At 44.3% G+C, this 142795-nt stretch overlaps 4 protein-coding genes across 13 annotated transcripts; 3 read left to right on the forward strand and 1 right to left on the reverse strand.

The window, feature by feature from the left end:
* Window positions 1–3437: 3437 nt before the first annotated feature.
* On the forward strand, window positions 3438–32239 carry LOC111146951. The gene is made up of 4 exons (XM_022502696.1): window positions 3438–3455; window positions 5763–6011; window positions 30511–30591; window positions 31512–32239. Exons 1-4 carry the CDS (start codon window positions 3438–3440, stop codon window positions 31905–31907), a joined length of 744 nt encoding a protein of 247 aa, XP_022358404.1. The 3' UTR covers window positions 31908–32239.
* Window positions 32240–60415: 28176 nt separating this feature from the next.
* On the forward strand, window positions 60416–90955 carry LOC111146909 (cell division cycle 16). Of its 3 annotated transcripts, XM_022502660.1 has the most exons (18): window positions 60416–60503; window positions 61648–61702; window positions 61818–61915; window positions 63302–63340; window positions 63684–63824; window positions 65664–65823; window positions 66766–66857; window positions 67338–67471; window positions 68552–68631; window positions 70434–70483; window positions 71421–71494; window positions 72944–73069; window positions 79380–79532; window positions 81064–81127; window positions 83604–83665; window positions 85011–85146; window positions 87044–87134; window positions 90470–90955. In XM_022502660.1, exons 1-18 carry the CDS (start codon window positions 60456–60458, stop codon window positions 90727–90729), a joined length of 1863 nt encoding a protein of 620 aa, XP_022358368.1. In that variant the 5' UTR covers window positions 60416–60455; the 3' UTR covers window positions 90730–90955. The 3 variants fall into 3 exon arrangements, with proteins under 3 accessions (XP_022358368.1, XP_022358369.1, XP_022358370.1); XM_022502661.1 differs by lacking the exon at window positions 79380–79532; XM_022502662.1 differs by lacking the exons at window positions 60416–60503; window positions 61648–61702 and having other exon boundaries at window positions 61876–61915; window positions 63285–63340.
* Window positions 90956–98874: 7919 nt separating this feature from the next.
* LOC111147066 (UPF3A, regulator of nonsense mediated mRNA decay) lies at window positions 98875–119161 on the forward strand. Of its 3 annotated transcripts, none has more exons than XM_022502938.1 (10): window positions 98875–99081; window positions 99729–99835; window positions 101134–101240; window positions 105267–105365; window positions 105490–105600; window positions 108824–108879; window positions 108968–109126; window positions 113480–113637; window positions 115272–115569; window positions 118000–119161. In XM_022502938.1, exons 1-10 carry the CDS (start codon window positions 98875–98877, stop codon window positions 118150–118152), a joined length of 1455 nt encoding a protein of 484 aa, XP_022358646.1. In that variant the 3' UTR covers window positions 118153–119161. The 3 variants fall into 3 exon arrangements, with proteins under 3 accessions (XP_022358646.1, XP_022358647.1, XP_022358648.1); XM_022502939.1 differs by having other exon boundaries at window positions 108968–109114; XM_022502940.1 differs by lacking the exon at window positions 105267–105365.
* A 7860-nt stretch (window positions 119162–127021) lies between these two features.
* Window positions 127022–139937, reverse strand: LOC111146961 (chromosome alignment maintaining phosphoprotein 1). 6 transcript variants are annotated; one of them, XM_022502732.1, is made up of 4 exons: window positions 139830–139902; window positions 135149–135269; window positions 130428–130483; window positions 127022–130217 (listed from the first exon to the last, which is right to left on the reverse strand). In XM_022502732.1, exon 4 carries the CDS (start codon window positions 130207–130209, stop codon window positions 127765–127767), a length of 2445 nt encoding a protein of 814 aa, XP_022358440.1. In that variant the 5' UTR covers window positions 130210–130217; window positions 130428–130483; window positions 135149–135269; window positions 139830–139902; the 3' UTR covers window positions 127022–127764. The 6 variants fall into 6 exon arrangements, with proteins under 6 accessions (XP_022358440.1, XP_022358435.1, XP_022358436.1 ...); XM_022502727.1 differs by having other exon boundaries at window positions 127022–130263; window positions 139830–139901; XM_022502728.1 differs by lacking the exon at window positions 139830–139902 and adding an exon at window positions 139019–139350 and having other exon boundaries at window positions 127022–130263.
* Window positions 139938–142795: the final 2858 nt, after the last annotated feature.

Raw genomic sequence — 142795 nt, forward strand, 5'->3', positions numbered from 1 at the left:
CAAAGTTATAATCCTCAAGACAGTATGGTACTAGCACAAAAACAGACACATAGATCAATGGAACAGAATAGAGAGCCCAGAAATGGACCCTCAACTCTATGGTCAACTAGTATTTGACAAAGCAGGAAAGAATGTCCAATGTTTAAAAAAACCCAAAATATTCTTCAACAAATGGTGTTGGGAAAATTGGAAGTTGGGAAAATCTTCCACAAGTGGAAGAATGAAACTGGATCATTTCCTTACATCACACACAAAAATAGACTCAAAATGAATGAAAGACCTCAATTGAGACAGGAATCCATCCAAATCCTTGAGGAGAACACAGGCAGCAACCTCTTCGACTTCAGCCATAGCAACTTCTTCCTAGAAACATTGCCAAAGGCAAGGGAAGTAAGGGTAAAAATGACCTATTGGGACTTCATCAAGATCAAAAGCTTTTGCACAGCAAAGGAAACAGTTAACAAAACGAAAAGGCAACCAACAGAATGAGAAAAGATATTTGTAAACGACATATCAGATAAAGGGCTGGTATCTAAAATCTATAAGGAATTTATCAAACTCAACACCCAAAGAACAAATAATCCAATCAAGAAACGGGCAGAAGACATGAACAGACATTTCTGCAAAGAAGATATCCAGATGGCCAACAGACCATGAGAAAGTGCTCCACATCACTCGGCATCAGGAAAACACAAATCAAAACCACAATGAGATCCCACTTCACACCAGTCAGAATGGCTAAAATTAACAAGTCAGGAAATGACAGATGCTGGTGAGGATGTGGTAGAAAAGGGAGCCCTCCTACACTGTTGGTGGGAATGCAAGCTGGTGTAGCCACTTTGGAAAACAGCATGGAGGATTCTTCAAAAAGTAGAACACAGAGCTATCATATGACCCAGCAATCACACTACTGGGTGTTTACCCCAATGATAAAAATGTAGTGATCCAAAGGGACATGTGCACCCCAATGTTCGTAGCAGCAATGTCCACGATAGCCAAACTATGGAAAGAACCTAGATGTCCATCAACAGATGAATGGATAAAGAAGATGTGGTGTGTGTGTGTGTGTGTGTGTGTGTGTGTGCGCGCACGCGTGTGTGTGTGTAATGGAATATTACGCAGCCATCAAAAGAAATCTTGCCATTTGCAATGATGTGGATGGAACTAGAGGGTATTATGCTGAGTGAAATGAGTCAATCAGAGAAAGACAATTATCATATGATCTCTCTGATATGAGAAATTTGAGTGGCAGGGAGGGGTGTCGTAGGTGGAAGGGAGAGAAAAATGAAACAGGATGGGACCAGGGATTGAGACAAACCACAAGAGACTCTTAACTCTAGGGAACACACTGAGGGTTGCTGGAGGTGGGGGGTAGGGACAGGGTGGCTGGGTGATGGACATTGGGGAGGGTATATACTATGGTGAGTGCTGTGAATTGTGATAAGACTGATGATTCACAGACCTGAGCCCCTGAAACAAATAATACATTATATGTTAATTAAAAAAATTCTACATGATAACTCTTTTTCAGGATCTGGTGTGGCTGTGCCCATCTTTTCATTGCACACCCTCTACGGCCCTGTGCGTCAGCCCTGTTCCCGCAGACTCTCTGTTCCCTCTGTGTCAGCCCTGTTCCTGCACATTCTGAATCTCTCTCATTCTGGCCTGTTCCTGCACACACGGAATGCTGGGTTTTGCTCTGTGATTCAGCCTGACAGCCTATTTATTTTAATACCCAAGTTGAGTTCATTTCAGGGCATTACTGAGTGTCAGAAAGTGCACGTTAGACTTCGTTTTGGGAATGTATTTCACATTACAGTCTAGTCATCTTGATTTTCCTTTAAAAATATCTGGTTTGCTGTGTGTGTCTCTCTGAGGTTGGAAGGGCAGAGTTTCTGTCCCAGCATATGTCTTTGGTCCGTTTTCACTCCCTTTATGGCCACACTCCTGTGCTGCTATTGGTCTTACTTTCTCCTTTCCTTTTATTTTATGTATTTTTTTCTTACTCTATTTTTATGTGAATCTGTGCTGGTTTCTTTCTGATTATGACTCATCTTCGAGTATAGTGCATCCTCCCTGGGTCAGCTTTTTATAGGAAATTCAGTCTGGAGACCAGGTTGGATGTGAGGATGGACCCAAGCGCAGTGCGCAGGCAGGCATGGGGACACTCACAGTGTCCCCTTCCCCCTCCCTCCAAGGACGCCATTCCTGGTGGCTTGAACCCTGCTTCTTTTCTGTGCCCAGTGAGGCCGGACCTGCACCCTTTCCCTCAGGATGTGGCACTGACTGTAACGTGCTGTGACCCACAGCCTGCCGGGGTCTCCCGGCTCCCATCTGGCGTGGTTTCGACTGAGGGCTCTGTTTGGCTTTGGTGGAGCTGAAATGTGTTTCTCTTTCTCCTTTTCTTTGTTTTTGTTCTCGGAGGAGAGGGGGCAGCTTGCCATTTTACTGCATGACAGCCCGTTTGTCTTCCAGCTGTGGGTCTGAAGCCAGTGTGGTTCCGGACCCTCACATGTGATCTCGTCTCTTCCTGACCGGGCTTTCCAATGGGTTCCTCTTCCAAGTGTCCCTGGACTCCCACTGGCCGGGCCTGCATGTGGCTGGTCACAGCCTGACTTCTTCAGCCTGGAGTGGGGGCAGCCTCATGACTCACATCTTCTTTCTGCTCTGGGAAATTTTCCTGGTATGTCTTAATGATTAGTCACCCTTCTTTGTTTTTCCTGAAGCCCTGAGTGCTCAGACTGTACTCCTCAGAGGCGTGCTTCTGACCGTCTCTCTTGTTTATTTCTCATCTTTCTGTTTTGCAATACATATTCTGGAAGACTCCTTTGATCTTAGCCTTGAACTTCTCCATGACATTAAGTTTAGCACTCATATTTTACATTTCTTTCCTGTTCTCTACCTGTTCATAAATACCATCCTGTTCTTAGATTATGGACATGCAATATTTTCTTGACTCTTTCTGAGATGATATTTAATTTTCTGTTGTTTTGTACATGGCTGTCTTCTCTAAGATGAGCTGTTTTTGTGGAACTCCATCTCTGGTTCTATGTTGCTGATTTTCTTCCGAAGGTCTGGAGATACTTGGATGCTTGCATATATTAAGAATCAGTGGCTTGTTCTGATGAGATGCTGTGGGGGCTCCAGAGACTTCTCTGAATGGGAAGGCAAGCTGGGGATTCTGTGCCCACAGATGGGGTTGTTGCTGTGGTTCATTCAGGGAAGATGAGTGAGGCGCCTGGCAGTAGGCTAGCAATTCCCTCTCCTTCCCACCCTCTGAGCTACCCCAACCCAAGCCAGAGTGAGGAAGATTTTACTGAGCAGCCCCAGACTCACACCAGAAGCTGGAACCCAAAGATTATTCATTCAAGGTCTTTGAAGAAGACCTCTTTGGTGTCTGCAGGCTGGAAACCCGCCTCAGCGGGTGAGGGGAAAGGATGGCGGCAGAGCGGACTGTAGGTGCAAGAAGCTTGTTCATGCACAATCTCAGCCTGCCTCTCAGAGCTGCTCCGGCAGCCCTTCAGGAGGATGATACCCCTCCACTGCTTGAGGGTAAGACAGATGCTCTCTCTAGTCCACAGTGCCCAAAACTTGGGGACATTCAACCTCTTAAAACACCCCCTTACATAGTATTTCTAGGATCCTTCTTGAAACATGGAAATGAAAATTAGGTCTACGACTCTTCTGAGAGCTTGGACGATGCTGAGCGTAGAGGGTGAATTACTGTCTTGGGTCACACTCTGCTGTGGGGCACTCTGGCAGGTGTCTCTAAAACCACGTCTATTCTTTAAAAAAAATATTTATTTATTTTTGCAAGAGAGAGAGACAGAACATGGTGGGGGAGGATCAGAGGGAGAAGCAGACTCCCTGCTGAGCAGGGGGCCCAATGTGGGACTCGATCCCAGGACCCTGAGATCGTGATCTGAGCCGAAGGCAGATGCCTGACCAACTGAGCCACAAACCGTATCTATTCTATTGCTGACTCTTTTCAGAGCATCATTTTGTTGTGACCCCCCCAACCAGCATTTCCTTGTCCTCTTGCTTGTTAGTATCAGCTTGCGCTGAAAAGCTCTGACATGTGGGTCCTCCATTTGCTTCTGTCATTATTGAATGTGGGCCCTGGGGATGAAATGGTTTTCTAGCTGACGGTCAGTCTCAGAAAGGTAGGGCTAACCTACAAGTAGTACACACTGAAGGCATCTGGTACAGTTTCATCTTGATTGCCTGTGTGTGTCGAGCTTGTAGGAGACCTCCGACTGCATGTGCAAGTCCACCACTCTGCTCTTGGATGTTCTGGGGGACACAGCATGTTCTCATTGACCACCACTCTTTCTTTCTTTTCTTTTTTTTTTTTTTTTTTTGGTGCTATTTCTTTCTTTTAAATTCCAATATGGTTAACCTACATAGAGTGATTTTTTGGGGGTACATACAGTGATTCGACACTTGCGTACATCACTCAGTGCTCATTAGGACAAGTGCCCTCCCTCATCCCCATCCCGTTTCCCCCATCCTGCCCACCCACCTCCCCTGTGGAGACCATCAGTGTGTTCTCTGTAGTTGAATATGTTTTTTGGTTTGTCTCTTTTTCCTCCTTTTTTTAAATTGTGCATACAAGTGAGATCATATGGCATTTGTCTTTCTCTGACTTGTTTCACTTAGCACAATGCTCTCTAGCTCCAGCTGTGTCATGGCAAATGGCAAGATATCATTCTTTTCACGGCTGAGTAATATTCCATTGTGTGTACCTACCACACCTTCTTATCCATCCATCTGTCGCGCACATCTGGGCTGCTCCCATAACTTGGTTATTGTGGATGATGCAACAAGAAACACGGGGTATGTGCACCCTCTGAATTTGTGTTTTCAGTTTGTTGGGTAAGTAACACGCAGCAGTGTATTCCCATCAACCACACTCTTTGTGTTTTACCTTCGTGTGTGCCATCTCACCTCTAGCTAGCAGAATGCGTTGTGGCGGGAGTCAAACCTCTGGCTTCACTACCTGCGGAATCTCTATGCTCACAAGGTGAAGAAAAGAAAAACCTGTTGCTCTGAGCATACACTCCTAGCTGTGTGTTTCACCCAGGGGGAAGAATTGTGCTGATTCATTGTCCAGTTCATTGGTATTTTTTAAAGTTAGATCCTATAGCAAATTATTATTCCATGCTCATGAGCAAAATCATATACGTTAGCAAGTTATTAACATTAATATTCAAGATACCTCCATGGACTACTTGGAACTCCAGTTTTCATAATATCTGTGAGTTCCAGGCCATTTTCTTCAAGAAAACGAAGCACCACACCAACGTGCCGACATCTGGTAGTCGAGAGGAGCTGCTGGGGCTGCGTGCGGGAGGCTCGCAGGCTGCCGTCCTCTGGGCCGCACGTTCTGGCTCCTGAACCTCCCTCGGGGACGCAACGGCAGAGAGAACCGGGAAAGAATCAAGAGCTCGTTGCACACGCGTGTGTGAGGACATGTCACCCACTGCGAGGCAATAACAGTCCGGGGAGTCGGAAGCCTTTTCCAGGTCCAGTGGGGGCTGAAGCTGATACAGGTTGGTCATGTAGGGACGGGTTAGGGTTACAGTTAGGGTTAGGGTTCGGGTTGTTAGGGTTAGGGTTAGGGTTCGGGTTAGATGGCAAAGATGGAAAAAAAAGAAACTACGACTCCGGAGAGGAAGGGAGCCAGGTGTCCCTGTAGGGGCCTGTGCTGAGGTCTGACTTCGTCTTTGCGAGCTTTTGCGTAAATCCGCGTTTTCCCGCAGAGGAGGCGGGGTGGTCGAGTGGGGCGGGCGCGGGTCAGGGAACCTGCGGGGGTCTGGGCGGGATCGGAGCCGGAGCCCTCGGGTTCGGCGGGGACCAAGTCCACTCGGAAGTCGGGGTTCGTCTCCGGAAGGCCCGTCGGCCCGGAGCCGCCCGGAAAGTGTCCGGTGGTCACTGTCGTCGGGAAACTCGCGCAGCGGAGGACGCGGCTCGTGGCAGCCACAGTTCAGGACAAAGGCCCAGAGGCCCCGGTCGCCCCGACCAGCTCGGCCCCTTTCCTCGCTTTCCCCGGACCCTGCGCCCGCGTCTCGTCACCTGGAAGCGAACAACCGTTTGTCTCAATACCCGCCTGGTCGATGCTCCGCCGAAGCAAAAGTCCGGCGGGTCCAAGACGGCGCCGTGTGCCCGGCGGACTGCGAGCCTAGCCGAACGCGAACGCGAACCCGAGCCCGAGCGCGAGCCGGAATCTCTCCCAGGCCCGTGACCTTGAGTCTGCGCGCCTGGAGCGTCTGTCCGTGCTCGCGAGGCGGCGGGACAGGCCCCATCTTTCCGCACAGGAAGATGATTTGCCTCAGTCACTCCTTCTTGGAAGCTTCCTTTGTCCTGTCCTCCTGCCGGTAACAGCTTCCCACTTTGCGCAGCATCTTGGAAATCCTTTCCATTTGCCAGATGGGGCCCTGCCCGATTCAGGATTCAAAGAGCCCATTAGATCTTCACATTTTTTCCAGGCGGGTTTTGTTGTTGAACAGATTTTCGGCGGAGGTAGGATCTGCCGCGAACTTCTGACGGTGCGTCGGGAGGGACACGTGGACGGAACCCGAACTCTTTTTGGGTTTTCTGGCTCTCCTGCCATTTCCAAGGGCTGCGGGTCAGCCCTCCTCAGTTCTCAGCTCCGCGGTCTTTGCAGAGAACTCCTGACCTAATGGGTTTTTCAGCCCACAATTCCCAATCGGTGGAAACTCCCAGCTCTTTATTCTTTTCCAAGATCCACCTGAGAACGGATAGAGGCGCGTTGTGGCTCCCCGTTTATGTGCAGTTTTCCTATCCACAAGCCCTGTTGGTTGAGCTTTGCTAGTTCAGACCTTCGCCAGCTCAAGCCTCCACAGGAACGAATGGAGGGCCTTCCTGCGGCCAGGACACGGTAACATCTCTTAGTTAATGACCCTACATTAAGGTGTACATATTTGCTTTTCTTGTTTTTTTAGCTAGAGGCTATTGCTAACAGGGATCTTGGAGACCAAAAGACAAAAAAAAATTGTGCGCCAACTGAAAGACTCCCATGTTAGGTTAAGCTGGTCATGGAATGGGCTAGATTGACTCTAGGTCACTTGCCAACCTCAAGAAATGTCCATGAAGCAAGGTACACGAAAATACTACCCAACCCAGTGGCACATCCCTTTTATGTGTTTGCTGGCTGCAAGAGGCCCAAGGGCTTAGCTAAAAGAAATAAGATCTTTCAACTCTAAAAGAGGTAAGTGTGCTTTCTTGTTTTATATCTAAAAACTGTGGTCCTGGAAGCTATAAATATCTACAAAAAAGCAAAATCTTACCAACAACAACCTAGGATTACAATGGCCATTATGAGAAGTTTTCTGATTAGATAAGATCAATTAAAAAGTGCACTTGACAGTAAAGATTCCCATATTAAATGAACAGAATGGGATATCTATTTCAGAAGTTTCCAACGAGGCTTTACATTTCCAAAATAGCTTTATTGAAAGTGTCATTACAAGAGGCTAGTGAAAAATAAAAGACACAAAATGCCTCGAACAACAGCAGGACTTCCCCATTATACCCTCCTGGCCCAGAGATTGACACCGCATTTGTAATCAACTGGAACTCAAGAAAAGAGGTTGTCTTCAAAGGTTTTGTGTAAACCCTTCAGCCCCACACAGATGTCTTCATACCCTCATTCAAAGGAAGCTCCCGTGTGGGTCCCACCCAGAACTGACAGGCCTCTCTGGGATTGTCTGGCAAACTGCTATGTTATTCTCTTAAACAACCAAGGGAAAGTAAAGATTAAAATTAATGAAAAACCTTGCCAAATTCTGGTTGGTACTGGAGTCTCTGCAGAGGGGACCCTGGAAAAACAGAATCTGGTGATGGGGAACATTCTCATGACACTCGGCTCTCCCCAGTGTCTGTCTGGAGTGCTCAGTTGAGAGAGGGAAATAAAATTTCGAGTTCTCCCTTCCTTACCAATGTCAAGTCCACTGGCTATTGATCCTTCTGTCAGGGAGAGCTACTCCCTCTTGCTTGTCCTGTTTTGTGTCTTAAGAACTTGGCTGGCTTTCTATCCATCTGGGATGTGCAAGCTGTCAGTTCTTCCTTTTGTTACCTTCAGGAGTGACTTGGAGTCTTGGGAAAGTGGTGACTTTTGTATCCTCTTTGAGAACACCTCCCAGTCCCATGGGTTGTTTAATATGACCAGAAATATTTGCTGTTTGTCCCCACTTGAAACCTGACAAGATATTTGAAAGAATTCAATAACTGTCTGATCAGAAATTTGGCCAAATTGGAAGCTGATTTTTAGAGCCTGGTAGGAATTTTTTAAGGCTTCTAAGCTAAATGTACCTGGAAGGAAAGAAAAACATTCTGACATAAATGGATGGGTGTGTCAAACTTGACATTATGCAGGTGGTGGCCCAAAACCTAACTGTCCTTGTTTTACAAATCTAGGCTTTACAGGACCAAAGGTGCAGCTCCAAAACGATTTAAAGTCCACCAACCCTTTTTACCAATCCCAAAACCTCCCCTACTTATCTCAAAGGGCTTATTAGGTATTGTAAAAATTCTGGCCTTAAGAGCACAAAAGTCCTTCTCGAAGGATCTGGCATTCTTTCCCCATGCCTTTGAGATGTCAATGTTCTACCTGGCCTTCACTGGGAACACTCACAGTCCCATCTACTTCAAGTCTTTAAAATATCAACTTCAGGGAGGTAATTCTCATCAGAAGAAAAACAAAAGGGAAGAGGACATTTGAAACTTTGATCCATGACAGTAATTTGAGAACAAGAACAAGGAGTTCTCTGTGTCTGTCCATGTGTTCGTGCCCATCTGTATGCATGTGTGATGAGTGTGTGGTGTTTTCTGTCTGTGGATGGTATTGCTAAAACTAATTTGTAAATGAGCTCTATTTAATTGGCTTTAAAAATTAAATATTTATATAAATTAAATTCTCAGAAATGTAATAGAAACTAACCCACATGAATTTCAAGGAAAATATTCAGTATTAAAGCTATTATGTAGAAGAGCTAAGTTTTTTTTGTTTTGTTTTGTTTTGTTTTGTTTTCCCCTAACCTCCACCCACCCCCGCAAAGAGCTAAGTTTTTTTTGAACAGTTGTTTAACTTTCTGTATTTGTCTGTGAAGTCTTTAATTGTCATTTTGGTTAAATGAATAACTAAATATTATTTCACAGTGACCTATGATCCTACTTTACCAAGTGTTTTAAAATCTTTTGATATTTTTGGGGGCACCAGGGTGGCTCAGTCATTAAGCCTCTGCCTTCAGCTCTGGTCATGGCACTGAAGTCCTGGATCGACTCCCGCTCAGGCTTCCTGCTCCACGGGAAGCCTGCTTCCCCCTCTCTGCTTCTCCCTCTCCCCTACCTGTGTTCCCTCTCTCATTGCGTCTCCTCTGTCAAATAAATAAAATAAAATTTAAAAAAAATCTTTTGATATTTTTGACAAATTTCCCCAAATCAAATTCTAAATAGTCTTTTTGACCTTAAACTATCTTTGGGTTTTCCAAAGGGTCCCTGAAACATCTCAAAAGAATTGCTTTCCTCTTATGAAAATAGAGATGTTGAACTAGCTAGGCTTATTTAATATGTTAAATTACATGGGAAACATTGTCAAATAAGTAATAATAACCCTTCTCTGTGTAGTATTTGTGTGGCTATACAAGTATTCCAGAAATCGTGTGACATTTCTAGAAATGTGACGTGTCTTGATATAATGTTATCAGTCATTATTCTGTTACTATCTTCAAATGTTGTGTGGCACGGGAATAACAGAATTTTCTTGTTAATTCTATTATAATGAATCTTCATCAGATCTTTCATTATGGGCATTTTTGAGTCTTTGGTCATTTACAGAGAGTTATTGTTTTACTCTGATGTTTTGCAAGGGTGTCCCTGCAAAATGACCTCATCTTCAAGGAGATTAACAGAAAGGACTTTGACAAGCACAGGCTTCTGACAAAAGTTTCAGCTCATAAAACTGAACTGGGTAAGAATTTCCTGAACTGATGGAAAAACTGGCTTCAAGTAGACAAGATATTAATCACATGGGACTGAATGAACTGAGAAGGATGGTGACAACTTTCTATGAATTTTTATTGGAAACACTGCTGGTTCCTTAATGTTTTGTTTTTCCAGATTTAAGAAAATTTTTTTCTCGTAAACTATTTGTGTCATACAGCCATTGGATAAAGTACACCTTTATAAACAAGGATGAAATATTTGCTTTCTCTCTCTACTCCAGAGTTTGGGAAATGTTAAATATCCTTTTCATGACAGTATTGTTACTATCACGCATAAGTTATTTGCATAAGCTCAGTGAGTATCCGTCCTCCTTGTGATAGGACACAATGGGAAATACTGGTTGTATTACCAAGGCTTAGACCGTTAGGAATTTACCCAAACTATAGTTATTACAGGCAAAATCTGATGGCAAGTTGTTGGCTTGGCTTCCTGGCCTCAAGAAGTTTGTAAGAGTTCAGTCTGAGGTTCCTTATGAAAAGATCCAGCAAAGAAGCCTTAAAGTCTTTTTTTAAAAAAAATATTTTATTTATTTATTTGACACACAGAGAGAGAGAGATCACAAGCAGGCAGAGAGGCAGGCGGGGTGGGGGGGGAAGCAGGCTCCCTGCCGAGCAGAGAGCCCCATGCGGGGCTCGATCCCAGGACCCTGAGATCACGACCTGAGCCGAAGGCAAAGGCCTAACCCACTGAGCCACCCAGGTGCCCCAGAAGCCTTAAAAAGTCTTAAAAAGAGCTTTATGATCAGTCACTGCTCTTAGTGCACTAATGTAAATAACCAGGACAAATTTAATAGAAATAAATTAACTGTGATTTAACTATGAGTAAATTATTGAGAGAAAATTGATAGTCTTTGAGACTCTGTTGTATAACCTCTGAACTGGACTGGGTGGGAGCTCAAATCTACAAGCTAACGTTCCCACTTTTCTCCACCCTTCTGATGTGGAGTTACTGGAAAGGAAGACTGTCCTGGAATCCCCTTGGAAGGGGCGGTACCATGTCTTCTCACCGGCTCCTGGCCCCTGGCGCTGCTGCTGTGCTACAGGAAGCAAGCCTTGGGCGTGTGTCTCCTGGCTGAGGAAGACCCCACCTGACACCTGGTCCCGCACAGCTGCTGGAAGACTCAAAGCCAACCTGGTGGGGAGAGAGGCAGCCGACACCCGCCGGGCCTCCTTCTGCCCCAGACACTGGTTGGAGACCCCCATCCCCCAACCTGAGCACGAAACCCTTCCTTCTGTTCTGTCTTTCCTTTACTCTAGTACTGGGCTGGAAGGATAATGCCATCCCCCACCTCTCCCGGGCTATTGCTAAGGACTTTTCTGATTGCTGGGTTTGTCGCTAGAAACCCTAATCTGTCCATTAACAGCCCCACCTCCGCAGGAGTGGTCTGTGCCCCGACAGGATTTATCTCTGTCTGTGGTGATTATCGTTCTCCTCAGACCAGTGAATACCTACACGGCTGGGGCAGACCCCACCAATGCCTCTTAGTTATCTGACGGTGCACCTAAGTGTTCACAGACACACAGGGACGCCTCAGCCATGGAAAGGCCTAAATTTGCATTGTTGATGAGAAAGGACCTTCAAGGAGGCTTTCACTATTCAGCCTTCACTCCTTTGGCAGGTCCCTACTTCCCTAGTTGGGAGTAAACGTAAATAAAGCTATGATCAGGAACTTGGGTCTTGAAAGTGTTACAGACTCTGGTGCCAAGGCAATAGCCATCTCCCACCCCCACCCCAAGACCCTTAGACTCTCTGTTCCAGGTAGCTCTTGATATGTGACTAGGCCCTGGTTACCTTTCAGCCAAACAAGGAGGTGTCTGTTGTAGGCGATGTCACCTATGCACCTGGAGGGACACTTCTGGGGGAGTAGAAACTCCATTACCTAGAATCACTGAGCAGGCTGCTGGCTCTAACACACGACCCCTTCTATGCGGTCTTTCTTTGACTTTTAAAAATATTCGTTGGTTTGAGTCCTGAGAGCCATGACTCTGGGTGCCCTCCAGACGTCTGTCGGGAGGGACCCTGTGCCGTCATAACAGTCCCCCTGGCATGTTGTGTTCTCTCAAAAGCTTTAATTGCATGTTCACAGCTGATAACCACCAGGCAAAACGATCTCCCTGAGCTGGGAAGGTCAGAAAAAGAATGAACCACGTGGCCAACTTAGACGTGTGAGCCTGAGTGTGAAAGTCACAGGAGGTCAGGGATGCTGAGGACCGCTGAGCTGGAGCTCAGGGTGGCACCAGTGCCCCAAATTCTGACCACATCCGCCATCAGACTGAGTTTGAGGGAGGAATTGTTAAAAACGGAACAGCAGGTCCAAAATGGAGTCACTCGCCCCACGGACAGCAAGCCAAGATTTTTTTTTAAAGATTTATTTATTTGAGAGGGAGAGAGAGAGAGAGAGAATGGGGGGAGGGGCACTCCCACTGAGTGTGGGGCCCGACGCCATCCTCCATCCCACAACTCTGAGATCAGGACCCAAGCCGAAATCAAGAGTTGGACACCCAACTGCCTACCTACCCCACCCAGGCCCCAGCAAACCAAGATTTAGATATGGTTTCCGCCTGCAAGGCTGCCTGAAGACCCTTACCGTTCCCTGAAGGAAGGTGACCTTGCCCAAAACAATCCTTTCTTTTCCTTCGCTAATAACTTCCTTGTCCACTTGTTTCTGCCTGTAACAGCTTTCTGTCTCACACAGCTCCCCAGATTTCCTGTCCATCTGCTGGATGGTAGCTGCCTGATTCGTGAGTCACTGAATAAAACCAATTAGATCTTCCAATTCATTAAGTTGAATTTTGTTTTTTAACACTTCTGACTTTTATGTCCTTGAAACCAGTCATTTACTATGATGTCTGCAAAGGAAGGTGAATTCTTGTGGACCACTCCAGGTACATCACCAACACATCACAACCACAAAGGTCAAAGCAGAGGGGAGCATTCCTGGACCAAGAATCAGAACACCTGGGGACCAGCTCTGTCTCCACACCGTCCGGGCCTTCCTTGTGAGTTTGAAGCTTGGGTCTGACTGCTCACTGGATCCGGGTGTCCTCCTATCCACAACCACTCCTATCTGCAAATGGTCAGCAACCCAGGAGCATCGCTGGATGGGGATAAGATGGCTGCAGGGCACTCTTCTCACTTAAAACTCAGTTTTGTCCTGGGAGAAGCTTAAGTTCCCTGTCAGCTTACTCTGAACGAAGTGACAACCGGTAGAGAAGAGGGAGCCGGTCCAAGGAGGGAGACTAGTTTTTGTTTTTGTTTTTTTAAAGATTTTATTTATTTATTTGACAGATAGAGATCATAAGGAGGCAGAGAGGCAGGCAGAGAGAGGGGGGAAGCAGGCTCCCCGCTGAGCAGAGAGCCCGATGCGGGGCTGGATCCCAGGACCCTGAGATCATGACCTGAGCTGAAGGCAGAGGCTTAACGACTGAGTCCCCCAGGTGCCCCATGATTTCCAGATTCTAATGACTCAGTGATTGTCCCGTCATCCAGAGCAAGTGGAACACTTATATGTTAGGGAGCTCAGAGCATGGCTCAGAGCAGAGCTCAGGTCATGGCAGCGTGACCCTAAAGATCTTGCAAGTAGTTCTTGATGAGGGAGTAGAAGGCGGGCTGAGGACAAAGCAGAAGCTGACACCCCACAACCGCCCCCCTGGGTGGGACGTGTATGACATTCCTCCAGGAATCTCCCAAGGGTCTTCACGTAATGCTTTCCTAGAAGGAAGGACAACCTTAGCTTGAGAATGGCAAGGCCTCCGGTGTCCTATGAGTCTTCTTTAACATCCAGAAATCCTCTTGAAACCTCCCTTTTCCTTCCCTCCCCCAACCCCACTGTACATAGTCAGCCACCCCTCACAACCCCAGTCTTTCTGCCCACGGGTCCTACCCTGCGCTCTAATAAATCGCCTGTTCACACCAAAGACATCTTGAGAATTCCTTCTTGGCTGCTGGCTCTGGACCTCACCCTAGTGAACCTCATCTATATTCCAAAACTCCATCACCAGCAGACAGCTCACCACCCAAACCACCTGGGGGAGGTCCCATTATCCATGATGAGTTGTGCCCAAGGGAAGGCTCCGCTGGCACTGAGAGATGAAGCCCCCGTTCACAGCCTCCTTCTGGTCACCTGAACACACACGCCAGGAAGGCATGGCCCCACAGGGACAATGCCCCACCAGAAGCTCAAGCTGTCCCTTGCTGGGTGGGGGAGGGCTCCCCTGCCTCAAGGCCATCTTCTTTCAGAATTGCAGGAGAGGGTGCACTCTGTTTTCCAGTTGCATTTTCTCCTTTCTCTTGAAAGGAGAGATGTGTTGCCGAAGAGACATGGAGAAAATGGTTTAATTATTTTATTTTATTTTTAAAGATTTTATTTATTTATTTGACAGAGATCACAAGCAGGCAGAGAGAGAGGAAGGGAAGCAGGCTCCCTGCTGAGCAGAGAGCCCCATGTGGGGCTCGATCCCGGACCCTGGGATCATGACCCGAGCCGAAGGCAAAGGCCTTAACCTACTGAGCCACCCAGGCATCCAGAAAATGGTTTAATTATTTTAGAGTCACATCTGCATTAAAATGGCAGCAAAGAGGGCGCCTGGGGGACTCGTGGGTGGTTTGGGCTCTGGTCTAGATCTCTGGGATCGCTGGGTCCTTGGCTCCGGTGCCTCACTCAGCAGGGGTCTGTTTTAGGATTCTCCCTCTCCCTTTGTCCCTGCGGGACAACCCCCCCCCACTTAAATACATATAAATACAATAAAATGGCAGCAAGAGAGCCTAGGGACCTTCCCCCATCCCCCCAGGGCTCCTGAGGTGCTGGGGCATCTGGAGGGTTCCCAGGACAGGGTCTCCCAGGCTCTGAGCATCATATACCCTGTTTGTGACTCTGCAGAGCCCAGACTGCAAGGACCTGGAGACGTGGCAGCCACCCCAGGGGGGCCAGGCACTCCCCGCAGCCTCCCGGGGGGCCATGGGAGGTGGTTGGGGCTGCTCTGTTCGGCCACACCCGTTCCCCAGACCCCTCACCCCCAGGGAGGGACCCTGCCCTGCAGATGACAGACTTGAGGACCCACAGCAAGTGACAAGAAGCCGCTAGATCATCAACACGCTGAGCTGGAGAGCCTGGGTGGACAGAGCGCTCTTGCAAGCAGGAGAGTCTGTGGGGCACAGGAACCCCACCCCGCCGGCCCCCAGCTCTGTGCCCATCTGACCACACAGGCCCGTGCCCTTCCCTTCCCCACTGGGACCTGGGGACTCGGCACCGTGGCCCCGTGGGGTCAGCTTTGCCTGACTTTCTGAGCAAAAGCAGACTGAAAGTCCAAGTCAGCTCTCCGCTCCCCGGTGTGGGAGAGGGTGGAAGGCCGAAGAAGGCTCCGTAAGATGCTTCCCAGATGTTCTCGCCAGGAACACTCCACGGCCCCGAGCAGTTCCAGGGTTCAGTATTTTGCCGCGCTGCGGTCCCCTCACGGCGGGCACAGCGCATGGCCAGACACCATGCGGACAGCGTGGAGCTGGCGATGCCACAGGCCCAGGGAGCGTGAGAACCGGGGGCCCAGCCTGACACCGAGGCCAAAGACTGGCTTGTTCACCTCTCGGGGGAAAGCGGCTTGGGGGGTGGGACGGAGTTACCCGTCACCGGTCTGTGAGTTCTCCAAGTTCATGGGTGACAGAGCGGCCGCAGGGAGGAGGCCGTGGGCTGTGAATGGGGTGAGCGAGGCCTAACACGCACACCGAATCAAGTTTTACAAAATGCACCGCACAGGGGCACCCGAGTGGCTCAGTCAGTGATGCGTGTGCCCTCCGTTTGGGTCAGGATCCCAGGGTCCTGAGGTCAAGTCCCGCGTCAGGCTCTCTGCCCGGAGGGGAGAAACAGGCTCCCCTCTCCTTCTGCCCCCACTCATACTCTCTCTGTCAAATAAATAAATAAGTAAAAATTGTTTTTTAAAAAAAATCAGCCACACAAATATGATAAAATCCATTTTAAAAGTTAAAAATCACTTCATTCCCCACCTACAACAAGTCAGCTTTTCCAAGATGTGCTCCAGGCTGGGTGGACATTCCTGACTGTTACAAACTGTACGAGGAGCTGTTTTGTTTCTGCTTTCTTGGGTTTGTCAGGGTTCCTGCCACACCCATTAACAACCGGCCATGCTGTTGTTACGAGAGTGGCCTCTGCCTCCATGGACACGGGGACTGCAGCTCTCCCCGAGCCTTGACCCTCGTCATTCCTGTGTGCCGCTTGTCCTCTGTGGACTCCCTGAGAGCATCCCCAGAGCAGGCTTCATAAGCTCCCACGAACCTTCTCAGGACTGACACTGCGTGAGTAAGGCGACAGGTGGCCCCAACATTACCGAATGGTAATCACAGCCCCCAACAGGCGTGTCTGCTCATTCTGAGAACTCCTCTGGAAGGTCATAGGGACATCCCTGTCCCGCCCCTGACCTTAGAATTGCCTGGCTTAATTTCCAAATACAGGGGATTCCTAGTTACCTTCTGTGGCTAATTCCTAGCTCCATCCTCCTGCCCACGCTACCTGCGTGAATGTTGCCCTTTGAAACTTGTGGAGACTTTTTTACAGCTCAGCATACGGTCAAATTTTGCATATTCTGTAAATGGTCCTCCTGTACTGATAATTTTTTGTGGTTTCTGTACCCTGCAGATATTTCCAATTTTGTCTTTCCCCCCTTAAAACACAGGAAGGGTAGCTTTCCTGTGATCTGTGTCTCATGACTCTGCGGTGTCTGTTGGTCCTGGGAATCTGTTCCGAGGTTTTGGCTCCGTCCAGTCGTGGGCCATTCACTTGGCAAGACGCTCATGCCCCTGAGACCCCAGGAGAGTGTGCGGCTGCTGCGAAGGTCAGGGACCTCACTTTTCCTCGGCCCCTTGAGACATGGTCAGCCCAGGACTATAAGCCCATTGCACTATTTGAGGTGTTTGCGCTGCCTAAGCAATGTGCATTTGGGCTCCAGGAACCTTCCCCCACTCCGCTCCCTGCTCTGTGGTAACCTGGCGGCTGCTTTGGGGGGAAGGTTTATTCCTAAGGCAATATCCGGGATTTTCCGTTGTTTTCACTAGGAGGAGAGTAGCCCAGGTCACCCTTCCTGAAAGCACTTATCCCAGTCCTTTGTTCAGGGTTCTCCAGGGACCGACACTCAACAGACAGCTCTGGAAATGCCTTCGTGTGAAGCAATATTTGCCCCCCCAAAGCTGAATTAATCTGAAGTAATTTGAGGTGGTTTTCAAACTACTCTGTGCTGTGGAATAAGAATGAGGCCCGTTGCCTTGTTTTGGTCTCACTGCCCTTGTGGGAGAGCAGGGGGACATAAAAACCAAAGCTCGAACTTCAGGTTATATCACAAGACACATACAAGAATTAGGAATATTAGGAGTTTAATTAACATAGATAACTTCACAAATGCTTTGTAGCAGGTATTACATACAATGTGATAGCAACCGCACTAATAGCCTTCACATATTCAGGGAGTCGCCATTTCAAAGTATTCCTAATAAACCCAATACTCAAGTCAACATTGAGCCAATAATGATTAAGGCTGGCTGAGCATACCGGTATTGTCAGAGCGAGCAAATCAAAATAGGGTTACTTTGTACAAAGTATAAACAGAAACTGTGTAATATTAAGCATTCAAACCTAACTCAAGATAAAAAACTTCTTTACTTAAAAATTCACAAAATAGAAACTGATATTGTGTATTGAATCTCTGAACAGAAAAAAGAACATTAGTAGAAACTGACATGGACACTATTAATTAAACTCCAGGCTTCCCAATTTTCTACTTTTATGAGTAATTCTTTGTTGTGCATAAATCCTTGTCAATGTTTCAGATTATTTCCTCAGGACAGAGTGCAAGGAGTTTCTGGCTAGCTGATTTTTCTGATCTCATCTTGCTAAGAATATGAGGAGACCGCAAGGCTGGGGGCCTTAGTCACTGACCATCCAGCTCTTGATTTTGGCTCAAGTCACGACCTCAGTGTCGTGGGTTTGGCTCCACGTTCAGTGGGGTGTCTGCTTCCGGATTCTCTCTCTCCCTCTATCCCTGTCCTCCTTCCCCGTCCCCCCAACTCCATGCACACGTGCATACTCTCTCTCCCTCTCTCTAAAATAAAGACATATTTAGAAAAAGAAGAATATGCTAAAAACCAAACTCAGTAGGAGCCTGGGTTGGTGGGTGTACCGTGCCGCTGAGAGTAATCTTTCTGGTTCCGTGTGGGGTACTTCTAGTTTCCCCAGATCCTCTGCTGTGGGACCCCACCATCAGGTCAGATATCAAGTCAGAGAGCAGATGTTAATTAGATACAATGTTAGTCAGTTAAGCGTAAACGTAAACGGGGGCGCCTGGGTGGCTCAGGCTGCGAAGCGGCTGCCTTCGGCTCCGGTCGGTCGGAGGGTCCCAGATCGAGCCCCATGTGGGGCCCCTTGTTCCGCTGGGAGTCTGCCTCTCCCTCTGCCTGCTGCTCCCCTGTTTGTGCTCTCTCTGTAAAGTAATTAAATAAAATCTTTTTCTTTTTTTAAAGAGTAAACATAAATGAGGGGAAGCACAGCGGCAAGACTCCAACGTGCGCTGACTCACCGCACAAGGTGCAGTAATAACAGTGTGTGTCGTCACTACCGTGAGCACGACAGTGCAGGAGAAAACCCAGAGAACATTTCATATCATTTATCCTGGCCAGCTTCTACTTTGCCCCCCACCCCTGGTCTATCCTGAGCAGGAACAGGCTGGGCAGAGCGATGCCTCCCCTCCTCAGCTGACCGGCTGTGGCGTTGAGCATGGCCAGGAGTGTGTCAGCATGTGCGGCAGACAGGCTTTGGGACAAGAAAAAGACCGGAAACATACAGAACCAGCCCCACAGTCTGCACAAACAAATCTGGGAAATCGTCATCATCAATACCATGACTTCATTAACCATACGGTTTCCTTGAGCATCTATTGAATATTGGGCCTGAGCAATGACAGTAACTGGGCAGAGAAAATTATTTATTTATTATTATCATGTACTTTCTTTTTTTATATATTCAGAGGAATATGACATGTAGATTTGATAGGCTAAGAAATCTTAATAAAGCTTCATGTCTCAAGGTGCCATCTGTATTTTTCAGGCAGTAATTCTTACATCTATCTTCTGCTATGTATGCATAATTTCCTAATTGTGAACTAAGATAAACTCATTTTGAAAAACCCAACTTTTAAACTGTCAGTACATCAACAATTTTAGCAGCTGCAAAGTCTTCTGCCCACTTCTGTAGAGCTCTGGAACCAGCTCAGTCCACAATACCTCAGCCACCGAATACCAGACAGGAGAAAGTCATATTCTGATTTTATTCACATCTTATTTTTCCAAAGTCTGATTCAATTTAGTTTTAGCTAATTCTCTTTCAGACTGACAGCCACTGAGTCATGCTAATATGCACAACATAATTCTTCATAAAATGCCTCTTTTCTGTTGTGTTCTGCTTCCTGACAAACACCTGACAAAAGGTGAGCCCCAAATCACGAATTCCGTATACCATGTTTCTGGGGTGATTGCGGCGAGATGTCAGACCAGCAACTTGAAAAGAGAATAATATTGCTATTTTGCCACTAGCCAGTTCCTCTAATCATGTCATCTTGAAATGATGCCTGTGAATTCGACAGAGACGAACAGCTCGATAGACAGTCTGGCACCACTGTCCCTTCATCGGCCTCCCGGAAAACCCATCCCAGCCAGATAAATCCACAGAGAGAGGAATGGCTTAAAATGACTAAAACTTTCTGTACCTAATCCTCAAGACAATTGGAAAAAAATGAAGATCTCCCACCTAAGCTGCAAATAAAAATATTTGGAGTTGTCCAAATTATTATAAGTTCTTCAAAGATAGGAGGGAAAAGGGATGAGGACTGGAGGCAGGAAGGGGAGGAAGGGAATATGAGAGAAGAGGGAAAGAACAGTTGGAGAAGGAAGAAAGCAGGAAAGGAAGGGAGACTGGGAAGGGGAAGGTCAGCTGGAGAAGAAACTCTTTGCCCTTTTCCATGAGTAAGGGGGAGCTGAGCAGAGCGCATCAAGACGGCAGCACGAAGCTATCTCAGATCTGTGGAGAAAATGCCCTTTGGAGCAGAAGAATCTTCAGTTCTCCTGTGTTAGGATGTTTTCTTGCCCTTTCTTTCCTCCTAGGCTTGGACACCATGACAACGGTCAGCTGACCCAGCAAACACAACCCTCTGCAGATTGCACGGTGCTGGTGGAAGGGAGCTGCTGTTTTTGCTGTTGGAAATGCGGAGAGCCCCCCGGCCAGCTCTTCCCTGTGTCAGTGAGTGCCTGCAGCGCACCTGGGAGAAAGCCTACCAGGATCACAGGAGAAAGGTAGGAAAGCTGAATGTCAGCCCAGATGGCTCCGAGCAGGTGCCCAAGCAGCCCCCACGGATTGCCAGGGCTTTCCCTGGAAACCAGAAACTAATTTTATTTTCAGAGATGGAATGGTTGGAATGGTATTTCCTTAGAAGTTTGGTCATATATACTGCCATACGATGAAAATTCCGTTAAATGGATTGTGGTCTTTTAGGACTCTGAATTATGGCACATTTATAAAGTACTTAATTTTTCCTAATTGACTTGAAAGTATCTTAAGACACAGAAAAGCGAGGAGCCCTCTCCCCTGTCAAAACAGCATTTGCCCATGGGAACTAAAAGCCACCTTTCATCTCCATTAGGAGATATGCTACTATTTCCATTATTTGATGCAAATGTGGATATCATTTGAGAAGGTCACCTTGTGCTTCTGAAATGGCCTGCCATGGTGGTCTTATGCCTCCGAGACGTCAGTGGGCCCATCCCCCTGCACGAGGCTCAGCCGGTGCAGTCTCTCCAAGTCTGTGTCCCTCCAGGTTGAGAAATGTTCTAAGAGGGGAGTAAGCTGGGAAGGGGGTGTCGCTCTGTGACGCTCTGAAGGCATCTCGCCAGGGAGGGGACCCCAGGTTCCTGCAAGGATCCAGGTGAGCCTTCGCTCCTCTCGGGATTCTGTGTGCCTCAGTGGTGGTGACACTGTGGCCTCAGGGAGGTCACACTTACTGTAAGGCTGTTCTGGTGTCCCCCATACCTGGGCCCTGTACCTGCTGTCCTCCCTGGGAGCCCGGCCGTCCCAGGGCTCATCCTCACTTCCTCAGACCTCTGGGCTTCCTGCAATCTTCTCTGTGCCCTCTTTTAGGAAGCACATCCCCATCGCTCTCTGGTTCCTCGTTCTGCTGTCTCCTGTCACCTCGTGATTGATGTAATGTATTCATCTTGCCGTGTTTGTTTCCCCCACCTGGCCAGAGGGTGGCCCCATGGTGCTGCTCCGATGTCCGTGACACATGGAGCACCTAGTAGGTCGTGCTCAGCGGGGAGAAACTGGAAGAGCCCTTACGGTAGTAAGAACGAGACCAACAGGCACGGCTTCTTCAAAGGGCAGATGAGAATGTAAGCCATGAGTGTTTTGTTGTTCACGTGTGCGTCCCAGGGACCAGCAGGCGGATAACACCCTCAGTGTGAGTGAGTAACCGTGCTCTGTGCCTGAGAAACTCGAGACAGAGAAGATTTGACCCAGTCATCATATGGAGTGGGGAGCTGATGACTAGGGAAACCTGGCATTTGGCGCAGGACCTTGATGTGGTGCTGGAGCCTGAAATTACCTTGTCCTGATGCGCACACCTCTGAGATAGCTCAGGAGCACATGCTTGCTGGGTCTGAGTAGGGACTGCTGAGACATCCCAATAGCACGTGGCCAGCAGCCGAGGTCACTGGGCCGGGGAATCCGTGATCCCAGCATCAGGTGTTAAAGGGAGGGCCATATGTCTCACCTGGGAGGGGACCACATGGAGACAGGGAGAAGGTCTCAGATACAGTCAACTAAGAAAGCTGAAAAGAAGGGAACTGTGGGTGTGGAATGGAGCAACTGGGGCCAGAGGGGCCATTCCAGGCAGGGACGATGCCAGGAGTCTTGGCAGGGATTTCCTGGAGAGGGGAGGAGAGGAGAGGGGAGGAGAGGTCAGGATAGGGGGGGCGCAGGGAGCGGGCAGCACCGTCCCTGTGGAGTAGAACACATTGTTGGAAGACAAGACTGTGATCCAGACGGTGGAGGCCCCCATGAAGGAGGGGCAACATGGGCATGCAGAAGAAGGAAGGGAGAAGAGGAGTGCGGGCATTGGGGTTGGCCAGGGCATTGGGGATGGCGGCCTCACAGAGCTGCCTGGAGGCCACAGCAAGAACCAACTCCAAATCTGACCAGCAGGCACGAAAACTTGGCTTGGAACGAATTCTTCTTCCATATTAAGAGTAAGGGGAAAAAAAAAAGAAGAGTAAGGGGAGTCAGCTCTTTGGGGTTACTTAGTTTCTTACTGCTTGGCTGAGAATCCTTGGGAACATATAGGACCTCAATGCAATAGAAGAGACCGAAAGGGTTTGCAGAGAGTCCCGTGTCCAGAGCGTCTCTAGGATGGAGCTCCTTGTCCCCAGCCCAGTGAGCATCTGGATGGAAGGTCAATAGGACCTTCTGTCTCAGAGCCTAGACATCCATTCATGCTGAAAATAAAATTAAAATGACCTTCATAGAGTAGACATTGCTACTGATATTTCCCAAACATAATAAAATATAAATGTCTTAGTCCCAAGAAAGAACTTAATTAATAGGGAAACACTAAAGGTACTTACTCCCTGTGAAGTTAGAAATAGGACAAGGGTGCCTGCTACCTTGTATACCTTTTGAATTGTGTTGGAGGTATCAGCAAATGGACAATACAAATCTGTTAGGCATGAAAATGTAGTGAAGTAGGTATTGGGTTTTTTTTTCTTTCTATTTGTAGATGAAATGATTAAATATCTAAAGAACCCAGAAGAATCAATGGAAAAACAAATATAAATTGGGAAAAATAATTGCAACTTACAGCACAAAGGGTTAATATCCTTATATAGAGAGAACTTCTGAAAAGAAAAAAAAAGGCAAACCACTCCATATAAAGATGGGCAAGGGGGATAAATGAAAGTTCACAGAAAAAGAGTTGCAAATAGCTCTTAACCTATAAAAAGTTGAAAAAAAAAAACTATAAAAGTTGGTCTACTTCACTTGTAACAGAGAAATGCAAATTAAACGTGCACCATAATATGATTTCTCAACTAGCAGGTTGACAAAGATCCCCCGAATTGTTGGCCGTGCTCTGGGGAGAGCGGCACCGTCTGCCGTGCAGGTGGGCGTGCAGCAGACATGGCCCCACGGAGGGTCTAGCGGTCCACAGTCAAACTGCACATGCATTTGGCCTTTAACCTGGCAGTGCCCATTCCAAAGGCACCCTGGCAAAGATCTGAAAAGAAATTGCAAAATATACTAATTGCAGCAGTATTTGTAATAGCAAAATTGGAGCGAACCCAACTGATCATCCAAAGCAAGCCGGGTGAGGCGCTTAGGGTGCTTCACACGATGACGTGCTATGCAGGTGCGAAAAGGGACACGAAGCCTCTCTCGATACCACTACAGAATTACGTCCAGAATGCATTGTGAAAAGGAAAAGGCAATGTGAAGAAAATTTGTAAAATATGCTACATTTGCCTAAAAAAGAGGGGATGGAAATATATATACACATACATACAAATATATCGACACATACATACTGTGTGTCCTTTATTTTCAGAAGTTAAAGGAGTGATGGTAAAACTAGGTCTGTCAACAGAGAAAAGGGCAAAGATGACAGGATCGAGCCTAGACTTCTTAGAAAAAGAGTTCTTTGTCAGATCTGACTCTGCAGACAGGTAAATATTTCACAGAGTATTAAACAAAATTAAACTTGGGAAGCATTCCAAAATATTGAAAATAAAATGGACCAAAATGTAGAAGCAATTGGTTTCATAACCACATTGCAAGGGCCTGTGGCAGCTGCCTTTGTCTTTTTAGTTTGGGTCTTTTTTTTCGTTGTGGAAGCACAGTCCACAGCCGGTGCTCTGTGTGTCGCAGGCGCACAACACAGTGGTTCCGTGACCCTCTACACCGCTCCGTGCTCAGCTCCACAAGTGTCGTCGCCGTCTGTCACCGTGCAAGGTTATGACAATATTATCGACGTCATTCCCTGTGCTGTCATTTCCATCTCCCTGACTTACTTGTTTTATACGTGGAATTTTGTGGCCCTTAATGCCCTTTACCTGTTTCATCGTCCCCCACCCCTCTCCCCTCTGGCAACCACAGTCTGTTCTCTGTATTTATTTATTTTTTAAAGATTTTATGTATGTATTTGTCAGAGAGAGACACAGCGAGAGGGAAAACAAGCAGGGGAAATGGGAGAGGGAGAAGCAGGCTTGAGGGAGAAGCAGGCTTTCTGCCGAGCAGGGAGCCGGATGCGGGGCTCGATCCCAGGATGCTGGGATCATGACCTGAGCTGAGGGCAGATGCTTAACAACTGAGCTACCCAGACGCCCCTGTTCTCTGTATTTATGAGTGTGTTTTTTGCTTGTTTGCTTTGATTTTAGGACTCCACATATAAGTGAAATTGTATGCTATTTATCTTTCTCTGACATATCTCACTCAGCATTGTGCCCTTTGAGTCCATCCACGTCGCCACAAATGGCAAGATCTCTTTCTTTTTTGTGGTTGAGTAGTATTCCATTACACGTATGCACCACATCATTATCCCGTTGTATGTCAGTGGACACTTGGGCTGCTTCTGTAGCTGCCTGTTGTAGAGAGCGCCACAATGAGCAGAGGGCTGCACGTATCTTTTCAAATTAGTGTCTTCATTTCCTTTGGGGAAATACCTCTCAGGGAAACTACTGGACCCTATGGTATTTCTATTTTTATTTATTGATTTTTTTGAGGAACCTCCCTACTGTTCTCTGCAGTGTTTGCACCAGTTTACCTTCTCACCAACAGGGCATCAGGTTTCTCTTCTTCCCTCTTCCCCACACCCTCTCCAACACTTGTTCTTTCTTTCTTTCTTTCTTTCTTTCTTTCTTTCTTTCTTTCTTTCTTTCTTTTTTTTTTTTTTTTTGATTCTAGCCATTCTGACAGGTTCTGATTTGCATTTTCCTGACGTGGGGAACATGGAACCTCTTTTCAGGTGTCTGTTGGCCACCTGGACGTCGTCTTTGAGAAAATGTCTGTTCAGATTGTTTGCCCATTTTTAATTGGATTGTTTCTCAGTACTGAGTTACACAAGTTCTTTATGTATTTTGGATAGTAACCCTTACTGTATTTGTCATTTGCCGATATCCTTTCCAGTTTGGTAGGTGGCCTTTTCTTTTTGCTGGAGGTTTCCTTCACTGTGCAGAATCTTTTCATTTTGGTCCCAATAGTTTATTTCTGCTTCTGTTCCCCTTGCCTGTGGAGACAGACCCGTAAGTCTGTGGCTGAGGCAGACGTCCACAAGATGCCAGGATTACTCTTACGGGTTACGTGTGTCTTTAGGGTGGGATAAAGCAAATGAGTAGTCGTGTTGGTGTCACTGAGAACTGGGGATTTTAGCTCGGGAGAAGGGAAATGCAGAAGTAAGACCCCTTAGCCTAGCTAAGGGGAATGGGGTTCCGAACCAAAGCTAGAAGGACCAGGGGAGCGCTGTCTATGGCAAAGACCTTGAAAGAACAAACTTGGTACAAACGAAACTCCAGGGAACCCAGACTTGGTCTCTAAATGCCATTTCCCATTGGAAGAACCAGGCTTTCCTGTAGAAACGGCAGATTCCAAGCTGAGATAGGATATATACGTATTAACCCCACATCACTTTGTCACTCAGAGGGCAAGGAAGCTGTCAAGGTTATTAGCACCTTCTCATGGGCCACAGGTGGGGCACATTGACTATCCATCGCAGTGGGCTGAAACACATCCAATAGGTCTGAGTCTTTGATTTTCCAATGATATTAAACAGAAACACCATATTGGCCACCATTGCAAGGGGTTAAGAACCAAGTCCTAAGAAGAGCCCAGTACGTATCCTGCCAACTGAAGCTTGGCTCCATCGAAGTATTCCCGCAAATAAACAGAATGAATGATGGACTTAGAATGTCTCTTTTTTACAAAAACAGAGACAAGCAGACATGTGTACCTTGTGATAAAATATCACAGCACCACATAAGGGATAGTCTTGCCAGGAAAAACCGAACCTGAATTCCTGTCAGTTTCCACGTGGTGCCAGGCATTCCGTCAGCAAAATCCAACTGAGAATGTGCACAGGGCACACGATCTGGCTTCCTTGTAACACATTGCGGGGGTGGGGGGGAATGGGGGGAGAACTCTTATTCAAAGAGATGCAGGGGCACCGGGGTGGCTCAGTCGGTTAAACATCTGACTCCTGATTTTGGCTCAGGTGGTGTTCTCAGGGTTGGGAGATCGAGCCCCTGGTCAGCAGGTTCAGCGCTCAGTGGGGCGTCTGCTTGTGGTTCTCTGCCCTCTGCCTCTCCCCCTGGCTCGCTCGCTCTCACTCTAGAATAAATCAATAAAGCTTTAAGCAAAGAGAGAGATGCAAAAGACATATCAAGTAAGTGCAACTTACGGACCTTCTTACTTGGGTCCCAAGTCACACCAGCAAATGAGAAAGAGAGAGGAGGGGAGGGACAGTAGAAGAAAGGGGCAGTGCCTGGATACCCAGAGAACTGTTGTCACCTTGCTGTGCTTACGGTACTGCTGGTCTGTGTCTTTTAAAGGTGCCCTGTACTGCAGAGACATACATTAGAGTATTTGAGGGAGAAAAGGGTTTGCTTTGTTTGCTTTGCTATCCTCTCAGATGACGGAGGGCAGCCGGCGGGGGCAGAGCTGGTTTTGGTGAAGGGGCATGAGGCTACGTGGGAATCCACTGGGCTATTTTTCTCATTTTTATGTTTAAAGTTTATATTTTTTAGAAACGATAATTTTGAGTGAAAAAGGAAGCCGAGTGGTGATGATAGATGGTAACAGTTTCCGTAAATTTAAGAAGGTGACAGTAGAGTGGATGGGTTGTAAGTGCCTTCCCAGCGGCAAAGATGGGGAAGCAGGGAGGGAGTCAGAGGAGGGGGAGGTGCGGTCTGCAAGGGGTCTGTCTGGAACCTGAGGGCCCAGGCGCTTCTCTGGGCAGCGGGGGCAGGGGCTCCGCTGTAGGGGCTCGAAGCACCTGGAACTGGGCTGTACCATAGGCCACCTGCTTTCTCGGGAGCCTGCGCAATTCTAGCTCCCACTCCGTCTGATAATTCTGCAATCCTTTTACTTTTTATAAGAGTGATATAGATACATTTTGAAAAAAAAAAAAAAAGAATAGTATCAAAACAACTTGATAAAAAGCAGCAAAGCCTGGTTCTGAGGCAGCCATGCGCAGCCCTTCCAGCAGTTTCTCTTGGTTTTGACCTCCATTTCTCAGAATAAAATGCTTATTTGCCATTTCTTCTCAACATGGAGAGAATCAGTTTTTATTCAATCAATAACCAATTAAATAAGAAATGTAGATTATTGATAGTTAAAGTGACTATGCAAAACCTTTTACTGTTGAGTCAAGTTGTAACTATATCTCCTTTCTTACAATTTCTTGTAAGAGTTAATATTGCCTTGTTTTCATGTTCTTGAGTTTTCTGTATATTTGTAGCTATTTTTTCCCAAATATTCCATTAGTCATCAAATGCTGATGAATAAATTCTCAAACACTCAAAAACTTCGCATAATCTTTCAGCACCCCCCTTCTGCCCCCCTCTTTCTTCTGCTCCCAGCTGTGTGGTCCACCGAACTGCTGGCTATGGGGCTCCCTTTGCTGGTCTCCCCTGCAGAAAGTGCTTCTCTAGGTTAAGTCCTGGCTTACACCCTCACGTGATGAAGTACATGCCGGGGGGTGGCTTTCTAAGAACAGGGGCAGGGAGCTTTTTTGTGTGTGGGGGGTCTTTTGTTTTGGATTTTTTTTTTTTGGTCTCCATGTTAAAAATCCTTCATTCACCCATCACTCCTTTTTTTTTTTTTTTTTTACAGATTTATTTATATATTTGTCAGAGAGAGAGAAAGAGCGAGAGCGAGCGCACAAGCAGGGTCAGGGGCAGAGGGACCAGGAGGCTCCCCGCTGAGAAAGGAGCCTGATGCGGGACTCAGCCCCCAAACCCAGGATCCTGACCAGAGCGGCAGGCAGACACTTAACCGACTGAGCAACCTGGGTGCCCTCCTCCCATCACTCCTGATAGAAAGTTTGGTATGAGATTCTAGGATGGAAATAGCCTTCCCTTAGGATGCTGGAGGCATTGGTCCTCATCATAAGTTAGAGTAATATGAGCTGCTGTAACAAATAGATCTTAAATGTATAAAGTATACATGTATAAAATGTATAAATGTATAAAAATGTATATATGTTATACATGTTATAACATATACATATATATGTTATAAATGTATAAAGACCCCAGCACTATCAGTCCCTGCGCCTATTCCCGTGTGTGGATGGCTCTGGACCAGACCCACTCACTTGTGGCTCCTCTGCCCATTAGGCTCTGTGACAACCTGGGTCCTGCTGGGGGGGTGGTGCGTAGGGGTGTGTGGGGGGGCGGGGCAGGGTAGAGCACAGAAGGCACACCTGCTTCGTAGAGACCTTGGCCTAAAACTGGAACATCTTTGATGCTGCTTTGGCAAAAAATCATCAGAGAGCCACACCTCAGTGCCAAGAGTCCTAGGAAGCATGGTCCTGTTTGGACAGGAGTGACAGCTCAAGACTGTGGTAGGGTGAGCGTGAGTTAACGGATGATCAGCCCTCTGCTTCAGCCAACACCTTCTCTAAAGACTCCTGTGACTTCTGTGTAACCATGGGCATGGGCGTGTGGGTGTTTCTTCCCAGGAACTTTAGGAAGGACCTCCTCTTTACTACTGTTGTTCTGACATCTCATGATGGCATGCTTCCATGAGTCTCTTCGAGTTTATTCTGATAGATTCTTTCATTTTAGAGACTCTGAAAATTCTGTCCCCTTCCATTTTCTAGACACCCTCCTAGTCCAATGTCCCTAACCCAATACTGAGTCTCTAGCGTCCTTTCATTTTCTCTCCTCCTGCCCGTCTCTCTACTTCTGGCTCACTTTGGGGAGGTTTCTTGATTTTATCCTCAGCCCCTTAATTCACTTTATTTCAGTTTTAGGGTTTTTTCCCAAGATTTTATTTATTTATTTGAGAGAGAGAATGAGAGAGGGAAAGGGAGAGCTTGGGGAGGTGATCAGAGGGAGAAGCAGACTCCCCGCTGAGCAGGGAGCCCGATGCAGGACTCGATCCCAGGACTCCAGGATCCTGAGCTGAAGGCAGAGGCGTTAACCCACTGAACCACCCAGGCGCCCGGGAGCTTTGATTTTAAAGATAACGTGAAAAAGTAAGGTCCCGGGTGTATTTTTAATTCCACCATCCCCGGCATACCTCTGCTCACCACCCCACAGCCCTGGCTAGCCCGCATCTGGTCCTGGCTGCTTCCACAGCTGGTGACAGAGGGACCCCAGGTCATGTATGTGGCCGTGTTACTGCCTTGTTTCTGCTCCTTAGTCTGCCTCTCCCGTCAGGGGCCACGCATCCATCCCGGAGTGTGCTGTCCCAGCCTCTTGCCAGCTAGCCCCTCTGTGCTGTCCTGGCTCCCGCTGCCCGGCCTGCTGGCTTTCACTCCAGGAGCGAATGATGCTCACGTCATCGTTCCAGAGTCACCCGGCTGCTGGCCTTTCCCAACACAGTCGCTTGCGGGTCATCAGCTAATGCGTCTGGGAGCTAGTGGTCTGGCTAGCGGTCGAGCAGGGTCTGGAATATTGGGGGGGGGGTCCCTTTTTGTTGCAGATGGTAACACAGGTAGCCCTGATGCATTCACTCCATCATGTTCTGGAAGCTAGGTTTTCTCCCCTCGCTGGTACGTTTCTTGACGGGAAGCGGCAGAGATCACTTGGAAGTTCGTCAGTGTTTCAGGGGCTCATCCTGAACATGCTGCTGGAGGCCCAGAGATCAGGGTGAGGTGGACACAGCCTCATAACTCACTGCCTTAAAGGCCTCTGGCAGGGGGCGCCTGGGTGGCTCAGTGGGTGAGCCTCTGCCTTCAGCTTGGGTCATGATCTCAGCGTCCTGGGATCAAGCCCCGAGTCGGGCTCTCTGCTCAGCGGGGAGCCTGCTTCCCTCTCTCTCTGCCTGCCTCTCTGCCTACTTGTGATCTGTGTCTGTCAAGTAAATGAGTGAAATCTTAAAAAAAAAAAAAAAAAAAAAAAAAAAAAGGCCTCTGGCAACAGAACAGAAATGTTGGCTGGCACTTACGTTTGATGACTTCTTACTCTGTACCTACTTCATTCTCTACTTGAAAACCACGGTGCAGGCTCATCCCCCAGGGCTGCCCGTTTCCCCCACGGAATAACTGGGTTTTGACTCAAGTCCTGAGCCTCATTCAGGACCATCTGCCCCAGGCTGACCTGGAATCTTTGGTGCCACAAACAATCATCGATACTTGTCCCCAGGGCCACAGCCCAGGAGCTACCCAATCTGGGTTCATGGTAATCACCAGCTGACGTGTGCCCAGGGTCACATGTTGCCCTGCACCGCAGGTCCAGGATGCCCAGCCCCTCGTGGACGCCCGCGCCCCCTGGAGCCTTGGCCACCTCCGCCTGAAACTCAAGAAGCTAAAGGTAATTTCTCTGCTACCTCTCAGGTGCTGGTGTAGCTCATGAGGAATTGTCAACTCAGAACCTAGGGACGTGGAAAATGCAGGCTCGGTCAGGGATACATGTTCCTGTCATCCACGAGACCGGCCGCAACCACGGCCACTTAACCTCATGGTGCCGGGATGGAGCTATGGGGCGGCGGGGACGCCGGGAGTCCTCTCTGGTCTTCCCGCGGACCCTTTGTCTCTAGGAAGCGAGGGCGGCGAGGGGCGGGAGTGGATGGCGGTGGCTTTAAGGAGGTCAATCAGTACCCTTCCTTTAAACAGGACCATTTCTTCAAAAAAAAAAAAATAAATAAATAAACAAGACCACCTCTTGCCCACCACAGACTATTTATTTCTGGAAGCATAAACCACAGAGTGAGAATAAGACTCCCATGGCTGTGCTGACAGGGATGCCGTGGGGCCTCCGCGTGGCTGCCAGTGACAAGGTCCGAAGGGGGCGGATGGGCGCTGACTGGGCCCAGTCCAGAGAGCCGGCAGATCCGTCAGTGTTCGGCCCTAAACCACGAGGGTGTCCATTTCCTCTGGGCTCCGATCTCGTCTTCTAAAATTGCTCTCTTGAAACCTGAAGTGATTTCCTCATTAGCATCCCCGTCTCGGAGTTTTGGAGGGTGACCTAATTTCACAAAGACCCGTGGCACCCTCGCTCTTACCCCCACTCTGAGCGCAGGGGATTTGGCCGTGCCCTAATGTATTCCGATTCATAGACAAAGGAGCCCACCCGTGGCACACGGGGTGCTGATGCTTGCGAGCACGTTAAAAGCCGCAGTGTGCTCAAGTCGAAGGAAGTGTGGGGTTGAAGTGAGCCTCTAAATAAGTCTGTGCTGTCATGGCCCGGATGTGGCTGGTGCTTCCAGAGGCTCCCTGTGTGTCTGTCCCCAGCTGGAGGAGGAGCGGCTTGCCATCATCGACAGGGACAACCGCCTGCTGCTGGAGAAGTTGTCTTGCGTCATGAGGACCGGGGGACAGACCGAGAGTGGAAACAACCACACGCACAAGAGGTACCGGGGCCCCCGCATCCTACAGTCAGCACCAACCCGGGCAGAGCCCAGAGCGCGCCACTCCAGGGCCCACACAGAGGAGCTGCCCCAGAGCTGGAACGTTTTCTTGCCGCCCACCCTGCAGGGAGCCCTGTGCCTTTTCCTCTGCCCTGCCTTAATCAAAGTATTTTCTGGGGCTCAGGCTAATTCTGTGCCCACAACAGAACAAGGACACCAACGGCAGCTCTCAGTGTCCCTCTGCGCTGTCCCAAGCCTGCTGCACCATCTTCCTGCCTAACCCTCATAAGCAACCCATGAGGAAGGGGCCATGGGGAAACAGAGGCAGCAGGCAGCGAGGAACATTGCCAAGATGGCCCCCAGGAGGTTGTAGGAAGCAGATTCCTGCCCCAGGGCCTGTGCTCAGGCTGGGCTCCTGCCCTTCCATGTGCAGAAACGGCCCGATGTCCGTCTGGAAAATGCATGGAAGGTCATGTGACTTTGTGTCCAGCGTGGCATGGTGACCGCTCCTGTTTGTTACAGGGAAGCCTGGTGCTGGTGCTACTCTCGACCAACAACATTGTTTTTACCCAAAGCGGGGCTCTCTGTGGAGGTGCAGGACAGCAGGCCTCCACAGTCTTTAAAATCTGCCTACAAATATTTAGAGACACTTATGAACCCCAAGAGCCCCTCTTCTCTAAAGCAAACAGCCCCTGTCCCCTGCACCCTACAAATCCCCAGAGTTGGCCCCCTGGTTTCGTCACTGTCCTTTCCGTCCCACAGTGCCTGTGAGGGATGATTTCAGGTGGGCGGGTTTTCAGAACTGTTCATACTTCAGCCCGCGCCTGTCTCTGAGGAGCTCACAGTGGTTTCCAGATTTCACAAGAAATTAAAATTTAGTTGACCCTCAAGCACCAGGAAGTGTGTCACAGAGGAGGGCTCCACAGGAGGGGCGGATCCTGCATTCCAGCTGGGCTGGCCTCCTGGAAGCTGGGTTCTCCAGCAGTGGTTCCACTGAGGTTTCACGGGGAGGTGGGAGGGTGGGGGTAGGGGGACAGGGAGTGGGTCTGGGTGTCAGGAATGCCTCCATGTCCAACCCCTGCCATTAAAAACCTGGAGGAATGGGTTAACCTCCATTTTCCTGGGTTAGTTTACATTAGATTTGGAATCACTTTCTGCTTTAAAGACAGGTGTTAGCTGGAGTATAAAAATCACTGTAACGAAGCAGCCTAAACTAATAGTTCATTTCCATGCGACTCAATTCAGGACAGGATCCCGCAGGGAGAGCCCCCCACCTGCTGCCTGGATTCTCTTTGAAAAACGCAAGTCCCAACCAGCCTGCAGGTCACCCCACACCATCGAGTGGCTTCCCCCTCCTCCTCCTCGCCTGCCTGATAAGTCACACTCAGGAAATGGGGGAAGAAGGAGGGAAAAGAGGGAGCAGAAGTGATCCCGGGGAGGGGCCAGCCAGTCAGAGGGCACAGGAAGTGCCTGAGCTTGAACAAGGGGCCAGACAGAGCCAGACTTCTGGAAACATAAAAGGGATGTGAGGGGCCAGAGGGGGCCTGCGAAGCCAACCAGCTCTTCCCACACCAGGAAACCGTCTTAACAGGCCCTGCAAGCGACATGCCACCTCCTTCACCTGCTTGGGTTTTAAAGCAAAGACCCCCTTGTGCCTTTCCTATGCACCTCTCTTTGTTCAACTCCGGGCCATATGCCGAGAACAGAGTGTGGTCGCTTTGCATGTTCAGACTCAGGATGACTTCAGCATCACTCCTGTGTTGAAGCAGACGGCACCGAGCTAATCACAAGGTAATAGTAGAAATGATGTGTCTCCTTGTGATTAGTTTATCGGAACCCCAGCAAGAATGGAAGTCAATGATTTTTGTCAAGAATGCATCAGCGGGGGCGCAGGGTGGGGGGGCACCTGTGTGGCTCAGTGGGTTAAGCAACTGCCTTCAGCTCAGGTCATGATCCTGGAGTCCTGGGATCGAGTCCTGCATCAGGCTCCCTGCTCAGCAGGGAGTCTGCTTCTCTCGCTGACCTCTCTCCTCTCATTCTCTCTCTCTCTCTCTCAAAAAAATAAATAAAATAAAATACGTCTTAAAAAATACATAAGCATAGGTAATGTTTAAAAAAAAAAAAAAAAGAATGCATCAGGGGGCACCTGGGTGGCTCAGTGGGTTAAAGCCTCTGCCTTCGGCTCAGGTCATGATCTCGGGGTCCTGGGATCGAGCCCCGCATCGGGCTCTCTGCTCAGTGGGAAGCCTGCTTCCCCCTCTCTCTGCCTGCCTCTCTGCCTACTTGTGATCTCTGTCTGTCAACTAAATAAATAAAATCTTAAAAAAAAAAAAAAAGAATGCATCAGTTTGAGCCTGATAACTGACCATTTCATTTCTCTGTCCTGTAGTTAATAAAAGACACTTATCAAATTAATAAATGGTGTGGAATGGAAGCCGCCCAGAGCACTGCAAACCAGTTGGTTCAATTAGTATAAAATTACCTAGCTACCTAACTACTCAACAACTATAAGAGCAACTACATAACCAGCAATTGGGCTTTCACTCTTCCTGTTATTTTTAAGGGCTTTATTGAGATTGTAGTCGGCATGTGGCAAACTGTGTATTTGCGCTGTTCCATTTGACAGGTCTGACGCACTTTACCCCGGGAGACTATCTCCACAACCAAGATAATAGCTACATCCATCGCCCCCCGAGGTCTCCTCTTCCCATCAATAATCACCCAACCCTTCATCTTTCCCGTCCACATGCATCCACAATCTGCTTTGTGTCCCTAGGGACAAGCTTGCATTTTTCTGAGTTTTGTGTGAGTCTCTCCCTGCAGTGTCTGCATTTTCCTGCCTTTCACCCCACGCAGTGTCGTGGCTGAGCGAGTCAACAGACCATTCCTTTTTGTGCTGAGTTGCCCTCACAGTTTTTTATCCACTCACCTATAGGTGAGCATTTGGACTGTTTCTAGTCTTTGGGTATTACAAATAAGGCTGCTAGGAGTATTCAAGTTTTTTAAAAAATCAAAAACTATTATCTCTGCCCAAGACTGAAAATTCAATGATAAACGAAGAATCTCAAATATGAATCACAAAGAGAAGGTCTTCCAAGCATGACAGCATAATGAGGTCCCTGGACCCACTCCCCAGCAAAACTGATCAAAATTATTTTTAAAACAACCAATTTAAGTTTATGGAAATGGTCCTAAGGGCATATACCATATAAAGAAACATTTTTCCAAGAAAAGCTGCTAAAATGTGGCAAGAACAGATAGGTTTCATAGTACTTGAACTGGGACCCACTCTTTCTCCCCTCCCTCCCAGCTCAGCAAAGCAGAGACTGTTCCAGACTGCCACAGCCAAGAACACAGGACTCCTTCTCTCACTTACTCCCAGCTGGAGAGCTTTCTTCCTGGAAAAGGCAGGACTTCAGCATTTATCATCCTGTCCCCAGCTGCCTACTACTGAGACCAAGTCTCAGATGAGTATGGCCCAGAGATGGGGGCTCCTTTCTGCCCAGCTCCCACTCGAGAATGGAGGCTCTATCTCAAGTGCGGTGTTGCTGAGAATCCTGGGGCCTGATCCCCTTGGTCTAGTTCAACTAGTGTAGTGATTTGAAGCCATGAAGGTCTACATGTCCTCCCCTACACAGTGGAAGGGCATGGGGTGTCACGTATGGGGATGCTTGGCATCCCCCCCCCCACTCTGAGCTTCAGAGCTCTGAGATTTTGCCTGGGAGATAAGCATGCCATAAAACCAATGGCTCCTGATGTCCCCTCAAAGTGACTGACCGCTTTTGCAGCAGAGTGTGGGCAAGCTCCAAACTTCATTGGACATGAAATAAAAGACATCCATGTTGGGGAGGAAAGCATAAATCTGTCTCTATTCACAGATGATATGATCTTGCATACAGAAAATCCCAAGGAAATGACTAAAAAAAAGTATTAGAACTAACAGACAAGTTCAACAAGGTAGCAAGATAGAAGATTAATAGAAAGTCCATTATATTTTTATATACTTGCAATTAACAGTTTGAAAATGAAATTAAGAGAAGTATTCCATTCACAAAAGTGTCAAAAAGAACAAAATACTTGGGAATAAATTTAGTAAAAGAAGTGCAAACCTCATATTTTGAAAACTACAAAATATTGTTGAAAGAAATTAAAGAATATCTAAATAAATGCAAAAAAACCCATGTTCATAAATCAGAAGACTTCATATTGTTAAGATGGCAGCACTTCTCAAACCAATCTCAGATTCAGTGTAATCCCTACCAGAATCCCAGCTGACTTCTTTGTAGAAGTTAACAAGTAGATATGAAGATTCTTTGGAACTGCAAGGGACAGCAAACTGTCACAACAGTTCTAAAAAGAAGAACAAAGTAGGAATCATGTGTCCTGATTCCAAACCTTTCTGTAAAGCAATGGTGATCCAGACAATGTGGGACCAGTGTAAAGGCAGGTTAGATCAATGGAATACAGTCGAGAGTCCAGAAATAAACCCATGTGTCTGTGCCAATTATTTTCAGTGAAGGTGTCAGGACCATCTGATGGGGAAAGAATAGTCTTTTCAACACATAGTGCTAGAACAACTCTATACTCATATGCACAAGAATAAATTTGGACTCTTCACACCACATACAAGAATTAACTCAAAATGGATCAGACCACAATATAAAGCTGAGACTATAAAAATTCACATAAGAAAACACAGAGGTGATTCTTCCTCACCTCATATTTGGCAACGTTAGTAGATATGACACCAAAACCATGAACAAAAAATAAAATAGTAACTTGGATAAGTTAGGCTTAGTCAAAATTAAGAACTTTTTTTTTAATTAAGAACTTTTGAGTTTCAAAGAACAATATCAAGAAGGTGAAAAGACAGCCCACAGGATGGGAGAAACTATATGCAAGTCATATATCTGATAAAAACTTGCATCAAGAATGTATGAAAACCTCTTATAGTCAAATGATAAAAAGAAAAATGGCCCAATTAAAAGATAGGCAAAGGAGCTGAGTAAATATTTCTCCAAGGAAGATGTATAAAAAGCCAACAGGCACATGCAAAAAAATTCTCAACATCATTAGTCATCATGAAAAGGCAAGTCACAACCACAGTGTGATACAACTTTACTCCCACAAGAATAAAAGGCAGATAAGAAATGTTGCTGAGGATGTGGAAAATTGGAGCCCTCATCCACTGCTGATGGGAATGTAAAATGCTGCAGTCACTGTGGAAGACAGTCTGACCATTTTTCAAATATTTAAACATAGAGTTACCACATGATTCAGTAATTCCACTCCTAGATACATACACAAGAGAAATGAAAACATGTCCAAAAGCAAAACTTGTATATGAATATTCACAGCAGTATTATTCATAATAGCCAAAAGGTAGAAACAATCCAAATGTTCATCAACCGAAAAACAAATAAACCCATAACATGGAATGTTATTCAGCCATTAAAAGGAATTAAATCAAGTACTGGGCACCTGGATTGCTCAGTCAGTTAAGTGTCTGCCTTCAGCTCCCTGCTCAGCTCAAGTGTCTGCTTCTCCCCCACCCTCGGCCCCTCCCCTCTACTTGTGTTCTCTCTCTCTCAAATAAATAAATAAATAAAATCTTTTAAAAAACAAATAAAATAAAAGGAGTAAAGTATTGAAAATACTACAACATGGATGAACTGTGAAAACATCATGCTAAGAGAATGAAGGCAGTCCCCAAAGACCATATGTTATATGGTTCCACTTATATGAAATGTCCAGGTTAGGTAATTCCACAGAAATGGAAAGTAGATTAGTGATTGCTTAGGGTTGGGTGCATGGAGGGATAGTGAGTTGATAGTTAAAGGGTACAAGGATTCTGAGGTTCCTGAGTGGCTCAATTGGTTAAGCATCTGACCCTTGATTTCAGTTCAGGTCATGATCTCAGGGTTGTGGGATCAAACCACGTGTCAGGCTCTGTGCTCAGTGGGGAGTCTGCTTGAGATTCTCTCTCTCCCTCACCCTCTACCCCTACCCCTGCTCTCTCTGTCTCTCTAAAAATAAATAAATAATTTTTAAAAAATATGGTACAAGGTTTCTTTTTGAGGGTGATGAAAATGTTGTCATTGACTATGCTGGTGGTTGCACATATCCAAGATACTTATATGAGATCAAAAAGGAGGTTTTCATCTTAAAAGAACAGGCCTTATGATGCTAAATACCATTCATTGGTAGGAAGATGGTAGAGTAGGAAGTACCAGGAATCTATCTCTCCACCTAGACAATTGCACTAGCAAAATCTGTATGAAGAAACCGCTATGGAGTCTAATGAAAGCTATAACACACAGGAGGAAGCCTTGGATATAAAATTGTGGTTAATTTCAGTCAATATAGCTCTTAGCAAAGTAGCAGGTACCTACTGCCCCCGCCCCCCACAGTCTCATAGGCACATGTGTTTCTGGAGCCAAAGTAGGCAACAAAGGACCTTACCTCCAAATAGCAGGTCTACTCTGTGATCACTGATTGCTGCTGCTGATCACAAATGTGCAGTTGAAGAGGTGTTGCCCCTCTCCTCTTTGCTGCAAGACCATCCTCCTCCTGCTGAAGTGACTTCCAGGGAATTTAAAGGACCAGCATACTTCCTCTAGCCACTCCTTCTCATTCCCCCCACCCTACCTTTTTTTCCTTTTGGGAGTGAGACCACTCCCAAAAGGAAAAAAAGGTAAAGAATGAAAAAAAAAAAAAATTAAAGAATGCTCAGAAAAAGGCTCAGAGAAGAAATAAGAAGACATTAAGTTTATACCTAAGGTTGATCCTCAGCACAGAGACAGTCTATGACAATAAAAAAATTTTTAAAAATGGATTAGCTAAGTATAATTTTAAACATCAGTTAGCCCTGAGGAAGGGGGAGAATCTTTTTTCCAGAGTTACCATGTTACTGATTCAAATATCCAGTTTTCAACCAAGGCATACAAAGAAACAGGAAAGTAATACCCATCCAAAGGGGGGAAAATGCATCAACAGACACTGTTCCAGAGAAATGACCTGATGTTAGATATACAAGACAAAGACTTTAAAACAATGGTTTTATCTAAAAACCATATCAAAGAACTGGAGGAAGATGTGGAAAAAAGTCAAGAAAATGAGGTATGAACAATATGGAAAGATCAACAAGGAAATATAAAACCTAAAAAGAAACCAAAAGAAACTCTGAAGCTGAAAAAGTTCATAAATGAAACGCAAAATTTACTGGAGGGATTCAAAGGAAGATTTAAGCAGGCAGAAGAAAGAATCAGTGAACTTGAAGATAAGCAATGGAAATTATCCAGGCTGAGGAACAGAAATAAAAAAGAGCAAAGAAAAGCAGGCAGAACCTAAAGGACCTGTGTGACAACATTAAGTGGATCAACATATGTATTATAGGAGTTCCATAAGGAGAGGAGAGAGAGGAAGGGGTAGAGAGAATATTTGAAGAAATAATGGCGAAGAACTTCCCAAATTCCATCTGAGAAGTTCAGTGAACTTCAAGTAAGATGAACTCAGAGAGACCCATGCCAAGACACATTATAATCATACTTTAGAAAGACAAGACAGAGAGAGTCTTAAAAGCATCAAAAAAGAAGATAATCATTATATACAAGGATCATCAATAAGAGAATTAGCATATTTTTCATCAGAACCTTCGGAGACTGGAAGGCAGTGGTCTGATATGTTCTGAGAACTAAAAGAAAAAAAAATGTCAATCAAGAATCCCATATCTAGCAAATCTGTCCTTTAGAAGTGAGGGAGAAATCAAGCCACTCCCAGATATATGAAGGCTCATGGAGTTCATCACCACTAGACCTGACCCACAGGAAATGTTCAAGGGAGTCCTTCAGAGTGAAATTACTAGTTATGATGCAGTGAATCAAAGCCATACAGAGAAATAAAGATCTCAATAACAGTAAATACGTGGGCAAATATCACAGCTGGTATTATTGGAATTTTGGAACTCTAAATCTTATTTTATACACAATTTAAGAGACTAATTTATTTAAAAGATTTGTTATTTTATATTTGGCGGCACATGATGGGTAAGAGTGTAATTTTATGACATCAATAACTAAAAAGGATGGGAACACAGTTGTAAAGGAACAGTTTTTGTAAGTTATTGAAGTTAATCTAGTATAAACTCAATTTAGAATGTTATAACTTTAGGATATTAAATGCAATCCTAGTGATAATCACAAATAAAATAGCTATAGAATATATGCAAAAAGAAACAAGAAAATAATTTAAATGTTTTACTACAAAAAATCAACTAAGCACAAAAGAAGATAGTAATGCTGGAAATAAATAATATAAAGCTATAAGGCATATGGAAAACAAATAGCAAAATACCAGAAGTCCCTCCTTATCAGTCATTACTTTAAATATAAATGGATAAACTCTCCAATCAGAAGATAGAGATTGGCATAATGCATAAAAACACATGATCAAACTATATACCATTTATAAGAGACTGACTTCAGAACCGAATAGATTGAAAGCCAAAGGATAAAAAAAAAATATCTCATGCAAATCACAACCAAAAGAGAGCAGAAGTGGCTATTCTAATATCCAACAAAATATACTTTAGATACAAAAAGAAAGTGACAAGAAGGATATTATGTATTCAAAAAGTTTTAGTACATCAAGAAAATAAAAAATTATAAACATTTGTGCACTAAGGACAGACCACTAAAATATATGAAGCAAACTCTGATCAAATTGATGGGAAAAATAGACAATTCTATAGTAATAATTGGAGACTTCAGTATTCACTTAAAACAATGGACAGAACAAGCAGAAGATAAATAAGGAAACAGAGGATTTAATACAACAAACCAACTAGATCTTACAGACATACACAGACACTACCCAGCAACAACAGTATACACATTCTTTTCAAGTATGTACGTGTGACATTTTCCATAACAGATCATATTTTAGGCCACAAAGTAAGTATCAATAGATTTAAAGAGATAGATATTACACAAAGTATCTTCTCAGACCACAACAGGATGAAATTATAAATCAGTAACAGAATGGGAAACTGGAAAATTCACAAAATTCTGGAAATTCAACAACATACTCTTAAGCAACCAATGGTTAAAGAAGAAAACACAAGGGAAATTAGTATATCTTTAGAGACAAATAAAAATGAATGTACAACATACCAAAACTCATGGGATATGCAGGAAATTGGTGTTAAGCAGGAACTTTGTAGCTATAAATACATTAAAAAAAAAAAGAAAGGTCTCAAATCAACAACATAATTTTACTACCTGAGGAACCAGGGAAAGAACAAACTGAATTCAAAGCCAGCAGAAGGAAGGAAATAATAAAGCACAGAGCAGAGATAAATGAAATAAAGTGTAGAAAAAAAATAGAGACAATCAGTGAAACTAAAAACTGGTTTTTCAAAAAGATTTTTAAAAAATTAATAAACCTTGAGGTAGATGTAATAAGGAAAAAAGAGAAAAGACTCAAATTACTAAAATAAGAAATGGGGGAACCTGGGTAGTTTGGTTCAGGTCATGGTCTCAGGGTCCCAGGATCTGCACTCAGCTTGGAGTCTGCTTGTCCCTCTGCTCCTCCCCCACTTGTGTGTACGTGCACAGGCATGTGTTCTCTCTCTCTCTTTCAAATAAATAAGTAAAATCTTGAAAAAAAGAATTACAGGAAAATACTACAAAAAATCATATGCCAAACAAATTCCATGCATAGATGGAATGGACAGATTTATAGAACCGTAAAACCTACCAACACTAAGTCATGAAAACAGATCTGAATAGACTTATAATTAGTAAGGAGATTGAATCAGTAATCAAACATCCCCCAACAAAAAAGCCCTGGACCCAATGGCTTCATTGGTGAATTCTACCAAATATTTAAAGAAAAACTAATACCAATGCTTGTCAAACTTCCAAAAAATTGAAGAAGAGGAACTACTTCCTAACTCATTCTGACGGCAACATTCCTGATACCTAAGCCAGACAAAGACTCCACAAGAAAAGACTGGATACCAGTATATCCCTTATGAACATTGATGCAAAAATCCTCAACAAAATGCCAGTAAACCAACTAGCAGCATATTAAAAGGATCATACACCATGACCGAGTGAGATTTATTCCTAGAATACAAGGTTGGTTCAACATAAGGAAATGAAGTGACATGATACACTACATCATCTTCATCACCAGAAGGAAGGGGGGGAAAGATGATTATCTCAGTTGATGCAGAAAGTGTTTGACGTGATTCAACATTGTTTCATGATAAAAAATACTCAGTAGGCAAGGACTAGAAGGGACTATCCCTCCACATGATAGAAGTAATGTATGAAACCTGCCATGGATGTCATGAGGTTGAAAGACAGAGAGCTTTTCCTCTAAGAACAGGACAATCTTGTTTTCAACACTTCTATTCAACATGGTATTGGCAGTTCTCTCCAGAACAATTAGTCAAGGGAAATAAGACACATCCAAATTGGAAGGGAAGAAGTCAAATGATCTTGGTCACAGATGATATGATCTGACAAGGGATTAATATCCAGAATATGGACAGAGCTCCTAACATGTGTGAAACCCATGTGATCCTGTCAAACCTCGAGTAGCCACAGGTCATCTGTACATGTACCTTTCAACGTGGGAAGAAAAGCAGAGGCTTGGCTGGATGTCGTCCCGCTGACGCAACCGTCTGAGCCGCGGTCTCCTAAAACAAGACCGGTGCGAAGCAAGTGGGTCTGCATTGCCAAGGAACACACGGTCTCCCAACACTCTCCCTCCCAGAGTATCTCTGGGCCCTTTCTGTGTATGCGGGTAGATTTCTAGAAAGTTCTCTTCAGCCTTCTGTCTTAGTGCACACGGTGTGTCCTGAGGAAGGCTTGACACCCTCTCTAAAAGACGCCCCCGTTGACCCTCACTCTGATGATGCTCTTTACCCTTATCAGATGGGGCACACTCTGTGATTTGGGAGTTTACCTGTTGACTCCTATCTTCCTGAAAACCACAAGCCTCACCATCACAGGGCACTGTCTGTGCTGTTCATAGGTGCAGACCACCTGCCCAGCACAGGGCCTGGCACACAGCGTGTGTGGAGTAAATGTTTGTTGACCAACCAGTCGAAAGAACTCACTAGTGACTTCCCAGTTGCCAAATTCATTTGCTTCCTTTTGAAGTTTTGGGCATGATTTCCAGGTGTTCCTAATTAGAAAGTAATATCCATTTATATCAGAGAATATAAAGGAAAAAATAAAATTATGTGTAATTCCATCGCCCAGAGATAATTTTTGTGTTGTCTGCATTTTCTCATAGTTTTACTTTTGTGCATATAGAAGTGTATTGAGTATAGTTAGAATTGTTCCTCATATATAATCTTATATCCTAAATTTTTTCATCTAACATTAAATGAAAAGAATGTTTACACCTCATTAAAGTGTCTTCTTGCGTACCACTGAATGTGTTCACGGCCTGTTTCCGTGGGGTGACCCTGCTGTGGATGTGCTCAGTCCCTCGGCAGCTGGGCTGTAGGTGACACAGTGTCCCTGCTGCTGTAAACAGAGCTGAGATCCCCCTGATGCACCAGTGCTCACGAAGACTCTTTCCCGTGCTGCTCTTTTTGTGTTGGATGCAATCGTTGGGATTTTTCACTGTTTCCGACCTGCACAAGTGTCCCTTTTGTTCAATCGACCCCAGTGCGAGGCCCTTGTGTGCGGCTTCCTGTGCTGTCGGGGTAGCTCACTCCTCTTTAGGTGCAGCTCTTTCCACTGTCCCTCACACTTCTCTTCTGGCCTGTCTTGCTCTCAGGTCTCCTGACTGTCCAGAAGTGCTGGCCCCTCTGCCCCCTGCCCTCTCTCCACACCACTCCGCTGCTGCACATTCCTCCACAGACCACGTCTTTAGCCTTGTTGCCCCCACCCACCATAAGCCTACTAGGAGATTCTTTTTTTTTTTTAATTTAATCAATTAATTAACAGATAATGTATTATCAGTTTCAGAGGTAGAATTCAGTGATTCATCAGTTGCATATTGTACCCAGTGCTCAATAGGTCACATGCCCTCCTCAACGTCCATCCCCCAGTTACCCCCCCCCCCCACCCCCTCCCCCCCAGCAACCCTCAGTTTGTTCCCTAGAGTTAAGAGTCTCTTATGGTCTGTCTCCCTCTCTGGTTTCGTCTAGTTTTCTTCTTTCCTCTCTTCCCCTGTGATCCTCTGTCTTGTTTCGTAAACTCCACATTTGAGCAAGATCATATGATAATTGTCCTTCTCTAACAGATTTATTTTGCTCAGCATAATACCCTCTAGTTCCATCCACGTCGTTGCAAATGGCAAGATTTCCCTTTTGATGGCTGAGTAATATTCCATCGTATATATGAACCACATCTTCCCTATCCATTCATCTGTGGATGGACATCTAGGCTCTTTCCATGGTTTGGCTGTTGTGGGCATTGCTGCTATGAACATTGGGGTGCATGTGCCCCTTCGGATCACTACATTTGTATCTTTGCGGTAAATACCCAATAGTGCGATTGCCGGTCGTGGGGTAGCTCTGTTTTCCACTTTTTGAGGAACCTCCATGCTGTTTTCCAGAGTGGCCGCACCAGCTTGCATTCCCACCAACAGTGTAGGAGGGCTCCCCTTTCTCTGCAGCCTCGCCAGCATCTGTCCTTTCCTGACTTGTTAATTTTAGCCATTCTGACTGGTGTGAGGTGTGAGGGATCTCATTGTGGTTTGGATTTGTACTTCCCTGATGCCGAGTGATGTGGAGCACTTTCTCATGTGTCCGTTGGCCATTTGTATCTAACAGGTGATTGATTCTACCTCTGTGTCCCACCTAGTTAGACCTCGTGCTCAGGATCCAGGCTACTACCCATTCTCTGTGACTCTGGGCAAGTTTTAACTTCAGTAAGGCTAATACTAGTTCCCAGCTCTAAGGGTTAAGTGAGATAACCATAATTCACAGACTCTAAGATAGACCACCCACACACACACCCCTTAACGGCTCTGAAGTGGGAACACATCTTTCGGCGCCTGGCAGGGCACGGTTTTGGAGAAGGCAATTTCTCTTTCTCGGTGGCATATACGACAACAATGGCAAGCTGTTGTCAGTGAAACACAGTGTGTATAAATGTTTTGAGGATGGCAAGGATGACACTCGACGGCTCACACTATTCTGACACGTCTTCCCACACCCACCCAGCCGCTTACACGAGCCTGTGCTCCACCCTCCAGCCTGTCCTCTCCTACAGCCCGTGGGAATCCCTGCTCCTGCTTCTTCCTCTCGACGTCTCCCCGTAGCCCTGCCTCTAGCCTTCACATCTCCCACCTGGGTCCCTGCAGCGGGTTCCCACGACTTCCCCTCCACTCCCATTCTCTCTCATCTGTTCCCCCCTTCTCTACAGTGGCAGAGACGTGCCTCACAGCCATTCTGTGGCTTCCCATTGCCCTCCAGGTAAGTCAGAGCTCCTCGAGCTGCACCTGGCCCTGCAGAGTCCAGCCCCTGCAGACCTCCTAAATGCACCTGCCACCAGGGACCTCCTTCCTCTGCTTGCCTGCCCCCTCGCACATCCGTCATTTCAGAGTTCTGTCCCAGCACCACTTCGGGTTGCTATCTCTTCCCAGTGCCCTCAGGAAACCCTGAGCCTCCCCACCCCGCTGCCCCCAGTGCACTGACTGCCGGAGCTGCATTTTCTCCTTTATACCTTCATCGTGTCTGCTGGCAGTCTTCCCTATACCTGCATTGTGAGGTCGCTGCTCATCTCTGAAGCCCGGCCCCTCCCAAACCCCACACCTGGAGCAGGATGGGCTACCAAATGCTTGTCCAACAAGTGAGCTGAGCAAACACTCCTTTTCTGGGACCCCTGCCGGCCCTGTGGGCACTCAGGCTCAGTCTCGCCAGTGCAGAAGGGGGTTCTGTCAGGATTTCAAGAACCATCTGCACTGTTTTTTGGAGTCTAAACAGGTGGAGAAAAGAACAGGAACTCCGCAGAGTGCAAAGAGAAAACAAAACACTCTGGAAAGGACCAGAAACCCGAGCCATCGTCACACAGAGCCCAGAGGTGGCAGGAGACCAGGACAGGCTGGCAGGTACCCCGACGCTGGCAGAGGGCGTCCCGAGAGACTGCAGACATGCACAGTGACTAGGTGCCTGCAGTTTCTTGTTCAGTTTAAATCCGTAGCTACTTGAAATTTGTGTACGCTGCATCAGATTTATCGCTCATTTGGACTCACTGATTCTTTGCAGTTTTAGGGCATTTTATTCTGTTGTCTGCAAGCATTTGCCAAATGGTCATATCCTAAAAACAGATGGCATGGAACAATGACTCAACTGATGAACTCAGCCGTTTCCTCACACACAAAAATTACAAGATGGAAACAAGCTCAGCCGATCGACTGTAGGTTGAGGGAGAGAGACCTGGTGAAAAATAGTAACTTGGCAGGGTAGCATGCGTAAAATATCACTAGGAAATCATGTGAGAGTCCTGAATTAGCTGTAGACACTTTGTCCAGAGAGGCAGAGAAAATCAATAATTTGAGAAGTTTGCCAGATAATTTAAAAACTAAACTCTCTCTCTTCATCTTATTCTTGCTGCTGGCAAAACCATAATTCTGAACGAAGATAAATAAGATTTTCATTTTGTCATTAATTATCCTGTTTATTAATGTACCAATGAATCGTGTTAAAGACTTGGAAAATCTTCACTTACTCCCCACACCTGTGAGCTGCCGTCTTGTGGTACGTTTCAGCAGATTGCTTTCCCTTGAAGTCTAGTCAATGGTAAGACATTGCATAGACACCGAAGTTTAAATAAACACCCTTAGCCCCAAAACCCTGCCCTGAGTATCCCCAGGTCCCACGGGCCCCCAGCCCAATTCCCTCCTTCAAGGGGCCCTGGTCCTTTAGGCAGCTGCTGGCCCCACAGGCATCTGTGTGGGCAACAGTAGGGAAGTTAAGTCCCAGCTTCCTGCATACTTGCCTTGGACATGTCCTACACAATCTTGAGGCACAGAGGGAACAAATGCCTTTTCCAAAGATGCATAGCTAATAATTACTAATTATTGAGGCATTCAGAAAGTCTATTTTTCAATTTATATTGAAACCTCAAATATTTCATCTCAAATCTTTGTATCTTTTTAAGAATTTTATTTATTTGAGGGCATCTGGGTGGCTCAGTTGGTTAAGCGACTGCCTTTGGCTCAGGTCATGATCCTGGAGTCCAGGGATCAAGTCCCACATTGGGCTCCCTGCCCGGCAGGGAGTCTGCTTCTCCCCTGACCTCTCTCATGCTCTCTCTTTCTAATTCTCTCTCTCTCTCTCTCAAATAAATAAATAAAATCTTTAAAGAAAAGAATTTTATTTATTTGAGACAAAGAGAGAGTGAGACAGAGAGATCATGAGTGGGGGGCAGTGTAAAGGGTGAAGCAGGCTCCTTGCTGAGTGGGGAGCCTGATGTGGGGCATGATCTCAGGGATCATGACCTGAGCCAAAGGCAGATGCTTAACGGACTGAGCCACCCCGGAGCCCCTCAAATCTTTATTTGTAATTACGAGACTAATGTCTGTTTACTGTGAAAAATGAAACATCAAATGGTAAAGGGCGTGAGTAAAAGGAGGGATTCTCTTGGACTGAACTCCTTAGAAGTAATCACTGTTGGCTTGCTAGTGAGCAGTGACTTTTATTCATTACATTTGTTTATTTAAACAAAAATGGGATCATATTCTATTCAGTCCTGGGCCCTTCCTACCGTTTTCTGGGTGCTGCTGCCGCCGCTGCCTCCTGTGGTTGGTCTCCGCAGGCTCACTCGTCCGTTGACGTCACTCTGTGCCCCATACCTGTGCCGTTTTATTTCGGGTCTATGTCCTCAGGCAGAACACTGTGATTCCGCTTTTCACTCTCGTCTCAGAGGCTTTTCCCTCAGTTTCATCCATTTATGTTTATTGATTAAGTATCCTGTTTGCTGGCTTCTGCCTTTTTCCTTGTTTTGTTTCCTTTCTTTCTCCTCCATTATGTTGTTTTCTTTAGAAAATGTCAAGAAAATGCTTGGAACCTATGTTTCAAATCCATCCTTCATTATTTGTGTTGACCCTCTTGAAATTCCTCTTTTACATAACAGGAAACAGGTAAAGCCCGAGGGCAAAGGGAGATGTTAAGATAAAGTCAAACAAAGGGAGGGAAAACAGAAGCTCCTAGAAAGAGGGTTTCCTGCAGCGGTGGCAGAGACCGCACCGTGTTTGAAGTGTCGGCTTGATGCACTGGCTTGATGCTGTCCGGAAACCGGCCTTGGCGCCGAAGCTCTCGGGCTTCTGACAAGACCAGACCCTAGGGATCCAAGCCTCCTGGGGAGGTGATCCCTGCTCTCCATGGAAAGACAAACACGGATAGCTTAAGGAAACAACTCATTGCTTCTGGATCTCAAGTCAGAAAGAACTGTGGTCTGAGTGTCCCAAACCAAAGGACAGCTCTGTCACAAGCAGCACCCCCTGTTTTAAGTTCCCAGAAACTTCAGCCTCCACATGTCTATGTACAGGAGGAAGAGGGTGACAGGCACAGGGGCAGAGGGAAGGATACCCGCTATGGGGACTCCTCAGCCAAAAATCCCTCCCCTGCTCTTGGGTCTGAGGGTTTGAAGTAGAAGAACTTTCTCTGAGGGTTTGCTTGTGCTTTTCCCTGACAAGCCCTGCCTCCCAGCCTTGGAAATATTAGGGAATTAGCACGGAGGTGGGGATGGAGGTAACAGGACCCTTTTTATGGGAGGACTCTTTCCTTCAGAAGGAAAACCAAAATCAAGCTATTTGAAAACTGCAGGGTTAGGGAGAAAAGAGCTGTTCCATAGGACCGGAAGGTTAGAAAATGGTTCCCAAACCCCCAGTAGCCCTCCTTGACCAGCTGTCTGAGGACACCCCTCCCTAATGTCCGTCAGCTGGGCCTGGGACTTGTGCTCACCTGCTACAGACAGGGTACACCACAGTTTACCACTCCAGAAATGGGCCTCTCATTGACTTGGCAGAGAAAACGGCTCTTCTCCTGGAGAGCCTGGTCCCTTCTCCTGCAGCTGTATCTCCTCTAGTAACACTTACTGTCCTAATTTGCTGAATGGCTGCACTGCCAGCTTCCCTGGGAGCCTCAGCAGTTTTTTTCCTAGTTTAAATATTAGCTTGCAAAATATCTAAAATATTTTGAAGGAAGGATTTCAACTTTCCTCCTTGTTTATCCCTAACTCCAAAGAGAAATTACTTAGCAAACTTGGTACCTGTTTTTACCCAGGGAGGATAAGATTTCTATAAGATCATCCCATAAAGCTCATTAGCCAAGAAACAGATTCTTAACTACAGAGAACACACCGGTGGGTACCAGAGGGGAGGTGGGGGAGGCTGGGGGGGGTAGGGGGGAATAGAGGATGGGTATGACGAGGGCACTTGTCCTGATGAGCACTGACTGATGTACAGAACTGCTGAATCAGTGCATTGTGCACCTGAAACTAGCATTACATTATGTGCTAACTAACTGGAATTAAAATAAAACCTTAAAAAACAATAAAACTCATTAGCCACCCTGAAATTTACAGGAACCCTCAGCTGACTGGAAGTACGTATTCCTCTAATCCAGTGCCGAAGCCCCAAATAATCACACACACGAGAAGGAAACACAAATGAAACCCGCGCCAGGGTCGCAGGCAGCATCAGTCGGAAGCTGATACAAACTGCGCAGAGGAGCGTGCTGGGGGCAGGGGGCATGAGGCGGGCGTCTGTTCACTCTGCCCGTGAGCCTGCATTTCTCACCTGTGAGGAAAGGATAGGAACCACCTCCCAGAACTCAGGTTAGGGACAAACGAGTAACGTTTGCAAAAAAATGATGATAAACGTGCCTGACATTTACTCAGCAAGTAGTGAAATATCATTTCTTTCTTTCCTTCCTTGCCATTTGCATCTTCACACAGAATAAAAACATTAACTGATTAAAAAAAACCCACTTTTGAAAATTATTACACTCCCACGGTCACTGCAACATTATTCACAGTAGCCAATACATGGAAACAACCTAAGTGTCCACCAATAGGGGAACAGATAAAAAAAATGTGGTACACACACACACACATACCTGCACACATACACATCCACACACACACCTGCACACACACCTGCACACACACACATCCACACACACTTACACACATCCATATATACATGCACACACATCCATACACACATGTATACATATACATAAACACACACACACACACACACATAAACAATGATAGAATATTACTCAGCCATAAAAAAGAATGAAATCTTACCATTTATGACAACATGGATGGACCTCAAGGGCATTGTGCAAAGTGAGATAAGTGAGACAGAAAAACAAACACAATACAATCTTCCTTATATGTCAAATCTAAAAATAAAAGAAAACCAAAAAAATAAGCTAGATGATTCAGAGAACAGCCAGGCAGTTGCCATGCTGATGGGGGGGTGGACAGACAGAGAGAGTCAAAGGTGAAAAAAATAGTAGAGACAGGGCATTTAATATTCCTGCAAACCTAAATTCTGTTCATAGAAAATCATTCAAAGGAACATGTTATAGACAAACGGTACCTTAAGACATTGACTTGTCTCAAGGATTTTATAATTTCAGTGTGTGTGTATATGTGTGTATAGACATGTATGTCTATGTATGGATGTGTGTGTGAATGTGTGTGTGTATTTGTGTATACATGTGTGTGTCCATGTATGGGTGTGTGTGACTGTGTGTAACTATGTGTGTGTGTGTGTGTGTGTGTGTGAATTGTGGATGTGCGTGTCTGTGTATGTATGTGTGTTAGAGAAGTGGGTTTGGAAAGAAGTGGGATGATGAAAAGTAGGTGTTCTATTAAGGTTATTCAATTTTTTAAAAAATTGTATGTATGTATGTATTTAGTTATTCGAGAGAGAGAGATGGAGAGTGATCATGAGTAGGGGAGGGGTAGAGGGAGAGGGAGAAGCAGACTCCCCGCTGAGCAGGGAGCCCAATGCTGGCTTGATTCTAAGACCCTGAGATCATGACCTGAGCTCAAGGCAGATGCTTAGCCAGCTGAGCCACCCAGGTGTCCCAAGGTTATTTCTATATGACAGAATCAACCCAGGGATAAAGGGAACATTTTTACATCAGTAGTTGGAATCAGAATTTAATTACTGAAATATTTCTGCACCATCATTCAACAATTACTCCTCCAGACCCTGCCATATCATACACTCAGCAGAGCTCCCAGTAGTGACTTCTTAGTTTTGGTTTGCAGTTAGGGTCAGAAGAGAATTCAATAGGGTCTTTTTAAAAGATTTTAACCATTTAAGATATTGGAAAATACTTTAATTTGACTTATTTCAAGCCATAGTGATCTGGTACTGTGTTTATTGAGGTGGCTTTCAACTCACCCTGACTGACTAAGTTCGGATAATATTTTGTGATCATCTTGGCCGTCCCTTGATGGGTTCTTTGCCTGATTATATCTTAACTATATTATGAAATTAAAAAAAGCCATAAGAACTCCACTTCTAGCATTTCAGATGACTTGTGCACTGAGGCCCCACTGCTGCTGCGGAAGGTCAGGGGAATGGGACTATCTGCAGCGGAGGAGGTGGCCTTAATTCTCCCCTGTCCAAGTCCAGATGGTACTGTAACAGAGCAAGAAACCCTATTCCTCTTTCCCTAAGTGACCCGTACAACTAGGTCCCACCATCCAGACTTTTTCCACAGATGGTTTCCAGCCCAGCCTTTACAGAGAATGAAGGAAACAAATGAAAAAAAAAAACAAAAACAAAAACAAAAAACAAAAAAAAAACAAAAAACAAAAAAAACAAACCCTGGCCAGTGGTGTCCTGAGACCCAGCACCACCCAATACCAATAAGCCAATGTGTGTGTGTGTGTGTGTGTGTGTGAGAGAGAGAGAGAGAGAGAGACAGAGAGAGAGACAGAGAGAGAGAGAGAGAATATGTATGGGTCTGTGTGGGTGTCTGGATGTGTATGGATGTATGCGTGTATTTGTTACAGATGTATGTGTCTATGTATGGATATGAGTGTGGGGACTCAAAGTGCAATTGTGAAAGGACTGATTTGGTGTAAGAGTACTTTAATGCATTTTAGAAAGATATTCAACAACAAAATTAAAAGGATACATGATTATCTGATTATTTAAATAGACGTTTCTTTAAAGAAGATGGGCAAATGGCCAGGAAGCCCATGAAAAGAAGCTCAGTGTTATTAGGGAAGTGCAAGTCAAATCTCACTACACACCCACTAGTTGACCCAAATCAAAAGGACCTCACTACACACCCACTAGTTGACCCAAATCAAAAGACAGAAAATAACAAGTGTTGGTGAGGGACATGGAGAAACTGGAACTCATCCTTTGCTGGTAGGAATGTAAATGGTAAATGGGGCAGCCAGTCTAGCTGTTCCTCAAACAGTCAAGCATAATGTTACCATCTAACCGAAAATTCCACTGTTTTCAAGAGAACTGAAAACACATGGCCACACAAAACTTGTACAAGAATGTTCACAGCAACATGTTTATAATAGCCAAAAAGTAGAAACAACCCAAATGTCCATCGACTGATGAGCAGGTAAGCAAGATGTGATCTAACCATCCAAAGGAATATTATGCAAACATGAAAAGAAAAAGATGATATGATTGATTCTAAATGAAATAGAATTGTCAGTAAATTGAAATATTGTATTTCCTTCACATTCTAGTAAATTGATATTTTACTGTCCTTGCCTAAGGAAAATGTTATGTCCAATATGTACTTTTAATCCAATGGGAACTGGTACTGTTGTTTAGCAAGGCCACGCCCAAGCCTGAGCCCAAAGAGTGGAGGGGGAGGGAAGGACTCAAAACACAAACTGGGAAAAGAAGACAAATGTGAGAAGTGTGGCGGGGAAAATGGCAAGTGGCCACGGACTCCCCCAAGTCCTGGTTCTCTCGGGTGCCGGCTAGGTCCTCCCCACCGCTATCACACTGAGGACAGCTGTGTGCACGCGTGACACAGCGCTCCAAGACTACCCCTGACCAGATGATGCAGCAAAACTAGTTTTTGTGCTTCTTCAGCTGATAACTGTAAACCAGTTACACAAAGGAGTAATATTGGGAGCTACGGAGGTTTTTCTCTAGCCATGATACTTTATTATCATTGTTGTGCTGTTGGGCATTTGTTTAAAATTCACAGGTGGATTTGCATAATTTACCTTAAAAAACCTGTGACCGTAACTTTAACAAATATCTAAATAAATCAGATTAAAACTCCATGTGAAGAAACTACACCAGACTCCAGAACACATAACCCCAAGACCTAAAAGGAATCTGTGGGCCTTGGATGGACGGATTGAGTATTGCCAAGAGTGTCTCAGAAAATGTTTACTCTCTCTGTCACACCCAGAAAAGACCCCTCATACTGCTCTACAACAATGAACATCTATCCTATAGTTAATGCCTCAAAAAAAAAAAAAAAAAAATGACCGAAAGACTCATACACACCTTCATTTACTCAATAAACTAAATCTAAAATTGAATTTGGTAATGATTGCCGTAAAGCTTTTCCGACGAGATAAACACACCAGCCAGGTAGGCACAAGGTAAGATTTTTTTTTTTTTTAAGATTTTATTTATTTATTTGACAGACAGAGATCACAGGCAGGCAGAGAGGCAGGCAGAGAGAGGAAGGGAAGCAGGCTCCCTGCTGAGCAGAGAGCCTGATGGGGGCTCGATTCCAGGACCCTGGGATCATGACCTGAGCCAAAGGCAGAGGCTTTAACCCGCTGAGCCACCCAGGCGCCCCAGGTAAGATTTATTAAAGGCATCTCTGGTGCAGTTTCAGGGCTCAGGAGAAGGGGAGCCAGGAAAACTGCACGGGAGGAGGGCACCCTCGGGCGAGGTTCCGCAACTCTGGAAAGCAGAGTGGGGGAAGTAGCGCCCGAGGCAGGGAGAAGGGGGCTTTTACGGGGTCTCGAGGGGAGTTCAGGGGTCTTTTGGCAAGTTTCCCTTATTCGGGTATTTTGCCTGCTCGTCGGGGTCCCATTGGTCCACGGGAGCCCGGAGCGGGGGTCTCAGATTCCTGCTTGGGTCTTTGTTTCCTGTCCGAGCTCAGGTTTTGTGGCGGGAACTTTCGCCATCTTAAGTAGCCCTTTCTTTCTGCCAGCCCAACAATTGCACAACTCTGAAAATACCAAAACCACTCAAATATACACTTAAAAGGGTGATTTTTATTGTATAAGATTATGTCTTGATGAAGCTGCAATTTTTAAAAAAGATGATATGAGGGGCACCTGGGTGGCTCCATTGGTTAAGCATGTGCCTTTGGCTCAGGTCATGATTCCAGGGTCCTGGGATCAAGCCCTGCATCGGGCTCTCTGCTCAGCATGGAGCCTGCTTCTCCCTCTCCCTCTGCCTCCTGCTCCCGTTTGTGCTCTCTTTCTCTCTCAAATAAATTAATAAAATCTTAAAAAAAAAAAAAGGCTGTCAGATTACTCCACATCATCAAGAAAGAGCTCTCTGTTGGGAAACAGCACAGGTCTTCCCACAACAGGGTGATTTTGGCTCTTTCCTCTCTGAACTTTGCTCAGAGAGTCTTTAGTCGGCAAATGGGTCTTATTTCACACATGCCTCTTAGGGAGCTTTGATTTTATTTTGTTTTTTAAAGATTTTATTTATGTATTTGACAGACAGAGATCACAAGCAGGCAGAGAGAGAGGAAGGGAAGAAGGCTCCCTGCTGAGCAGAGAGCCCGATGCAGGGCTTGATCCCAGGACCCTGGGATCATGACCTGGGCTGAAGGCAGAGGCGTTAACCCACTGAGCCACCCAGGCGCCTGGGAGCTTTGATTTTAAAGATAACTTGAAAAAAGTAAGGTCCCGGGTGTGTTTTTAATCCCACATTACACTGTGCATCAAATTAGTTTCAATGTATCGGACTTTGAAATGCTTTAAAATCACCATAAGTATAATGAATGGGGACAGTGATGGGTGGTAGAGGATGGGTTGGTGGGGGTAGAGGAGTGGCTGGAGGAGAGGCTGGGTTTATCTGTGTGGCATGCTGCCTGCGCTTGGGGGCCTCCTTCCTTCCTGACCTCTAGTTCCCTCCTCTATGTCACCCAGCCTCTAGCAGCACCTCCATAATGCAAATGACCACACGCTGGTTTCTCAAAGATAGTGAGACATGGGACTGCCAAAAACTCCAAAATCTATTTTGGGAACAGAGTAAATTTTATATAACCCACAAGTATATTAAGGGTGAACCACACACAGTACTGACCGTCAAAACAGTGGCTGAAACAGAAAGAACCCTAGGAGCTATTAGCCTGGAGCCTTCCATGATTCTCAGGCTCCTGACATGACAACCTCTGACATCCCTGGACTAACCAATCTCCAGTCCTGGGCCAGCTATGGTCCCCTACAACCCATAGAGCAAAGCCAAGGATTCATGGAGAAGTGGCGGTCACTAGTGGTGCTCCCTGGTACTGCAGCTCCAGCTCCTGAACCCAGATGCCCAGAGGAGCAGTAGGCTCAAACCACTGGGCACTTCCAAATTGTCCAAGGACCCGCCAGTTAAGATCTTCTCTCTCTCTGCAAGGGGGATGCTGCTGATGGTCATTTTCCCAACCCTCAAACTCAGCTCCCCAGCAGGATGGCTCCAAAGCAGAGACAGTAATCTCCAGTCAAGTTTCTGTGGGCATGAGTTACTTTGACTCCCACTGACACAGATATGTGACATGTCCCCGGGTCACGTGCCCTGACTTAGAACCAAATGAATAAAACAATCAATGAAGCAACAGTATTCCATGACGGAAATATGCTCAAATTACCGTACCACACATGCTCAACTGTTAGAGGCCCTGCACAACAAAGAACGAATCAATTCCTCGTGCTCAAGTGAACACAGGGTCACAGCAAGCGATCAGCAATGTCCTAAAGATTCTGAGATGGTCACTCACCCTGAGCTATTTCCTCCAGAACTTGTAGTTGCCTTAAAAGCCACACTTCAGTCACTAACAGATAAGACAACAGAAGTCATTGTTGCCCTGTCATCCAGCTTTTAGCTGTGGCTTTGTGCTGACTGGCTCTGTGACCTTGGGCAGCAAAATTATCCTTGCAGGATCTCATTTTCCATGAGAGCAGGTGTCACAAGGCTGTACATTGACTTTTTTTTTTTTTAAAGTTTTTATTGATTTATTTCAGAGAGACAGCACAAGCATGGCGGAGGGGAAGGGCAGAGGAAGCCACCCACAGCTGAGCAGAGAGCCTGGTTGGAGTGGGCCTGCACAGGGGAGGGGGCTGGGGGCCTTTGATCCCAGGACCCCAGGATCCTGATCTGAGCCAAAGGCAAATGCTTAACTGACTGAGCTTCCTAGGCACCCCTAGGCTGTACATTTATGAATCAACATAAAACCTCAAGTTAACAAACATTTATCAGACATTACTTATCTACATGGAGGTTAATTTGAAAGACAATTGTTGGGGTGCCTGGGTGGTTCAGTTGGTGGAATAACAGCCACAAAGATGTGGAATTCCTGACCTAGTGAATGCGCTATGCAGGCAGCCTCTAGAATCGGAAAAAGCCAAGGAATTGAATTCTTCCCTGGAGCCTCTAGATGGAAAGCAGCCCTGTCAAACTGTGACACTGGTCTGGGGAGACTCATTTCAGGTACTAATCGAAGGTTAGGAACAAAATTAGAACTCTGCCAAATGTTTGAATGCCCAAGTATGGTTTGATTAATAGAGGAAATTCTATTTATTTCCTTCTCCTCACATTCTCCCACAGTATTGGCCTTCAAGGAACACACAGATTACGGGGCAGATGATATGAAAAAATGAACAGGCAATTACAATCATGTTTCAATGAGGAAAATACAGTGTTACTAAAAAGTGTATGAGGGACACATAAGCTCAACTTGGGGAGCTCAAAGATCTCCTAAATGAAATGGCCACTGTATTAATCTGTTTCCCAGAGAAACTGAACCAATAGGAGAGAGGAGTGTGTGTGTGCGTGTGTGTGTGTATACATGATTTATTATAAGGAACTGGTTCATACAGTTATGGAGGCTGAGAAGTCCCGAGATTTGCAGTTGGCAAGATGGAGACCTGGGAGGGCCAATAGCGTGAATTCCAGTCTGAGTCTGAGTCCCAAGGCAGATCAATGAATGTCTCAGCTTAAGCAGTTAGGCAGAGAACAAATTCTCTTACTCTACCTTTTTGTTCTATTCATGCCTTTAATGGATTAGATGAGGCCCACATTGGGGGAGGGTAATGTGCTTTACTCAGTCTACTGATTCAAATATTAATTCTATCCAAAACAGCTCATGAACAAACCCAGAATCATGTTCCACCAAAGATATGGGTATCCTATGCTCCAGTCTAATTGACATATAAAATTAACCATCACGGACACTCAGGTGTGATCTGAAGTGTTAGTTTGTATAGCATCACATCCCAGAGCCTGGTTTGATGAATATAACATGAAACATTTTTCAGTTGTTGGAAAGAACAAAGCAGGTTCTGACAGGGAAAGATCGTTAATGTATACCAGTGAGCCAGGCAAATCTCAAAATAATTACATATCACACCATCCTTTTTTTTGTAGAAAAGAAAAAGATATTTATAAATGTGTATATGTACATTCAAAGTACAGAAAGGAGAGTATGAAGTGTACAGCAATAGTTGACAGTGATTGTTTCTGGGAAGAGGTGAAGAGAAAGGTACACTTGATCTTAGCCAAAAGGCCGAGAAGCGATGTGAAGAGAAAGGTATAGGAGAAGAAATTTCAGTGTGTTACCAGTGTGTGTGTGTGTGTGTGTGTGCGCGCGCGCGTGCGCGCGCACGCGCGTATAGAGGAGAAGATGGCAGATTATTCACAAAAGTGCTAAGAAAAGAATTGAGTGGATAGGATTCTTTATGGGAAGTTTTGTGTTCTTTCCATTTCTCTGCATTTTCTTTCTTTCTTGGGCTTTTATATTTATAAAGGTTATATCTACCTTTAAAAGGTACTACATGTACATGGTCTAAAATTCAAGGAGTCAAAGAAGACACCCAGGGAAAGTCCTCTCATAGCTTCCAGTGCTCATCCCAGAAGGCATTGTACTGTGGCTCGTTTTCTGATTTGTCCTCCAGGGGAGAGTTTAAGGATCTTCTTACCTATTCGTTAGTTAGTTTTCTGTTTAACCCAATGGATGCATGTGAGAAACAGTTTCCTATACCTTGCTTCCCCCGCCTTAACGTATGTTGGAGATTGTTTTATATCCATACACAGAACTGCCTTGTTCTTCTATTCCTTAATTTCATTTATACATTTTGAAGTTTATGTATTTATTTATTTTTAAGTAATCTCTACACCCAACATGGGAATCGAACTCATGACCCTGAGATCAAGAGTTGCATGCTCTTCTGACTGAGCCAGTCAGGCACCCCTGCCTTCTTCTTTTAAACAGCTGCATGGTATTCCACTATGTGAGTACACTGGGAATTCTTGAATCGGTTTCCTATCTGTCAGGTTATTAAAGTGTCCCTAACCTTCTGCTCTGACAGACAGTGCTATAATGACTATCCTTATGAAGCAGGTCATTCAGCACATGTGCAACATGTATCTCTAGAAGTGGAAACATTAAGGCAGAGTATACATATTTAGTTTTGGAAGACTTTCCAACTTGTTCACCATAGACAGCATACCAACATCACCCGCAAAAATAACATATGAGCCTGTTTCCCTCCACTTTTGTTTTTTTAAAAGATTTTATTTATTTGACAGAGAAAGACACAGTGAGAGAGGGAACACAAGCAGAGGGAGTGGGAGAGGGAGAAGCAGGCTTCCTGCTGGGCAGGGCTTGATCTGCAGGGCTTGATCCTAGGACCCTGCGATCATGACCTGAGCCAAAGGCAGGCCTTTATCGACTGAGCCCCCCAGGCACCCCTCCCCACACTCTTGTCAAAAAAGCATCACCAGGGGCGCCTGGGTGGCTCAGTGGGTTAAAGCCTCTGCCTTCAGCTCGGGTCGCGATCCCAGGGTCCTGGGATCAAGCCCCACATCGGGCTCTCTGCTCAGCAGGGAGCCTGCCTCCCCCTCTCTCTCTGTCTGCCTCTCTACCTACTTGTGATCTCTGGCTGTCAAATAAATAAATAAAATCTTTAAAAAAAGGAAAAAAAAAAGCATCACCAATCTTTTTGATCTTTGCTGATGTATGAAAAGTGGCACCCTACTATCATTTTAATTTTTATTATGAATGAAGTTGAGTTTTCTTTCATATCTCTAGACTCTATTTGTATTTCTTTCCTGATGAAGTGTATTTTCAGTAATTTGCTCATTTTAATTCTTGAGCCACTGGTCTTTTTTTTTTTTTTTTTAAGATTTTGTTTATTTTTTTGAGAGAGTGAGAGAGAGACCATGGGGGGATTGGGGGAGGAGCAGAAAGAGGGAGAAGCAGGCACCCCGCGCAGCAGAGAGCCCCTGTGGGGCTCCATCCGCAGACCCTAACGGAGACCTGTGAGCCAAAGGCAGGTACTCAGCTGACTGAGCCACCCGGGCTCCCGAATCATTGGTCTTTCGACAGTGGCTTTACCTCTGAAGGAAACTGGCAGGTTATGGTAAGTTCCCACTTGATTTCTTGTCTTTTGACTTCATTCGCGGTTCATCCATCTACATACTTTTTCTTCTTGGTAATGAGAGTGCATTGGCTTTGCTTAAAGAACGTAACTTCACTATGAGGAGGAAAGGCTCAGTTTCATCACTTACGTGGTCGCGGTCCCTGCGCTCCGTCCGGGACACTCCACCGGCCGCTGCGCGACTCTCGCACACACTGTCCACCCCGTGTTCCGCAGGTTCCTCCGGCCGCGCCGCACGCCGGGAAACCGCGGGTCCGGGAACCGCTGCGGCCCGTTTTGGGTCATCGTGGCCACCCGTCCCCTCCCCGGTGACCGCCCGCCCAAGCCCCGCTCCCGGCAGCCGCACAACCGGCCTGGTCTGCGCGTCTCCCACGCGCGCGGTCGGAGACAAAACCACCGGGGGACGTTCGTGCCGGCGGGGCGGGAGAACCGCCCGCGAGGCGGGAGGCCGTCCCCGCAGGTGAGGGGCCACCGCGGGCGGACGAGGGGCGGAGCGGGGGGTCACGGCGGGGCGGGGGCCCGCCCGAACCCCGCTCGCAGGGCTCTCCGGACCGCGCGCCGCGGAGCTCAGGCATCGGGTGCGGGAGGGTCGCTCAAGCGGGGCCTCCGGGACGGAACGCGGGCGCCCCAAGGTCGGCTGGGCCAGATCGCGGGGCTCGGGGCGCCCACGGCGGCCCCGTAGCACCCCCCGGCCCGGAATCGGTCTCCGCGGGCAGCCTCCGGGCTCCTCCCCGGGCTTCGGTCGCGGCCTCCTCGACCCGGGGCTTCTGCCTCCGCGGCGAGACGGGGACACGTGGGGCCTCCGGGCCGGCGTCGCCGCCTACAGCTCAAGCCGGTCCGCGGTCGCCCCCGCCGGCCCCAGAGCGAGCCCATGAGTGAACGGCGCACGGACGGCACGACGCGCCGCGCGACCAGGGACCCTGAGCGCAAAGGAAAGGCGTCCACGACCCCCAAACCGCCGGCAACCCGAGGGTCAAAGAAGCGCCTCGGAACCGAAGGCGCGACCCCGGCTTCCGGCGCCAGACGGGACGCGTTCGCGGACGGCTTCCGGGGCGGGGTCTGGCCGGGAGCGGAAGCTCCGGCGCGGGGCCGGGCGGGGTCGGAGCGGGCGCGGGCCGCTGCTGCGCGGGCTCCGGGCGGGCCCAGCGGGCAGCGGGAAGGCGGGCGCGCGCCGCGGTGGTGGACGGCGCTCGGTCGGACTCCCCGGCCCCGCGGCCATGAACCTGGAGCGGCTGCGGAAGCGAGTCCGGCAGTACCTGGACCAGGTGGGCGGCCCGACGCGGGAGCGCGGGCCCCGGGGCACGCGGGAGGAAGGCCGGCTCGGAACCCTGGTCCGCAGGGCAGACTGTCGTCGCGGCCTTGGTGGCGCTTGGTCCGGCCGGGCCTGGGCCTTCGCCCTGGGCTAAAGCCCCGAAGGGACGGGTCCAGCCCCGCCCCGCCCTCCCGCCCGCTGTGCAGCGGGGAGGACGAGGGACACCGGAGTGGACGCCGCTGAGCGGCCCGCCGGCCCCACACGTGCGCGGAGCCCGACTGCTGCGCGCGGAGCGGGTGCTGGCTGGAGGCGGGACGGGACGTTGCCGTGGGAGGACAGCGGCAGGCGGCTTCTGAGTTGAGCCGGTTGATGGGAAGTGGTAGTTCTCGCTCGGCAGAATCTAAGTGAACGAAGACGCGGGCGACCGTGTTTTGTCGCGTCCCTGCTTTGAACTAGTCGTGCGCGCTGTGCGCGAGAACCGCAGCGTTCAGGAGCGACTCCGGAACCGGCGAGGTCACGTAGGTTTTGTAAAGTTGGAAACGAGAAGGGGAGGGAGCCACGCTCGTGTGAGGTGTTCAGTGGCTGTGAGATGCCGACGCTCGCGGTGCGCCGGAGCGCGGTACCTTGGTCGGTCCGCGGTACCTTGGTCGGTCCGCAGAACGGCACGGATGGCCCTGAGCACTTTGTCTCTGGCCCTGGGGACTGGTGAGCAATGAGACGGGCCTGGTGTCCACCCTTGGGACACTTAAAGTTTGCCAATTTGTAACCATTCCCTAAGCATTCCTCTTGGCGGATTGACTGGCAACAGAGTTGCAGTTTGCGTTCAAGAACGGAGAACGTTGCTACTGAGGAGATACTGTAAAGGAATTGTTTAAACTGGCTAGTGTTTTAGGGACCTGCTGATAACATTTTTCAATGTATAAGTTTAAAAAGAAATCCTACCTTCTTGAGCTGTATATTGTCAAAGATCTTGCAACGTTTTAATTGTACCACTGAACCAAACTCAGCTGAGATGTAAAATGGAGATAGGATTGGTGGACCCCTGCAACACGCAGTTACTGTATTAAGATGTTGATTTACTATATAGCATTCTAATAATATTAGATATTTGTTTAGAACTATTGAAATAACAGTAATTTTTTTTTTTTTTAATACAGCAACAGTATCAAAGTGCTCTATTTTGGGCAGATAAAGTAGCTTCACTCTCTCATGGTAAGTGACAACTTCTAATTTTTTTTACCTGATTTTTGTATTTTAAAAACCTTTCTATTTTTCCTTGTACCTCTTACTACTTTATGTGATTTTTTTTTTTTTTTTTTCCTTTCAGAGGAACCCCAGGACATTTATTGGTTGGCTCAGTGTCTTTACCTAACAGCGCAATATCATAGAGCAGCTCATGCACTTCGGTCACGAAAACTGGATAAAGTAAGTGTTGGTGTGAACGTTAAAGCTTCCCAAAGCTTTTCAAAATTGCCATTAGATTAAATGTCAAAATTATTTAAAAGGATTCAGTTTTTCTTACTGAATGTAAAGAGAAATTATCTTATTCCTAATCTCAGTCACTTTTTCCCCCCCCCCCCCCCCCATCTAGTCACTAAGTTTTGAAAATTCTGTTTTCTAAATAACCCTGGAATTATGGATATTCCCTTCACTGTCATTACTGCTTATACATGTCAGGTCTTTAACTTGTCTGTTTTGTTTTAATCTTTTGTCTGCTTTTTCTAGTAACATCTATCCCACTCTACTTTCCCTCTCTCTCTTTTTTTTTTTTTTTTAAAGATTTTTTTTTTTTTTTTGACAGGCAGAGATCACAAGTAGGCAGAGAAAAGGCAGAGAGAGAGAGGGAAGCAGGCTCCCTGCTGAGCAGAGAGCCCAATGTGGGGCTCGATCCCAGGACCCTGGGATCATGACCTGAGCTGAAGGCAGAGGCTTTAACCCACTGAGCCACCCAGGTGCCCCTTCCCTCTTTTTAACCGTCTTTTAAACTATCACAAGTCTTTTAGTCTTTTAAACTATCACAAAATACAGAAACACAGGCACTCACAATATCACTCAGTGATCTCCCATCACCTACAGGGTAAAATCAGTAGGCACCAAAGGTCCTTTATGATTTCTCTGCAGTCTGTGTGGAACCCAGCACCATAACCACTACATGTCACATGCAACCCAGTCTTGCTGACTACTTGCAGTCCCCTGGACGTGTGACAGCTGTTCATGCTCAGTGCCTGAAATGCTGGCCAACCTCTCACTTTTCTCTCCCTTGCACATGTTTTCTTTAACTGGCTAGTATTTCTCATGCTCTTCTTTCAGACTTTATGTTGTTTATGTCTTACATAGTGCTGTGTTTATGTCTTCCTGCCAAAACCTCCTTGAGGGCAGATCCCAACTCCTTTTTATTCTTAACCATCTTATTGTTTTATTTTGCCATTTTAAAAAAGATTTTATTTACTTCAGAGAGAGAGAGAGCATGCACACAAGCATGGGGGGAATGCGGGGCAAAGGAAGAAGCTGGCTCCCAGCTGAGCAGGGAGCCCGATGCAGGACTCTGTCCCAGGACCCGGGATCATGACCTGAGGTGAAGGCTGATACTTAATCAACTGAGCCACGTGGGTGTCCCTCCTTACTCCTTTTTGAATCATTAGTACCTGGTAAACAGATGAGTATGAGTTAAAAAGACTGGATTTGGATTTTCTGCAAGAGTAAAAGGACATTATGAAAGTAACTTTCTTCATTTTATGTTTATAGTTTTCTCTTAGAATGAGGGTGTATATTTTCTTGATCTCTTTTTTAATAGATTGATTTGTTTCTTAGCTGTATGAAGCTTGTCGCTACCTTGCAGCTAGATGCCATGTAAGTATGCTCTCAGTTTCAGTTTTCTTTGGTAAAAATTTAATTATGTGAATGTTACACATCCCTTACGGTTGGGTAAGGATTCCGGTGATCAAGCTTGGCAGTAAAGTAGTTCATGAGGAAATGTTTTCTTTAGTATTGTTTGTTATAAAATATCGATTCTCCATTTACTGGAATCTGACATGCATGAAGAAGATTTTGCTTTAGAATTTTAAATTTTAAACTCTACGTTTTAAATTCAGGTAATGGGTATGATATTATATTGCCTTTTTAAAGTCTACAGTACTTGTGTGTGTACCGTTAGCAGTCATGGGTGATGGACAGGATTTCTGGTTTTACACAGTATGCTGCGAGAGAGCATCAGCAGGCTCTTGACATTCTTGACATGGAGGAGCCAATCAACAAAAGGTTATTTGAAAAATACTTGAAGGACGAAAGTGGCTTGAAAGACCCCTCCAGTGACTGGGAAATGTCACAGTCTTCGGTAAGTCACGCAGTTAGCATGCTGCCGTAACATCAGTGAGAAATACTCACATGACATGGCAAACGTAAATCACTTTCTTTTATTTCAGTATGACCACGTTAAAACAGTTTGGTTCCCAACTTATTTGCAACTGAAACACAAAAAGATTCCGAACATTTCTGCGTCCTTAGTTGGAAGCTGTAGTTATGTCCTCATATGTTTGAATCTGAAAGAGGCTCACCTGAGATCTTTCTTCTCATTTTTGATACCTTAAACCTTTCCCCATCTTACTGTGTTGCAACACCCCCCCCCCCAAAAAAAAACCTTGGTTACCTTAGTTTGCTTCTTTGCAGGGAGTGGTCTGGTGTTACTATGTTATTTAGTATATATTTCAGTTTGTATACTTCATATCTGCCTGAAGTTGTAAATTCTTTGTTGGCGGAGATTATGTAATGTGACATAATAAATAATATTCACAGTTTTTTAGTCTGAACTGTTCTATTTTTCTTTTTTTTTTTAACAGCCTTCTTGAGATATCTATGTGCTAAGAAGTGCATTAATTTTTCCACTAAGAAAGATATTTATGAGGGAACTTGGTATTACCATTATTATTTTGGACTGTTTATCCATTAATTTTCTTGCTAAGAAATGCATGGTTTATTTGTAATGTGTTATTATTTTATGAAATTACTCCCCCCCCCCCCACAGGTCATAGGGTACTGACTTGGTTTAAGTTTAGCTTGTTATATCTTCTAATATTTTTAGGTTTGGAATTCCTGATGACTTTTCTGTGCTTTTCACCCCTTTCAGCTGCCCGTTTCTGGATCATCAATAAATTTAGTTACGTGTTTCTTGAGGGTCAGAGTCTGGAATATAAGTTGAATTACTCATGTTAACTGTAGTAGTGCGGTGGTTACTGTGTGAACACCGTAGCATGTGCTAGCTGTGCAGAGAATGATTCCCTCTAGTTCTCAGGCCTTGTAAGTTGTTAGATGGGGAAAGGAAACTTGTCTGGGGTTACTAGTAAGCATCAGAGCTGAGATTTGAACTTAGATCTATCCAGTCCTACAAATCCATGACCATTGTGCTATGTTGCTGCATTTTCCAATATTAACTAAGAACCTTTCATTGAGAGCTGCCTGTCAAACTGCCTGAGTTTAATATTTGTATGCTGTTTGCTATCTAAATCATTACCCTTTTTGAGACAGAACAGATAAGGAACAAAGTAGCTGTGGCATGTGCTCTATAAAAATTGTTAAAATGAGGGCACCTGGGTGGCTCAGTGGGTTAAAGCCTCTGCCTTCCGCTCAGGTCATGATCTCAGGGTCCTGGGATCGAGCCCTGCATCAGGCTCTCTGCTCGGCAGGGAGCCTGCTTCCTCCTCTCTCTCTGCCTGCCTCTCTGCCTACTTGTGATCTTTGTCTGTCAAATAAATAAATAAAATATTTTTTAAAAAAATTGTTAAAATGAGAAGAGCCTGGGAGAAACAGCTTAGAAAAGTTTTACTTTGCTTTCCTGTTTCTGTTAATTTATGCCATCTGATGGTTGGGATGGAATAAGTCCTTTTAGAGGGTAAGAAGAGTCTCAGTTTTCAGATAATATATAACTCCTTTTATTTTATTTTTTTATTTGCACATGGGCGAAAGCATAAGGGTGGGGAGGGTCAGAGGGAGAAGCAGACTCTCCACTGAGTGGGGAGCCCGATGTGGGACTCGATCCTGGGACTCCAGGATCATGACTTGAGCCAAAGGCAGATGCTTAATCCACTGAGCCACCCAGGTGCCCCAGATAATATATAATTCTTGATCAAAAGTTAAGCTTAGAAGTATTGATTTAGTGTGTGACTCATTTTTCCAACAGATAAAGAGTTCTATTTGTCTCCTACGAGGGAAGATCTATGATGCCCTGGACAACCGAGCCCTGGCTACCTGTAGCTACAAAGAAGCTTTGAAGCTCGATGCCTACTGTTTTGAAGCATTTGATCTTTTAACATCACATCACATGTTGACAGCCCAAGAAGGTTTGGAAACTCAGGTGTTTTCATGTTTAACACGATTAATATTGGTTGGATTTTTTTTCCTCTGAAATCTGTAGAATCAAGAGCAGACTATGTGCAGGTTTAAATAGACATATTAACTTCCTTAGCATCTTCAAATGTGGAGCACATTGTTATCAGAATCTTTAGGGGTTTTGATATGATGAGACCATCTTTTGGAGAAGTGACTTAAGGTAGTGTAAACTGAGTTCTCGGTATCTGATTCAGAGGTGCCCGACCTGTGTATATCTGAAAGCCCTGAGGGGCTTTGAAAACATCAGTGTGTAGTTCCCAACTCCAGGCACGTGGAACAGAATCTCTGGTGGTGGGGCTTTAGCATCAGATGTTTTAAAGCTCTCAGATGACCTGAAGGTACAACTAGGGCTGAGAACCATAGACTTAATATGTGAGCAGTAATATGAGGAGGAGACATGTGAGAAGCAGAGAGAAAGTGCAGGTGTTGTATGAACGAGGGTCAAGCATAGTTTAGGCTAGTGCCTTGGTTCTCAGCAAGGTTGATTTTGCCCCCTACGGGTCCATTTTTGATTTTTACAAATTGGGCTTGGGAGTGTGAGGTTGCTACTGGCATCTAGTGGGTAGAGATCAGAGATCCTGCTGACCGTCTTGTGGTGCTAGGACAGCCAGCTCTGTCCACACAGAGTGAGGTTGGGAAACCAGCTTGTTGGTCCTTGCACCTCGTGATGACCAGCATCACCTAAAAGGCTTCATGGCTCAGCCCTCCAAGTACTTCGCGTCCTCTGGGTCTGGAACCATTGTCTTAGTTTTTCTAGTACATTTTGATCTTGTTATTTTCTTCTCTGAGTTTGATTTGCTTAGACCAAGAATTATAGAAGAATATTTTTCATTGCTGATGTTTTCCCCCCCATAAATATTGTGAGGACATTCTTTGTTCTTAACATTTTTAAGAAAAAGAACTTCTTGAGTCACTACCTCTTAGCAAGCTCTGTACCGAAGAACAGGAATTGCTACGCTTTCTCTTTGAGAACAAATTAAAAAAGGTAAGTAAAAACATGTAGTTTTTGCTTTATGTAAATATTTCCCTGAATTTGGCCTCTATGCTTTTAGTGGTTAAATTTTTAAAAGTTAATTTTTATTAATTTAGCATATTTGCAAGAATAAATTTAGATTACTTAAAACATATGATGTGATTAATAAAAAAGCTTCCAAAAACATGTCTTTCTCCTAGGGACTCGTTATACTAATTAAACTATCACATAAATGGGATGATGATGTATGAAAATAAGGACTTTTTCTTATGCTTCCTGAACTTGTAATTTGTAAATTACTTCCTACCCTGGAATTCCGTGACAAAATTGAGAAGAGAGTTGAGCTAACTGAGAGGAGGTTGGATGGGAGGGGAAGTTAGGGCTTCCAGAGGCTCACACCTGCCCTGTGCAAACCCAAGCCCTTGGGCCAGATGGAGTCTGCCGTTTGTTTTGTACTGCTCACTGAGTTCATGTTTACCTTCTCTGTTGCAGTATAATAAACCTAGTGAAACTGTCCTCCCCGAGTCTGTAGATGGTTTGCAAGAGAATCTGGATGTGGTAGTGTCTTTAGCTGAAAGACATTATTATAACTGTGATTTTAAAATGTGCTACAAGCTTACTTCTGTGTAAGTATATCTACTCATTTCTGTGTGGGAGCATAGAGCCCAGCCCCATTTGTACCTAAGAAGGGTCAGGACTGCTTTCCGAGTAATCTTGAACTAATTGATGATAATTTAAGTTGTCTTTACCTTTTGCTGAGTACTAGAGGGTTCCTGTTGTCTTAAAGGAGCAATTTATAGACACAGGTTTATGCACACTGTTGCTTTATTCCATTACCTTGGGAATAGACATGCCCCTCATCTGTCTTTTACAATTTGCAAGTTTGGAACTATGATTCTGGCACGTAGTCTTATAAAATCCATTCTTTGTTAAAGTAGGGACGGGTGAATTCCTCTAGGTACTGGGTGCTGAGTCAGGCTCACTAACTAGCCAGTCCATCTCCCCCCATACCAGTCTTCAAGTGCACACATTCAAGCTTGTCTTTTAGCTAAATTACATATGCTGTTTTTAATGTGTGTGTTGTTGAAGTGAACACACATATGCTATTTTTAACAGATCTTTGGGGTTGCTTAAAATCCTCGATACCACAAAAATTTTAATTGACAAATGCTTATGATCTGTTTATATCTGTTCATATTGTTTTTAATCCTTTTAAATAATTCGATTGCTTGTTTTATGTGTTATAGTTCCATTGACTTGAACGAAATATATGTGATAGTATTTATTTCTATTATTAACAAATAAACCAGAATTTTTCCTTTCATCTATAAGATAATCATTACCTTAACTGTGCCAACCTGAAGATGAATAAGAAAGTAAAAAAGAGGGGCGCCTGGGTGGCTCAGTGGGTTAAGCCTCTGCCTTTGGCTTGGGTCATGGTCTTAGGGTCCTGGGATCGAGTCCCGCTTCGGGCTCTCTGCTCGGCAGGAAGCCTGCTTCCCCTTCTCTCTCTGCCTGCCTCTCTGCCTACTTGTGATCTCTCTGTCAAATAAATGAATAAAATCTTAAAGAAAAAAAGTAAAGTATTGTAACCCACAGTGTTCTACATAATGTTGTAATGAGTATTTAGACATAGCTAATTTTAGTGAGTTATGACCTGTTACATACTGTTTCTGGTGTAGTAAATGTGTTGCTTTGACTTTCAGAGTAATGGAGAAAGATCCTTTCCATGCAAACTGTTTGCCTGTACATATAGGAACACTTGTGGAGCTGAATAAAGCGAATGGTAAACGTTTTTTTTTAATTCAAATAGTAATTGTTGGGGTGCCTGGGTAGCTCCTTTTGTTGAGTGTGGTTGAGTGTGCAACTCTTGACTCAGCTCTTGATCTCAGGGTAATGAGTTCAGGCCCTGTGTTGGGCTCTATGCTGGGTGTGGAGCCTACCTAAAACCAAACAATAAATAAAATGATAATTGTTAAGGGATGGTTGGGTGTGGGGGTGCCTGGGTGGCTCAGTGGTTAGGCGTCTACCTTTGGCGTGGGTCATGATCCCAGGGTCCTGGGATCAAGCTGTGCGTTGGGGAGCCTGCTTCTCCCTCTTCCTGCTGCTCTCCCATTTGTGCGCGCACACACACTCTCTCTGGCAAATAAATAAAATCCCTAAAAAAATAATAATTATTAATACAAAAAAAATTCTGTAACTGGAAATTTTCTCTCATAAATCCTGGATAATTGAGATTGCAGGTGACAACATAGTGGAGTTCTTCAGTGAGGGTGAGGAATAAGGGTAAGAAAGGCTTATTGAAATGACTGATGGTCAACCAGGACACTCTTCCTTTATCTTTGCCTCATTTTCTCCAATGTAGTTTCTGGTTTAGGTTACATAAGCTTTTTTTTGCTTTTTTTTTTTTTTTTTTAAGATTTTATTTATTTGAGAGAGAGAGAGAGAGCATGAAAGGGGCGAGGGGCAGAGGGAGAAGCCAGCTCCCTGATGAGCAGAGGGCCTGATGTGGGACTCGATCCTGGGACTCCAGGATCATGACCTGAGCCGAAGGCAGTTGCTTAACCAACTGAGCCACCCAGGTGCCCTAGGTTACATAAGCTTTAGAGTACTGGGGGGCAGTTTTTCTGTTTTTCCTTTTTTTGTAAAATCCGTAAGAAAATTGATAAGATAGCAGGCAGTAACTCTTTTTAGAAACTGGAGGGGGATAGATTTTTTTGCTTGTGCTTTCCATATTTTAACATTTCAGAAACATTCAGTTACATTTAGATGCTATTTGCCCTTAAATCTTTTAAACTGAGTAGTGAACTCAGCCAGGAGTTTAAAGAGCCAGACACTGCAGCTCCAAACCCCTGCTGCTCACAGCCCGTGGACCAGCAGCGTCCCGTCTCCTGGAGCTCTCTGCAGATGCCGTCTCTCTGGCTCTCCTGGTCTAATGAGTCCAAGTCTGCATGTGGGAAATGTCACCAGGGTGTTTTAGGACTTACTTATCAAGAAGTCATCTTGCTGAGTTGGTAAACTGAAGAAAGTTTGGTTATGCAGATTGGTTGTGGGTGATTAAGATGGTCCATAATAAGGCCATGGAGTCAGAGACCTCAGTTTTTGTTTTTGTTTTTAAGTTTTTTATTTATTTATTTGAGAGAGAGCCTGAGAGGGGAGGTCAGAGGGAGAAGCAGACTCCCTGGGGAGCTGGGAGCCTGATGTGGAACTCGATTCTGGGACCCTGGGATCATGACCTGAGCTGAAGGCAATGGCTTAACCCACTGAGCCCCCAGGCGCCCCCAGTTTTTAAGACAGGTGAAGAGCTGAGACCTTACTTTTTAAGCAACATGACAGGCTGTGTCATGTGTCGTTCACCCGGTTCATCCCCTCTCACTCACGGGGTCAGGAGTGGGGACGGTGGAGGTGAGCGAAGCTGCTGTAGCAGGTGCCCTGTGCGGTTCATGTATCTCATTAGGTAGAAAGAAAGAAAAGTATGAAGTTATTGCCGTGAGAACAAAATCTATGTGATTTTGTTCTGTGTAACTAGAGGAAAGTCATATTTTAAAATTCATCCGATGTAATTTTTTTTCTTTTTCTCTAATGTAGAACTTTTCTATCTTTCTCATAAGTTGGTGGATCTATATCCTAGTAATCCTGTAAGTACATGTATAATGTATACCTTTTTTTGGTGGGTTGTTGCTTTGTTTTGTTTTGTTACCTGAACCTTAAAAAATACTTAATTGGTGTTTAAGTAGTAACTTACATTTGAGTTCAAGTGAATAATGTTTTATTTCAAGGTGTTGGAGAAGAACCTCCTAGTGCTATGATAATTAGAAGCAGCATTAAATTTTTCAGTCCATGAAGGTTTTTTTTTCTTTTTTTAGATATCTTCAGACAATAACAAAAGACACAAATAAGACAAAAATCCTTTTTTTTTTTCTGGTTATGGAAATTCTATATACTTATTTTAGAATACTTGATGTAAGAAAAATAAGATGTTGAAAGTCATATCACCTCTCGCGAGTAATGCTTTCATGTTGCATGTGTAACATACCTAACTGAACTGTGTAGTGATTGAATCTTTGTGTCTCCCACATTGCTGTGGGTCACAGCCAGGACCCAGAAATTGAAACTGGAATCAGGAACTATGTCTTTAGAGACAGAAGTCAGGGATCAAGGCCTAAGGCCCACACAAGGTACACAACCTGTACCTTAGGCCAGCATGAAAATAATTAAGAAAGAGGCAAAACCAGTGCAAGAGAAGTCAGCCAGTGAGGTCGATCCTGGTGAGTGCCAGCTAGAGCCAGGGTGGAGCCAGGGCAGCCGTGACGGGGACAGGTGTTCTAACTAAGCGTTTAGGGACCTCATCTTGATGCCGCAGGAACATCGTTGAAGGCTCTTTGAGGAAGAATCTATTCTTTTTCATCTAGGACTTGATAGACAGCCTGTCTTACAGAAGTTTCCAACTTGAACTAGAATAACTTGAGCTAAAACATGTGATGGGACATTCATTCCCGTCTCTGGCCTAATATGTTAGAGATTTCCAGTTCCAAGTTAAGCATCTTTGGTCACAGTAAATTTTGAATTTTGTAGGTGTCTTGGTTTGCAGTGGGATGCTATTATCTTATGGTTGGTCATAAAAATGAACATGCCAGAAGATATCTCAGGTATGAATCTGTTGTTTTCCTCTGTAATAAGCCTATAGGAACTGATTTTTTGTTCATCCTTTTTAATACAATAACTAGTTAATTTAAAAGCAGTATGAAAGAATGATTTCTTTAGCATATTCAGTTCAGTTATATCAATTATGTACCTTTTTGTAAGATGTCATGAGGGGAGATTAGTCAGTGGTGTGGACCTTGTTCTCAATAACTTATGATATATTTAAATTATTTATAAATGAGAAGAAATAGGAAAGAATAATGTAATTTGAAGCCTGTTTTTTATTTACAGAGATACTGTTAACAGTTGTGAAATTACGTGAGACTACGTGAGATTGGGATCACTAAATGTGACTATAGAACAGAATTCTTGGCATAGTGAGAGCTAGTTTATATAAGGATCTGCTGCGGTCTTAGCTTTAGGAGCTCCATGCAGCTCAGTCAAGCTCTTTAATCAGTATTATTCAATTACTGAAGTACAGAAGAATGTCCAGTGTGGGAAGAATAACTACAGATTTAAGGTTTTATAATAACTGACTTCTTCCATATGAACAAAATAGAAAATGGCTCTAAGGGAAAGTGTATAAACTTTGGACCCAGATTTGAACTCTAATGCAAGTCCTGCCACTTACTAGCTGTAATTCCTTGGGAAAGTTAATTTCTCTGACCCTCTCTTCTTTAAAAATGGGAATGGTCCAATACTTGTATCCCAGGCTTGTTAGGAAAACTAGGAGGATGACATGTGAGGATCTTTCACTAGGAAAAAATAGGAGTTCCCTGGTTAGTTGAACGTTACGTATTTTAGAAGAACTTGTGCTTTCTCAGTAGGAAGGTATGCTTCTCTGATTAAGTGATGGGCTCCACATGAAGCAAGGAACATTTGAGTGATGGAAAATGTAGAAAATAAACTGCTGGGAAATGGGAATCTCATCCTTTATGTTTTCCATGTTTTATGATATGGGTTACCAGTGTGTCTGCTGACTGGGGATTACTTAAGACAGAGACCATGCAGTCCAGTCTGCAGAGCCAGAGTGACCCTCTTACCACCATCCACGGGCTGTCACTTCATCTTCCCAGGCTCAGTGTAATTCATCTTGCGAGTCATTAGGATTAGGTGGTGCATATAAGGCCTGTAAGATGGTGCTTCATTAAATGGTTGCTATCACCACCATTAGTGAAACAAAGCTCCTGGATTAAGTAATGTTCGTAAATTCTGTACAGGATGGCAGTGGGTTGTTGGACCTAAAAAGTCGTGGACCTCTCTTAAGATTTCTTAAAATTTTGCTTGCTTACTGTGAAGCATTGTGTTATTTTAAATGCATGAATGCAGTTGTTATGCAAGTATTTAATTTCTTGAGAGCTCATTTATTCTAATATCCTCGAAACCTTCAGCTTAATATAAAAGAAAAAATTTTAAGAACGACTGTATGACTAGGATGGCATCTCTTGTTTCAGCAAAGCGACAACACTTGAGAAGACTTACGGGCCTGCGTGGGTAGCGTACGGGCACTCGTTTGCGGTGGAGAGTGAGCACGACCAGGCCATGGCCGCCTACTTCACGGCCGCACAGCTGATGAAAGGGTACTGCAGAGCACGTGGCAAAATCCACGAAGGATTGCCTTTGCTCACAGAATGACAATTCCATTATTACTGCCCCTGCCGTTGGGTTCCTGAACTAAACAAAAGTACCTTACCTGTGTCTTGTTAGTAGCTTATGATTGTAAAATAACTGGAAATTGAGGGAGAGAGAGGCTGGTGTAGTGATTGTGTCTAGCAGTTCACCTTGACCAGTGCAGAAGGGAACTAAGAAATTAAGCTGAGGGAAGAGACACGACCCTTCTCATGCTTATGCAAGAATGAACGTATTCATATGCCAGTTGTTGTTTATATCCTATTTAAGTCCAGAAGGGATTTGCTGTGGGCTTAGAGGACTGTATTTGCCAGTGTTCTAGGTTTATATCAATATTAAGGATATCGATACTCAGTGACGTAAATGTGCCCTAAGAGTATCTTACTCTGGGACATGAAGTGTTGCCATTGTTCCTGTCTACTCTCTTTGGACTCATGTGGCCCCCGCCCTAGGCCTGCCGTGCGGTGTTCTTTTATGTGGGCTGCCTCAGTCTCTGGGGAGGTGGTAGGAGTACAGTAGCTCAGACTGCTTTGATGATCTTGGCAAATAATGCCCCTCTTGAAAAATAGATGTATTTTTTAAGACAAACTGAGACAATACCAGTCACAGACTTTCAGCAACACCTGATGTGCAGAAAGCCCTCAGTACAAGTTAGCTACCTTGATTGGTTTGCTGGTGGTATTCAGGAGTGGGATCATACGTTCATTTGCACTGAATGTTTCCTTGTTAGGTTTGACCCTTTTCAGACTATCAGACTTATTTTGGGTGCCCAGTTTTATGTCTAAATTATTAATGATTCCCAGATTTCTTTCAGTTCTGTTATATTTGGTATATATGACTTTTATATCTAACTTGTCATCCATGCACATATTGTAAAGGAAGTAGCTCCCTCACTGCATCAGTCTCTTCAGACTACCTTACCAAAGGGCCATAGACTGGGTGATTTGAAGACGGAAAATGTATTTTCTCATAGCTCTAGAGGCTGGGAAGTCACTGGTCAAAGTGCTGGCCCGTTCAGTCCCTGAATGAGGGCGTCCTTCCGGACTTGCACATGGCCACCTTCTCACTGTGTCCTCATGTGGCGGGGAGAGAGCTCTGGTCTCTTCCTTTCACAGGGGCACCGGCCCTTATGTGTCATGTTCCCACCCTTATGACCTCATTTAACCTTTATTATTTCCTCACAGGCCTTCTTCAAATGTAGTCACATTGGGGTAGGGTTTAACATGAATTTGGTCAAGGCAGGGGGCATATAAATTCAGTTCTAATGTCAACATGTTAGAAACAGTCCTCCAGAGGCACCTGGGTGGCTCAGTCAGTTAAGTGTCTGCCTTTGGCTCAGGTCATGATCTCAGGGTTACAGGATTGAGCCCCACATTGAGGCTCCCTGCTCACTGGGGAGTCTGCTCCTCCCTTTTCCTCTGCCCCCCCCCACCACCTCAAATAAACAAAATCTTAAAAAAAAAAACAAACAAAAAACCCTCCAGGTTAAAATTGTTCATCCCGTTATTGATTTACCTAAATGGTCCTTGATACCCACTCCAGGGTTCTCCAGTTTATCCACCGGGATGTGTGAAACCGCGTCCAGTGCTTTGCTGAAGCTTGGTTTCCGTGTCTACTAACCCCTAATCTATCAATCTGGTGAATTGGCAGGGGAAAAAGTCTCCGTAATTTACTGTGGGTGGTTTCTTATCAGCACAGGCCAGGGTAGTTTCCCTCCCCGCCCCCTACCCCGTGTTCACAAACTCAGTTACTGTTAGTTGTTAGTTAATTCCTGCCTAAGAATCAAAACCAACGACAGCGTTTCCCAATCTAACAGACTTTATCCAATTAAAATTTCAAATCAGCTCATCAAAGTAAGCATTTTTCTTTTCTGTTCTTCCCCCTCAGAACAACTTTGCATTCTTTTAACTTGCCCTGTGTTTGGATAAATGTTTGAAATTGTGTAAATATTTTAAGGTTTCCTTTATGATTTTTTCTTTGAGCCACTGGGTGTGTAAAAGTATGTTGTTTAATTTCCACACATATATATGTGAATTTCCCAAATTTCCTTCTGTTAGTCTTTCTAGTTTGATTCCATGGTGGTTGGAGAACATAGTCCTTTCAAATTTATTCAGGCTTGTTTTATGACCTAACATGGTGTGTTGTAGAGAATGTTCCGGGTACACTTAAGAATTCTGCTCTTTTTGGGTACCGTGTTGTCGTTGTAATCCCTTGGGTCTGGTTGGGTGATAGTGTGGTTCTTGTCTTCTGTTTTCTTGTTTGTCTTCTGCCCATCATTCTGTCCATTAAGGCAGGTGGGGTATTGAAGCCTCCCAACTATTACTTTATGAATTGTCTCTTTTCCCCTCCAATTCTGGCTGTTTTTGCTACATGTATTTTGGGTCTCCATTTTTTTGGTTCTTGATGGATTGAACCTTTTATTAGTATAGAAGGTCCTCTTTGTCTCTGTAACAGATTTTGTCATAAGACTGATTAGTCTGATATTAGTATAATCTCACCAGTTCTTTGTTACTGTTTGCGTGGTCTTTTTCCATTCTTTTACTTTCAACTTTGTGTCTTTGAATCTCAAGTATGTCTTTTCTAGACAACATGTAGTTGGTTTGTGGTTTTATTATCCATTCTGCCAATGTCTTGCCTTTTGATGGAATTTTATCCAGTTATGTGTTAGATAATTACTGAGAAGCTAGAATTTAAATTGGCCATTTTGCTCTGTTTTATATTGTATCTTTTTTGTTCTTCCTTGTTACTGCCTTTTGTATTAGATATTTTATAACAAACATTTTAATTCCTTGGCTTTTCCTTATACTATGTTCTTTGAGTTGTGGTTTTTTGTTCTTATTGTTTTGTTTTGTTTTTAGCTGTTACTTTGGAGATTACAGTTACCATTTTAAAACAGTCTAGTTTGGATTAATACCAACAAAGGGGTTTACAACACCAACAACCAATTCTCTGATTCTCTGGACACCAGCTGGGTCCCTAAAAGTCAGTTCAGTTCTGATATTACCCAGACTTTTGTGGAGACCTTTCACAGGGTGAACTCGCAGTGCCACAAGACTGCCCCCCCCCCTTCAGATGCCAGTGGTAAGTCCTAGGCCACTTTTACTTCTGACTGGCTATGAATCAGAGCTTCCCATGACCCTCTCCTGAGATTTGATGATTTGCTAGAATGACCCACCAAACTCTGGAAGACATCTTACTTACATTTTCTGGCTTATTATAAAGGATACATTAAGGAATAGCCAGATGGAAGAGATGCACAGGGCAGTGTGTGGGCAGGTGAGCCTACAGCCGTCTGTCCCTTTCCAGGCATGCCACCCTCCCAGCTCTGCTTTGTTCTTGCCAACCCAGAAGGTCTGAGGCTTATTGTTCTAAAGTTTTTATGGGGCTCAGTCGCCAGTGCTTCCCTTCCTGGGAGGTTAGTGGTGAGGAACAAAAGTTGCAACCCTCTCATCACTTGGTCCTTTTGTGACTGGTCCCATCACAAGGCAGAGCCATACCGGGAGTCACCTTCATTAGCATACACAGATATGATCAAAAGGAGTCATGAATAACAAAAGAGATTCCCATCACTCAGGAAATTGTGAGGGTTTTAGGTGCTCTGTATCAAGAACAAGGGAGAAGACGAATGTATTTCTTATTCTACCATAGCAACTTCCTTCCAGTAGTATGTAAAAACTGACCCCTGTGCAGCTCTGTTCCCTCCTACCTCCTTTCTCCTTTGTGCTATGACCATAGACATTATATCTTAAACATTGTGAGTCCCTCAACACAAATTTATAATTGTTGTATTCAGTTATCTATTAAATTAGAAGAAAGGAGTTGCAAACAAAAATACATTTTATATTATCTTATGTTTGTCTATGTGGTTACTTTTACTAAGCTTTTTTTTTTCTTTTTTTTTTAATGTGGTATTTGAGTTACTGTGTAGTGTCCTTTTCATTTCAGCCTGGGGGGGTTCCCTTTGGTATTTCTTGAATCTGCACCAAGATTTCTCAGCTTTCTGCTGCCCTGATAAATCCTTTTTTTTTTTTTAATAAGATTTTATTTATTTATTTGACAGAGAGATCACAAGCAGGCAGAGAGAGAGGAGGAAGCAGGCTCCCTGCTGAGCAGAGAGCCCCATGTGGGGCTCCATCCCAGGACCCTGGGACCATGACCTGAGCCGAAGGCAGAGGCCTTAACCCACTGAGCCACCCAGGCGCCCCTGCCCTGATAAATTCTTGATTTTGCCTTCATTTTCAAGGATCGTTTTATTGGGTATAAAATCTTGGTTGGTGCTCTGTTTCTTTCAGCACTTTAAACACTGTCCATCTGCCTTCTTGGCCTCCACATATTTGATTAGAAGTCAGATGTTACTCTTACTGGGCCTCTCTTGTGTGCTGTTAGTTGAGGATTCTCACTGCTTTAAAGATGGGAGGGTCACCTTTTCAGTAGTCTATGATTTGTCTAGGTGTGGACCTCTGAGTAGCCTACTTGGAGGGTTTTTTTTTTTTTTGTCTTTGAGGTGTTTTTGGCCCAAATATTCTTTGGTTTCAAATATTCTTTCTGCTCCTTACTGTCTCCTTTTGCTTTCTGGGGCAGATGCATCATCGTGCATATTTTGGTGTGCTTGGCGGCATCCCCCAGGTCTCTGAAGCTCTGTTCGTTTTTCTTCATCATTTTAGCTCTCTGTTCCTTAGATTGGGTAATCTTCAGTTGATCTGTTTTCATGTTCACTGGTTTTTCAGCCTTTTCAAACTGCTGTCAAGCCCTTCTAGTGATTTATTTTATTTTATTTTTCAACCAGAGATTTTCTCTTTATTTCTATTTTCATATTTAAAATAGGTTATTTAAAATGTTTGTCTACTACATCCAACATCTGGTCTTTGTCTCAGACAGTTTCTATTGACTGATTTGCCCCCTCACCTCTGACCCTCAGATTGCTAATTGTTCTGTGTGTCTTTTGTACACGTCAACTATTTTTCTAGAACAAACACCCCTCAGATTGTTGTAACTTCCAAAGTTTTGAAAAAGTTTATTTTGATAATTAGGCAATGTTCTTGTTTCTTTAATGGAGGAGAGGTTTAGAGGTCCTTACTTGGCCATTTTGGAAGTACTTTCTCCAGGTAAATCCTTTTAAAGAGTTCATGGGGCGCCTGAGTGGCTCATAAGCCTCTGCCTTCAGCTCAGGTCATGATCTCAGGCTCCTGGGATCCAGGGAGCCTGCTTCCCTTTGTCTCTCTCTGCCTGCCTCTCTGCCTCCTTGTGAGCTCTCTTAAAAAAAAATAATAATAATAAAAAGAAGGGAGTTGAGGGAAATTGGAAGGGGAGATGAACCATGAGAGACTGTGGACTCTGAAAAACAATCTGAGGGTTTTGAAGGGGCGGGGGGGGGGTGGGGGGGCGGTTGGGGGAACCAGGTGCTGGGTATTTTGGAGGGCACGTATTGCATGGAGCACTGGGTGTGGTGCATAAACAAATGAATTCTGTTACGCTGAAAAGAAATTAAAAAAAAAACCAAAAAGTTCTTCATGACTGTTCTGTAGGTGATAGAGTCTTTATCTGAGTCATGATTCTTGATTAAAACCGAAGAACATACCAACCAGTTGGTTACTATTTATAGACTTTCTTAGACCCATCTTCAAGGAAATGTTCTGTTTCTTTTAATGTAATTACTGGTCTGACAGAAGATGGAGATTCAGTTAAGTGATTAGTACTTAGTCTGTGCCTAGAACTGTTGCAGAGGATGTGAAAATGGGGTATACACGACATACTTCTGAACTCCCTGGCATAGAACTGATAGGAATTGAGATAATAGGAATCCACACAAGGAAGAGCCATTTAGGTTAGAAAGGCAGAAGCATTTAACAAAGAGGAGTGGAACTTGAATACGTCCCGAAGGACACCTGGTACTGAATCAGAAGAGGAGAGGAGGGAAGACAGTCCGGGCTAAGGGTCTGACCTTAGCATCATGGAAGAAAACAGGAAGCACACACATGCCCTTCTGCTTCAGAGGGTTTTTTATTTTTTTTTGCTTTTACTGTAGAATGATGAAAAAGATGAATAGGTTGCCGATAGATTGTAGAAGTAGTAGCTAAGCAGTAAAAACCTGTTAGACCTTGATTAAATATCAGTAAATGAAGTGTTAGGAAAAAAGTAAGCACCTTGTTTTTCGGCTGTGATTAAGTTATTTTGCAGACAGGATTTAAAGTTGGTAAGTTAATTTCTGCCGAATTATAAAGTTTTAGGTGTTGAATATGTGAAATTTTCCATTATTTTTAGGTGTCATTTGCCAATGCTGTACATCGGATTAGAATATGGATTGACCAATAACTCAAAATTGGCTGAAAGATTCTTTGGCCAAGCGCTAAGCATTGCACCAGAAGACCCATTTGTTATGCATGAGGTTGGAGTGGTTGCATTTCAGAATGGAGAGTAAGTACTGAGAGGCCCAAAATCCTTCCTTTTTTTTTTTTCTGTAAATGAAGTAAAACCTCAGTCACTATTTATTAGATTTTTGTTTTTAAATACGTACCATTTTAGGAGATGGAGGCAGATAGTTTGAAAAAAAAGAAGAAAATACAAAGTGTTATCTTGGATTTCTTTAAATTTGCTAACAGTTTGGTCCCTTTGGACACAGGCTGCACAGGCTCATAGTTCCAAAACTGGACAGTTGTTGCCCATGGTGAAGTGACCGCATCCCATAGGGTGGCTTGGAGGCATCATGGAGCCCTTCTTCTTCTCCTTTTTGATTAGGAGCTGGAGTCGTACATTTGAGGAAGATTTCCCACAATTGTGAAACAAAACTGTTGTTGTTCATTTAGTTGCCGGTTAAACCAAAAAGTAAACTAATTAGAATGGCTCAGTCTGAGTTTTCTGGTCACTTGAGACATTACTGTATCCTTGGATATTTGTAGAATAATTCAGTGTCATACTGTAAAGAGAAAAATATTTGTAGTCCTTTGCACTAAATTATACATTAATTTAAAAACAGTGAATCAGTACTACTGTAGTGTTTTTTATGGTGTGTGTGTGTATCTTCTAAAAATTGGATGATCTAGTATATATGAAAGCAAGTTTGGAGCTGTTTTAAAATAATATACAGTGATGATTTAATATACAATCCATTGGTTTTGTAAGCCACAGTCAGCACTTTCCTGTTTGCAGACAGATGCACATTCCCAGACGACACAGAGGTGACGTTCTCTCACTCCTATTAGTGCTCTCATACTGTAAATGAGCGTTTTTTTTGTTTTTGTTTTTTTTTTTAAGATTTTATTTATTTGTTTGACAGACAGAGATCACAAGTAAGCAGAGAAGCAGGCAGGGAGAGAGGAGGAGGGCCCGATGCGGGGCTCAATCCCAGGACTCTGGGATCATGACCTGAGCCGAAGGCAGAGCCTTTAACCCACTGAGCCACCCAGGCACCCGAGCATTTTGTTTTTTTGCAGTCTATTTTGTGTCACATCTGTCCCATTTTTGTGCTTTCTCTTGATGGTGTAACTGTTTAAAATGATCCCAAGCCTGGTACTGATGTGCTGTTTGTGACCCTACACACAACAGGGCTACAGATGAGTTTTGTTGCTGGCTGTGTTCAGTGTCAGTGGATCAGCACATATGTTAAATAAGGTATCAGTCAACAGAAGCACATGGGAAACGGGATATGTGTTCAGTAGTTGACCACAGGTTTGTAGGAACCTGACCCTATAATCTGCTAGGAGCCATAGTTTAGTATTTGCTAAAAGTGTTCACTGTGACTTAATGGAATATAAGTACCAAGAATAAAGAGAATTAACTGTATCTTCTAAAATCTGATGACCTGTGATGTTAATGCCATAAAATTAATCAAGTATTTGGTTTGAATTTGAATTTTAATAAACTATTTACAGAAGTTTACCTCATTTTTCTTACTATGTTTATGCTTGCAAATTTTGAATAATCTGCAAACTTTTCCCCTCTATTTTAGATGGAAAACAGCAGAAAAATGGTTTCTTGATGCTTTGGAAAAAATTAAAGCAATTGGAAATGAGGTATTCTGTGTAATATCTGTAACTCTTAAGTGTGTTTGCTGTTGAATGAGGACAATAATAAGGACAATGTGTCTTGCCTAAGACAATGGGCCAATACTTATCCTGGCAAATGGCTTGTTAATGTTTAGATATCAGGCATTTATTTTGCTACATGGTATAAATTGGGTCTGTTTCTAATTGAGAGGGTAAGTGTCAATTGTTTGCTTCCTAAGAGACTGTAGTTTTGATATGTGGGAGTAATTAGAATATATTTGTTGATTATTTGATATGGGGAGTGTTGTGATCGTGGACACTGGTGGGCACTGTATCCTGTAACATACGATACCCTTCTCTGGAACTGAAGTGCCCCCTCGTTGACTAATGTGTAGACAGACAGTGCCCACTGCTGTAGGAGTAAGGCCGGACATCACTTTAGTCAGACCTATCATGGCTCTTTCTTCCCTTGTACTTAAAATATACTTAGATCTCTCAGCGTTTGAGATATTTAACTAGGTTTTACCATGTGAAAGATGTGTGCTCATGAATTAACTTCCCAGCTAGCTTGGATGTATAAACCTGGGTATTATTTTAAAATTAACAATTTTAGATACTGTCAACTTCTGTAGGTAAGGGATTTGCATATTGCTACTCTTCTGGTTCTTGATTCTTCTCATTTACCTCTATTTTGTTTTATTCCTTTCTGATTGCCACTTCCCATTTTTACCTTGTTCCTTTTGGGGCAGCCTTGTTTGTAGCCACATCTTCCCTGGCTGTTGCTTCCTCTACTGACAGACCCAGCTCCCTCTGGATCCCTGCCAAGGGGCAGTCCACTTGTCCCCATACACACAGCTTTATCTCTTTTGGTCTTTTATTTGTCCTAGGAACTTAAAAACACTATTATTTCTGTATGTTGATACAAGTATATATATAATGAGTGTGTTTTTGTTCATATGGGGTTGCCACATGTCACCTTGCCAGTTTTCAGAGTTGAATAGCTTAGAGCTTTGCTGCTCTAACGAGACCAGCTGCCTTAGCATCACCTGGAAGCTGACTAGAAGTGCACAGTCCTAGATGCACTGAATCATAGTCTGCGGTCTTAGCAAGATCCCAAGATGATTCTCAGGCACAGAAAACTTTAAGACACACTATTACAAACGACACTGAGAGTTGAAACTATTTTTTGATGATCTGAGGGCACTGTGGAGTCTTATAGAAATTTATAGTAATGGGTTTAAGTACAAATGGACAATACTCTGAAATTGATAAAATGCCCATTAAAAAGTGAAATGAAGATGGGGAAATACTGTTTGACTTTAGTTGTTAACTGTAGCAAATGTCAAAATAGCCTTAGGGGAGCAGTGGTGCCTAAGAATCATGAAGGGTGTTTTTTTGTTCCCATGGGCTCTGGCTTCTGGAGCGAGGCTCGGGAGCTGGAGAGTGTGGCTTGGTCTGTTGTCTGGTTAGCTCAGACTGATCGTGTGTCCACAGTGTGCTAAGCTCTGAGCCAGGTGTTGGGAGCCAATAGCAAACTGGCATGCTAGTTCCTACCCTTAGACCTGTTGGGGATTGTAGATTAAATTGGCAGTAATTAAACAGTGCACAAAAACAGCTGTGATTGAGCAAATAATGGAACCCACCAGGGGCAGTTAACCCAGACTTGAGGGTGGGCCAAGAACGCCTCTTGGGTACGGCCTCTTACTCCTCCGTCCTAATGCAGGCACAGATGTCAGCCAGACACAAGTGAGGAAAAGGTTATAGAAGGTTAGAGAACGGCGTGTGCCGACTTGGAGCAAATTGATTACAGCTTTTTTATTTACAGATTTATTTTATTTTATTTACATTTTATTTTATTTTATTTACAGATTTAAAATTTTATTTACAGATTTAAAATTTACAGATTTTAAGTTCATAGGATTTAAGTTCACAGGATTTACATCAAGAAATGTGTCAAGAGGGTTAAGTGTTGATCATTAAGGGCCTTGTACCTTATCCTGAGGTGGTGGGGCCCAGACAAGACTTGTTACATGGGGGTTGGTGTTACAGTGAGGCAGCTGATGAGCGAGTCTTTGGTGGTTCCTAGGGGTTAGGGATGATGAGGGTACCAGGCATGAGAGGCAGGCGCTCAGAAGGGCCTGAGGCTGGGGAGCTGGGATGGCAGGATCAGAGTTTAGTGGGCGGTATATTGGATTTGCAGTGCTTGTGAGCATTCTAAGTAGAATATTTAGTAGGCAGATGGAAAGCTCTGGGCTGGAGATACAGAAGTTGAACTTCTTTATGGTGTGGCTCATTAACAAAGTTGTGTTAATAATAACAGTGTCCTCAGGAAGTCTCTCCTAATAGGAAAGAAAGATGGGTGAATCCAACAAATACCTCCTTCATGCTGTGTAGGCACCGGGAGAAAGGGCAGCCTTCGTGGGCGCATGTGATGGTGTGGCTGAATGGGTCCATCTGAAAGGTGGCATTCCTGAGTCATGGGTTTGATGCTGCTGTGTTTCAGGTTACGGTTGACAAATGGGAACCTTTGTTGAACAACTTGGGGCACGTCTGCAGGAAGCTTAAGTAAGTAAAGTAGGACATTTTAAAAAATATTCTTTGTGACTGAAAGTTTACTTAATTTTGTGTAGCCTTCTCCATCCTTTTTTAAAAGATTTTTTTATTTTTAATAATCCCTACACCCAGTGTGGGGCTCAAACTATGACCCCCAGGTCGGGATTTGCACGCTTCACCGACTGGGCCAGCCAAGTGCTCTTTTCCGTACTTTCATTTTGAGATCTTCCAACTGGGTCCTTTGCTGTTCAGATATAGCAAGCATCAAAATAATTATCTCTAGTGGTTTTTATTACTTCTTTATTTTTATATTCTGGTGGTATAATTCTAGAAGTTTAAAGAATTACACTTTTATTTTCTTAGATTAAAAAAATTGGTATTCAAAATTAATTTGGAAGAATTAGGATAGTAGGGTTTAGTTAAAACCATGTCCATAGTCTAACTCACTCTTTTTCTGTAGGTACGAGTTTTATGGTGTGCTAAACAGCAGCCCTTGAAGAATAGATTTTTTGGTTAAATAAATTTGGGAAACTCCAGGCTACTCAAAATACAACAGGGTTTTCTGTTTCAGGGTCTCTTGGGGTCTTTACTGTTCATTGTGAGCTGCAGCACTTCCCGAACTGTAGTGAACCTTTTCTTCACAAAAGATGTACAGAGAGAGTCAGTCATCATACGGTTTCACTTACTTGTGGGCATAACAAATAACACGGAGGACATGGGGAGATGGAGAGGAGAAGGGAGTTGAGGGAAATTGGAAGGGGAGATGAACCATGAGAGACTGTGGACTCTGAAAAACAACCTGAGGGGTTTGAAGGGGCAGCGGGTGGGAAGGTGGGGGAACCAGGTGGTGGGTATTGGAGAGGGCACGGATTGCATAGAGCACTGGGTGTGGTACAAAAACAATGAATACTGTTACGCTGAAAATAAATTAAAAAATTAAAAAAAAAATGTACAGGGCAGGTATTCCAGAGAGCTTTGGGAAATCTGTCCCAAGTAACCTCTGTGGACCTTTGGTTCTTTTAACCAGCAGTGGTGTGGGGGGTTTGTCTTGCCGTAGAGGAGACCTTGCAGTGTCGTGGGGCTCCAGCTCCAGCCTTGGGTCCCTGTGGGAGTGCCCTCAGCTGGCTGGCGGAGCAGGAAGGTCTATTTCAGGGAGGTGTCCAGGTAGATGGTAGATCTGAAGAGCCGTTACCAGCCAGAGCTGTTATTCTGATTTCCCAAAGTGTTTCTGATGTTTTTATATGGATGAGTGCTCATCTTAGACCTAGCAAGTGAGTGCTTTCACTGTACCTACGAATTGTTTCTCTCTTTCTTCCTGTTCTTCCCACTCCCAACTCCCTCTCTCATCTTCTCACAGAAAATACGCCGAGGCCTTGGATTACCACCGTCAGGCACTGGTGTTAATTCCCCAGAATGCGTCCACCTATTCTGCCATTGGGTATATCCACAGTCTGATGGGCAACTTTGAAAATGCTGTTGACTATTTCCACACGGTACGTCTAGTTAACATTTACCACTTTTTTAAAAAAAGATCTTTTTTTTTTTTAAGATCTTTTTTTTTTTTTTTTAAGATTTTATTTATTTCTTTGACAGAGACAGATCACAAGTAGGCAGAGAGGCAGGCAGAGAGAGAGGGGGAAGCAGGCTCCCTGCCAAGCAGAGAGCCCGACGTGGGGCTTGATCCCAGGATCCTGAGATCATGACCTGAGCCGAAGGCAGATGCTTAACCCACTGAGCCACCCAGGCGCCCAAGATCTTTTCTAGGCAGTGTTGGGGTATTTGTTTGTTTTTCTGGGTAATGTTTATTTTGCCATTTTAAAATTCTTCAGGTGACCTTGTGCTTTCTTCTTTCCTTTGCAGAGAAAAGCATGTGTGCATTTTGCAGTCTCATCAAATGAGAGATAAATATGAGACTTGTCCTAAATGTACAATGAGACATACATGTATCTGTGATATTTATTGGCCCTGTTTAAACAGGAAAAAAGAAGTTCCAGTCTCTCTATTTAGGACTTGTAATTAGTGCCCTTAGATCACTTTGGTCAGTGAACAAAGCAATCTGTGTTCATATAAGGAAAGAATTTCTCCTAAATCCATATGCCGTATTTTGCCAAATCTAAGACACCATTAATAAGCAAGTGGACCACACACGCACACACACACTCAACACAGACACAAATAAACCTTGAAACTTTACATGATTCTTTTTCTTTTTTCTTTTTCTTTTTAAGATTTTATTTATTTGACAGACAGAGATCACAAGCAGGCAGAGGGGGAGAGGCTCCCCGCTGAGCAGAGAGCCTGATGCAGGGCTCTATCCCAGGACCCTGGGATCATGACCTGAGCCGAAGGCAGAGGCTTAACCCACTGAGCCACCCAGGTGCCCCTACATGATTTTTTCTTATCTCCCTGATTTTTGGTACTTGGAAAAAGTGCTCTTTTTGGCCATACTGGGACATACAGATTTTCATCGGGGATCACTCTAGTTATCTGCATAAAAAAGAAAATGTAAGTGGAATAGATATTTAAGGTACTCTATCAGAGTTTGGTTCTTTAAATCACTTGTGTACCAGGTAGTCAATGTGTCTGCTCTCGGGGCCGGTACGTAGACTCCGCTCTTGACTAGGTTTCTCCCAAACAAAGACATCAGCTCTGCAGATCTTAGGCTGCCCGGAGTGTCAGCAACAACGGCAGCTCCTGATGTGAGAGCGTCACGTGGTTTGTGGTCTAGTCTCTGTCTCCATGGCTGCCGGGTCCAGCCACTCACTGCCACGTCTCAGGACACTCATTATGGCTGTGGGCAGCTGACAGCAGTATTAAGAAACCACCAGTTGTTGGTTGTTTAAGACATCCCAAGTTCAGAAAGGTTACAATTTGAAAAAAATATATGGGTCTTAGAATCAATGAAATCATGGTATCTGGAGAGAAAGATAAAATAGGAGAAAACACAGAGGATTGGTTAAAATTTTCAGGTGAGATCAAGTCCTGTAAGTGCCACTATGATAACCAGAATACTGAGCTACTGAGAAGCGTGGACTAGCTAGCAACTTTTCTGGTTTGTGTGATCTTTCAAATGTGTGTGAAGATGGGATAATTTGCCTCTCTTATATAATTAATACAGAAGGCTTAGAAGTCTCTATGTGGAGATATGGTTTTGAAAATCTTTTTGGACAAGTGGGATTTCAAACATAAAGCAGAATGGTGTAATGACCCTCCACGTGGCCATCACCCAACTTCAGCAGACATCAATTCATGGCTATTCTTGTAGCCCCCCCTTCCCCACTCCTCCTGATTCCCTGGAGTGTTTTGAATTGAGTCCTGCAGGAATATTTTTAAAAGAAAGAGAAGGAAATACATTTTCTTCTAATAACCATGCTGAATCTTTTCTGACAGGCCCTTGGTCTTAGGCGAGATGATACATTTTCTGTCACAATGCTTGGTCATTGCATTGAGATGTACATTGGTGATTCTGAAGCTTACATTGGTAAGATTATAATTACTTTGGCTGACATTGTATTCTATTCTTTGGATTGTTGTGTATCTCTGTAAATCTCCTATAAGGTTCTAAGTTACCTTTCTAACCATTTAACGATATCAAGAAACTCCCATTTATTTTGTTGAAACAGTGCTGTGGGAATTAAGGACTTACTAAGTATTCATGCATTTTAAAATTGAGCACTTGGTAAATGCAAAATACTCCTATAGAGTGTGTGTAAAGTGCTGCGATACAGGAGAATCAATTTAATTGATGGAAAAAGTCTTAAAGACTTTTAGTTTCTAATAATTTCTAATTCCTAATAAATGAAAATCTCTGGCCTTAATTCTTTATAAAATGGGGTTTAAGCCTATTAATAGCATATTAACTTTTATATTTCAGTGGGATATTAAGTTGGCTTACATTCACATTACAGTGCTCTGTAATTCTTTAAATAATTTTTTTGTAATAATAAGCAAGTCTTAAGATAAATCTGGATGGAAATGCTGTATTTGAGCACTTAGTTAGTTACAAACTTTTTTTTTTTTTTAAAGATTTTATTTATTTATTTATTTGACAGGTAGAGATCACAAGTAGGCAGAGAGGCAGGCAGAGAGAGAGAGAGAGAGGGAAGCAGGCTCCCTGCTCAGCAGAGAGCCCAATGTGGGGCTCGATCCCAGGACTCTGAGATCATGACCTGAGCTGAAGGCAGAGGCTTTAACCCACTGAGCCACCCAGGTGCCCCAGTTAGTTACAAACTTTTTAAGGTAACGAGGATATAGTGAGGTTAAACCTTGAGACTGAGACATAAAACCATGAGAGGAGAAAAGGACTAAGTTAATTAAATTAGGCTTCAATAAAATGAAGAACTTCTGTTCATCAAAAACACTGTTAACAGAGTAAGAAAAGGCAAGTCATAGACCAGGAGAAGTTACAACTTGTAAACTGGTCAAAGAACTTGTCTGGAATACAAAAAATCTATAAATCATTAAGAAAAAGTTCAGTTAAAAATGGGTCCATGTTGCACTATATATTTACTAGAATTTAAATAAAAATTTGAAAAGGAAAAAAAAACGGTAAGCCTATAGCGGGCAAAATACTTGAACAGGAGCTTCAGCAAAGAGGAGATCCACTGATGTTGCAAATGGGTGTGCTCAGTATCATTACGCATCGTGGAAGTGAGACTAAAACCACACTGAGATGTCACTGCGCACCTGCCAAACTGGCTGCAGGTGGAGAACACTAGTAGTGCCTAGCGTCGGTGGTGATACGGAGTAGCCGGTACTCTGGTGTATTGCTGCCTGTTGGTGTACTGTACTTTGGAACACCGTTGAGCGTGTCTGCTATGGTTAAACGGGCCTGTTCAGTCCGTTATCTGTTGCTGTCTGACAGACTGCTCCAACCACTAGGCCGCATTATTTCTCAGAGTTCTCTAGGTTGATTGGTGGCCCATTTGCTGGTCTCATTCACTAATGCAGCTGTGGTCAGCAGACACTTGACAGACTGACAAGTCTAAGACGGCCTCATGCATAGATGGGGACCTTAGCTGACACAGCTAGGTTGCTTATGGGTCTCTTATCTCAAGCTTCTTCATAGCATGGAGGTCTCAGGTTCTAAGGAAGAGAATTAAAGTCTCAAGACCTTGAAAGCTGGAAGTGTCACAAATCACTTCGATCACATTCTGTTCAGCACAAGTTTCAGGACTCAGTGCATGTCATCTTGAGTGGGGGCTAAAGAGGTGTGATTCTTTGGGGTGTTAGGGTGGTGACCTACCATGTTGCTCTTAGGGTGTAGGAATACTGCTCCCAGGTGTGTTCCCAGTGTTCAAGGGCCTCAGGAGGCCAGTGCTCACACAGAGGATTCTTTCCAGCAGCTACGTTCGGAATTACACAAACTGGAAATAACTGAATGGCCATGCATAGGAGAATGGAGAAAGAAATTGGGGCGAGCTCATGCAGTAGAGTACTACACACTTGAAAGGACTATTAAGTCATCCTGTAACATAGGTGAATCTCATTTTGACAAAAAGAATATACACTGATTAATTCCATTTATGTGAAGATTAGTAATAAGCAAAACTAATCAGTGGTGATAGAAAAATTTGAGCAGTGATTACTTCTGACTTGGGAAGGGAAGGTTGTTCACTGGAAAGGGCACGGGGTGGTTTTCTGGGAGCTGGAAGTGTGTTCTCTTTCGGGCTGGTGGTGGTTATGTGGGTATATGTATATATGAAGATTAGCCCAGTAATGCACACTTTTTAGTGTGTATTTTATAACTCACTTCCTTAAAGCTAAAGCATAAAGCTTGAACACCCTAAGCTTAAAGCATCCTAAAGACCCTGGGTTAAAATCGCGGCTCTGCTGCTCAGCCATGTGGCTTTGAGCAAGTCTGAGCCTCAGGTTCTTTTTTTCAAGGAGGATTGTGAGGCTAAATGTAAAATTCCCATAAAGCTAGGGAGAGTCTGGAGGTAGAGTATTGAGTGAGACAGACATTTTGCCTGTTCTCTTGAAGCTAATGGTCTTGAAGAGGACATTCCCGAGTGTATCAGTCATCATGTACTATTTTTATTTTTTTTAATTCAGATGAAATTGTCATGTTGCATATTAGTTTCAGGTGTACGACATAATGGTTCAGTATTTGTATATACTGTCAAATGATCACCTAAAGTCTGGTTAGCGTGCTTCACCATGCATAGTTAGAAAATTTTTTCTTTTGTTGAGAACTTCTAAAGTTTCTCTTAACAACTTTCAAACACACAATGCAGTATGATTAATCACCATGCTGCACTATTTTTATTTTTAGAAGATTTGCATGTCGTCATCTGTCGAAACACCTATTATTGAAAGCTGTTAGTTTGAACTGTGTAAGATTATATTGTTTATGTCAGAAATGATTGACTCTCGTTGACCTTCTCTGTTGGAAGGCTCCTGTCCATTAGTCTTAAGATTTTGATGTACGGAGAGTGTATTTCCTTTCACTGTGGTTCCTGTGTGCCTAAGGCTTGCGACTGTAGTTGTGCCAGAATGCCGGCCAGCGGTTCTTGGTTCGTAGCAGGCGAGGGCAGGTGCCTGCTGGCTGGCTCCACTCCTGTGTGAGGGCTTTAGGGACAGGCATTGCTGAGCCACTGAGAGCTGAAACCACATGTGCTTCTAAGTCTCCCCAGCAACCCCCCTTGATAATTAAGGGAAAAAGAAGAGGAGAGTGATTGGCATATTTTTTCTTCTGAGCTATATTCATCCTCTTAAAAGTAGATGACTAAATGATGGAGGTAGTGCTGTGTAACCATGGAAATGACAGATAAATGACAGAGTTTATTTTATTCTCCTTGTGTTGTTTCCTTCTAGGAGCAGACATTAAAGACAAGTTAAAATGTTATGACTTTGATGTGCATACAATGAAGACACTAAAAAACATTATTTCACCTCCGTGGGATTTCAGGGAATTTGAAGTAGAGAAACAGACTACAGAAGAAACAGGGCTTGCACCACTAGAAACCTCAAGGAAAACTCCAGATCCCAGACCTTCATTGGAAGAAACTTTCGAAATTGAAATGAATGAAAGTGACATGATGCTGGAGACCTCTATGTCAGACCACAGCGCGTGATTGCAGACAGTTCTCAGCTCCCGTCCTCCTGCGGGAGGTCAGGGTTTCCTTACATCCTTGTACCGTCTTCAGAATTCCCCATTTCTTGGCACGAATACCGACTCCCCTCTCCATTTAGGAATGGAGACCTGCCGGAAGAGACCACACCAGACACCTTTGCAGCATATGGTTTCTGATCCTACAAAACAGTTCTGTGTAGAGAAATAAAGAGGTAAATTGCATATTATGTCTTTTTTCCCCCTTTTTCAATCAGCTTTTCTTTTGGACTAATTTTAGGTTTATGAAAAAAAGCTGCAGAGGTAGCAGAGAGAGCTCCCACAGACCCCTCACCGGGTTTCTCCCCATTCACATCTTAAGTGACCAAGGAACCTTGTCATAAAGAAGTGCACGCCGGTACGCTACAAGTAACGTAACTCCAGGCGTTACTGGGATTTCACCGTTTTTCCATTAATGTCCTCATGCTGCCCCAGCACCCTGTTTAGGAGCCACACTGCACTTGGGCTCCTCTCCGCTGTGACCATGTCTCAGGCTTCTCTGGTCTTTCATGACCTAGATGGGTTTGAGGAGGACTGGTCGGCTGTTTTGTAGATTGTCCCTCGATTTGCGTTTTTTTGATGTATTTCTCATATTGGACTAGAGTTCTTGGTTTTGGGAAGAAAATACCACCGATGTGGATGACGTACTATTCTCATCAGAGGTACACAGTATCAACACGACTTACAACAGATGGTGTTAATCTCGATGGTGTCTACCAGGTTTTCCCGCTGTGAGGTTACTGTTTTTCCCTGTCTGTAATGCATGCTTTAGAAGCAAGTCATGAAGTTCAGCCTGTCCTCAGTAGGACCGAGGTTTTTTTTTTGGGGAGTTAGTCTGTTTTTAGAATGCAAGGGATTTAAGCTCCACCTCTGGAAGGGAGAATATCTGCATATATTATTTGGAATTCTTCTGTAATGAAAATTTGTTTCTCCTCTTATTTATTCAACCATTAGTGTGGACTTTCACTTTAGATTCTAATCCTACACAGTATTATTTTAGGGCTTCAGTTTTTTCAACATTGGCCATTGGGAGCTCCTTCAGCTTGGCTCCTCTGTCCCCATGATATACCCCCATCCGTTTGTTTTTTTGTTGTTTTGTTTTTTGTCTTTATTCTGGTAAAATAAGTATAACATGAACTAAGGACTTAAGGTAATAATAATGCGTCATTATGACACAAACCAGTGCGAGGTATGGATACGGGTATGGGCGGGGAGTCCGTGGGAGCTTGTGCTTTCTGTTCCATTTTCCTGTAAATCTAAACTGCTCTAAGGAATTAAGTGTGTGAGTGTGTGCTTATGGAGAGAGATAGCCATCTTAACCATTTTTAACTGTACAATTCGGTGGCATTGATTTCCAATTTTTTCATCATCCCAAACAAATTTTGTACCTGTTAAGCATTAACTCCATATTCATCCTTCCTGCCAGCTCCTGATAACCTCAAATCTTTTTCTTTTTTTTTTAAGATTTTATTTATTTATTTGAGAGCAAGAGAGAATGAGCACAAGTGGGGTGAGGGCCAGAGGGAGAAGCAGAATCCCCACTGAGCACAGAACCTGATGTGGGACTCAATCCCAGGGCTCTGGGATCATAACCTGAGCTGAAGGCAGAGGCTTAACTATGGAACCACCCAGGTGCCCCCTGATAACCTTTAATCTACTCTGTGTCTGACTTTGCCTATCTAGACCAATCCATATAAGTGGAATCTTACAGTATTTGTCCTTTTGTGTCGGACTTTACCTAGCATATTTTTAAGGTTCTTTTATGAGAACTTTGTTCTTTTTTATGGCTGAGTAATATTTCATAACATATACCACCTATATCACATTTGTCAGTGGATGGACACCTGGGTTGTTTCTACCTTCCGACTATTGTGAATAATGTTGCTGTGAACAGGAGTGTATAAATATCTGAGCCCTGTTTTTGGTTCCTTTGAGTGTGTCCCTAGGAGTGGAATTGTTGGCTCATGTGCTAATTTGGTGGCTAACTTTTTGAGGAACTGGCCAACTTTCTACAGCAACTGCCCATTTTAGAGTCCCATGACCAGTGCATGAGGTTCCAGTTTCTCTGCATCCTTACCAGGGCTTTTTATTCTTTCTTTGTTACTATAATCATTCTAGTGGGTGGGAAGTGGTAGCTCTTTTAGTTGATTTGTGTTTCTGTAATAACTGGTGATGTTAGCATCTTATCCCATACTTATTGGCCATTTGTAGGTCTTTGGAGAAATGTCTATTCAGATCTTGTGCCCACTTTTAAATTGGGCTGTTTATCTTTTGTTGTTGAGCTGTTGGAGTCCTTTACCACTGGATACTCTCAGATATGTGATTTGCACATATCTTTTCCCATTCTTTCCACTGTCTTTTCACTCTTGATAGTGTCCTTTGATACACAAATTTTTAATTTAATGAAGTTTAATTTCTCTTTTATTTTGTTTACTATGCTTTTGGTATTATATTAACAAAACTACTGCCAAATCTAAGGTTATGCAGATTTTCACTTAGGTTTTCCTCTAAGATTTCTATAATTTTAGTTCTTCTTCTTATTATTTTTTAAAAGATTTTATTTATTTACTTGACAGAGGGAGAGAGATCACAAGTCGGCAGAGCAACAGGGAGAGAGAGAGGGGGCAGCAGGCTCCCCACTGAGCAGGGAGCTCAATGTGGGGCTCAATCCCAGCACCCTGAGATCATGACCTGAGCTGAAGGCAGACGTCTAACTATCTGAGGCATCCAGGCACCCTTCCAACTTTGTTCTTTTTCAGAATTGCTTTGGTGTTTTGTGGTTTCCTTCAGTTCCATGTGCATTTACTTTTTTTTTCCATTTCTGTAAAAGAAAAAAAAAAGCATTGGAATTGTCATGGAGATTTCATTGGATTTGTAGATCTTCTTAGTATCATGTCATCTAATCCATCGACACAGGCTGTCTTTCCATTTATTTATGCCGTCTTTAATTTCTTCCAGCAATGTTTTGTACTTTTCATTGTGCAAGTCTTTCACATCTTTGGTTAAATTTATTCCCAAGTATTTATTCTTTTGGATGCTATTGTAAATGGAATTGTGCTCTTAGTTTCCTTTTTGGATTGTTCATGCCTAGTGTATAGAAATACAACCAGTTCTTGGGTGTTGACTTTATATCCTGAATGTGTTTATTAGTTTTAACAGTTTGTGTGTGTATTTACATACATATATTTATTTAGAGTTTTCTGCATAATAGGATCACGTCATCTGCATGTAGAGATAGGTCTGCTTCTTTTTCCAAATTTGGATTCCCTTTATTTCTTATCCTTGCATAACTGACTGCTCTGGCTAGAATTCCAGGATTATGTTGAACAGAAGTAACAGAAGCAGGCATCCTTGTCCTGCTCCTGATCTCAGGGAAAGGCTTTAGTCTTTCACCATTGAGAGAGGTGCTAACTGCAGGTTCTCACTGATGCCCTTCACAGCGCTGGAGAAGTTCCCTTCTATTCGTAGCCTATTGAATGCTCTGTTACTGCTTTTTATCAGGAACGGCTGCAGATTTTGTCAGATGCTTTTGTGTGTGTGTGTGTGTGTGCGCGTGCATCAATTGTGATGGTGAGGGGTAATGAGTTCTAGGATTTGGGGGCTGTTGAGGGAAAAACATGACTGTAAAGTGGCAGTAGCCCATTTCATTTGGGCAGCTGTGTTTGAGCAGCTCTTTGCGGTGCGGGCAGTGTGGTAGCAGCCAGACAGGAAGTCTCGGATTAGAGAAGTCTGAAGTGCAGTGGCAGTGTGGTCTCTCACAGTCCTGGGGTTTATCTTATTTACAGGTAGCAGATGCTGGGTGTAGATTTGCCTGGTATGCAAACCAAGCAGGCTCTAGATGGCTAAAGATATGCTTGTTTAAGCTATGTTTAAAACAATTGCATGTGTAAAAATTGGATTTGGTATCGTTGGGCTTCAGCTAACCATCTCTGCCTGCTGTGAAGGAGTAAACAACATAGAGGTCGATATATGGGGGATATCTGGTTCGTTTATATAACATCATGTAGGTTTTTTCCTTCATTTTGTTATTGTGATATACTAGCCTGATTGATTTTTTTATGTTGAACCAGCCTTGCGATCCAGAGATAAATCCTAGTTGGTCATGTTGTATGATCCTTCTAGTATAATGCTAAATTCAGTTTAATTATTTTTTGTTAAATTTACATATACATTTGTAGAGGTATTTATTGGTCTGTAGTGCTTTTGGATCTTGTATTGGGGTAATGCTGACCTCATAAAATGAGGTAAGTAGTATTCTCTCCTCTTCAGTTTTTTTGGGAAGTTTTTAAAAAATAATTGGTGTTAATTCTTTAAATTCGGTGGAATTCACGGGTAAAGCCATCTGGTCCTAGGCCTTTCTGTGTTGGGAGATTTTTGATTACTGATTCAGGCTCCTTATTTGTTACAGCTGTTTCTTTTTGAGTCAATTTAGGTAGTTTGTATGTTTCTAAGAATTTGTTTCATCTCGGTTATTCCGTTTGTTGGTTCATGGTATCCTGTTATTATTATTATTATTATGTAATTATTATGTAATAATTTCTCTTCCTCCATTTTATGATTTTAGTAATGGAGTTTTTTTTTTTCCTCCTCAGTCCATCTGGCTAAAGTTTCAGCAATTTTTTAGATTGTTTCAAGGAGTCAGCTTTTGTACTTATTAACTTTGTTGTTTTCCTAGTTTGTATTTCATTTCCACTTGAATATTTATTTCCTTCCTTGTGCTAGCTTTGAGTTTAGTTTGCTATTCTTTTTGTGGTTCCTTAAGGTGTAGAGTTTTATTATTGAATTAAGATTTTTTTTTTTTAAGATAAACATTTAGAGCTATAAATTTCTCTCTGAGCAGTGTTTTTGCTGCCTTCCATGTTATGTTGTATTTTTGTTTTCATTTGTGTTTAGGTATTTTCCAGTTTTCCTTTGATTTCTTTTTTGACCCGTTGGCTGTTTAATTTCCCACATATTTGTGAGTTTTCCGGTGACCCCTCTCTTATGAATTATGTTTTATTCCATTGTAATGGGAAAGGATACTTTGTGTAAGTTCAGTCTTTCTAAGTTTTTTAAAACTTTTCTTATGGCCTAATTTATTGTCCTTCCTGGAGAACATACAGTGTTCACTGGAGAAGATTGTGTATTCTGCTTTTATTGGGTGGAGTGGTTTGGTTTATAGTACTTTTCAAGTCTTCTATTTCCTTGTTGATCTTCTGCCTCCTTACTCTGTTACTGAAATGGAGTGTTGAAGTCTGAAACTGTTGAGTGTAGAACTGTGTCTTTCTCCCTTCCATTGTGCCAATTTTGGCCTCATGTATTTTGGGGCTCTCTTACTGGATGCATTTTTGTTGTACTTTTCAGCTTCTTGATGGATTGACCTTTTTATCCGTATATAATGTCCTTTTCATCTCTTAAAACAGTTTTGCCAGCCCAGCTCTCTCCATTAATATTTACATGGGAAATTTTTTTCATCCTTTTATCTTCACCCTTTTGTGTCTTTGTTTCTAAGCAAGTCTCCTACGGACAGCATACAAATGGATCATATTTTTAAAATCTATTTTGGGGTTTAATTGGAGAGTTTGATCATTTACATTTGAAGTTGTTGCTGATAAGGAATTGAGCTGCCACGCAGCTGTCTGTTTTTGATGTGTGTTGTGTATTTCTGGTTCCTCAGTTCCTCTTTCATTGCCTTATTTTATAGTTGTTTTTTTGTGTATTCTGTGTATTTCTGTATTTTTGTTCTTCATGGCTACCTTGGGGATTACATTTTCTATCTTAAATTTATAAGCACCTTGTTTGAGTAATCCCAATTTAGTGTTAATAGCATCCACACACTGCTGCTATGCGCCCTGCTTTCCCCCTTTCTTAATATTGCTATTGTCACAGATTACATCTTTATTCATTGTTCCAATTAACATTGATTTATAACTTTTGCTTTATTCATTTGCCTTTTAAATCATACAGGAAAAGAAGAATTACCAACCAAGAATACATTAATACTGGCTTTTATATTTACCTGTGTAGTTTTCATTACCCTTGTTCTTAATTTCTTGATAGGATTTCAAATTATGGTTTAACATTCTTTCATTTCAGCCTGAAGGGCTCCCTTTAGCTTTTTCTGAAGGGCACTTTTACTTGTCTACCAGTGATAAACTCCCTTAACTTCTATTTATTGAGGATGTCTTAATTTCTCCTTCTTTCTTGAGCAGTTTTGCCAGATATGAAGTTTTTGGTTGACAGTGTTTCTCATTCATCTAATATGTCATCCAATAGAGATAGGATTGTATGGTTCATTTGTCAAAATCTTGCAAGCCCTCCTTCTGACTTCAGCAGCTACAGTATCTATTTTTTAATGGATTCTGAGACATTTACTCAGAGCATGATTAACAAAGTATTGTACAGAAATGAATTTTCTGGGGTGCTTGGGTGGCTTAGTTGGTTGGTTAAGCAACCAACTCTTGATCTCAACTCAGGTCTTGACCTCAGGGTCATGAGTTCAAACCCCATATTGGGCTCCATGCTGGGAGTGGAGCCCACTTAATTTTTTTTTCCCTGGCATCTGAAACGTTCCCTTAAACACCACAACTTTTATCTTCACCTAAAATGTATTCCACATACATCTACCTTAAGCCAAGGCAGAAAGATAGTGGCTTGTGTTCCTTGAGATTCCCAACTTGCTGACTCCAGGAGGTCTTTGAGTAAGGCTTTGTACATTTGAGGAGTCCGAATGCAGCTGTTAATGATTCTGGAGCCCAGCATCCAGGCTCTTCTGGTTCGGCTTACCAGTGAATGTCGGTTTAATGCAGTGATAATGCACTTGCACTTTAGACTCAAATACGGAGGTTTTGAGTTTTCATCTTTATTTAATGACTTTTTGGTTTCTTCTCTGTCAGCGATCACATGTGCTTATTGTTAGGCTTCTCCTCTTTAGTTAGGGCTAGAAAACCAAATGAATTTAAAATAGTAATTTTTAAAATAGATAAAAATTAAGGTACTAATAGTAATAGTTTTCACATTTATTTTGCCTTCCAGACCAAAATATTTCTTTGTGTAATTTCTTCACTGATCATGTGGTATGATTTTTTTTTTTTACGTATCTGAAAAACCACAGTCCTGATAAAGGAGCCATTACCATATTGTCAATGCTGTAAGAAATAAAAGGCAGGAGCCAAGCTGTTTTTCAGATCAGCAGTTAATGCCAATGTTTAGGCTTCAGAGAGTGTCAGAGAAAGGTAATGTGTAGTTGTACTGTCAAGTATTTTTTTATTACTGTCCAATTTTGTACTCTTACAATGGTAGCTTCCTAAACAGGCATCCTTCTTGCCAACTTCAAAGTGACTGTACTGCTACTTTCAGAGGAATATGGTACCCACTGCCATTACCAGTTAGATGTGCTCCCAAGTAAAATGTGACCAGCATTTACTCCAGGACCACATTCATGTGTGGCAGAGTTAACCTACTTTATTCATTCACTTTATGCTCCTGACATTTGGAGATTATTTGGCTTTATTTTGTCTGTAGTTCTAAGTGTATGTAAAACATTTTAATAGGCTTGGTGATGACGTCCAGGAAGCTAGATTTTGTGATATACTTATTTCTTATATAAAATCTTAAGCTATTTTACAAGTATATTTCATTCACTAGATCTTGAAATTTGTATTAGATTTTATTTTCAGAATAATTTCGTCAAACCTGAATTCTAAAATTCTGTGATTTTTTGTGAAACCATTTCTTAGAACCTTGTTAATGAGGGGCACCTGGGTGGCCCAGTCAGTCGGACGTCTGCCTTCGACGGGGGTCTTGATCTTGGGGTCCTGTGATCGAGTCCCCTTGTTGGTCACTGATTTCCCGCTGACCGGCTACTGGGCGAGGCCTTCCCACGCCTAGCCACCCCCAGACCGTCCCGAGACCCGGGTGCCCGCGCCCGTCGCGGTTTTCTGACTCTGTGCACTCCGGGTCTAGAAGTTCGGGTTCGCTGCAAGCCCGAGGCCCTGGGGCGTTGGTGGGGCAGTGGGGGGTGGGGTGCTGGACGTGGAGCATCATGGGCCGGGGGGAGGGGCGGTGGCCCAGTTCTCGCGACGTTTCGGCCCCGGGTGGGAGGCAGCGTTGACTCCGCAGCGGGTGCGAGATGCGATCAGAGAAGGAGGGGGTGGGAGGCTCCGGGGCGGCCGTTGCCGCGCGGGGCCCGAGCGGGAGGGAAAAGGTGTCTGCTGTGGAAGTCCAATTCCGCCGGGAGTCGCCGCGGCGAGAACCAGAGGTGCCACCAGCCTCTTCCTTCGGCTGTGGGGGCGGTACAAGCAAACCTCGCGAGGAGAAGAAGACCGTTCTGAGCAAGGTTGGGGAAGGGGCGGGGCAGGCAAACCTCGCGATAGGAGGAGGGTCTTCCAACAGGGTGGGTCGAAGCAAAAACGGAGAGGTGCGTGCAAACCTCGCGAGAAGAGGGGTGATCTTGAGCGAGGTGGGGCGGGGCCAAGGGTGGGCGGGATGCTCCTGGAGGCGGGGGGCGGAGCTAAGGGTGGTGTGTTCCGGAGGCGAGTGAGCGGGCAAACCTCGCGAGAAGAGGGACGGTCCCGCGCGAAGGCGTGGAGGACTCGGGGTTTGGGGAGGAGCCGAGGAAGCAAGGCGGTGGACGGCAGCTTCAGCACCGCGGACAGCGGACTGACGGGGGCCGTTTCCCGCCCGGCCTCATGCGGCCTTTCCTGGCGTGGGGAGGAAGAGCTGCGCCCGGGGCAGGCAAGGTCCGCGGGGTGGTCCGGTCCGGTCGTGCGCACCGTCGTCGAGGTTCCGGAGACAGGGGCTGTGTGAGGCGCAGCTCTTTCTGCCGGCCGTGCCGTGTCCGCGCGCGGACTTCTGGGCCTTCCCGACGGGGGCTGTCTCCGCCGGACGCCCGCCGCAGCGCCCCCGCGGAGCCCGAGCGCAGGCGGCGTTCCGGGACGGACGCGCGGGGACGGCCGCCCAGCCCCCCGTCCGTCGTCTCCTCAGGTGGTGATCCGGCGGCTGCCTCCCGGCCTCACCAAGGAGCAGCTGGAGGAGCAGCTGCACCCGCTGCCCGCGCACGACTACTTCGAGTTCTTCACGGCCGACTTGAGGTGAGACGCGACTTGAGGGAGACGCGGCCTGCAGTGAGACGCGGGAGGCCCTGCGGCGGGTGCGGCTGTGGTGCGGCTGTGGTGCGGCTGTGGTGCGGCTGTGGTGCGGCTGTGGTGCGGCGGAAGCCGTGTCCGCGACTGCCCGCCCGCGCCGGCCGACCTGGGCTCGCTCGCTCGGTTCCCGCGTTAGAGCGTGCGGCTCCGGAGCGGGAGCCCGTGTCCAGGCTCAGACCCGTGTGCCCTGCGCCCGCCGCCGTCACGCCCGCCCTACACCTCCGGCTTCTTCTCGGGCTCCCGGTCACGCCGCGGAGGAGGGGGACGCCGAGGACACGCGAACGGCCGCGGCTTCTCTCCCGAGCAGAGGACGCGGACCTCGGGTTAGACGTTCCGCAGGGGCAGTTCGGCGGCACACTGTGCGGTTCGCGGTGTCACCGCGCCCTGGGCCGTCGCGGTACCGTGTTATCCTCGGAGCCGCGTGAGCCCTGCTGACCGCACAAGTGACAACGCTCGGTCCCGTCGAAGAGACGTACCACTAACGGGGAAGGGCGGGTTTGGTTTAAAAGAATAATGGATGAACTTCGAGTGACTGAAGTTTAAGAAAACTGGTGCGGTTAAAGAACAGGCGGTGGCCCCGGAGTGACGCGGGTCGCGGTCCCAGTCCCAGCTTTTAACTGACTGCCCCCTTTGCACGTGCTGAGCTTGTCTGAGCCTCAGTGTTCTCCTCTGTGGAATGGGTTGGAAGTTCCTGCCGACGAAGGAAGTGGGTTGTGAGGTGGAGGAGAAAGCTTAGTTCTTGCGCAGTCGCCATATCGTGCGCTACAATTAGGATCCCTTTAGAGTGCCTCAAGGTGTTCGCGGGGTCAGCGAAGACTCCCTTGTGCGATGCCACGTTTGCATCAGTGATTGATCCCAGCTCGGTTGCCTCCGGTCCTGATGTGTGATAAGGAATGACCTTTGAATGACCTTGCGTTTGGTTTTCAGCCGTGGAAAACCAGTATTTTAAGCCTGGTTCTTTATAGTAAAGAAACTGACATTAAGCGTCTTTCCCAAGTCATTAAAAAGATCTTGGGTAATGTTTTCCTTATTTTTTTGTGGTGTGTGTGTGTGTGTGTGTGTGTGTGTGTGTGTGTGCTGCTTTGTTTTGTTTTTTTGCTAAAGAATACCCAAATTACAATTAGCTGAGAGGTATTCTGTGACGTATAGGTTTCAGTTTGTTGTATCTATAAAAGAAAAAGAAGCAAAATTAAAGAAATCTTACATTTTTTACTAACTGTTTTCACTGTTATCTCTTATTTCAGTCTTTATCCTCATCTTTACTCAAGAGCATACATTAATTTTAGAAATCCTGATGACATCCTTCTTTTTAGAGATCGTTTCGATGGCTATATCTTCATCGACAGTAAAGGTTGGATCTTTGGCTTTCTAAACTCTTTACTATAATCTCCCAAGTACCTTAATTAAGTTTTGCTGGAAATGTTTGTGAGTTATAAATAAGTTCTCGGATACCAGTGTAAAATAAGCTCATAAATTTCAATTGTATTGCTGTGGTTATGTGCTTACGTTGAAAATTAAGATACATAAACCAAAGAACTCCCATCAATTCCTTGTATCAGAGACAACCTATATATATATATATTAAGTTTTTCATATAAGTGAGTTTTCTGGGTACGTGAACTTCACTTTCTTATGTTCCAAAACCAAATCACTTTACTCTTGTGCAACAGAAATTTTCTAAAGTATAGTATTCACTTACATTTCTGTCTTTTTAAACAGAGTAATCTTGGGGCACCTGGGCGGCTCAGTCAGTTAAGCATGTGATTCTTAATTTTGGCTCAGGTCATGCTGTCAGCATCAGCTTCTGCATTTAATGAGGAGGCTTCTTAAGATTCTCTCTCTCTCTCTCTCTGTCCCTCCTCCCGCACTAAAATAAGTAAATAATCTTTTTATTTAAGATTTTATTTATTTGATAGAGAAAGAGCACAAGCAAGGGAATTAGCAGGCAGAGGGAGAGCGAGAAGCAGGCTCCCCACTGAGCAGACAGCCCCACCAGGGCTCGATCCCAGGACCGACCTGTGGTGAAGGCAGAGGCTTAACCGACTGAGCAGTCCAGCACCCATAAAATAAGTAAACTTACACCTTGAAAAAAATTTAAAAAATAAGATTGTTAAACAGAGTACTCCTCCTAATTGTACCATTACTGGACAATGTCATGGGGGAGGGGATTGTAATAATGAACGTAAGTTTCTGACTCTGTTGAACAGCATTGCCTGCTGAGACAGGGATATTTACCTCCACTCTAAATGGTTCTGGTTCTCTGTGCTTTTTGGATCTCGCCTTTGTCTTCCTTCCCGTCAGACTGTCACCTGTTGTGTCCATTGTGACCAAGCCTCTACACCTGTAAGAGCGTATTCTCTGTATCCACCTCACCAACCAAACTCCTCCCACTGCACCCAACTCCACTGGTGATAAGTGTTTTCTTCCTCACTGAGAGCTAACAAAATATCCTTGAAGAGTGACTAGGCTGAGGCCAAGAGAGTCTTTCCTGTGAGGAGAAGCAGATGTAATCTTGAACTATTTGATGTTTGTGTTGAATCCTTCTTTGTTCAAGTGCCTTTTTCCTTTATTTTTCAAAAAGTTACGGTAAAGATAACATAAATTTATCATCTTATTTTTTTTTTTTTTTTTTTTTTTTTAAGATTTCATTTATTTGAGAGAGAGCACACACGTGTGAAGGGAGAAGCAGAAGCGGAGGGAGAGAGACAAGCAGACTCTGTGCCTGAGTGCAGAGGCCAGTGCCTCAATCCCACGATCCTGAGATCATGACCTGAGCCCAAACCAAGAGTCAGATGCTCTATGTGCTCAACTGACTGAGCCACCCAGGCATTCCTCACAGTTCAGTAGTGTTAAGTACATTCACACTGTTGTGCAGCCCATCTTCAGAATTCTCTTCATCTTACAAAACTAAAACTCTGGACTCTTTAAATAATTCCCCACCTCTCCCTGACCCCTAGCCCTTGGCATTCTCCTTTCTTTCTTTTTTATAAATGAGTTTACTAGTCTACATACCTCATATAAGTGGAATCAAATAGCATTTCTCTTCTTGTGACTGGCTTATTTTACATCACATGGTGTCTTCTATGTTCATCCATGCTGTAGCATGTCTCAGAATTTCCTTTTTAAGTCTGAATAATACTTTACTGTGGGTATATGCCACAAGTTGTTTATCAGTCAGTGGACATGTTGGTTGCTTCCAGCTCTTTGCTGTTATGAATAGTGCTGCTGTGAACATGGTGTACAAGTATCTCTTTGAGACTCTGCTTTCAGGTTTTTTGGGTATAACCATAGTGGAATTGTTGGATCATATAGTAAGTATGTTTTTAATGTTTTGAGGAACAGCCATACTGTTTTCCTTAGAGGCTACTTCATTTTGTATCCTCACCATCTGGGCACGAGGCCTCCAGTTTCTCCACATCCTCCCACCTATTGCTGTTTTCTGTTTCTTTGATAGCAGACCTCATAATAGGTATGGGATAGTATGTCACTGTGATTTTGACTTATGTTTCCCTAATGCTTACTGGTTTTGAATATCTTTGTGTGCTTTTTGGTCATTTGTATGTCTTTGGAGGAAAGCCCATGTTTAAATTGAGTTATTTGTTTCTTGTTAAGTTGTAGTTTTTTTTTTTTTTTGTATATATTATAGATCTTAATCCCTCATCAGATGTATGATTTTTTTTCCCATTCCATAGGTAGCCTTTATATTCTGTTGATCGTATTCTGTGACACTCAGATGGTTTTAATGTGATGCGGTCCAGTTTTTCTGTTTTTACTTTAGTTGCCTGCACTTTTGATGTTACGTCTAAGATATCATTGCCAAATTCAATGTCAAGCTTTCCTCCATGTTTTCTTCCAAGAGTTTTATATTTTTAGGTCTCATGTTTAGGTGTTTGACCCATTTTGAGTCAGCTTTTGTCTGTGGTATCTGGTAAGTGTCCAGCTTCATTCTTTTGCATGTGGATATCCAGTTTCTTGAGCAGTATTTTTTTTTTTTTTACGATTCTATTTATTAGAGAGAGCGCACAAGCAAGAGAGAGAGAGAGAGCATGAACAATATGAAGGGCAGAGGGAGAAGCAGACTCTGTAGTGAGCAGGGAGCCTGACACAGGGTTCGATCCCTAGACTCTGGGACCATGACCTGAGCAGAAGGCAGACACTTAACTGACTGAGCCACCCAGGTGCCCTCCAGCAGTATTTGTTAAAGAAGACTGTCCTTTCCCTATTGAATAGCCTTGGCAGCCTCATAGAAAAACATTTGATCATGTATGTGAGGATTTATTTCTGGGCTCTCTGTTCTAATCCATCGATCTGTTTCTTCTTTTATGCCAGTACCATACTGTTTTGATTACCATAGCTTTGTAAGAAGTTTTGAAGTCAGGAAGTGTGTCAACTCCTACTTAGTAAATATCTAGGTACTAGTCATGTGGGTGCAGCAGGGAATCAGACATTGTTCCTGTCTGTCCAAAGCCCTGCTCTCCTCCTGGTCCTTGACTTTATTCTGAATAGTTAAGGTTAACACAAGATTATTGTCCAGATAAATAAGAGTTGCAATATCATGGTCACCTGACCATTCCTGACAAGGATAAAGGATTCAGTACCAACATGGAAGTGTTCCATCAGTTAAGTAAATAGTGAACGTTTCTTGTTATGTTCCTGGACCCCACTCCCACGCACCCACACATAATAACCAAATCAATTTCTCTTGGCTTTTGTTCTGAACTTTTCTGTTTGAAGCAAACCTTGTCTGAGTATTGCGTGTTCCCTCTGAGGCCCCTCTTTTAGCCAAGTATCTCTTCTAAGCATAATAATTCCCTTGAACTCATATAACAGATTGATCATTTGAATTAACCTTTTAAAATAAAAAAAAAAGTGACTAAGGAACCTAGTTAAAGGAATTCTATGATAAACTCTTTAGGAATGGAGAGAAGGGTTTATTGACATTTTAAGGTGTGCAGCTTGATGAATTCTGAATGCACTCAGTTATGTAACCACTACTGCAACATGAGAAATCATTTTCTTTAATAAGTAAGTACTCGTCCTTTGTTCATATCTGGAGTTTGACATGCTAAGTTTGCAGGTACTTGAAAATAATAGTTTAAACAGTAAAGTTGTTATGGTTAATCTTTAAGAAAGCTAGATCATGGGGCACCTGGGTGACTTGGTCAGTTAAGCATCTGACTCTTGATTTTGGCTCTGGTCTCAGGGTCATGGGATTGAGCCCCATGTTGGGCTCTGCTGGGTATGGAGCCTGCTTAAAATTCTCTCTCCCTCTGCCTCCCCATCTCCCCCCAAAAAAGAAAGAAATCTAAATCATTATTTTCCAAAATGAATACAGTGGAATTTTAGAATGGTTTTTGCCATTTGTTTTCTGTTAAAGGCCTAGAATATCCTGCGGTGGTAGAGTTTGCCCCATTCCAGAAGATAGCCAAAAAGAAAATAAAGAAAAAAGATGTCAAAACTGGAAGCATTGAAGACGGTGAGTCCCTTTACAAAGGCTACATTATGAAACTGCCAGAGTAAATACACTGATCAAATATAATTCCTCTTCCGTATATGGGAAGGAGTATGTTTCTTTTCTTTTCTTCTTTTTTAATTTACAGATCCAGAATATAAGAAGTTTTTGGAAACTTACTGTGTGGAGGAAGAGAAACCTAATGCCAATCCTGAAACTCTCCTGGGAGACATAGAGGCAAAGACTAGAGAACTTATTGGTCTGTTTGCTCATTTCTTCTCTTTACTTGCTGAGATATATATTTATTTCCTTTTCAGGATTATTTAAAAATTCACACTTGTGACAGGCTTAGCAGGGATGTACAGTGTTTTCTGGTTGTAAAAAAATTATGGCAAGCTGGAAAAATATTTCTGAGCATCTGTCCAGTCCACTAAGGGAGAGCACCAGAGGTTTTAGTTACATTTATTTGTTCACAGTTATGATGCTCCCAGGTGAGGAGTGGAGAATGGAGTTTTATATTTTGTAGCAGTTGGTTTACTGCGTGTGTAGTGCAAAGGATCTTTTAATCACTAAAGTTAATACTTATAAAGATTTGCTTAGCATGCATGTGATCATTTTTGGTCAGCACATGTTGAGTGGATACTGACTCAGCGTAGGTGTGCAGAGTGATCATGAACGGGACACACGAGGCCTGTGCTGTCAGATATCTGCCCTGCTCATGGGAAAAATTGAAGTAAACACCTGCAGCAGTAATCAGGCTTTAAGCCAGGGCATGTCCGTGTGATCAGTGCCACAGTGTGATGAAACAGTCCTGGGAGGGAAAGGCCCTCTGAAAGAAGCCCTGCTAAGACATGGAAGAAGAAGGGACTAGAGACTGAGCTGGAAGCTGAGCTGCAGGCCTGTAGGAACAGGATATATTCCTAAGTGGTTGATATGTGGTGGGTCGGGGGCAGAGTGGCTGGAGAGGCAGGTGGGGAAAAGATTTGGAGTTTGAGAGATAGCTGAGACTGCTAAGGGAGCCTGATTAGTTTTCCCCCATCACTCCATGCATATTGCTCCATACAGAATGGATTGTGGATGCCCTGAGGAAACACCAGGCTTTGGGGAGTGGGGAGACTTTGCTCCAGTCCAGGGAGGGCTTCTTACACTAGCCGGCAGAGTCTGCATATGCTCTGGCAGATTAGGTGTGGGAAGAAAGGAAACAGAAAGAATTCAGGTCTCCAGGAGTTTGACTTGAACAGATCAGTGGGTGGAGGCACCATTACTGACAGGGGCAGACTGGGGAGGGAAGAAACATTACTGAAAGTGAATCAAGATATCACTGTAGAACATGTTAAATTTAAGAAGAGCTAAAAAAAAAAAAACAGCTTAGAAATTATTTATAGTACTCCCCGCCCCCCGCCCCTTGCTGTAAATTCTCTTGTACAGGATAACCACAGAAAAGGACCAGGATCTTCCACTTGTGGGCAGTTTTGAGATAGTCCTTGGTGGCCAGACACCCCCCACACTGGAGAGGTATCCTCTCCCTTCCCCAGCCCCTTTCCCAGTGCCTGGTGCACAGTAGGTGCATTGTAGTGTTTTATGGGATAAGTAAGTGTTATTCACAATTAGTAGCCCAGAATGAGGCTGTGGAGCTTTGTTTCTGTGATCCTGTTTGCCCATCAAAGTTTGGATCTTAACCTGACAATTCAAGGCAAATTGCCCTTTTCTTAGATTTTGGCCTTTACTGGATTCTGTGATGTAGTCAGAGCAATGAGGGTTGGAAATACTAATTTCCATAATTGAAATTCCATAATTTCCTTTTATTTAATAAATGGAAATATTAGTTCCCTCTGAAGCTGCAGGTTAATGCAGTGGCATAGCAGGGTCTGTAGAGCAGACAGACCCGGGCTCAGCTTCCCGCCCTGAGACTTAGCATCCCCATGTCCTCCCAGGTCATCATGACAGTGCCCAGGATGCAGCAGCTTTCTGTAAGTGGTAACAGTTAGGTTGTTGGTTAAATTAGCATTGTATTACATGGCCATGCACCTTCTGTTTAACAAATGATACACTTTTATAGTTTGTAAAGCACTTTCTAATACAGGGTCTCATTTACCCTTGTCATATTCATCCTTTGGGGTAACAAGGCAGGTAGTTCATTGGCGAAGGGAGTAGGTGGGTAGCATCTTGTCAGCTCCTCCAGTCACCCAGGGAGGTCTTGTTCCTGCTCTTTGCCAACAAGTCCAAAACTCCCATGGTGCAGAGCAAGAGTTCTCCCTAATTTGAGGCAACTGCCTGTTCCAGAGGGCATAAGCTGTGCTCATCCTGAGCCAGAGTTCGTGATTAGCATAGGAGACATCCAGGGAGGTAATGGGCTCTTCTTGGCCTCTGCACCTGTGATGAAATGTGGACATTTACACTGGACATTTACCCTAAATCTGGGGCAGAGCTTTCCTGGCAGAAGCCATTTGACACATTATGTCAAGGTGTTTAGGAGTCCTTAATTCCAAGTTAAGAATCCCTGCCCAGGGGCTCTCTTATAAAATTCCTGATTAATTCCTGATCCTCAGAATTTGGGAAATGTCATGGCCAGTCTTCAAGTGCATCCAGGGATTCTTCCTTCCCTCATTTAATCTAAGGTCTTGAAAGAGCTGTGGAAGAGACCCACACCATCTTCCACCTTCCCACCTGCGTTGTGAGCCACTGCCATGGAGAATACATGTTTCTCAAAACCACTCTCCCGGAGAGACTGCCTTGAGGCCTGCCATATTTGGTATTTGGGCACCAAATTCCAGGGCAGATCAGACACATCCGGGGCATGAAAGCTTGAGGATTGAGGTTGAGTTTACAGAGAGATTCATTCCTGGGTGGTTAGTGTTGCTTAGATGAAGTACCCTGGGGAGTCACTGTCTAAACTTTTACATCTGGTTGTTTTGGTTTGTGGAGTGTATACAAGAGATGACAAGAATCTACATTGTTTAACATCATTGTCTGGAAAGCAGAAAAGGAAGAAATTTCCAGAATATGTGTTGAATCAAAGTGAATCTATAACCATGTTATGTAATGTTTTAAAATATCTGCAAAAATGGGAAGATGCTTATAGTGTTTGGGAAGTCTAATGTGTTGTACTCATTCTTCTTTTTTGCTTTTATAGCATCTTTGTAAGTAATATCAAGACTCCCTTGAGAATCAGGAATTCGTTGCCTACTATTTGTAGAGTTGTCAGTGCCTCCAAATTACTTGACTTTATAGTGATGGAATAGGACCTCCCCCCAATACAATGTATGCTCATCTAAATTTTATTTATTGGTTTATAAGATTGTATTTTTAGGTAGTCTCTACACCCAACATGGGGCTTGAATTTACCACCTCGAGATCAAGAGTCGCATGCTCTTCCGAAATAGCCAGCCTGACTAAAGATTAAATTGGAAACAAGTATTTAAGATGAAGAAAAGAAATCTTATTTTAAAGTTCAATACTATATTACAATTTTTGTGTTTTAGCTAGAAGAACCACACCTCTTTTGGAATATATTAGAAATAGAAAATTAGAGAAGCAGGTAGGTCCACCCTTTACCTGATGAGTCCCTTCCTGTCCCTGCCATGTCCACAGAGATAATTTATACACATGCTTTTCCACATCTCTAGAGGATTCGAGAAGAGAAGCGAGAAGAACGAAGAAGAAGGGAGCTGGAGAAGAAGCGTTTACGGGAAGAAGAAAAGAGAAAAAAGAGAGAAGAGGAGAGGTGTAAGAGGAAAGAGGCAGACAGACAGAAGAGAGCTGCTGAGAGAGAAGTAAGGATTAAGGTAATTTTGAGGAAACAGCTCATTTCTTTTTTCCAAAGCTAGTTCTGCTGCAGTTGTGCCTTTCAGGTATTTAGCTCTTCTAACTTATAAGGACATTTTCAGTTAGCCTTCTCTTTTGCTATTATGGTTCCGTTTCTCTGCAGAACAGCAGTGGTTCTCAAACTGTATTCCCTGAGCCTTGGGGATTCTTTGGGCATACTGTTGGGGAGGGGCCCGTCCTCTTGGATGTGATGGCAGCACTTCATCCAAAGGAACCCCACACTTACTTGTCACAGATTGGGCTTCTGCTTACATTTTCTTTTAGAGAAAAGACTCCCTGCCTAAAATGTACACATTTGGAAACTACTGGCTCAGTGTATACTGGCCTTTCTATGTGAAGGTTCACTCTTGGGATTGGGTTTTACCATTTTTTTTTTTTTTTTTTTTTTTTACAGTACCAGCAGTAGTTTCTCTTGCCCAATTTCTCCTTTGACTAATGTGTTCATTTAGAATAGTGGGTTAGTGCACAGAAGTAGTTCTTCCCCATGTAAAATAGGGTGCTCCAGTGTGAGTCCCCCCCTCCTTGTTAGTATCTGCTCAGGTGACCTTACCAAACCTAGATTTCAACCTAATATATATTTTCCTTCATTCCAAGAAGGCTTTGAAGTACTTTTAGGGGTTCATTAAAATTGTATCTTAAAAAGAAAGAAAATAAAAGATCAGGACTTGAGGGAAGATAGAGTAGAAAGGGAGAGGATGGGGAAGAGGTCAGAGTCAGCATAATTGAGCCATAGATTAGTTTTTTTTTTAATGTATATATATTTTAAATTTAAATTCAGTTAACATATAGTGTATTATGTTTCAGAGGTAGAGTTCAGTGATTCATTAGTCTTAAATAATACCCAGTGCTCATTGTATCACATGCCCTCCTTACTGCCCATCCCCCAGTTAGCCCATTCCCCCACCCACCTCCCCCCCAGCAGCCCTCAGTTTGTTTCCTATGATCTTCTCTTATGGTTTGTCTGCCTCTCTGATTTCATCTTGTTTTATTTTTTCCTCTCTTCCCCGTGATCTTGTTTTATTTCTTAAATTCCACATATGAGTGATACTATATAGTCATATGATAATTGTCTTTCTCTGATTCACTTATTTCGCTCAGCATAATAATACCCTCTAGTTCCATCCACATTGTCGCAGATGGCAAGATTTCATTCTTTTTGGTGGCTGCATAATATTCCATTGGAGATAGATATTTTCATGCATATATACATGTATATATAAACATGTATTCATGTATACGTATATATTGAATGTATGTGTGAATATATATGAATATATAAATACACATATACATATATTCATGTATATATACATGTATATATAACATATACACGTGTATATAAATATATGTATACATGTATATTGAATGTATATATAAATATATATGATTACATAAATACATGTATGCATATATTCATGTAATATATACGTGTATATAAACATGTATACTTGTATATGTGTGTGTGTGTACATACATACGTGTATATATATTTGTTTTACATCTTTATCCATCATAGATTAGTTTCTGATGTGCTTGATGGGAAACAGTTTCATTATCCATGAGGAAAAAACATGCCATTTCTTCAAGGGAGGCGAAGCTTTTTTCTAGGCCTTTGCTGCTAAATCAGTTTCTCCTTACAGGTGGTCACAGGGGGCTCACTAGCTGGAGGGATGTCTGATATACAAATCATTTCAAGAATTAAAAATTTCTTTAAACTGAAAAATAAAATCAGTGAAGAAATGCTAAAAGAGTTTGTGTTAATATCATAAAAATGACAGCTGCAGAGAGAGATCCTCATGGCTATTTTTAACAATAAAGAAAACTATTATATAAGCCCAGCTGTTTTTATTTTCCTCTGAGGACTCTAAAACTAAGTAATGAGCTTAAGTTGAAGTAGGAAGTTAGTTTACGAAAGTTACAAATAAAATTCCTGAATATACACATCGTATAGGAAATAGATTACATTATTAATAAAGTTGTGTGATCTTTTTCACAAAACTTATTAAAAACAGATGTGGGCTGGGTGGATACACAGAAAACATGGCATCTGCTTCCACCTCCTCCGGTGCCTGGCTCCTCCCCCCTCCCTCTTACCTCCTTCCCTTCCTTTCCCCTTCCGCCCTCTTTCCTCCTCCCTCCTGTCTCCTCCCTATCTCCTCCTCCCTTTGCCAGTCTGATTTCTGCTTCCTTCCACGGGGAGCTTTCTCCCAACACTTAAGTTTTCTTATAAGTGTTTCCTCATCCTGTCTTACCTCCATAGAGAGACCCTCCCTGAACCCCTTGAGAAGCCATCACTCCTCACCCTACATCTCTCTGTGCTTTTTTCCTGTTTTGGTAGATGTTTGTAGCATGACACCTAAGAATATCTGGTTCACTTTTTCTGTTTTGTTACTGCATACTCCCCTCCCCCCATAGCGACCACTGCCTCAGCTAGAACATCCTGTGAATTCCTTCATGGTGGGCACTTGTCTCTTATTCACAACTATATTCCTAGTACCTGACACAGTCTTTTTCCCCGGTTCCTGGCACATAGCTCTTAAAATCCTTGCCGTCTCTGGAGTGTCTTCCATATGCCAGTGAAATGACAGGTGGCTGAGGCCATGGGTACCTTCAGACGTCTGAAGTGGGGACAGGTTTGTGCAACCTGACATTAACTCCAGGTAGCTAGTGTCAAAACTGAATGGAATTATAGGACGCCCAAGTCTGTGTTGGAGGTAAAAAACGATTCACAGATGCACAAAATTATTTGTTGGATGGATGGGTGGAAACATAAACTATTACACTTCCCTGTGGTTTACTTTTATTACCAGCATATGTTACCTTTTTAATTAAAAAATATGTCGGAGCACCTGGGTAGCTCAGTTGTCAAGCGTCTGCCTTCAGCCCAAATCATGATCCCAGGGTCTTGGGATTGAGCCCCGCATCGGGCTCCCTGTTCTGTGGGGAGCTTGCTTCTCCCTCTCCCACTCCCTCTTCTGTGTTCCCTCTCTCACTGTGTTTCTCTCTGTCAAATAAATAAATAAAATCTTTAAAAAATATATCTATGTCAATAGGGGCGCCTGAGTGGGTCATTCGGTTTAGTGTCTGCCTTTGGCTGAGGTCATGATCCCAGGGTCCTGGGATCTAGCTGCAAGTACAGGCTCCCTGCTCAGCGGGGAGTCTGCATCTCCTTCTGCCTGCCACTCCCTCTCCTTGTGCGTGCACTATTAGATAAATAAATAAAACCTTAAAACATAAATATCAATAGATATCTGAAAGGAGATGTTTAAATTCACAGACCCCACAGGCAGAATAAGAGCATGTACGTTAGCATAGTGCACATCTGTGATGAGAAGCAACTTTCCATATTTGGTCTTACATTTTCTCTGTTTCATTCTTAAATGAACTCATGTAGTTGAAATTTATCTGTGTGTAATTTTGCTGTAGTACAATTTAAAATATGCTCACTTTTATAAGTTAGGAAAAAATTGCCAAAGTATGCCTTCTACTTTTGTTTTATAAACTGATTTACCTGTGGCACTTGAATTTCAAAGAGTAAACTATGCAGAGAATTGGGGGAAGGCCCAGATTCAAAGACAGCAACCTGCTCAGGCTGATTAAAGTAAGAATAAGACGTGTTTTCAAAAAGGTTATTCTAGGGACGCCTGGGTGGCTCAGTTGGTTAGGCAGCTGCTTTCGGCTCGGGTCATGATCCCAGCGTCCTGGGATCGAGTCCCACATCGGGCTCCTTGCTCAGCAGGGAGCCTGCTTCTCCCTCTGCCTCTGCCTGCCATTCTGTCTGCCTGCGCTCGCTCTCTCTCCCTCTCTCTCTCTGACAAATAAATTAAAAAAAAAAAAAGGTTATTCTAAAAGTCATCAGTATAAAAGCAACATTTTAAACAATATATTTTTACATATTACAAAAGCAGCACTTGTTCATTTTAGAAAAAACTAGAACTTGGTGATAAAAGGAAAGAAGGTCATTGCAGTTCCACCACTGCCTAAAAATCATCACTATTAACACAGTGTTGCCAGCCTTTTAGATGTTTTTCTGTGAGTGTAAATATATACATAGAGACCAGGGCATTCATTCGTCAATAAGAACATCTCATCACATCAGCTGTCCTAAATCGTTCTTCATAACTATAGTATTTCATTGACTGAATGTTCCTCAGTATTTAACCAAAAACCTGGTTACTGCACCTTTAGCTCACATTGTTTTGCTCTCCAGACATTTGCACTCAATGTTGTTTTCTATTTTTAATTTATTATTAAACATCTTCATTTATAAAGTACTCCAAAAGTGACATTCTCCTGACATTATAATTTCTTAGCTTCTTAAGAAACCGGAAAAGGGGGAGGAACCAACTGAAAAGCCAAAAGAAAGAGCAGAGGAAGTGGATATTGGAGATGGAAAACGGGAGCCCTGTGCTGGCTGTGCTGTCCTGAAGCCCACGCCCTTTGGGAGCTTGGTGGAGGAGCCCAGGGAAAAGTAAGCCCGTGCTTCTGTTGCTTTGACCACGTGAAGGATCACAGACTGTCCTGTCTTGGTACAAGTGCTTGTATTTCATACTGCTTATGGAATTCAGGGATTTTACCACGATATGCTCCTCCACACCTTTATTTCTCCTTGGTCATACTGGGAACTTCGTTCCTTTTATCTGCAGCTTCAAGTCTGTCTTCCAAGCAGGGACACATCCTTCTCCTGGTTCCTTAGCTGTGCCTGTCCTGGCCTCTTCCTTTGGATTCCCGTTATTGCCATTTAGGTCTTCAGGATCTCCTTTGCGCTCTCTTGTCCAAGTGCTAGGATTCCTTTGTTGGTGTTAACATCCCTGTGGCCCTTCTGTGGAATTTGACCAGCAGCTGTGGATCCTGGTCTTCCATTAGCCCTGCCTGTCTCAGGCTGCGGGTCCTTGGGCTTGTACTTCTCGGCCTGCTTGTGACATGCTGCTCATGAAAGGAGCTCAAGCAGGGCTTCTGTGGGAATGGGACAGACACAGTTTCTGCACAGGGGCCAGAGAGACCTGTCAGAACCTTGTCAGGTGGAGCCCCTCCCTCCTGCCTCTGAGCCTGCCCCTGAGCCTCAAGGTTCGATCACCTCCACAGTCCATGGGGCAAAGTGTATTGAGGCTCCTTGTTCCCCTGGCCCAGGGCTCCTGCGCATGCACTGCATCAGGACACACTGGAGCTTCCCAGAACCAGGGCTGCTCTGCTTCTGAGGTGTCTGGAAGTGAATTTACGTTTGCAGGCAGGATGGCAGGGTCATGGGTTTAGGCTGCCGTTTGCCTCCTAGAAACAGCAATCTGAATGACTTCTTACTGTCTTTCTTCCACACAGAAGATTTAAAAAAAGAAAAAAAGTTTTCCTCTTTTTGGGGGTTCTGGTTTATTGGTTTGTGAAATTAATTCATACATGATTATGAAATCTATGATCTGTTAACACTATGGTTTCTGCTGGAGGCATTTGTGTTATGGCTTATGATACTATAGCAGTGCCTTTTGTCATGTTTCTAGCATGGATTTACACTTTGCTTATGGACCTTTTTTTCCCCACCAGTCCTGCTGCTTTTGTTTTGAGGGGAAGCCACAGATTGCATGTGAGGATTTTTACCTGTGGGTTGTGAAGGGAAAAACTTTAAGAACCAAAGGAGCTAAGCAGCCACTTACTTATTTTTTGTGCATTTACCAGTGTAATATATGTATAAAAATGAGTAAATTGCAGTTAATTTTAGCTACACCTGGGGCAGAAACCAAGCCATCAGTATCAGCTCTGTGTCTTGATGGATGTGGACTTGGGCCACTAGGAAAGTCACTTGAGCCGTTTGGTCTCCTGGACCTTATCTGTAAAGGGGGGAGTTATATTTACTTTGGGGGGTTACTGAGAATTAGAAAACTAAGTATATATGCCTGTTATGTATGTCGTTCAGGGTTAACAGTAGATACTGTGTTACTATTGTCAATTCATCTTTCAACAATTTTTTCTTGAATGCCTGTGCCGTGCCCGTTACGTGCATGCCTGCGACGCGCATCCCTGCCTCGTTGGTAACTTGTAGTCTGGATGGGAAGGCAGGTACTCGACACGCAGTATACCTAACTAAGGTTACTGAGAATTTGTATTGAATCACAGGTCACAGAATGACAGTGATAAAGAGCAAAGGGAGGTGGAGAGAAGGTTTCGAGAAAAAGAGCCTGAAACACAAAGATGCCACGTGGACGACAGCAGAAAGCACAGAGCTCCCTGTGAGTTAGACAAGTTTTCAAGGAGAAACGAAGAAGAGCCAAAATGGGGGAAAGGAGTCCCCCCAGACACAGGGAAGAAGGGGAAACAGGACAGTGGCGTCCCTGTGGAGGCAGCAGAGTGGCCCGGGAGAGAGCACAGGAATGAAGGCGGCCCAGCACCCAAAGTGGAGCGTCCGGGAAACAAGGTTCTTTTGTTCGCTCATTCATCAGCCTTAAAAGTATAAACTGCACATCTGTAGGCGTACACCTGCTTTGCCAAACAGAAGTTCCTTTGTTTAGCCGAAACAGAGAAATCTACATTAGGAGTCTTGAGATTTCGGATCACACCCTCTGACAGTGGGAAGTCTGCCCCTACTGGGTTCTGCACTCTCAGGGAGTGCATTGCCCAGGAGCTTGCTTTTCATGACACTCTGGAGCTTTCTCTTATGTTACTTGTAACAAACTGGTTATCAGGAGACAGTCAGTGGCTCATAAATATGCGTCAGATGCGTGTAGTTGGATGCGTGTAGAAGGGTTGGAATTGTCCACTTAGACCACCAAATGGCTTTCTTTCCCCCCAAGAGTTTGAGGTTAATTTTTATTCAGATCACATTGTTGCAGAGAAGCACCACTAATGGAGTCCCCTCCCTTCCAGGGCCAGACCCCATGGTGCAGCCAGTCCCCCACACCCAACCACCCGATGACCGAGGGCTCCGAGGCTCCCTGGGCTGCTGTCCACACCCTCCTGCCACCCCATCCCCGACCGCAACAAGCACGCTGTCCTCTGTCTGCATGATTTTGTCATTTCAGGGCTGCTTTAGAAGTGGAAGCACACAGTGTGTGACCTGAAATTGGCTTTCTCACTCAGCAGAATTCCCTTCAGATCCACCCAAGGCGTTGCTGGTATCAGTAATGTGGTTTTTTAAAGTGTTCCCAGTAAAGGCAAGGTAGAGCTACTGGCAAGAGGGGAGCCTTTTTTTTTTTTTTTTTTTTTTTAATTTATTTGACAGAGACAGTGTGAGAGGAAACGCAGGGGGGATGTGCAGGGGGAATGGGAGAGTGAGAGGCAGGCCTCCCGCAGAGTAGGGAGCCTGACGCAGGGCTCGATCCCAGTTCCCTGGGATCATGACCTGAGCTGAAGGCAGATGCCCAACGACTGAGCCTCCCGGCGCCCCGAGGGGAGCCGTCTTATCTGCAGCCTGACTAACCACGTCTTCATCACTCAGAGGTTTCTGTAGTTACCTGAAGTGCAGGTACAGCAGGTCTAGCCGTGGGTCTTTTGGGTGGGAGTTGTTTCATGAACACTGTGTCTCAGCTACCTTCTGATGCGGCAGTGAGTGGTCTGTATTTGCAGATCTTTAGGTGTTGGGACTCCTCTCAGTTAACTGTGAGGCTCTGGAGGTAATAAGGTGCCTTGTGCATAATGGCACCTTTTGTATGAGGCCTGGCTGGTTATGGTGTCCTTTCTCCATCTGTGCAACCAGTGTTGTCCTGGTGAAAAGCAGGACCGTGTGTGTTGGCCACAGGCAGGAGATGGCATGGGACCCCTGTGCCTCTGTGTGCACAGGGATTCAGACCCACCGCCCCTGCCCAGACCTCTCCTGCTCTCTTCACCGGCCAGGCTTCCGCTAAGGAAAAGGGCATGCCGGTAAATGCCCTGGTGGTGACGGTGGGGCCTGTGGGTGGGTAGAGGTGAGTTGGTGAGCGACATCATGCGGGATGTGCCTGGGCCCCCAGGTGGCCAAGGGAAGGGGTTCAGGTGCAGGAGGCTTCCCTGAGCCCGGGTTGGTTGATCCCCCTCTCCTACAGGGCAGAGCTGGCTGGCTTCCCACTGGTGCTCCTGATCCTTAACCTTCAGTGTCCCTTGGTCCTTCGCTGGCCTCACCATCCTGGTGTCCTGAAAGAGTTCAGTAGTATTTTACACACTTTATTTTCTTTCAAAGATTTTATTGATTTATTTGACAGAGAGAGACACAGCAGGAGAGGGAACACAAGCAGGGGGAGCAGGGAGCCCAGCATGGGGCTCCATCCCGGGACCCTGGATCATGACCTGAGCTGAAGGCAGACGCTCAGTGACTGAGCCACACAGATGCCCCTTTTACACACTTTATTCAAGCATCGCTGTGTTCCTTTACTCAGAGTTCAGTCAGGTGGAGAAAGTTCAGGAATAAGCCACATGGAAAGTGCTCATTATAGATGTTATTAATTTGGCTCATGACCCTAAAAAGCCACCTCTGGCCATGCCTTGCTTTGTCTCAGGCTGTGTGTTTACCTTGCCTGATGAGTTGGAGGGGCTGAGACGTGTGTGTAAATCTTCACCTCTCCACCTGGGAGGGGAACGCCATGACTCCACTGGCTCTGGGGTGTTCTGGGTTTGAGCATAACATTTTCCCCGATACTAATTTTACCTTCTTTCAGGTTATTTTAAATATTAACTGTCTTCCTTTTCATGGCTTTTTTTTGGCTTCAAAATGCCTGGTGTCTGAGATAGTGACGTGAAAAAGGCAGATTTTTAGCCGCAAGACTGATTTGCTTTAGCTAATTAGGATCATCAGATCCTGGAAGTAGAGGCATTTTGCTCCCTCCTACATTGCCAGCCTTTGGAAGGGTAACTGCCCCCGCCTTTGTCCTGGCAGGACCGGCCAGCCTTGCAGCTGTACCAGCCAGGAGCTCGCATCCGAGCACGAGAAACTGGTGGGGGAGTCTCCGTGGAGGGCCATGATGGGAGCAGGGGCGAGGCTGAAGATTCGGCGTGGGCTGGTTCCCAGAAGAGTGAAGAGGCAGGGTGAGTCAGCACGCACGCTTGATGGGAAGCTCCCATTCAGCGTTTTATGGGTTAGAAAGGGCATCCAGGAGTGTATCAATTAGCCTCGAGTATAACTCGCAAGGTACATTTACTCCTTATAAAGAAATCAGAAACTAGAAATATAAATGTGGTATAGAAACATCTAGAAACCATTCTTAAGAAAGAAGCAATCTGTTAAAAAATTGAAAAGTTGTCATAGATCTTACTGTTTTTAGTATAAACTAGTATATACTGTTTAGCCAAAACAGAACAGATAATCTCTTTTGAAAAGTAGAAAGTATGATTAAAACAGGGAAGAAAATTAGTATTGTACCGGTGTGAACTCTGAAGCACTTGAAACATGTTGTGGGAATAACCTGTACTTTGAGTTCTACAGAGTTGTAAGTAAGTGATCTGTTGGGATCTGGATCTCGTGTGTGTGTGTGTGTGTGTGTGTGTGTGTGTGTGTGTGCGCGCGCGCGTGCACTGTACTTTAAAAAAGGGGAGGGAGCCGCGCTCATGCCATTGTAAGCTGTGCTGCGGGCCAGGAGCATTCTCTGACGTCTGCGTGCTGTAGCCCCTAGGACAGGAGCGTTGCCACCATGTGAAGTCCACAGCTTGAAGTATTGCCCCTTCAACAGTTTGGCCACTGACTTTTTTCACAGTCTCTTGGTGGGTGTGCTGCTCGTGGTGTATAACTGCTGTTACGTAAGGGCTGCTGAGGTAACATAAGGGCATTATTTGGGGACAGGGATAACTTAGGTACAGCATCTGGGGTTTTCCTTTTTGCAGTCTGAGGCCATTTTATTTTTGAAAGGACTTAATGGAGCTTTCTGCAATTATGTGTTCACAGTATTTTTTAATGTTAGTGAAATTTTTAAACATTAATGTATTTTGGTACTATGCTTTGGACCACATATTAAATAATTTTAGTTGCTATGGATTCAAATTCCAGTTACGGTACTTTTCCTACATTGAATTTTACATAATAAAATACTGCTTTTCAAAATGTAGCTTTAATTACCTGAGTATTTTGTTGATTATTCCTTACTAAATATGAAATGTTTATCAAAACACTGAGAATTTGGGGCACCTGCGATCAACCCCCGTGTCAGGCTCCCTGGTCAGTGGAGAGGCTGTTTCTCTCCCCCCCTCCACCCTGCTTGTGTTTTCCTGTCCCTGTTTCTCTCTCTCAAATAAGTAAATTAAATCTTAAAAAAAAAACCAAAAAACCAACCTGAGACTTACTCATTTATTGTTAAAGACATTTGGCTGTTGCACATATACTCTGTCCCATGGCATTGCTGTGCTCTTGCTCTTGACTCTGGGACTCCAAGAATTTGGTGGGGGAGGGGTGAGAAGGACTCGCTGTGATTTAGTGACATCCATGTGATGACCCAGCATAGCCAGCACTGATGGAAAAGGGATAGGTAGTAACTATTTTAGACTTTGCAGACTCTCTGGTCTCTGTTACAAGTTGTAAACTCTGCCATTAGGCAATACATAATGAATGGACAGGGCTGTGTTCCAATAAAATTTTATTTACAAAAACATGCAGTAGGCCGTATTTGGCCTGTGGACTGTAGTTTGCTCACTCCTACTTAGAGTATGGATCAGGGTGGAACTCCCAATGAGTAAGCCACTGTGTTCTCACTGCTTATTATATATAGGGCTTTGATCTGGAAACACAAGTGGAGCCAAGATGGACTGAAGACTCAAGCATAAGACCTGAAACCATAAAATTCCTGGAAAGAAACATAGAGGATTCGATCCTTGTCACCAGTCTTGGCGATCATTTTTTGTATTTGACATGAAAAGGAAAGACAACAAAAATAAAAATAAACAAATGGAACTACATTAGGACTAAAAAAAGTTTCACATGAAAGGAACCCATTTATAAAATGAAAATGCAGCCCATGGAGAGAAAAAAATATCTTAACACAAGATACCTAATAAGGGGTTAATATCCAAAATATGTGAGGAATTCATACAACTCAACAGCAAAAAAACTACAAAATTACCCAATAAAAAAGGGGGCAAAAGACCCGAATAGATCTTTTTCAAAGAGGACATCCCAGATGGCCAACAGGTACATGAAAAGATGTGCAACACCATTGCTCATCAGAGAAATACAAATCAAAACCCCAAGGAAGTACCACCTCACACCTGTCAGAGTAGTTAAAATCACACAGACAAGAGAGCAAGTCTTGGCAAGGTTGTGAAGGAAAGGGAACCCTTGTGCACCATTGGTGGGAATGCCAAGTAGTCAAGCCACTACGGTATGGCAGTGTGGAGATCCCTCAAGAAATTAAAAAATAGAACTACCATATGATCCAGCAATGCCACTGTGGACATAGGTCCAAAGGGAACAGAAGCACTACCTTAAAGAGATATCTGTTCACACGTTCATCACAGCATTCTTCACAGTAGCCAAGGTATGGAAATAACCTTAGTGTCCACGATGGATGGATGGGTGGATGGATGGATAAAGAAAATGGAATATTATGTGGCCTCATAAAAGGAAACCCTGCCATTTTCAACAATGTGGATGAACTTGGAGGGCATTATGCTAAGTGAAGTAAGCCAGACAAAAAAGACAAATACTCCATAGTGTCACTTACAGGTACAGTGTGGAAAAATAAAAGTCCAACTCCTAGAAACCGTAAAATGGTGGCTGACAGGACTAGTGTGTGAAGGAAATAGGGAGAGGTTAGTGAAAGTCCTAGGTTATTCAGTTATAAGATTAAGGTCAAGGATCTTATGTATGACATAATGACTGTTGATAACACTGTATTGTATAATTGGAATTTGCTAAGAGTAGAATTTTCTCATCAAAAAAAAGCGCAAATATGTGAGGTGACACAAACTCATTGTAATCCTTTCATAATGTATACATTTTACAAATCAGTATGTTGTACACTTCAACTGTTACAGATCTGTCAGTTTTACCTCAAAGCTGGAAAATAAGTAGGTAAAAACGTAGTACTCCCTCTGAGAGTTTCCTGAGATCTGTCCCCAGGGCTTCCCGAAAGTCACTTTGAGATTACTGATTTAAAACAATAATACATCTGTATGATGGGTTACCTTGGCATAAAACACTTCCATATACACTTCCCAGTTTCGGCTTAGACTCACTTTTAAGATTGGTTGGGTAGGACATAGATGAACTCCCTTTTATAAACTAGGAAACAGGTTTAGAGATGTCTAGCACCTGTTGCTGGCAAAGTCAAAAGCTGCTTTCATATTTGTAAAGTTTTTATTAATAATTACCCAGAAAAAAAGGTTTCTGAGTTTGCCACATGTCTAAGAGATGGTAGAAATGTTCTTCACATGGACATAGCCCATGGGAGTTGCAGCCTACATCACGGGGAGGGAATACAGTGCTCAGTGTGACTGAGGGGCGGTGTGGGGCTGGCCACCTTTTGGTTTGCCTTCTATATTTGCCTTGCAAAATTTTCTTCTTTTTTCTATTGTTTCTCATTTTAGATCCCAGTCTGGTTTTATTTGGCTATCTAATAATTTTAATAATTATATTCAAATGTGAATATAGCAAAGCAGAACATTAACTATCAGTATTTTAATGGATCTCAGTGTTGCTAGTAAATTATAAACAGCAGCTAACTGAAGGAATTCCTCAAATCTGACATGAATTAGGCACTCTGAAGAATCTCATTTATATCTTTGGAAACAAGTTTTCACTTGCTTGATAATAGTGCTTACCGAGTCATCATCTCCCACTTCATGAGTCATGTGACAGTGAGACCCTTGGGGTAAGATGAGGCAGCTCATGGGCAACAGGCTCTGTGTACAGATCTCCACGAGGAAAGCGGGGTGTGTGGCCGTGGCCTGGGGGCACCTCTGGCCGAGCCCTGCACATGTAGGGGACCCAGCTGGTGAAGAGCATCGGCTTCTTCACATCACACCATGAGAAAGGATCTTTTAGGTTCGCCTGTCATGAAATTCTCACTTGTATCTGTTTTCTCAACTCTGATAAAAGGAGAGAGAATTATCTACACTTTAAGTAGATTTGTTTGCTATTCTGTTCTTCCTGTCTTTAAAATTAAGGACAGAGATTTTAATCTCTAAAAAAAGAGATTAAAGTGAAGAATTAGGTATTTGATTTGTTTGACCTGTGTTAATAGCAAAAAAAAAAAAAAGAAAAATGACAGAAAATAAGTTTATTTTCACAACAGTATTCAGTCAACAGGGTTTTTTTTTTTTTTTTAAAGCAAATTAGCCTACTTCAATCCACCAGTTAATTGCTTCAACCCAGTCCCAGCTATAGCAAGTTCTAATGATAGTAATTGCTGTATGAAGATTCAGTTTTAAATCTTTATTTTTAAAATTTTGTCACTTCAGTGAAGTTTAGAAAAATGCTGTCTTCTCTGTGTGAGCTTCTGTTGGGCTGCATTTTGGTGGAAAGCTAACAGCTTCTTGTAAGTGCTTCTCCTTTGTATCGAAAGCATGTTTATCATGTAATGTTTTAAATTTCTCCCCAAATTCTTCACTGTTACACATCTAAAGGAAAAATAATTACATTAGTAACTTTGTATCACAAAAGCAATAAAAGATGTCCTGGCAGACTTAAGCAGTCTATCCCATAGAGGAATGGCATTTTTCAACAATAATAGCATTTTTAGAACAGTTCAAATTATTGTCATGGTAGAAATTATTGTCATGTCAAGGTGCCAAACCGAGCGCTGTGCGCCTACATGTAATTACCTGGCCACACACGCATGAGGTAGCCATTTCCTACATCACTTGACGCTACTTTTCCGAACTAAAAAGTGGAACAACTGATTTGCCAAAGGGTTCTTGGGCCACTCTGGGGTGTGAGGGCCAATGTAGGAGATGTTTGGGTACCAAACTCTGGCATTTATTGGATGTCTTAACAGATGGTAGAAACCATGATATCCAGACTCAAGCCTTGCTATGGACTGAACTTTGTCCCCACAGAGTTCATGTATTAAAGCCCTCCCTAACCCTCCTCCCTCCCCCGTACGAGTGTATCTGGGGCTCATAAGGATGGGGCCCTGATCTGGTAGGATTAGTGTTCTTGTAAGAGGAGACACCAGAAGGTGCCCGTCTGCAAGCCAGGGAGTCCTCACCGAAATACCTGGCACCTTGATCTTGGACTTCTGGCCTCCAGAACTGTGAGATAAGTATCTGTGTCTGAAGCTGCCCATCCATGGTATTTTGTTAACAGTGGCTGGAGCTGAGTGAGACAGGCCTGTCCCAGGAAACCTGAGGACTGAGAGGGTGCAGGAAGGAACCCAGGGGTGGCTCCCCTCTCCTGGATCATCCAAACAAGATTTGGTCATTCCTGTGTTACAAAGAAAATTCCTCAGGCAAAAGTGCCACATCAAAACATAAAATGGAAATGTCCTCCAGCTAGCATGTGAACTCCTAACCCTACATCCTACATAGAGACCTGCACAAGTACAGACAGTAAGCACACCGGCTGTCCCTACGCCCTGCTGTAACAGGAGAAATGGGAAATGTCTGGCTGTTAGAATACGGACGCTGAAATGTCCACAGTGTGTTACAAAGTTAGAATTGCAAGATGTGCTTTAAGTAGTTAAACACATTGGATGTTTGTGTGTGCTAGAAAATATCTGAAAAGGTGTGTACCAATGTGAAGTAGAGGGTCAGTTGTTCTACAACAAAGGAAGTAAGAATACTCAGCGGGGAAAAGAAGATTCCCCAATGAATACTGCTGTGTTCTGGACAGCTGCAGGCAGAAAAATGAAATCAGACCACTTTCTTACACCACACACATAAGTAAATTCCAGACAGATTAAAGACATAAATGTGAGACCTGAGACCGTAAAACTCCTAAACCATAGGCATTAATCTTGTAGAAATCAGCCTTAGCAACATACTGGTGGGTGCTGCATCTCAGGCAAGGGAAACAAAAGCAAAAATAAACTCTTGGGATGACACCAAAATGAAAAGCTTCTGTACAGCAAAGGAAACCACCAACAAAACAAAAAGGCAACCTACAGAATAGAAGATACTTGCAAATGACATATCTGATGAGGGGTTAATATCCAAAATACATAAAGATTGTATCAGTTCTGAGAAAAACAACCAATCTGATTAATAAGTGGGCAGAAGACCTGAGAAGACATTTTCCCAAAGACATAGATGGTCAAAAGGGGGCACCTGGGTGGCTCAGTCTGTTAAGCATCTGCTTTTGGGACCTCATGATCTGAGGATCCTTGAATTGAGCCACACATCTTGGGCCCCTTGCTCAGCTGGGAGCCTGCTTCTCCCTCTGCCACTCCCCCTGCTTGTGTGCTCTCTCTCTCTGACAAATAAATATAATCTTCAAAAAAAAAAAAAAAAAAAAGGTGAAAAGGTTCACAACATCACCAATCATCAGGGAAATGCAAATTAAGACCACAATGTGAGATCACACTTCTATTAAACTTAGTATTCAGAATGGGTAGAATAAAAAAGACAAGAGGTAACAAGTGCTGGAGAGGATGTGGAGAAGAGGGAATCCTTGTGCACTGCTCTAGTGGGAGTGTAAATTGGTGCAGCCACTGTGGAATATGGTATAGAAATTCCTGAGAAAACTAAAAATGGAAATACCATATAACTCAGTAATTCCACTGCTGGTTATTTTCCCAAAGAAAACAAAAACACTAATTTGAAAAGATACATGTACCCCTGTGTTTATTGTAGCATTATTTACAATAGCCAAGATACGGAAGGAGCTTGTGTGCATCCATCCATAAATGGATAAAGATGTTACATATATATGTGTGTGTGGGCAAGCACATGCGTGTATATATGCAGATGATGGATTATTAGTCACAAAAAAGGAATGAGATCTTGCCATTTGCGACAGCATGGATGGACCTAGAGGGTTTTATGCTAAGTGAAATAAATCAGAACAAAAGCAATACAAATGATTTCACTTCTATGTACAATCTAAAAACAAAACAAACAGAAACAGACTCCTAAGTACAGAGAGCAAACCAGTGGTTGCCAGAGGGGAGAAGGGGCTGGAGGGGCTGGGCAAATGGGTGAAGGGAGGTTAAGAGGTACAAACATAAAAATACTCAAGCTTTTAGGAAAAATACAGGGAACATACCACAATTTAATAGTAATTGCAGGTAGGGTTAAGATGGTTTTTAGTTGTTTTCTAATTTTTAAAAAGGTTATGTACAAAAATAGATTTTCATTGATTCTCATTCCAAATTAATTCAGATCTGAGTTGGTAAGCATCCTTCTGTCTTCATCTAAGACAAAGCTGTAGAATCCACACGAATATTAAAAACAAAAGGAGTGTGGTGCCTGGTGGGCTCCATTGGCAAAACATGAGGCTCTAGATCTCAGAGATGTGGATTCAAGTCCCACGTTGGGTGTAGACCTTAAAAATGTAAAAAAAAAATCTTAAAAAACAAAAACAAAACCAAAAACAAAACAGTATCTGCTATAGCCAGATCCCAGATAAGTCAATAGGTCACCTAAAATATAAGTGTCAGTTCCATGAATGTTGAGTGAAGTCTAGTAATCTTTCATATTATATAAAACTCACTGGACTGACCTCATTTAAAATAGTTGCAATTACAGAGGAAAATGAAAATGTAGATAGGGTCACAATGACTAGAGGGTCACATTGACTAAAGCTACTGTATAGCAGGCAAAATTGCCAAGGTTAAAAAAAAAGGGGTGGGGTAATCTTGATCCTGAGGTAAAATGAGAAAAAAGTGGAAAGCCATAAGTGAGGTGATCCAAGAACACACCGGCTTAACCAAAGGCCAAAACTATTTGTCCATCTCCTACTTTGGCATAGTATCTTCTGTATTATGAAAAACCCACATAAGATGGCAAGTCATGGGATCTGGTTGGCTCCACCTTGAGCAAAGGTCTAGGAAGGATTCTGTGAGAAGTTTGCACCAGAAGTGCAAAGTCCTAAGGAAAATGATCTGTTACACTTAACAGTTGGTTTGAGACCGAAGGCTTCAAAAGGGTTTCTGGGTGCTGCACACCTTTGTCTTTTCCAGTCCTAATTTTGAGGCAGTTTAGATGAGAACAAGACCACTGTCTTATCCAAGGTATCCTACTTATCCTTCTTGTTGGCCTAGAAGGAAACTCCAGTACTGGAAGCTTTTTCTCAAGGGGCCCAATGTAAACTGACATTAACTACTCACCAAAGAGGTGCGACCTGGAGCCTGTAACGTCCTCCCAGGAATCTATAAACACCGACATCTTCCCAGGATTCTATAAACACAATGTTTTCTCAATTGGCATATTAATTTGGATGTTATGAAAAAAGTGCTTGCTGTTCAAAAATGTCTGGGAACAGCTTCATTAAAGGTAGTCTCTCAGCCCTTGGCTGCATAGGAGAATCCTTATGGCAATGAATGCTTCACATGGTTTTACAAGTCAGCCAGGATGTGGATCTCTCACAAAATGTAGCGTTTCCCTCATGTACCCGACCACAGAACTGAGAAAACACAGCTTAGAAAATGCTGCTCCAGATGGGAAAATTAGCATGCTGAGAACAGAGGGAGAATCATGGACTCTCGGTATCATACAAGGAAAATTACACAAAAGAAAACACACACATAAGGGTGCTGTTGACATGAAAGCCTTTGTTTTTAATTTGGTTGATATACATTTGACAAAATATTTAAGAACAAAATGATCCACAAACAGGCACAAGGTATTTACGGCAACAACTGTGGAAAACATACAATCGACATACTCTCAAACAGAAATGTCTCCTTACAAAATTTTCTACTGTGAATCTGGAAGACTCTCAGGTCCTACTCATTACCAGGTCTGAACCCCACCTAGGGGGCATGTTAGGCCCAGGAGCAGGGAGTGCAGTTCTGACACATTTGGCAGTTAAGGATCATCTGTTGGTGTGAGCTCACAGGGAAGCAAAGAGACAGACCCGGGAGTGGGTGGCATGGGGAAGGCGGTGCAGAATGGAAGACTCAGAAGGAAACAACTAAGGACAGGACCTAAGTCACACTCATCTTCCCCAGTTGCCTAGAGAAAGCTACAAATCTTTTTAAACTTACTCAACCTCTCTTTTAGCAAAAAATCAGCAACCCTGAGACTCCAATTTTCCATGACATAAAAGCTAATAAACATCTAGAACTGCTCAAGATTTATAAACTAACTTTATATGATCAAAAAGGAACTTAAGATCTGAAAATATATTGAAGAGAAAAAAATTTCTCAAATTTTTCATGCCTAATTCTCAAACATTCCAACTAACAATTTCCACTGTCTGAAGTTAGTTTCACAAAAAGATACACTTTGACTAGATGTTTTAAATTGAGTACAACTTGCTCTTGATAAGTGGACCTCCTACATCTTCATATTATTCACATATATTTCAAAAGAAATTAGAGAAATTTTATCCATTGGAATAAAGTTACAAATTTATTGACTTACAAGATAGCCACAGAGACATGAAAAAAAAAAAAAAACAACAACCCAAATGTTCATTCTCTGTAACACTACGGAGACAATTAAACACAGTACAGCATACACATCAACATCTACTGATCCAGCTATGCTATTTAACGATGCTTTACACAGTTTCAACAAACAACTGTAGATCACATACCCACACCATATGTAAAAATCAAATCTGCTGCTCCTCCAGTGGCTGTTCAAGAGCCTCCATCAGCTTTTTATTTGCCTCCTCATTATGCCGGCTTTGACAGTGTGTTAAATGTTTCTTAAAGCCTCTTGGGAAATTTGATTCAAAATTACAACGTGGACATTTAAGTAAACTCTGCCCGTGGGCTGCTACATGATTTTTAAGGAGAGATTCCAAAAGGAAAGCCTTTCCACAAATTGTACATTTGTAAGGGCTATGAACATTATGCTTATTAACCAAATGGTGCAAAACTGCACCTTTTTTCATAGCTCGACAGCAACAAATTTTGCAGTAATACTTTCCTTTTCCACGCTTCATATACTTTGCAATCTCTTCCTCAGAGATAAAAGCCTCCTTCTCTTCAGTAAATTGTAAGACATTTTTGGACTGCTCTGGACTAGTCATGTCCATTTTGTTCTCTTTACTAAAATCAATAGATTCTACATCAACCTGTTCTTGATCACTGCTGGATTCTTGGCCCTTGCTGTCTAGCACATCTAAATCTGCTTTTATATACTCACTGCTACTCAGCTCAGCATCTGAGTTCTCTTGGTTGTCTTTCTTGAGCTTCTTTGAGGATGGAAATAAGGTGTCAGAATCTAAGAGTTTCTTAGGTGTAGCTAGTAGTTCTTCCTGAACCAAAATATCACACTTTTGATCATCTATGGCATCTGTCTGTAGTTCATCACCAAGCTCAACTCCCTTCTGAGATTCTGAGAAGATAGCAGATTTGGGAAGTTCAGGGAAAAGGGCATGTTTCCGGGGCTCTGGAAAAAGAGCACGTTTTCGTGGTTCAGGAGATGCTGGAGGGGCTGTTTTGCTGGGCTCAGAAAACAGGGCGGGTTTTCTAGGTTCGGGATCAAGAGAGAGAACAGGTTTCCATATATCGGAGGTTGCCTTAGGGGACTCAGACGGTCCAGAAGGTTTCCGAGGTTCAATAAAGAAGGAAGACTTCCAGAGGTCAGGGGAACCACCACGGGAACTTTTCTGGGACTCAGGAAAATCAAGTGAAGCAGGGGAAGTTTTTCGCTGATCAGGAGAAAGCTTCCAAAGCTCTGGAGACCCTGAAGGTTTTCTGAGCTCTGGAGATCCCGCTGGACTGCGGATCTCTGGGGACAATGGTGGGCCTGGTTTGCGAAGCTCAGGAGACAAGGGCGGTCCTGCTTTACGAAGCTCAGGGGACACTGAGGGAACTGCCTTCCAATGTTCAGGTGACAAGGTGGGAGCTGTTTTTCGGAGTTCTGGAGGGCCAGACTTCCACGACTCAGGAGACCCAGGGGGAGACTTCCAGGAGCCAGGTGAGACTGACGAAGACTTCCAGGATGCGGGGGATACAGAGGAAGTTGGTTTCCATGGTCCAGGTGAGATAGAAGGAATCGGCTTCCAAGGACCAGGAGACACAGATGGAGCAGGTTTAGCTGGCTTCCAAGGTCCTGATGATGCTGAAGGACTGGATTTCCAAGACCTTGGGGATCCAGGTGGCCCTGGCTTCCAAGAACCTGGTGACACAGCTGGAGCTGGTCTTCTGGGTTCTGGAGAGACAGCAGGGAATGGCTTCCAAGGTTCCGGAGACTCCGATGGGGATGGCTTCCTTGGCTCCGGGGAGATAGTCCGGGCTGGTTTCCGAGACTCTGGAGATGCAGTTGGGGATGGACCCCAAGGGTCAGGGGAAGCAGCCAAAACTGGTGACTCTGGAGATGAGCCTGAAGGTGGCCCCAGTGTTTCCGGGAAATGGGAGTGTTTCTGGGGTTTAGTAAGAGTGGCCTTTACTGGCTCAGGAGATATAGGGGCAAGTTTCTGTGGTTCTGGAGAAGGAATAGGGACTGGTTTCTGAGACTCAGAAACAATAGGGACTGATTTTAGAAGTTCAGGAGAAGAAACAGAGGAAGATTTCGGAGGCTCAGGAGAAGGAAGAGAAGGTATCTGTGGCTCAGGAGAAACAACAGCGCCAGGCTTCTGAGGCTCCAAGGAAGTGAGAGGTGTAGGTTTTGGGGATTCTGGAGATAAAATTGGGCCAAGTTTCTGTGCTTCTATGGAAAGGGCAGGTATGGGTTTTGGGAGTTCTGAATTAGAGGGTGTTTTCTGGTGTTCAGAAAGAGTAGGGCTTTTCCCAGGATCTGTTTCTTTGTTTAGCTGATTTTTTGGTTTCTCATTCCACTTCTCTGGGCCTGCATGTTTAGAGGTGATGTGATAGTACACATTGGAGTACATCTTGCTGGTGAAGAAGCACTTATGGCAGTGGAACAGCTTTGCACTTTTCTGGTAAAATATCATTTTACCTAACCCACCAGCATCCATTTCATCACAAAATTCTGGATGGATGGTGCCCATGTGGATTTGCACATTTTCATAATCTGTGCCTCGGAAACTGCAGTGGTCACACTCCAAACGTGATGATGGTTTACGGATTTCCTGGAATACTTCCATTTCTCTCTCTGTCACAACACACACGATTATATTCTGTAAAACCTTTCAACAGTACTGCAATAAAGCCGAAATAAATTATTTTCAGGGAATACAACTTTAAAAAAAAAACACTGTTCTCTATCCATTCTATAACTGCGTAATTTTAAGTCTGGAATGGCATGTGTATTTATCAGATACCTCAATAAAGATTTTGAAGAGAAAGGAAAGATGGAACTAACCTTTAACTGAGGTCCAGGAACTGTGACTTTTAGAGGTATCACCTCATGTAATCCTCCTAGAACCAAGACTCAGTATTATTTTTATTTGTAGATGAAGAAACAGGTTCAGAGAGGTGCCTCACCCAGGTTATAACGGTGACCCAAGCCTGACCCCAGAATCACCCAGCATGTGCCTTACATCTTAACTCTGAACCCCAGAATCAACAAGGTAGCTGTCAGCATATAAAGCTTAGCCAACACCAAAATTAACGGTAGGCAATTTAAGGCTGAGCAAGAAACTAGCTCCACTTCAGAGAGCATTTATTAAACTAAAACTAAAACATGAAAAGATGACTTTAAAAATATCAACACATTTTGTAATGTTTCATCCATCCTAATATCAAGTATTTTATTTATTCATTTAATAAATGAACTATTTTCTATGCCCTGTTTTTCTAGGCACGTGGGTTAAAGAGAGGTCTTATACTGTGGTGCTTACATTAGGTGCAAAGCCAGGTGTGCACAGATGGCTGTCAAGGAAAGACGCTCAAGCACAGATCCAGAATGATGTAAAGGCGGTTTGCCTAGCAAAGGGCAATTCGGATGGATGACACCCTTGAGGCAGGAACTTGCCTGCCAGTATTAGGAGTTTAAGCAAGTCTTCGAGGGTGGTGAAAAGTACAGGAGCTCATAGTTAAAAATGTAGTCATGTATGCAGAACAACATATTTACACAGTATCACTTGTTCTATGTATACACAATCTTGCACAAACACATCCTACACGAATGAGATATTAAACACACTGCTTTCATTTAAGGAAGAGAAAGTGGCTCTGGAGAAAGACCAGGCTCCTGAGGCTTCAGGGCGAGAAGAGGAGAAGGTTTCAGAGATTCTAGAAACCAAAGTAGGCCAAGTGTGTATGTTTCTACTTATATAGAGAATAAGCACTAAATTTCCTTGCATATCTTGAATTGGGGGTATTTCTGAAGGGAAAATTCCTAGAAGTGCATTACCTGGTTCAAAGGTGATTTACATTTAAAATCGATACATTTCATAAAACTCTCAACAAGTTACAGTACTATTACATACCAACCAAGAGTGTACATACCAGGGACAATTCCCCAACTCCCTCATCAATACTGAGCATTATTAAACTTCTAAGTAAAGACTGGAGTTGCAGCATTATTTTAAGGTGCTTTTCTTTAATGAGAAAGAGTGAACATTTTCCCTTGTTCATTAGCCATGTGTGTTTCTTTTGTAGGCTGTGCCTTGTCCATTTAATTACCTGTAAATAGTCTGTATCAAAGAAATCATCCCTTTACTCTAAGTATTTTCCTAGTTTATCATGTCTCTTGACTTGATGGTATGTATGTGTACATATATATGTGCTTTTTTTCACACACAGCTAGTTTATGTAAAAATTAAAAACTTAAAGGTATTTTCCTTATGACTGTTATATATTATGCTTTCCTGCTCCATTACTTTTTAAAGCAATCAATATTTTTTCCCTATGATTTTGAGGATTTCATTCTTTTTACATTTGTACTTTTTGGGGGGTAGGGGCAGAGGGAGAGAGAACCTTAAGCAGGCTCCATGCCCTGGGTGGCAGAGCTCCACTTGGGGTTCAATCTCACAACCTTGGGATCATGCCCTGAGCTGACACCAAGAGGCAGACACTTAACCGGCTGAGCCACCCAGGTACCCCTTTATATTTGTATTTTTACTCTATCTGGTAAAAAGAGACAGGGATTCGGCCTATTTTTTTCCATCCCAAATGGATAGTTCAGTTGTCTCTGCAACCTTTTTTCTCACTGATCTGTAATGTTCCCTTTAGCATTTACTAAATTTTGTGTTTAGGAATCCATTCTGGACTCTGTTTTATTTTTAAATTTTTTTAGGCAATCTCTATCCCCAACATGGGGCTCACACTCTTCCAACTGAGCCAGCCAGGTACCTCTGACTCCCTCCGATTCTCTACCGGTGCCGTCTGGTATGCTCCCCTCCGCATGGGAACTCAACGAGTGCTAAAGGAGATTCTATAATATACACAGTGAGTTTATCCAAGTGAATCACAAAGTCCTTCCTCATTAAATTATGTCCTATCCTTTACCAAAAGTATCAGCCACCACCAAGAGCAGGCACTGTTTTCTGTGCTAATAGTAATTACAAGGTTAAAAAAATGTGTTCCTTCCACATTACTGCTCCTCAAGATACAGTAAAGACTAGAGACACTTATTTATGCTCAGCGGCTCCCGCTTTGATAATTTCAAAAATATTAACTTAAAAATTTAACATTTCTAATTTTGATAACTTGTTTTGAAGAGGTTATTATTGATGACGCGGTTTTCTGTCACCCATATCACCAGTGTGTCATCTGCATTTTGGGGGAGCGGTCTAAAAGGTGAGAAGACAGTGGAGGAAACAAGTGCTTTTCAGAAAGTAGTAGACACTCCTGAATTACCCTGCAGCCATCCTGGCTTTTAGAAAATTGTTTTTAGGGCTATACAGACTAAAAAAAGAACATGATCACTTAGTACCGAAGAAAGACCTCTGAAAAGAATCTTCAACTTACAAACACAATGAGGAAAACGTGTAGAAAGAACATGTAGGTTAATGATGCCCTCAGGCCCAATGTCTCATAAAACCACAAGAATGTTAAAAGGCTGCAGTATCTCAATAACCCCATCTGGCCATAAGTGGCCATAATGAGCAGTCAAGGGATGTTCCTATTAAATAAGGTGGACATTAGATATTAAAGCACATCATTATAGTACAATAAGCCCTACATCAAATATATTACAACACAGAGGTTAAGACCCCAGGCTTGCTGGGTTTGAGTGAGTCCTGTTTCACTCCATGGCTTTGTTAAGTTGCTGAATCTTTCTATGCTTCAGTTTCCTGGACTCTCCAGTGGATGTTAATATTCTGTATCATATGTAGAACAGTATCTCGTGGTGAGCCCTCAGTGTCAGCTATGATTATTAAACTAGAAACTACAAGGGTAGCATCTAACAAATACTTCACTTTCTGGTAAGTAAATATTCCACAATGACCATGGTACAGTTCTGGCTGACCAACACGCAGTATCTCATCTGAAATATACTCAATTCCTACTCACTACAGGAAGCGAGGCTTTGTACTTTCATGATCTGAGTTTCTTAAGCTTAAAAGAACTGTTAACTATGGAGACTTTCCCCACCTTCTCAAGAAAGTGGGGTACAGGGGCACCTGAGTAGCTCAGTCGAGACACTTAAGTGCCTGCCTTCAGCTCAGGTCCTGATCCCAGGGTCCGGGTTGGGCTCTCTGTTCAGCAGGAGTCTGCTTCTCCCTGCCGTTCCCCCTGTTTGTCCTCTCTCTCTGCCAAATAAATAAAATCTTGAAAAGAAAGAAAGAAACAAATTGGTGTACAGTAGGAGAAAGTATTTTTACTTAGTGACCTCTCTTCTCACTTTGCCTAATTTAAAGTCCCATCAACAAAACTTTTTTCATTTCCTATATGTTAACTCATCAACTTTTTACCGATACTAACTCATAAAATAGAGGGTCATCAATAAGCCCAGTAAGCACAATATTGGGATCAGATTATGAACTATAAGAGTAAAGCATTTTCTTTTATTCCCACAGAAATTACTGGGCACACTATTCTATCGTCAGGAAGGTTTTTAGAAGGTGTTTCTGGCAAACTTACCCAGTGAAAAACTGACCTGTCTAGAAGTGCAACAAGTAGAGAGCTGGTCTCCTCTTCCGCCACACCTTCTATCCCGACTGCTGCCCAAGTGTTACGGCTCCTTTCTATGGGCAAAGCTCTACCCCGTTTCTCCCTATTTCTGCTTTCCATTGGCTGTATCTGCTTCTTGCCTCTCTGGAAATTCTACACTAACCCTACATTTTGCAGCTGCTCCTGTAACGTACTCTTCTTTGATGAGTATCACTGAGGCTAATTCCTGCTGCTGTTGCCTCCCGCAGCCTCCAGCCACCCCAGCTTCTCAGATCGGACTGACTCCTTTCGTCCTTGATTACTGTTTGTTGAATCATCAGCTTTCTCGCCCCTTCATCTAGTGCCACTCAGTCAGATCCTCAACCATCCTGCTCCCTCTAGTCTGTGTTAAACCCCATGACTCCTCAGACTTCAGTGTTCCCCATCTCTCCCACCTGTCCCCCCCATTTCCTCTTCCTACCATCAACTCTTCTGGCCAGTCTACCCAAACCTGCCTACTCCCAGGACTCATTATCATACCCTAATAACCTCTTACTTAAAACAAAAACAGGAATTGTACAAAATCCACTTCTCAAACCCTGAACTCTATCATATATGTGCGTATCTAGCACACATTCACGTACCACTATGTACGAGTGCATGCATCTTCCTTGAGTATAAGCACTTTTAAAAAATGTTCACATCTTAAAAATATTTTCCTAAATGTTAAAAGGCAAACAAAAACATATGGAAAATTGTTAGAATAACACTGTAGGGGTGGCTGGGTGGCTCAGTGGGTTAGGCCTCTGCCCCTGGCTCAGGTCATGATCTCAGGGTCCTGGGATCGAGCCCCGCATCGGGGCTCAGCAGTGAGCCTGCTTCCCTCTCTCTCTCTCTCTGCCTACTTGTGGTCTCTGTCAAATAAATAAATAAAAATCTTAAAAAAAAAAAAAAAAAAAAAAGAACAACACTGTAAATCCAGGACAAGTACATTCAGAGCAGGAAAGAAATAAAGAACAATAGGCTTTTCTCTGGCAGACTTACCAGCTTATATTCCTAGAAGTCTTAAGAGTATGTCTTCAAAGGGCAGGCAAGTCTACATGGCTTCTGAGTGAACTACAGAAAATAGCCTGTATTACATGAAGAACAAAGATGAGAGTTGGACCTGAAAAAAAAAAAAAATAAAGGAAGTGTAATCAAAACTACATTTCTGCGCTAATCTGTACCCCTGCAAAAGAATTCTGCCTACTTCTCTCACTGTTCTGCTCCCCGCAACAGCGGCAGGGATCCAACCCACTTGCTTTAATGAAATAATACCAAAGATGACCATGGATACTACCCATGATAACAAGCACATCTAACTCTACTTTAAAACCTACTAAGGAATTAACGTCCTTGTCTATAACCACAGCACTCTCAAACCCACTATTTCACTTCAGCTTGTCCAGGACAGCACTCAGCAGACTGCTGCTGTGACCACAGACTACAGGAACAGCTGATGTTCTGTCCATTATCTACACTACACTGCAGGGCAGCAAAGTACCAGGCACTGAGGAAGGGACAAGATAATCAACAGGACTAAAGGGCAAAGGAAGCGGCTTCGAGAAACAAGGAAGGAGAGTGGTGCTTCAGCGACAACTCAAGGACTCCAGCCTCTTCACACATGGGTTTCAAAGAGAAAGTATCAGGGTCTGGGTAAGTTTTTAATTTGAATAGAAAGGAAGAAAACTGGCCACAAACAAGCTAGGTAATAGCTCACAACACGCTTTTGCTGATAAGTTCTGGCACATTTCTCTACCTGTGGTCATTCTGATAGCTGTGCTCTCCCTGCCTCCAGTCTCCCTTCCTTGCAATCCACTCCATACAGTTTCTAGCCATGTCCCAAACACAAAAACCTAATGGCATTTGCCTACCCACAATTCCTCAAAGTATCCCCAATACCATAGCATATGGAGCTCTTCACCATCTGTCTGGCCGTGACTGGACCACATTCTCTAAATACTGATCCACCCATAATTCCATGACAAACCAAGCCTCTGGACCTTCACACAGGCATTTCCTCTTCTTTACACTTCCCATCTTGCCACCTAGCCCTCAGGCAAGTCTCTCCATCCTTCAGGCAGAATTACTTCTTAAAAAATGGGCCACATGCTCTGCTCCCTGTACCATCCCCCTTCTGTCCCCCCTGTCCCCAACCCTCTTTGTGTGCACACCCCCAGTGTAGCCATCACTCTTTGGTACTCTAAGAGTCCGGCTCTTAGAGGGAAGGGACTACCCATTCATCCCTGCAACCCTTGCACATCCCTGGCACATGGTATATGCTCAGAAAGTATCTGTTTGTTACCTCTAAAACATCCCATCATGAAGACTAGAGACCTGACCTTAGATTCACAGGATTTTAAAACTAAAAGAGACCTGAGCTACCATCTAGTTTTCAAATCACTGGGATTTAGAGCAGAAAGACTTCAGGGACCACCTACTTCAAAACTTCAATTGATAGCTGAGGAAATTCAGACCTAGACAGTAAGTAGAGTGATCAAGATGAAGCAAATAATCAGCTTCTGACAAAGGACCAGATTATCTAAGTTCTTTCTAATTTATCTTGACTAAACTAATGCACTGGAATCTATAAGACCTTGAGAAGGCAGTATAATGGGCAAAATCAAGAAGATGAATCCACAGAAAACTGCACTCCACAGTCTACACGGGGCAGAATGTCCCAATGGATCACTGTCTCCAGTTCTGGGCAGGAAGGACACTTTGAGTTCATAACACTAAGCAACATGCAAAAGAAAGTAGCCAGGATGGCAGCCAGTCTTTAAAAACATGTCTTTTGTGAGTAAAGAAACTGATCAACTTCAAAAGTGGAAGAATTGTGGATAATACGTAATATGTCCTAGAAGCAACAAGTGGAAACTAGCAGGAGAACAGATTCTAGCTCAAGATAAAGTTTTACAAACTACTCAGTCATGGACTAGAATGAGCTGCTTTGCCAGGTAGGAGCCCTCTGTAATTACAAGGCAATGGCCAGTACAGGACTGAAAGGATCCTTAAGGGACTCGAGTCCAAACTCTTCATTTTACAATTGAGAAAACTGATGCTGATGGAGAAAAGTGGGCCTGAGATCACAACAGTTAGGTCAGAGGAAGCCACATAAGATCCTGATTTCCTGATTCCGGATCTCTGCTGAAACATCATGAGGTCTTTCCCATGGGTGTGCTGCAACAATGAGTCCAGAATTTAGCTCCTGGGTAGAGGCTAGACACTGAGATTCCTCCCAGCTTTAAGATCCTACCATTCCCCACCCCCCACTAAATTTCAGAGCTCCTAAGCCTAAATATAAAAGTAAACTCTACACAGTCCAGACTAAGAATAGTTTCTCTGATCCTACCTTCTGCCTCTACAGACTATATGCTGTCCCTAAAAAAAGTTCTAAGTGGTTTGCCAGTCCACCACCACATCACACCTATCTCCTATTCAGTAGCTTCCTTAAAGTCTAACACCTGGTCCTCATTAAAAACTTTCTGATGCTCTAGCTTTTAAAAACAAAACTCAGTATGGATAGCATGTTTAAGGCTAACTGGGTTCAACTAGTATATACCCACTAGCATTGCTCTTTACCACTAAAAATTAATTAAAAATTAGTAAACTTTATTTTTTAGTTTTAGGTTAAAGAAAATATTGAAAGGAAACTTCTCTACCTTTATTTACCTTCTTTCCTCCTCTGCACACTATTTTTCCTATTATTAACATCCTGTATTAGTACATTTGTTACAACTGAGGAAGAAATACTGATATATTACTATTTCCTGAAGTGCAGAATTCAGTTAGGGGATCATTCTACCTGTTGCACAAGCCTATGGGTTTCCACAAATGCAGTGTCACATGCCCAGCATTACACAATGGAACAGAATAATTTCACGGCCAGAACAATTCCCTGTGATCCTCATAAACACTGGTCTTATTGTCTCTGGTTTTGACCCCGTCCCTCTTCTAAGACTTTATGTATTCATTTGAGAAAGAGAGAAAAGGAGAGGGACAAGGAGACTCCGTACTGAGTGCAGAGCCTGATGTGGAGCTTGATCCCACCACCCCGAGATCCTGACCTGAGTAGAAACCAAGAGTCAGAGGTTCAACGGACTGAGCCACCCAGGTGCCTCCCGCCATGTATTTTTACAATTATGGTAAAATAGGGGTGCCTGGATGGCTCAGTTGTTAAACGTCTGCCTTCAGCTCAGGTCATGATCTCAGGGATCGAGGACCTGGGTCCAGCCCCGCACTGGGCTCTCTGCTCTGCGGGAAGCCTGCTTCTCCCTCTCCCACTCCCCCTGTTTGTGTTCCCTCTCTTGCTGTGTCTCTCTCTGTCAAATAAATAAATAAAATCTTAAAAAAATTATGGTAAAATACAACAAAATTTACCATTCTAACAATTTTCAAATGCACAAATTAGTGATATAGTATATCACAATGCTGTACAACTATCCCCATTATCCATTTCCAGAACTTTTCATCACCAGAAACAGAAACTCTGTACCCATTAAACAGGAACACCCCATTCCCGTACTCCCACTGGCCCCTGGTAATCTCTATTCCATTCTCTGTCCCAGTGAATGGCATCACACACTAGTCCTGTGTTCTGGCTTACTTCACGTCCAACGTCTATACCACAGCATGCATTAGAATTGTATCCTTTTTTTTTCTTTTTTAAAGATTTTACTTATTTGAGAGAGAGAGCATGAGAGGGGAGAAGGTCCTTCCCCGCTGCGGAGCTGGGAACGGGATGCGAGACTCGATCCCCTGACTCTGGGATCACGACCTGAGCCGAAGGCAGTAACCAACGAGCCCCCACCCAGGAGCCCGAATCCTTTTCCTTTTTAAGGATGAATCCCATCCCACGGTGCAACCACAATTTACTTTCCGTCCATCTGTTGATATGTATCCGGAGTACTTCCTCCCTTGGCCATTCTGAACAAAGCTGCTGGTTACACTGGCGTACAACGAATGCTCCGAGTCCCTGCTCTCAACCCTTCGGAGTCGAACCCAGGAGCGGAATTGCGGGATCCTACGTAACTCTGCGCTGAAATCGGAGGATCCACGACCCCCTTTTCTACAGTCACCGGCTGCAGCATTCTTCGTGGCCGCCAGCCACGCGCCCCGCGCCCTCCCCAACACCTGTGATCGGTCTCCGCTCGCAGCCACCCCCGTGGGTGTGGCGCGGTACCTCGCTCTGGTTTTATTTCCCGGACTCTGACGGCTGATGCGCATCCTGCGATGTGCTCACGGGCCATCCGATGCCTTCGGCGGAGAAGACCCGTTCGCAAGCTGGTTGCTCCTGTCGCTGGCTGGCAGGAGCTCTTCCCCTAACCCGGACGCCAGCCCCTGGCCGGCTCCGGGGTTTCGGGTCTCCTCCTCCGGGTTGCCCAGCTCGTTTCTAACAATGACAAAAGCTCACGCCGACGAGGGGCAGCGAGAACCCTGTCCCGGACTGAAGCGGAACGAGCGCCTCCCTCGCGGAGCCAGCTCCGACCTCCCCGTGGTGTCCCGCACGGTGCTTCCCGCCTCCCGCAGACAACGCGCGGCTCGCCCCCCGCCCCGAGGCCCACCCCGCGGCGGACCCGGAGCAGGCCTGCTCCTCGGTGCACGCCCGGGGCGGGCCTCCTCAGACCCGGGCCTGCGGGACGCCCCGGCCCGCGCGACGCCCCTGCCCGCCCGCCCTGCTCCTCACCGGTGGGCCGCGGCGGCGTCTACACACGGGAAGGACGGCGGGAGCCGCGCTCGCGGTCCCCGGCTGCTCCGCGAGGCCCGGCGGCACGGCGGCCTCCCCAATGGCTGCGCGGCGCAGGCGCGGGCTGCGGGCGCGCGGGCGTGCGCGCGGCCGCCGGACGGTCTGGCGGGGGCTGATGGGAAGCAAGTTTGGCGTCCCGCGCCCTCCGGCGCGGCCCAATCAGGTTGCTGATCGCCGGGCGCCGCTTCGCCGGAAGTACGCTAGCTTGTCGAGCGGCCCCGCCCTGCCTCCGGAAGTGACGTAAACGGTTCCCCCCCGCCCCCCCGCCGAGGTACCTGGGTGCAGACCGGGGTTGAGTCCTGGGTCGGGGGTCTCTTTGAGCGGCGCGGACGGCGAGGGGCTGTCGCCCTGCTTGAGTCTGGCCGCGCTGAGGGAAGCTCTCCAGTCCCCGAGGGTGGGTTTCAGGGAACGAGTGGCTGACGTAGCTAGGAGGCCGCCCCTCTCCGTCTTCAGGCGGGCCGCTGGGCCTTTCGGGGAGCTTTGTGCGTGGAACGGGTGGAGCCCGTTTGCCTTCTCACGTGTGTTTGGGCCGCCGCCTCGTTTTCCCGCGTCGTCCCGCTCTGTGGTCGTGAGCAGCGGCCTGGCCGACGGGAAAGGTCACTTTTCTCACTGTCCCGAGAGTTGGAGGCAGTCCAGGAAAAGGCCTCGGGGAGGTGCGTGTTTCTTCTGTCTTTGCTGAGGCCGCCGACTTCTTCTCCGAATTTAAAATGCAGAAGGTACCGCAGAACCGAAGACTGCGGGGACCAGAGTGTGTGGTACAACCTCGGCCCAGGCTGACGTGTTGGTGCGCAGGAAGCGAGGCTTCCAGACGTAGGGGGGCTCCTTGAAGTGTGGCCTGGACGACTGGGGACCCGGGGCCGTCCTCAGGCCACAGGACTTGTCCCGTGCACCCAGGTGACCGCACGATTGCTGCTTCCCCGGGAATGAAGCACCCGCCGAAGAGACGTACGTAGTTCAGAAGGTTTGAGATGCGGTGGAGAAAGGGGACCTTGGAACTTGGGGATGAGCTGAGTTGTGCTCGGGGAGGTAGTTTCTTGTTTGAGGCGATCGGGTCTTGCTCCCAGAGGGCAGCAGAGGAGGGAAGGCTTCTTGGGAGTATTTTCAGGGCTCTCTGTTTGACTGGCTTGGTGACAAAGAGGTACCGTGATGCATTTTAATGATACCTAAGCTGACTTTATTATTATTTTTTTAAAGATTTTATTTATTTATTTGACAGACAGAGATCACAAGTAGACAGAGAGGCAGGCAGAGAGAGAGAGGAGGAGGCAGGTTCCCTGCTGAGCAGAGAGCCCGATGTGGGGCTCGATCCCAGGACACTGGGACCATGACCTGAGCCGAAGGCAGAGGCTTTAACCCACTGAGCCACCCAGGCGCCCCCTAAGCTGACTTTAAAAAGAAAAAAAGGCGAAGAGTATGACAAGCATAAATGCTGCTTTTTGATCATCTTGGACTGTTTGGCACCAATTAAATCAAAGTTCTGTAATCATGAGGTGCGTTCTGCTTCATTACGGTGGCTGACAGCGTAAGGACAGCCTCGGACTCACTCATGCTCACACCTCCACTCCTGAGCATCACTGCGTGAAAACTGCAGTGGATTTCCAAACTGCAACTGATCGTCTTATTTAATGAGTCAGAAAGCACTTTTGAAATCACCCGAGGCCTTTAAGGTCATTTAATTAATACCACTCCTGTCGGGTTGCGACAGGTGACGTGCCGTGGCAAGGTGAGTTGGAATACCTCTAAAAACCCTTTCCTGGAGGGCTGGCAGGAGAATCTGGGAGCAGCATTCCTCCTTTACCCCACACAGAGCCTCCGCAGGGCTCTGTTCCCAAGTGCGCAAAGCAGAGGAACCTTTGCTGGTGGGGATGGCGTGGGGATGTCTGGAGGTTGGTGGAATGACTATTCATTTATAGTATGGAGTAGGTCCCGGGTTTGGCTTAGTATTACGTATTCTGGAGAGACAGAAGCTGAGAACAAACAAAGTGGAAACCGGTCTGGAATGGATAGGGTGAGGGGGTGTGGGCAGTAGGGGTGGGTTTGCAGCCCTGGCCAACCTGGATCTCCAGTTTACCTAGGAGTCAGCGTCATTTCACTGTGGGTGAAATACCCCGTGGGTGGGGTATGGCCAGACTTGTTCCAGATATTTCGTAGTTGGTAGAGGGGTGAGGGAGAGGGCCTGCTAGGGTAGGCGTGAGAGGCTGAGTGCTCTCACGACTGTGTTGGCTTTCGTAGGGCTCACTTTGAGCCTGTGCACAGGACTGACGAGAATAATAGAAAGTCTTGTTCTAAGGATGGAGTACTGGAAGAATGTGGTGCCCCCTGTAGCCCTGGGAACAGGACAGATTTGGGGGCCACTGTGGAGTTGCCTCGTGAGGGTGGTGGTGGTCTGCGGCATCTGGCTGGTGAGATGCCGGTCTTTTTTATGAAGTTGGGGCATGGTTTCTGTGACTTTGTTCTAATGGCTGGAATTTCCAAGGAGCAGGATTGTAAGATACCTGTACCTGTAAGAATTGGTTCCCTGGAGTGGGTCAGTCCTGTTCTGTTGCTGAGAAGTGTGTCTCTGGTGATTGGAGTGTGTATTACAAGCCTATAGGTAAATGGTGGGTTACAGAGGGCAGCAGGCTGTTGTCCTTGATGCTTCTGACGGATGAATTCCTTATGGTGAGATGTTAGGTCTTATGGATAGGTATCCTCATAAAATGCCCATAAACATGCTTTTGTTGAGTGTAAGGGTAAATACATTTTTATTACTTCTCTCAGCCCTCCTTGTAGTTGCTACTCCAGTGAGCGCTGTGTTACATTACCTGCATTGTATGTATTTGCATATTGAAAATGTTGGTGACACCCCCACAAACTGTATACTGGCATCTAATTATTATTAATAAAATTTTATTTTCTTTTAAGTT

This window comes from Enhydra lutris, unplaced genomic scaffold (assembly GCF_002288905.1).
Source record: "Enhydra lutris kenyoni isolate GAN:26980312 unplaced genomic scaffold, ASM228890v2 scaffoldscaffold15, whole genome shotgun sequence".
Classification (NCBI taxonomy): Eukaryota; Metazoa; Chordata; class Mammalia; order Carnivora; family Mustelidae; genus Enhydra; species Enhydra lutris.

What these genes read in the sequence shown, in the direction of transcription:
- LOC111146951 (XM_022502696.1), top strand. An exon ending in ACAAAGGCCCAGAGGCCCCG is followed by an intron (nt 6,012 to 30,510) that starts GTCGCCCCGACC and finishes CCTGCACCGCAG; the next exon opens with GTCCAGGATGCCCAGCCCCT. An exon ending in TGAAACTCAAGAAGCTAAAG is followed by an intron (nt 30,592 to 31,511) that starts GTAATTTCTCTG and finishes GTCTGTCCCCAG; the next exon opens with CTGGAGGAGGAGCGGCTTGC.
- LOC111147066 (XM_022502938.1), top strand. Translation starts at nt 98,875, where the DNA reads ATGCGATCAGAGAAGGAGGGGGTGGGAGGCTCCGGGGCGGCCGTTGCC. An exon ending in TTCTTCACGGCCGACTTGAG is followed by an intron (nt 99,836 to 101,133) that starts GTGAGACGCGAC and finishes CTCTTATTTCAG; the next exon opens with TCTTTATCCTCATCTTTACT. An exon ending in ATAGAAAATTAGAGAAGCAG is followed by an intron (nt 108,880 to 108,967) that starts GTAGGTCCACCC and finishes CCACATCTCTAG; the next exon opens with AGGATTCGAGAAGAGAAGCG.
- LOC111146961 (XM_022502730.1), bottom strand. Translation starts at nt 130,209, where the DNA reads ATGGAAGTATTCCAGGAAATCCGTAAACCATCATCACGTTTGGAGTGT.
- LOC111146909 (XM_022502660.1), top strand. Translation starts at nt 60,456, where the DNA reads ATGAACCTGGAGCGGCTGCGGAAGCGAGTCCGGCAGTACCTGGACCAG. An exon ending in GGTCACGAAAACTGGATAAA is followed by an intron (nt 61,916 to 63,301) that starts GTAAGTGTTGGT and finishes TTTGTTTCTTAG; the next exon opens with CTGTATGAAGCTTGTCGCTA. An exon ending in GCCGCACAGCTGATGAAAGG is followed by an intron (nt 73,070 to 79,379) that starts GTACTGCAGAGC and finishes CATTATTTTTAG; the next exon opens with GTGTCATTTGCCAATGCTGT.